The sequence below is a fragment of the Pinus tabuliformis genome, chromosome 1_2 (genome assembly GCF_031772625.1).
Source record: "Pinus tabuliformis cultivar Carrire ecotype Pingquan chromosome 1_2, CPIR1, whole genome shotgun sequence".
Taxonomy (NCBI): domain Eukaryota; kingdom Viridiplantae; phylum Streptophyta; class Pinopsida; order Pinales; family Pinaceae; genus Pinus; species Pinus tabuliformis.
In genome coordinates this window covers 895,725,088-895,864,347 of record NC_142298.1, presented here as the reverse complement: position 1 = coordinate 895,864,347, position 139,260 = coordinate 895,725,088, and the positions used below count along the sequence as shown (strand labels likewise).

General features: G+C 37.7%; 1 pseudogene; it reads right to left on the bottom strand.

Annotated features, from left to right (window-relative positions):
• Positions 1–17,677: 17,677 nt before the first annotated feature.
• LOC149208836 (fasciclin-like arabinogalactan protein 17) lies at positions 17,678–95,481 on the bottom strand (annotated as a pseudogene).
• Positions 95,482–139,260: the final 43,779 nt, after the last annotated feature.

Below are 139,260 nucleotides of genomic sequence, written 5' to 3'. Positions count from 1 at the left end.
GTGATCACATCCTTTTTCCTTTTTCCCAAATCGTAGATGACTTCCTTCTTGATCATCTCCTATATCTTCCTGACATCCGGTGCATAGTCAAAGATGAACATTCTTTAGAAGTTGATCTTCTCCAAGAAAGACGGCATGTCTTTCTTATTTAGGGGGGGTCACACAGGAATCTGTCAAGGGTGCGGACACGACTGACCTTCCTAGAAGTCTAAGACATTCTAATGACAAACAAGACAAAATGGAGTGATCTTTCTCTAAATACACCTTTTACAACATGAAAACTACAAGTGTTTAGGCTTACCTTATTCCAAAAACGCTGTTGTTGAAGTCCGTTCTTGACGATCCGGATGAGCTCCTCCTTCAAGTCAATTCCTGCAACCACAAACAATCAAACAATTACCAAGCACTTGCATTTCATATAATAAAACATATATTCAACATGCAGACCAAGGAACACATGAAATAACTCATTAACACAAGCTATTGAGAAAAATAAACCAGTTTGTATTAATAACGAAACAAAGAAACTCTTACAACCTGGCCTTGGTGTTGTGCAAGTTCCTCCCAGGGTCCATCAAGGGTTTTCCTCTACTTTGACAAAGCTCACCCTCTCCAAGTAGAATCAAGTGAAGACAATCTCTCCTCACAAAGGCTCTAATGGAAGACCTAAATCCTGCAGCATTTACCCAAAGAAAATGTATAGCTCCAACCTCCTCTCCTTCTGGCTCAATGCCTTTATTTATAGTGCTGTAAAGAGGTTATTCAGGTCCACTATCAATGGGATCATCCCCCTCTTTGGGTGGGATAGCTCCCTTATTGATGGGATAGTTCCCCTTAATAGAGATACATGAACCAACTGGAGGCGCATCCATTTCATCAAACCGACCTCTAGAATGTTCTAGAAGTAACCACAAGTAACTTTTTCAAGATAAAACTCGCGCATTTTGCCTTTTACAGAGGGACGCACCTGTCCCTTAACATACAGAGCGTCCATGGACGCAGATTTTGTGAACATGGTCAGCGTCCCCGCAGGTAAGGCTAGAGAGAACCTGCGACCCAGAGATAAACATAGTTTTTACAAGACTTTCTCTCTTCTTTGAGTTTGAGATGGATAACAGAGGCATGAGACTTGCCTAAGAGGGTAGCATGACTGTTGATTTGAGCCATACTAACTGTAAGTAGTCAAGGTGACATTTTTTAGTGTAACAGATTGCCCCCTAAAGTGCGAAGCCTGGAATAGAATAGGGTTTTGTAATTCTAGGAAGGGTGAAGCGCTTTATCATTTCAAGGATTGCCTTGTGGATGGCCTGGTTGGAACCTGCAATTTTCAACACAAAATACATGGATAAGATTATATCATCACTGAGGTAGGCATTCCCATACTCAGATTCAAAACTTTAACTAATGGACTAACTATTCTGATACAGGAATGATCTTGCAGTACATCATTTTTATAGACTTTTGTAGACACAGTATGGACGCAGCCATCTGTTTATGATTAGTCTACATAGATAATGAATACAAAACTCCTCGCAGCCTGGATGGTAGAAACTAGATCCAGGGTCTTCACTTCTACTTCCCGAATTGGTACGATTCTAGCCATGTGATTAAATGATTCGATGTCGAACATGGTAGAAACCACTTGATTACCAGTCAATGATGTAAACTGTTAACAAGCGTGAGAGAAACCACCAGTAATGTCAATGGTTCTCAAAGTACCAAGCACAACCCGTGAAATGTGAATAGATGTTTTGATGTCGAACACTTCACGGAATCCTCTGATCGAAAGTCAATGATGTAAACTGACGTCAAAGGCGAGAAACCTGCCATTGATGCATGCAGACTTCAAGGTACTGTCGATTCCTAAGTCATCTTTCTAGATAATGTGTCGATGTCGATAGAAAGCGACCCGTTGCAGGCAAGCCCGCAACACGAAATCATTGTTCAAGTTGAAGAAATGTTGCTGTAAGGACTGACTCAGGGATGGTCAAATGGATGACAAGTATTTTGCAGATGATGAAAGTTTTTGCTTGCAGACCTCTTGAACACATAACGACACAACAGATGGCTTGGTGACGAATAACTCAAAGTTAACCCTGGAACCCGGTTAAAGACTTTCAAAGTGATTTGGTCAACTGTGAGGTAAAAGATTTCCCAACCCAGGTGAATGAAAAGTGTCGTGTTCAAGAGCGGTAATAAAGTTTCTTCTGAGACAAAAGGTGACAAATAGGTTCATTCTTCTCTTTTTTCCCCCACCATTTCTGGCAAGTACCTCTTTATTTTTAACAAGCTTGAGGAGGATAACATATGCTTGATTATAAGCTCATCCTTCGGACGAGTCCAACCTAGTTTAAATTCGAACCCTAGGAAGGAGTGGTTCGTTCCTGTTTGTAATTGAACAGGTCCTCTACTGTAAAAGTTTAACGAGCCCAGTATAGGAGAAACTCGGCGTTTTTCAATTTTAGAGAGTCTGAAAAAAAACTAAAGGAGACTCCACGTTGAACTTTTTCGTATATTTGTGTCCCTCAAGCCCGAAAAAGTATAAAATAATACCTGGGGGAACCGCTTGATCTTGCGACCAAGGAGTACTTTCATAATAGTGTCGTCGACCTGAAAAGTAAAAAGCGATCAAGGACACGTCGTTTTATTTCCTTATCGAGTTCGAAACGACAAAAACCCGGCAATCTTTTCCTGATTTTGCGGTCAGAAAAGAGCTAAAAGGGGACCGTCTTTTAATTCCGTTTTAACGAGTGAAAAAGAAACACTCGGCGATCTTTTCATGTTTTAGGAGTCAGAAAAGGGCTTAAAAGATGACTCTGATATTTTGTTTGTGAAAAATTACAATTTCCCTCGAAATCCCTTTGTCCTGCACAAAAGCGACACATTACTCATACCTGTTTAAAATAGGCAAAAATACATTCAAAAACATCTTTTCATGGTAAAAAATGAACTAATTCATCCAAAAAACCTATAAAAAGACCTTTTACCATGTCATTTTTACCGTTTCACTGTTGAGGTTGAAAAAGGAGCTTTTGACAAGAAACTTCCCGTGGTCGCTGCGGAAAATCTGACCGTCGGAATCGAACGCCGTCTCATCCAGGTATTTTACACATCCTACTCTGCATTTCTATCCGTTTAGAATCAATTTTTAGGTTTTAGTTTCATTTTTTGGGGGGGTTTTGGTTTTGGAATGCGCCTCTCGGCGGACGCAGGTGCCCTTCGGGTGACCTGCGTCCCCCGACTTTTTCTCATACGGGAAAAAACGGTCGGAAGACGCAGCCCGCCTTCAGGCCAGCTGCGTCCGGGCGCCCTGTGCTACAAAGCCGGGGTGCGTCTCCGAGAAACGCGCATTTCAAAACCCCAACTCTCTCAAAAAACCACCAAAAATTCCCAAATTAATTTCTAATTGCTATTTTTGATATGCAGGGCATTAATCATGTTAGACTGGAGAGAAAGAGAGCATGTAGAGGAAGATGAAGCTGCAATAAATCATCAACCTTCCCTGGATGCCCTAAGAGCATGCGGATTATACAAATATTGGACCATACCGGGCATGAGGGGCCAGGTAAGATTCTTGGAATGGCTGGTTGAGCGATGGAACGTACAAGAACAATGCTTTTACATAGGAGGGCACCAGCTCGAGATAGAGCCCTCGGATGTATACTTTCTCACTGGCTTGCCAAACAGAGGTGAGCAACTCAGTCTTGCGGGGACTAGGCCGGGTGGCCAATCCCTTGATAGTCTCCGCGAGAATTGGTGCACACCTGGGGCTCACCATTCAAAAGGCATAGAGATAAAACACATCACTCTACGGAACTCAAAGTCATAGCGTTCACGGTTACCAGAATTTGCGGCGCGGCCGCTTTACACATTGCTTCCGGATCCCAAATGCGGATGGCAATTGACTGTTACCAAGGCACCATTTTCAACTGGTGTGAAGCTGTGTCGGCTCATATGAAGAGCCAACTGACCAAGGCAAAGAACGGACGACTAAAGACTTTTGGATATGGGCCTATAGTCGTGAGCTTTGCCTTGGAGAGAATTCCAATGCTGATCCCTCAGCAACTCACTGTTGATATCTTGGGTCCTCAGCAGCCAAAGCTGATACGATGGGTTGCGGTGATGGCCCGGCATCCTGACGAGGGCGCGACAGTAGTTCGATTCTCAGATAGTTATTTTGACTGGTTAGAGGGCCAGCTTTTTGTGATACAGGACTTTCCGTATGCCGGAATGGATTTCAGAGGTGATCCGGACATGGTTCTTCCACAGGGAGAACAATGGGACGACAGAGGTACTTTTATTTTCACAAGTTTTCTAGTTATGTATTTTTTGTATTTTTTATATATATCGTCTCAAAACTAATAGTAAATCTTTCAAAATGCAGATGTTGGTCCACAGCGTCCAGCCAACCTCCGGCCTTATGATAGACTACATCCAGCACCGGTACCGGCCCACAGGATGCGACAGCAGAAGTACTAGCTGAGTTGGAGCATGATCTAGAGCGTCTCACGGCAGATATACCTGAGACTACTATGGACGACATTCCTATCAGGCTTCAGCGCTTCGTAGTCGCGGTCCCTGGACCGTTTAGGAGATTTTTGCGTAAGGTAGCCCGCGCAGTGGTGTCGTACAGAGAGCACCACCAGTGATTGACTAGTCACTTTTGTAGTCACATGTGACATTTTGACTTTTTGTACTATCATTTTGCCGATCATAAGGTGTTTTAAACCTATGATCGAAGACGATGTATATATTTTTTGACACACTTCTATCTATATATATCACTATTACCGGCTTATCTTGTTTAACATATGTGATGAAATGTTTTTAAATTTACTTGCATGATTATCGTAAATGTCTGTCCAACATTCGAGAAGCAATTGCATCTGCTAATGTATTCAAAGACCTTGGAATATGTTGATATTCAATGTAATCAAATTCACGTTCCAAGAGACGCACTCTCAAAAACAACCTTAATAACACAGGATTTCTAATGGCATAAACTCTATTAAGCTGTAATACAACAAGTTCAGAATCTAACCTCACTATCAAACGTCGAATTCCAAATGAAATAGATTCGGATAATAATTCAACCACTGCACTGTATTCTGCAATGTTATTCGTTGTTTGACCGAGGCTTACCCCATGCATAGAAACTAACTCGTCAGAGGGCGAATAGATAACCCAAGCTGCGGAAGAGATATTCCGTGTATTACGACAAGCACCATCAGCAAATCCAATGTATGTTTGGAGAGGCGTCGACATCTACAATATCAAGAGTAAAACCAAGATAAGCCAGAATAATGACGAAAAACCACACTTGCTAAGCTAAGCACACTGACTAAACTAACACACTTGCTAGCTAGAAAGAAAATCTAACCTATCTAAAAATTTCTCCATACCCATCATTTTAAGCATAATACCTCTTTAGGTAAAGTCCATTTCTGGGTTTACCCAAAGAGTCCCCATCAAAATCAACTAACTCATAAGCCCCTTTTGCTAGCTTTCGCTTTACAATGTAGGGCCCATGCCACATGGGAACGAATTTTCCGGCACCTAGCTTATCGTTAGCTTGATCATATAATAGTACTAGGTCTCCTTCCGAAAAACTTCGAGGGGTTACATTTTTATCGTACTGAGCTTTCATTCGTTTCGCGTGAGTCTCGATAGCTAAAGTAGCGTCACGTCGAGTCTCATCTAATTTAGCCAAGTATAATAACCGTTTCTCCTCTTCGGAAGTAGCTGGAAGTAATTCGACAGCCATTTGAAGTGATGGGATTTCGCATTCAATAGGTAACACAGCTTCTAAGCCATAAACTAGCTGGAAAGGGGTGAAACCTGTTGAATTTTTCACTGAAGTTCGATATGCCCATAGCGCCGAAAATAACATGTTATGCCAATTCGTTCGATGGATACCAATGATCCGTCGAATCATGATGACTAGAACTTTGTTGATTGACTCAACCAAACCGTTGGCTTGCGGATAATAAGGAGTAGAGCTATCGTGGCGCAAACCAAGCTGGCTTGTAAGCTCAGTCATCATGACGTTTCGAAAATGGCTCCCATGGTCAGTAATGATTGCTTGTGGGACACCAAACCTAGTTATGATATGATTGAATACGAAAACTGCAGCTGTCTTGCCGCTTGCGTCGAATGTAGGCATCGCCTCGGCCCATTTTGTAAAATAATCAACCGCGAGGATGATATACGCATGCCCCCCGGCCGAGTGAGGGTTACAAGTAATAAAGTCAATGCCCCATTTGGCGAATGGACCAGCGGCAATTATAGGGTGGAGAGGAGCAGGTGGAGCGCGCATCTTTCGATCAAACACTTGACAGTTGTGGCATGTTCTGACAGCAAGGATACAATCTTTAAACATAGACGGCCAGAAATAGCCAGCGCGCAACACCTTCTGAGCTGTGGCATACCCAGACATATGACCGCCACATGCTCCAGAGTGACAATCATTCAAAACTCTCTCAGCCTCTTCGTGAGTTAAACAACGTCGAAAAACTAAGTCTGCCCCCGGCGATAAAGTGTATCTCCAATAATTCTGTATTGCTGGGATCGAAACCGAATTTTTCGACGGTCTTCCTTGGAAGCTTCAGGCCGAAAGGTTTGGGTTTGGAGATAGATGATTATATCCCCATACCACGGATCTAAAGTGCTAATAAGAAACAAAGATTCGTCCACAATGGACTCCTCTGCCACAGTCTCTGTGTCAGCACTCGGGAAATCACACATCAATTCCGCAAAAACTAAAGATTTCTTAGACTTGGACTTCTCGAACTCCAAGTCGAACTCTTGCAGGATAACAATCCATTTAGAGTACTTGCCCCCTAGCAGTTGTTTTGTCAAAATATAAATCATAGGGTTGCAATCCGAAATAACTGTAGTCTTGCGGAGAAGAATGTAGTGACGAAAACGCTGGACAGCTTGAACGGCTGCCAGGGCCAATTTCTCCACATGCGAATATTTTAACTCAGTGGGATTTAAGGTTCTACTAAGATAATATATCACATGCTCTGCTTTGAATTCATCTTCTTGAACTAACACCATTCCAATGGTGGAATGCGAAGCTGCGAGGTATAAGAAGTAGTCCTGGTTGTAGTTGGGAGGATGCAATAACGGTGCATGGGTCAACGCGTGTTTCAGTGCATCAAAAGATTGTTGGGCAATCTCGTCCCAAAAGAATTGTGCGTTCTGTTTCAACAACCGTGTAAAACCTTTAGTGACCTCGGCGTAGTTTGGGATGAATCGGCGTAAAAAGTTCGCTTTCCCTTGCAAACTTTGGAGTTGGCGCAAACTCGAAGGAGGAGGCAATTTGATGATAGCCTCGACTTTCGAGGGATCGACGCGAATGCCGGCTTTTGAAACAACAAATCCCAGCAATCGACCTGTTTCTATACAGAAAACACACTTGTGGGGATTCAACCGAATTCGATAATGCCTACACCTCATAAAGATTGCTCGTAGGTGGACAAGGTGATCAGCTCGTTGTAAAGAATGAGCAGGCAAATCATCGAGATAGGGTTGCACAATGTGCTTGATGTCATGAAATGCATAAGACATCGCCCGTTGAAAAGTAGCGCCCGGCATTCTTAAGCCAAAAGGTAATTTGCAATAAGCAAATGTCCCCCATGGACAAATGAATGCCGTTTTTGGTTGATCGGCAGGTAGAATATTGATTTGATTATAGCCTGAGAAACCATCCATGAAGGAAAACATCTCACTTCCGGCACAATCATCAATAATTTGATCGATATAAGGCGTAGGATAGTTGTCTTTTGGACAAGCTCGATTGATATCCCTATAGTCGATACAGATTCTTATTGTTCCTTGTTTTTTATTGACGGGAACAATATTCGATACCCAATCCGTTAACGGGATCGGATAAATGAAACCTGCTTTCAACAGCTTTTCGACTTCTGCTTTAATCGCAGCCGCTTTTCGAGGGTGAATCTGACGCAACCGTTGCCGAATGGGTTTAGCATCCGGGTAGGTTTTGATTTCATGAACAACAATGGCAGGATCAATTCCCGGCATTTCCTCGTAAGACCAGGCAAACACGTCGCGGAATTCTTGGAATAGGGCCTTGTAAGTTTGGATTTCTTCTTCAGTACATGCGGCACCTATATGAATGTTCTCCTCGATTCCGGGCTTCACTGAAATATCAATGGGAATAGTACGAGAAATATTCCCTAAATTCAGCTCTGAATCAGAATGTTTCGTTGGATCCTGAGCGTCTTTGACATATTCAGCGGTAAAGATAGATGAAAAATCATTTTCAAATGCATCATCCTTAGGTAAAAACGAAGATCTGTGATGGAGATCTTCCCATGGTAGATCATCTACACTTAGGATTTCGCGAAGTTGTTCGTCAGATGACACTTCTTCGGGAAACGTTATCCGTTCTAAGGGTGAGGTGAAAAGTGACTCTTCACTGACCACATTCATTTGGTCGGTTGAATGAAAGTCGGTAAAAGACATAAGAGCTTCATAAGCAATCTCATACGGACTCAACGGCATAACATCACCGAGTGAGTCTAGCTCAGAGTCAGAGGGAACATACCAAGGATCATCATAAATAATGTTTTCTGACGTGATCATATGAATTGTTGCGAACGAAGGGTCTGCATTGAGTGGAGGGAGAGGAAAAGTTCCCAGTAAACCGGAATCCTTAACTAAACCTACACCAATGTCCCTATAAGGGATTGTCGTTTTACCAACATGCTGGATAGTTTCTAAAGAGGTTGGGTCGGATGAAAAGTATGTCAGCTGATCAATAGTCACGATCTTACCGTTATGTGGAAACTTAATGACTCTGAAGACCGATGAAACGACCGCTGTCATAGCATATGACCAACTTCGACCCAAAAGAAGGTTGTAGTCTAGAGGGGCATCAACCACTTCCACATCCAGACTAACGGTTTTACCTTCGACCCCTATAGGCAATTCTTGTAGAATACCAAACGGACGGAACCCACGGCCATCAAAGGCCTTAAGGATGGTGGGGGATTGGTTCAACGAAGGAGAACCAAGCGATCTCCAACATTGAATCGACATAATACACGTAGAAGCTCCCTCATCAATCACAGTCCGATGAATAGGCCTGTTTTTGACTATCACTGGAATTTGGAAAGCCATTTGATGGGGGAGACGCGGTGTACTACTTTCTAGATCAAAGATCATTAGGTTCGGGTCCTGAACATCGACAGCTCCAATAGCCGACAAAAGCAATTTTCGTTGCGCTGGACATGATTGCAGCACTTCGAGTGCCGACATTGCTGAAGGTGAAACAGCTAAGTCTTCAACAATGTTGTAATTCTGGGCTGCTCTCGCATGTGGATTGAAAGCAGACCTTCGAAGTACACCCTTGGCGGGCGGCTTAATCACTAAGTCTGGGTTAGGTTTTTCGATCTGTAGTGGATCGGAACCAGGAGCTGAGGTTGATGGGTTAGAGTGAGAAGATTCTGCTTCTTTACCATCAACAGGAGCCTTACTACCATAATCTTGCGATCGAGTCGCAATCCTGACATGAGACATCATCAAAATGGGTTCTTCACTGGCATTCGAAGAAGAACCTATCATCTTATTCTCCTGCTCTGGAAATGGATTTTTTAACACAGCAGGAGTGGGAGAACCTTTGACTATTTTCACTACCTCGGCCCGATGAGGGCAGTCTCTCGTAAAATGATCTTCTTCACAAATAAGACAAGGATAGCGAGGTTTGCGCTTTTCGTCATTGGTTTCCGACTTTTCCGTTTTCTCCTTTGGAGCCTTGTCTGCTTTAGCCTTCTTCTTTCCTTTCTTCTTTCCACCGTTTTTTGATTTGGCCGTAGATGACTCTACAGCGTGAATGTCGGCGGTAAGTTCAGGAGGAGAAGACTCTCCTGTCGGAGAATCAGGCAAAGTGATAATTGGAGTATTGGAGGTCTTGGAAGACTTCTTCTTACTCTTCGTAGTCACGATACCGATCATACCATCAGCGGCATGAGATCCCGAAGGAGCAGCAGCGATTTGGTTTGACTTTGGAAGATCCGGAATTTTCTCATGTAACGTACCCGACTGAGTGTAAACTAAGTCAAGGTATTGTGCCTGAGCAATGACTTGCTCCTCAGTAACTACTCCGGCCTTAGCTACATCTTCAGTAATTCTTGGTAATAATGATTTGACAAACCATTCAGCTAAGATTTGGTCCGGGATAAAAACTTTCACTAATCTTCTTCGACGTCTCCACTCATGGATGTGATCAGAAATGTACGTGGATGTCGATTGTTTTAGCGAAGTTAATAATTCTGTACCATTATCGTATCTGACTGGTAACTGAAAATGAGTTAAGAACGAGGTAGCTAACTGGCTAAAGTTGTAAAAAGAGGCCCGTGGTAACTCAATGTACCACTTGGCTGCGAGACCAATGAGTGTACGCTGGAAAAGACGTAAGCGGATGGAATCATCTGAGATGGAATTTGATGCACACCAGAGGTGGTAAGTCATCACGTGATTAGACGGATCCTCTCCAGACTTACCTTCGAACTTGGGTATATCGCTGGGCAACTTATTTGGCATTGGCGGCCAGAACGGAAGATATTGAATTGGATCGTTCGTTAGGCGCGTCAAGTCGGGTAAATCTAAAGTCGCAATAAACGGTAACTGCCGGTTAGGATCTCTAAAACTCTGAGTCACAATACCAGCCCCAGGAGGAGGATATCCAGGATAACTAGGAACAGGAGTCGCATTGGGGATATTATATCCTCCTGGAAAACCAGGATTAACCGGACCGTACTGGGGTTGCTGAGGTGGTTGATAAGTGTACCCAGGATACGGTTGATACTGGTAAACCGGTTGTTGGGCAGCTTGCCCAGGTTGATACTGTCCCTGGTACGGAGGTTGAACAAATTGAGGTTGAGTAGTAACAACCGTACTTGTACCAGGTTGGCCTGCAGGCATCTGGACTGTGGTTTGAACCGTGGGTCCAGACAACGGTACAGATGTCTGAGGAGTGGTTACAGGGACAGTAGAAACCGGAGCTGCCGATACTCCAGAAGTAAGCATGGTAGATGAAGCGGTAGTTGCTGCAGCCGTGTGAGGTGGAGTACTAGGTGCAATTGGCGGCTGAGTAACTACAGAAGTTACAGGGGTCTGAACACTTGACTGGACAGGTTGCGGTTGCTGGGGTGGACCAGGAACTGCAGGTTGTCCTGCTTGAGGTACCGACTGTATACTTGGTTGCGACATCTGTTGACCCTGTGACGGATCCCATGTTAACATTCCAGGGTATTGACTCGTAACAGGTTGAGGATACTGAGATCCATAGCCGTATTGAGGATAGGGTTGATAACTGTAAGGTGCAGTCCCATATGATTGCCCTTGAGGTGGTTGATAACCTTGACCAGGGTATTGACCCGTAGGTTGATAACCTTGAGGTAAATACGAATACTGGGGTTGACCTTGACCTTGAGGTTGGTATCCTTGAGGTTGATACCCTTGGGGTTGATACCCTTGGGGTTGCCATCCTTGAGGTTGCCATCCTTGAGGTTGATACTGATACTGAGGTTGACTTTGGGGTACATATTGAGGCTGGGGTTGATACCCTTGGGGTTGATACCCTTGAGGTTGCCCCCCAGTCACGAATGAAGTACCTTGAGGTTGCCCCCCAGGCATTAACGAAGGTTGCCCCCCAGGCGGTAATTGGCCACCTTGAGGTTGGTTAATGGGAGTTGAACCTGACATCATATAAACTTCACCTATACTCAATGGTACATTACCACTGTTTCCAACTAATAACCCATGATCAATGGGTTGAGGAGATGCTCCCGCAAAGGTACCAGAAAGTGATTGATACCCAGTAGGAACAGAAGGACCGCCATGTAAAAATGATTCAGGACTTTGTGAAAACACAGATGACTGACCAGACATATTTACAGGAGAATGAATTCCTCTAGGTGGAACCGGAGTACGAGGTGTAGAAAAACCTACTGAGTTGTCTAAAAAATTGGTTAATGCAAGGTACCAAGATTCACTTCTAGGAGGACTGTAAAAGATGGATTCACGCTCCCTTAGATCAAGGGTAATTAGATCTTCAGAATCAGAAACGCCTATTTCTTCCTCTGGAACAAGTTCTTCTATAGCAATTAATCCAACAGGAAGATTTTCGGTGATAATTCTTTCTATTCTTGGTGAATCAGGAACACTAGGAGTTGGAGTAACAGGTTCTGAAATTTCAGGTTCTTCGCCTGTTTCACTGGCAGATGAAAAACTACCAGCAAGCTCGGAAACTGTAACAGCTTCGGGATTGTAACCTGTTTCTAAACTTTGGTAATCTGGATGGACTACCAAGGAAGATTCTCCTTCTTCAGGTGATCCTACTCTACTGCCACTAGGAGGAGTTACAAGGACCTTTAACCCTTCTAAATGACCCGGAATGTCTTCAGGAGATTCACCCCGCGATTTACGGAGATTTCTTAACAAATCTATTCCGGTAACAATCTCAGGAGACTTGCCCCGAAGTCTACGGGACTGTCTCGGTAATTCCGCCACAATTAAAGATTTTAACTACAACACACGAAAACAAAGTAAAAAATTTCAAATCAAACCACCTAAAGTCTTCTAAAGAACCAATCAAATTTGAAGCACACGCCTAAATAATCTAGAGCGTCAAACCACACACAAACAGTAGTCTTCCGGACCAAAAGCGCTAGTTGGTGATTAGGCCCAACCTCGCAGGATTCAGTACAGAAATAGTGGGTGGAACAGTTACCCCGGCAACCTGCTTAATGAATAGACTGGACCAAGTTCCTCCACTTTAACCGTCTCGAAGTGAAGCGAACCCCCCAGAAAATCCAAGTGAGTATAACCGACGTCTGCTCCAGGTACAGTGGGACCTTCCCTCCACCGTCACCTTGGGTAGAATCCTAGATATTATGGCCACTAAGGTTACCAATCACAACAATTACACCTGGGGGAACAGTCTAAACTCCGACAGCACGCAAGGGCAGAGTAGCAAGCTCCAATCCCCTTACCGGCTCCTTGACAACAATCCAAGGTTTACCGATAAGTGACCCCTGGCTCCTCGACAATGGTTAATCCGAGGTTTACCGTTTGTAATACGTACTGCCTGGCGTCGTTCCCAACGAGGGAGGAATGATCCCCTCACTGGTTCGGACACGAGCTCGTGTTTCTCCTTTAAGAGGAGCTTTCCCAGAATGTAACTGAAACAATTGGATTTGTTCTACTCAAGATAGACTATCTGTTTGGTTTTGTAGTCTTGGAGAGTTAAGTACTCACCTACTCCAAGACCCTAGCCTAAGCTATGTTGGTGCTTCAGAGCCCTAGAAAAATAAAGATTACTAGATTGATTTTAATTTAAGCGTTACTTTTAAGGTTGTTTCTTAAGTCAAAAGGTGATGGAAGTGAAACCAGTGGTGTGTTGACTCGACTCGAAACCACTACAAAATGCACCTAGAATGATTTATCCACTACTTTACTTTTTCGATGAATTGCTTAACTAAAAAGTTGAGAGAATGCAATCTTTATAAAAGCAACTTCTTAATTAAAGACAATCAAAGAAACAATTCGTTTGTCTTTTCCAAGCATAAAAACATAACTTCTCTTTACATGCACGAAAAAACTCTTTTCTTCTTTTGAAAACAAAAAGCTACTTGAAACAAGACTTTTTAAGAAGATGTTTTTGTATTTTTCTTTTAATAAAGCAAGTAAATCTAATATAACCAAAAATCAATCTTAACAACTCTTAAAATCTATGAAAATGCACTCATAAGCAAACTAAAGGCAAATTTACTCTAAGCAATCTTAACGAGGCCAAAACTAACAATGATTATTTCTAAGGTGTTTTACTTGATCACAATCAAATCAAGGACTAGCTTATTGCAGAATCAAAAACTAGCCAAAACAAAACTCTAATCTTTTTGTTCTTTTTGTAAAATGGAAATCAATACTTTATAAACAAGTAATTCGAAATTTGACCCAAAACAACTCAAATGGCAAGTTGCTCACAAAAGGAGACTTTACGACAGGCCCGACTTCTAAGAAGGTTGACTAACCAGAGAGATCTAAGGCTGGACAACTTTCTACTATCAAAGTCACTACAAAGCCTTTCCAAAAATCAAACCCTAGGTCTAAACTTCGTTGAAAACCACTAAAACACTCAAAGCTCACAAAACAAGTTCAGGTGAAAATTCTTGACAGGGTACTAAAGGATCTGGGCAGAAAACACTAAGGAAAAACAAAATCTAAAAGCAATTTAAAGCAAAAATGGAATTTTCTTAAGTTTTACAGGAAGACGCAGGCAACCCGTTGTCACAGGTGCGGCCCCGCTCTGTGCAGACGGCAACAGCGCGTCCAAAGACGCACTGTGCAGTACTAAGAGGGTGCGTCCTTCTGGAAAAATGAAGAAAAACCAAATCTAACTAAATCTAAAGCTAAGCCACCCAAATACTAATTCTCACAGTCAAAAACCAGAAAATAAAAATGATTTTCTCAAAGCAAAGTTCATATAAAGGAAAAGACTCTCTCATTAATGGATTCCCCAGTGGAGTCGCCAATTTGTCACACGGAATCTGTCAAGGGTGCGGACACGACTGACCTTCCTAGAAGTCTAAGACATTCTAATGACAAACAAGACAAAATGGAGTGATCTTTCTCTAAATACACCTTTTACAACATGAAAACTACAAGTGTTTAGGCTTACCTTATTCCAAAACGCTGTTGTTGAAGTCCGTTCTTGACGATCCGGATGAGCTCCTCCTTCAAGTCAATTCCTGCAACCACAAACAATCAAACAATTACCAAGCACTTGCATTTCATATAATAAAACATATATTCAACATGCAGACCAAGGAACACATGAAATAACTCATTAACACAAGCTATTGAGAAAAATAAACCAGTTTGTATTAATAACGAAACAAAGAAACTCTTACAACCTGGCCTTGGTGTTGTGCAAGTTCCTCCCAGGGTCCATCAAGGGTTTTCCTCTACTTTGACAAAGCTCACCCTCTCCCAAGTAGAATCAAGTGAAGACAATCTCTCCTCACAAAGGCTCTAATGGAAGACCTAAATCCTGCAGCATTTACCCAAAGAAAATGTATAGCTCCAACCTCCTCTCCTTCTGGCTCAATGCCTTTATTTATAGTGCTGTAAAGAGGTTATTCAGGTCCACTATCAATGGGATCATCCCCCTCTATGGGTGGGATAGCTCCCTTATTGATGGGATAAGTTCCCCCTTAATAGAGATACATGAACCAACTGGAGGCGCATCCATTTCATCAAACCGACCTCTAGAATGTTCTAGAAGTAACCACAAGTAACTTTTTCAAGATAAAACTCGCGCATTTTGCCTTTTACAGAGGGACGCACCTGTCCCTTAACATACAGAGCGTCCATGGACGCAGATTTTGTGAACATAGTCAGCGTCCCCGCAGGTAAGGCTAGAGAGAACCTGCGACCCCAGAGATAAACATAGTTTTTACAAGACTTTCTCTCTTCTTTGAGTTTGAGATGGATAACAGAGGCATGAGACTTGCCTAAGAGGGTAGCATGACTGTTGATTTGAGCCATACTAACTGTAAGTAGTCAAGGTGACATTTTTTAGTGTAACAGGGGGTGGGGAATTTGCATGATTGACTGAACTCTGTCTAGACCTACCTTAATCTCACTTTTAGCAATAATGTGTCAAAGAAGGTTACGCTCGGACACTGCAAATATTCTCTTCTTGAGATTCAAGGATATCTTGTATTTCTGGCATCACTCAAAAAAATTATTGAAATGGCGTAGATAGTCTGACCGCTGTCTCGAGAAAATTGTTACATCATTGAGGTAGACCACTATGTTATGTCTGATAAGCCACAGAAAGTGATGTCCATTGCACGACGAAATGTTGCGCTTCCATTAACCAACCCAAATGACATTGTATGAAATGAGAATGCACCCACTTGGGTCCAAAACCAAAATTTTCTGGGGCGCTGCCTTGAACCCCATAAAGTGGGGATACGGGTACCCTTCAAACCCCCTGTGACCTCCCCCCCCAACCCAAAGTTAACTACGTGGGCTAGTCATGGAAAGAATATAACACAACCCAACATTCTCCCACTTGTTGTTTTCTTTCCACAAGGGACCACAAGAGAGCTTAGTCATTTATCCAGCCCTGCAACACCCATTGTTTCTCTACACCAACAGAACTTCTCAGAGCTCACAGATTTTTTCAATGCATCTGTAGTATTCTTCAAAGTGTCCACCTTTACCAGTAACACCTTTTTGTATTCTATCGTATCCCTCACAAAGTGATACTGAACATCAATGTGCTTTGTCTTTGAATGATATGTGGGGTTCTTTGCCAAGAAAATTGCACTTTGGTTGTCATAGTGTATCCTTATAGCTTCCTGTACTAACCCCATACTTGAACACAATATCTGCAACCAAATTGCTTCCATGCTTGCATGAGTGACTGCCATGTACTCTACCTCTGTAGTTGAGAGAGCCATTACAAATTGTTTCTTACTCATCCAACTGACTACACCTCCAAATAGGTTAAACACATACCCACTTGTATATCTTCTCTGATCCAGATCTCCAGACCAATCTCCATCAACAAAGCCATGAATATCCAACACTTTGTCCAATCCTGGTCTTCCTTGGTAGCAAAAACCATAATCACCAGTGCCACACAAATAGCTGAAAGCCCGATTCACTGTTGTCCAATGCTCCTTTCCTGGTTTTGACATAAACTTGCTCGATACTCCCACTGCATGTGCAATGTCTGGTCTAGTATAGACCATTGCATACATCAGGCTACCAACTGCACTTGCATATGGAACATGGGACATGTCCTCTTCCTCTTCTTGTGTCTTGGGACACTGTTCAGTAGATAACCTTACACCTACAGGAATAGGAACCTTCACCAGTTTACTATCCTGCATATTAAACCTCTGTAGTATTGTCTCGACATACTTCCTCTGGTTTAACCAAACCTTCCTCTTTGCCCAATCTCTTTTAATTTCAATGACCAAAATATAGTTTGCAGCACCAAGATCTTTCATGTCGAATTTTGAGGACAATTAGGTTTTCAAATCCAGGATAATTTCTTTGTCATTTCCAACCAGCAACATATCATTCACATACAAGACCAGATAAATAACACGGTCACCAATTAATTTAAAATACACACAGTGATCTGCTTTGCTTCTAGTGGAGCCAAGTCGCCGTATAAATGTATAAAATTTTTGATACCACATCCTTGGTGATGTTTTAACCCATACAAAGACTTCTTTAACTTGCATACCAGTTCTTTCTTACCCTTCACCACAAAGCCTTCAGGTTACTTCATGTAGATTTCCTCTTTGAGATCCCTGTTGTTAGACTCGGTCCTGTCAATCCCTTGTCAGAATCAAATTCTCCAAGGTTCATTTCTCGTCATTCATTGATGTTACTGTGGTCCAGAAAAGAGTCATTTCAGAGTCAAGGTTTTATAGTTGGTCTTCAAACTTGTCAAATGATTCCTACAGGCTAGAATAAGGTTCAGTGAGTTTCTATCTCAAGATGGTTATCAATGCGAGATTGATTCGTCTTCAAAACCCTGTTTTGAAGAAGAAATCATCAAATGTGTTTTTTTTTTTTAGAATATGTAATTTATCAAAGTGTTCCAAAGCTCTACAGCTCCTCAATGGTAGCCTTGTTTCAGCTTCAGCAGCTCTATACCCTGTGAGACAAACAGAAATCCATCAGTCAGTTGATCAGAAACACAATACCAAAAGCAAAGTTGGGAGAATAAGCCACAAACTCTGGATTATTTGATGAGCACAAAAGAGTTTGAAAGACTGTTGGAAAAGTTTCAAGGAGTTCAACAGCAAATAGATTGGCTTGTAGAGAAATACCAAAAGGAAATAACGTAGTGGTTCTGTAGGGCTTTGTTTGCGTTCAAATTCATGGTGATGCAAACCGAGGATAAGGATAGAAGTTCTAATCGAAAACGAAATTCATCAAGGTGGGCAGAATACAAATCCCTACAGGAATTTGACCTGAGAACAGATTGTTTGGAACATTGAGCTGTTCCAGTTTTACCATTTGGTGCATCCTACGTGGCAGAATTCCAATAAGTTCATTGAAGCTCACATCAAATACTGTCAGCTTTCCTAGCTACGCAATCCCAGATGGCAAACCCCAGACAGATTATTGTTGAGCAGTAGAATTTCATTGAGTGAGTGGGAAATTTTAGAAATGCTTGCATGTGCACTACGCGCAGAGGAGGCACGCTACTCATATAGAGCGCGCTCGCATATAGCCTCCCCAGCTTGTGTGAAATCTACAAGTGCGCTACGCATATGGAGTGCGCTACGCGTTGGGTAAGAGTGCTACGCATATAGTCAACAGGGCATAGGCCTTTTAAGAAAGAAAAACATGGCTTTATTTCTAATAGAGTGATTCGATCACTTGACATTTTATTAGAAACATGTTTAAATGATACCAAGGGGAAGGATGCTTCAAAGCAATCATTTCTCACCTCAGAAGCATGAATATACGTATACCCAATCTAATACCCACGCATGGCTGAAGAAATTGTGGTGACTGAAAGTTCAATTCACTACACAAATTTTTGAGGGAGACAATGAATTGATCCATCTATTACAAAATCTTCTCTTCAATAAATTAAAAGAAGTGAATAACTTGCTACAGGTGATTAGAATTTAGAAGAAGGCTTGTTGTCACATATTGTCATATGGAGTGAGGAATACATGCCATTACAGTGCAGAAAGTGACTTGAATTATGGGAAAAATGGATTTTCATAGGATTCTATTCCAAAATTCTTGAAAATATTTGCTTCTGTATTCACACTTGCAAACTCATCAGACTTCTGCGTCTCCTTGAACTTGTGTGCATATGGATGGTTTTCTCTACTTGGTCAATGAACAAGCACCTGTAGAACGTTCAACCATAGTTATTACAGGTTCAGCTCCGGTGTCAGACAAGTTCAGTTTTTCGTCTAAAATGTGTGGAAACTAACACTTTCTTGTCCTTGATTCAAGACCGGAAATGTTCCAGCAAATATAATTAGTTTTTGTGAAGAGTCAGAGCAACCATGAGTACTGCCAGATTTATTAAGTGTGTGACTGTGGGGATGGTGCTGTGGGAAAGACTTGCATGCTTATTTCCTACAGAAGCAACACATTCCCAATGATACTGGTGCATTATTTGGACAGGGTATCAGCCTCCTCATTGCTGGAGTGATTTTGACTGCAAACCAAAATTACACAATATAAGCCATATTTTCTACACATGTCATGGAATATTTTTATGCATTGTTTCAGTTGTACAAGCCATATTATCACATCGGCAAGGAGCATCACTTATGTACATGTCAGCACCTAGCATTGTTCAGCAAATTAGTAGCCTGCAATCCGATTTGAAATTGTTTCAATCTGATCTTGAGAATGCTGTGTCAGAGGATAAGCATGTGTAACATAATACGAAAGACGCAACAACTTCTTTTTGTATCTTCAACAACTGCACAACCCATATTGACACCTTGGCTTCTCATGAAAGAGCTGGCCAAGAAAGAGAAGATCAACTTTCAAACTTTCAGCTGCTATTGAAGAAGTTACACATGAGCATTGTGAAAAAGAAGGAGATAAAAAGTAAAAGAGTTAGTTTTATTAAAAATTGGTTTTTATTTAAAATAGCAAATGAAAAATGCCAAGTCAAAATACGCCTAAAATAAAATGAAGAATACTTGCCACAGCAGAGAACAAGATTCGATTGCCTATGTTTATCTTCAGTAATGGGATTGACACCTATAAATGCCACCTCTTCATCAGTTATCAACAGATTCGAGTATAAAATGGAGCGCTATTCTATCTTCAGACACGCTGATTGGCTTTTTAGTTTTGTTTGTTTAATGATGATAAAACCATCCCTTATTTTGGTTGATGGGTTTTTTCAGTGTTGAGTCTATTTATTGTATTGAAAAATCACTTGTAGAGGGGGTTCAGAGAGCTGTGGGAGGAGAAATACAGAGTTTTATTGTACAGTTAACTAACAGAGAAAATAATTAAATGGCGCAGCTCTGATTTGTAAGATTCTTGTGGTGTGAAAGTTTAGCATATGTTTTTCTTTTGTTTCATATGTCTTTGTAATGTTTCATAGTTTCATTCATTATCATTTCCAGCTGAATGCTTTACAGTGTGGGAGGTAGAACCCAATTTATTTGCTCTGCCTCGAAAGAGCGTTTCAGTATTTGTGTAATTGTCTTCTGTCTGTAAAGGACTCATTGATTAATGCCCTTTTCAGCTCTTTAAATAGTCTTTTCATCCCATATTATTTCAAAGTTAATTGCTAAACTTCACTCCTACCTTGCCTTATGGAATAATCTGTGCCTTTGATTAAATCTCTGCTCTTGCTGTCTTTGCCCCATGCAACCCAGAAAACCCAATCATTTATTAAAAACCCTTTTCTTATCTATTTACTAGCCTAAAATCAGTTCCCATTCTAGAGTCATCTCGCACCCTATTGCTCATTTTATCGAGATTGACTGGAGAGAGCCCTCTCCTGTCCTCGTAGGGCTAGCTACGAGGCTAAGCTTGGTTTGATGTTGCCTCAAGTTTTTCCTTCCTCAGCCTGAGGCAGATTTGAGCGCTAACACCCGTGAGGAAATGTTGTCTTCACATCCATATGTTCTACCTCAAAATCAAAAGCAGCAGCAACAGATAAAAGTAATCTAATAGAAGTTACCTTGGCAACAAGAGAACAAATATCACCAAAATCAATTCCCGGTACCTAGGAATAACCTTTCGCTACCAACGAAGCTTTATATTTCTCCACTTTTCCTTCTGTATTTGTCTTCTTTTTGAACACCCATTTGCTACCAATGGGTTTCCTTCCAGCCGAAAACTCCACCAAATCCCAAGCCTCATTTTTGTGCAAAGATGCCATTTCATCAACCATGGCCTCTTTCAAGAGTTTTCCATCCTCTGAATCCATTGCTTCCTTCACAGCTCTGGGATCATCATCAGTAATAGACAAAACAAAATTTTAATAGAAAGTAGATAGACTATACATTACTGGCTACCTTCTTTCTCGAACTAATCTTCTCAGAGCTGGAGTTTGTGGCTCTTCAGCTTCTGATTCCTCCTCTGCTGTAGAGTCTGATTCTTCCTCCTTTAGCTCAAACTCTATCTTCTCAGGTTCCTTTGGTTGGACTTCATGTTTAATAACATCTTTCACCTCTCTGAACACCACATCTTGGTTGTACACAACCTTCCTTGTTACTGGGTTCCAAAGCTTATAACCCTTTAAACCATCCTTATACCTAATAATGATGCACTTTTTAGATTTACTATCCAACTTGGTTCATTTCTCCTTTGGAACATGTACATATGCATCACAGTCAAATACCCTTAGATGTGAAAGAGAGGGTTTCTTGCCAGTCCATACCTCTTGTGGAGTCTTATCCTCTAACGCTAATGAAGGTGACCTGTTGACCAAGTAACATGTAGTATCCACCACCTCTGCCCAGAATTCCTGTCCTAACCCATAACCACTGAGCATGCTTCTTGTCCTTTCCATCAACTTCTTGTTCATTCTTTTTGCAACTCCATTACGCTGAGGTGTACATGGAGTAGTCTTCTGCAATGATATACCACACTTCTTACAAAATTCTTCAAATTCCTTGCTACAAAACTCTCCACCATTATCTGTCCTTAACACCCTTATCTTCTTCTCTGTTTGATTTTCCACGAGAGCCTTAAATTCTTTAGACTTGTCAAAGACTTCAAATTTATTCTTAAGGAAATATATCCATGTATTCCTTGAGAAGCCATCTATAAATGATAAATAGTACATAGACTTACCCAGTGATGGAACCTTCATGGTTCCAAACGCATCATTGTGCAGAAGCTCTAATATATGTTTTGCTCTCTTACCACTAGAGGGGAAACTCACCCGATTCTGCTTCCCATATACACAATTTTCACCGAAATCAAAATCCAGAGAGCTATTACTCATACCTTCTACCATACCTTTACCATGAAGCATTCGAAGGCCTTTCTCTCCAATATGTCCAAGCCTTTGATGCCACAACATGGTCTTCTCTCTAGAGAGCACTAAATTTTCTACTCCACTTTCAGGATTCACATAACTATTGCACCCATCAACAACAGTGCTACCTTGCAGCTTGTACAGAGTTCCAATCCAAACTCCTCGCATCAATACCAGTGCTCCCCGAACCATTTTGCAGGTATCCTTCTCGAACACTGTTTTTACACCTGCATCATCCAACTTGCTTACAGAAATCAGATTTCTGGCCAATACAGGAATATGCAGAACACCCAGAAGTGTTCTAATCTTTCCACCTTGCAACTTCAATTTTACTTTTCTGCAACCAATGATTCTAGCCTTCCTGTCATCCCCCAAGAAGACATCACCACCATCATATTTCTCATACTCACAGAACCATTCTCTATGGGGAGTGAAGTGAAAGGATGCACCTGAGTCAATCAACCATGCCTCATGATCTACATGTGTACTTGAAGAAGCCAAGTACACATCCCCACCTTCTTCTGAGGTGGTTTTCGCCTCTGCAGAAGGAGCATCATCAGATCCCTTTCCTTTTTCAGGAGCTTTATATTTATGGTTCATTTTGTAATGCCCTTCCTTTCCGCATTTCTAGCACACCACCTTTACAGGTTTTTCTGGAGATTTGGATCTCCCTCTAGATTTAGATCTCCCCCTCAATGACTTATTTTTAGTTCTATTCTGGGACCGTTCTCTTACAGACAAGGCATCACCATTCTGGCTCTCCATATTTTTTTGTCTCATTTCCTCCATCAGTAAGGTTGAGTCTCTTTCATCAAACTGCAAGGCAGTTGCATTGCTACCTATTGCAATAACTAGACTATCCCACGAATCTGGTAGAGAACACAACAAACTAATGCACTTATCTTCATCTGAAATTTTAATATCAACAGATGCTAACTAACTTACCATAGTATTAAATGTGTTCAGATGCTCTATCACCGAGTCTCCATCTTTCATCCTCAGGTTATACAGCTTTTTCTGCAGGAACATTTTATTCACCAGAGACTTATATTGGTACAAAATCCCTAACTTGTCCCACAAAGCCTTTGTCATAGCTTCCCTTGATACATTCAGTAATACTGAATCTGAGACACAAAATCGTATTGTTCTCTTTGCCTTCTGATCCAACTTCTTCCATTCTTCATTGGACACTCTCGTTGGTTTAGTAGCCGGATCTACTGCGATCTACTAATCTTTATCCACCAACAGATCCTCCATCTTGAGTTTCCACAACTCAAAACTCTGACCATTAAATTTCTCGATCTCTAACTTTCCACTACTAGTCATCTTCTTTCACCACCAGAATCGATCTCGCAGATCTCCTACTGAATAGGGTATACCACAAGCCTGAGAAAATCCCCTCAGCAAAAAAGGCATCCCCTTGAAGCCAAAATAGCTCTGATACCAAATGTAGGTTTTAACCCCATACAGAAATTACCTGCATACGAATTCTAAAACACAGAAAATAAAAAATGCAAGAGAATAACACATAAAACACATATACATAGATATTTTCCCCTAGATCCCAAAACCGAGACTACCAGCTTTATTTTTCATTATATTCCTTTCAATGTTATAATACATAGTTATACATGCCGAAGCATCCAATACCATGGACCGAAAACCACCGCATCGAAAAAAACATGTGCAGAAATCATGCACAAAACCATAGGTGGGTCTGCCCAACCTAACATAGGGTCCAAAACCCTCGGACCCCATAAAGTGGGGTTATGGGTACCCCTCAGACCCCCTGTGACCTCCCCTCCTCTAACCCCTGGTTAACTACGTGGGCTAGTCATGGAAAGAATATAACACAACCCAACAAACTCTATCTAGACCTACCTTGATCCCACTTTTAGTAATAATGTGTCAAAGAAGGTTACCCTCGGACACTGCAAATATTCTCTTCTAGGGATTCAAGTATATCTTGTATTTCTGGCATCACTCAAAAAATTTATTGAAATGGCGTAGATAGTTTAACCACTGTCTCGAGAAAATTGTTACATCATCAAGGTAAACCACTACTCTATGTCTGATAAGCCCACAAAAAGTGATGTCCATTGCACGACAAAATGTTGCACCTGCGTTAATGAACCCAAATGACATTGTACGAAATGTGAATGCACCCCACTTGGTATGGAATATAGTTTTGAGTCTGTCAGGCTCTCCTACCAAAACGTGATTATAACCTGAAAATTTGTTAAGCAAAGAAAACATCTCTACTCGAGATATTGTTTGCAACATATGCTACATGGATGGCACTGGGTAGTTGTCCTTGTCTGAGGTGCGATTGAGGTTACGTAAATCTACACACAGGATGATCTCACTGAAATTCTTCCTAACAGGGACTAAGTTGGACACCCATGTTGAATGTCACACTTTATAGATGATCTGAGCATCCAACAACTTGGTCAATTCTTTTTGTATAAGGGGCTCAAGTGTTGGATCAAGTTTCCTCAGTTTCTACTAAAAAGGCCTGGCCCGTTCTCTGATCGGTATAACGTGTTAGATAATTCACGTGGCATATATCTTAAGATCATCGTACATCCACACAAATATGTCACAGTACTTCTTGAAGAGATAGATAAAATCTTGCCACTCTTGTGGTGTACAAGAAATATCGAGATTCACATACTTCATATCTTATTCTATTCCCATATTGATATGTTCATGCGACAATGTAGAGTTGTGGGTCTTAGCATTCATAAGTCCCTGAAAATGGTTCTGCAGGTCACACAACTTGTCAAGTGATACCACACCCTTAGGAATGAGGTTGCCTTTGCTTCTACTAGTTAATTCCTACGAAGTCTGCTTGTGCTCATCCCCGTCTGTCACTGCGTCCTTAGAGACGTCAGTGTTGCCCATGAACTATAATATTTGTTGATCATCATAAAAAATGCATAAGTTAGTGATGTTGTCTAGGACAGATGGTTTATACAAAATCTCAATAAAAGGATTGTCCCTTAACAATAAAATCCTAGCAGCTACATTTTCCAAGGTATCCACAGTTTCATTATGCATTCTTGGCACTAAAATAATATTTAAAGCTTGGAAATGACAAATGAGTTTCCATACCTCTTGTTGGTAACTCTTAAGATATGGTGACACACAATGTATAGTGCTACGTACCTGACACACCACAATTTCATAGTCTCCTACCATTTTCAGAATAACAACCTTGAGGTTAATGGTTTTTTGTGAGCCCAAGATGAGTGCTTCATACTCTACGGTGTTGTATGTGAACTTGAACTCCAAGTGACTAGAGAGTAGATGTTTCCTCTATAGCAACTCTATCAAAAGATAACTGTCTCTAGAGCCCTCCTGCGCTTTGGATATGTCAAAGTACATGGTCCACATATCATCTGTACAGGGACCACTTTCCGCACTAGTACTACTGCTACTACTACTTACTATACAAGTTTCATTTTCACAAGTTGGGCATGGAAGGAGGGCCAACTCTGTGTTTGGTGGGATAGGGAATGAATCTACAAGATATCACCCCAAATATATCTCTAAAAAGAGTTTGTCGAACATAAGTTCTGCGAAATTCAAAGACTTGTTTTTTCCATTCAAGAGAGTCATGTTGTGTTTCATGTATCTTTTTGACAACACTCGGATATGGTTGTTCATACCGTTATATGGAAGCCATAAGTGTGACTAGTCGGTGGCAAAGTATCCTTACAACTTAAATGACCAGTCTCTGCTGAGTAATGCCTCATATGCTTCCGAGTTGTCCACAATTGCAATATTGATGCCTTGATGAACTCGCTTATCAGATGTTAGACGGATGATGACATCCCTAAGTTCACCAATTGATAGCACACAAGTTCTGTCTAGTTGGATGAGCTATGTACTTGTATTACTCTATTGAGCATTGATCTTCTTGGCAATGGAGAGTGGCATGGCATTGATCAATGACCATAATCAACCAAGAATTTGTGAACACTAAAGTTAAAGATTTCAAATGATAACAAGAATGGTGGGCAGAGAGAGTTCACCTCCTCCATGTGGAGCACATTAAGCACAAATGTGAGATCATCATAAGACTTACAAGATCCTTTGTTTGAAGAGGTGGATTGACTAGTAGAGGTTTCCCCAAGTTCTTGCAGAAGAATGTCCTGCTAACTCGTGATTTTTGAAAATTCAAACAAAGAGATATTTGCACGAGTCTTCTTCATGTATTCTATAATATGATAGTCTATTGCGGGAAGACTCACCGAGGTGTTCAGGGGTGGAAATTGATTCATTGTTTCCAGTGGGATGATTATATCTTGGCTTCTTGTAGAAAGAATTTTCGTTGAAGCTCTCTTCCCAAAGTTTCTCTGAGTGTTCTATGTTGATTCGACTAGAGAATCCACTTTCCTTAACATATCTTATGCTATTTTCTTCTTTGATATCTCAATCACACTTGTGGTCCCTTCAATTCTCAAGTTATATAAGTTATTTTGCTTTGGGGATGAACTATCACTCGGAGGCTCCTTATCGGTGGTGTTCTTCGAGGCTACAAGAGCATACATATATATGTTTACTACATCCCTAATGATTGGAGCTTCACCAAGTGTAGCAAATTCTTCTTATTCATTGTTAAGCTTAGCCTACTCATCAACCATGATTGTGTTGGACAAATGTGTAGCCAGACTACTCATTCCATGGTTCCATTCTGGGCACGTTCTTTCTGAATGGGGTTCGTGGTGAAACATGCAGTATGAATCTGTAGTGATTTTCTCAAGGTTCAGAACTAGGTTAGAGCTCTACATAGATTTCATTGGTTGGTTGGATACTGCTGCTCCTACTACTGGAAGCTACATTCTTCTTTTACAAGTACTTGGGGGAACTGCTGCTCATGATAGTCTCACTTGTCTTATGTTTAAGTTTGTCCACTTTGGTAGTCAGGGACCTTATGAGATGAGTAAGCTTCTCAATATCACTTGCTTCCTTTTCGTTAGCCTTTCTCACTAAGGTCTACGACCTCTTACCCATGTCTTCAGAGTTCTTAGTGGGTTCATAGTCTGCAATGACTCCAATAGCATGTAGGTATTTCTCCACGACAATAGACTTCTCATAATTTTTTGTTAATGATGGTTTCATAGCACTCTTAGTGAACTGCACAATGTTGGTCGCAAGGAAGAAGTGTAGTAGTCGACAATGATGGAGTTATGATGTTTAATGTCATTCGAGAACTTGTTCGGAATATGGTTGAACCTCTGATTGAAATCTTTGACCTTTTCTTTCTACTCCATATTGAGACTACCCAACTCCTTCAATAACATGGCAGGGGTTTTGTCTTCAACAAACTTCTGCAATCCAAGGTACATGGAAACAATCTACATGCAACGTCATCGTAACATATGTCGAGTACCTTTAGATGTAGGTAGAAAGTGTGTAAGTGATCTTTCGCCTTCACTATCTTGTCAGGGTCATATTTTGTTAAGAGCTTCTTCACATGTCTTGGCATCTTGTGGAGGACACCCATAAGTTCTAATGGGTCCTGAGTCATGTAATCCAGATTTTGGTCTGCCTGTTGTCCTCTTCGATGTCCTCCTATTCCTCTTCTAAATCTAATGATTCCTCTTATAAATCTATTGGTTCCTCCTCTCCTCCTCCTCCTCCTTTGTTTCCTTACCCTCCTCCTCCTCCGAGAAAACTTGAACCCAAGAGTAAGAGGTTGTCTTCTTCTTCCTTTCGAAAGAGTGGGGATTCCTCTTCTTTTTCCATAGCTTCTGCTAGCTCCTCAATAGTGGAAAAGATTGCTTCTTCGACAAATGTAACTATTATTCCTGTGGGCATAGTATTGTCCTTCTTTTGAGAGTATGGAAGAGTGTACACCCCCAGAATCAGTCCAACAACTTTTTCAAATTGACAGGTGATGGGACAGGCAACCTATATTTGATGGTACGGGATTTCACATTCAGGTCTAGGAGGTGAGAAATTACCAACTTCATAATTGTGAGTAGGGGAGAGGGAGTGAATATTACTACCATGACGAGAAAATGGATGAGTGGGGTCAGTGGGAGAATCAACCATAAACTAATGGCGTCCCTCCTTCTAGTGCTAGAAATGTTGATGGTGCTAGATTTGCCAACATTCAGGGGATCTTCGTGATATGAGGTCCCAATTAGACTTCACACTGTTTCATGTAGGGGTCCCATCCGGTGTGATGGTCTAGTTTCCATATACATAGATATTTTCCTCAGCTCTTGTTGTTCAACACATGAGAGTATTCCAATGGTACCCTCGAAAAGAAATGTGAGTGTGCCTGGTGAGCGTCTAAAAGTAATTGTGTTTAACTCCTCTTACTGCAAAAGAGTAGGGGAAAAGTGTGTCTCTAAGTGAGACGTAGTAGTACCACCCAGGAAGAGACATGCATGAACTGGGAAGGTCTGTCCAACATCCAGCAAAATAGTCCACAGTGGATGTGGCAGTCATTCAAACCAAAGTATAGGGAAAGATCCATCCACCATCCTACAGAATAGTCCACAACAGATGTGACAGTCGTTATAACTAGGAAGCGAGAAAGGTCTTTCTATTATCCTACGGAGTAGTCCATAAGGATGAGATAGTCATGATAACCAATACAACACATTCCCAATAAGGTAAGCACTAAAACAACCGAAATAGTTCAACTATATTACTACATGTGAAACAAACATGAATTACAAATACTTAAAGAATAGTCTTACAAAAATCTACAAGTCATACATGGAAATGTGCTAGCCTAAACAAGTTTATGTATTATGAAAAAGCTCCAAGACACATATTCACATCATACATCACTAGCCCTAGTAGTGGGACATTGGAGCCACTCCTTGCTCCTCAAAGAGCTTATTGAAACTGTCTATGCTTTGTCGGAGGAGCCAAGGTGAAAAGTACTTTCTCATACAATGATGGGGGTATATATAACCAAGGGTGATATTTGACCCTTGTGACTCTTGGACTACCCTCTTGACTCTTCAACTTCCTATGACTTTTCAACTCACGTGACTCTTCATATTCATGTGTGTCCATTGGACTTTCACTTTTCATTACATTCAATTTACAATAGATATAGCCCATAATAGTGATGTGGCCTTTGAAAACTCATGACATGACTTGACATGACACTACTGACATAGACTAGCTTGCTAACGTGGCAATATCAAGATGTTGTTGCTGTTGAGTGATATATGTGTTCTTGGATGTTCTCTCTCTTCTCCTCCGCATAGCTTGATGATGCGAGGTGTTTAATGATCTTTGGTCTTGAGAGGTGGTTGCATGCATGTGATCCCTTCACTTATTCTTGATAAGGTTCTCTGTCCATCCACCTGTAAGTGAGTCTTATATCATGTTTGCTCCTTCTTCATCTCCTTCATCGTCTTGCCATGATCTAACAATGTACATGTTCATTTAATTCACTCATGACAGGATGAAATCAACTCCAAAACCTCCTAGTCTAAGTTGAAGCATTTTTATCCATGGACTGGGCTCGGGACAGGTGATAGGGAGGGACACTAGTTATTGAGACTGCGTAGAGCGTAACTTAGGCTTATTTTAGGAACTCCTAAGCACAGTCTTCACTGTGGCGCAAAATTGCATAGAGGCCACTGAGAGACATGATTGCAAACTTGAGACCATTAGTGGCTACTATAAGGTGGGACCTTGGGAGGTAGGTTTGCACAGTTTCCAGAGGCAAGGCAGGATTGAGTAGCAGAGGAGCGTGGGAGAACAGGTCTGTGAAGTTCTTGAGATGAGTGAGTCTCAGCTGAGGGAAGACACTTGGAGACAATTTTGCACAGTTCTAGGAGGCAAGGCAGGATGTGGCCTCTGTACATTGACGGGTTGCAATTGGAAGGGAGGAATCTTGATGACTAATCTTGCAAAATGCGCAATTCGGGTCTCGCTTGAAGAAGATACTGCACAATTATGGGGAGGAAGACAGTCTGCTCAATTATAAAATTACATAGTGCAACTACCATGGGGGATAGCGACTACGTAGTTCCAGGTAGTAGGGTTGTATTATTGAGGGCTAAGATTTCACAGTGTGCAGTTCAATCGGGCTCTGGTGAATGAGAGTTGTTCAGTCGGGAGGAGTTTCGGAAAAATGGCTAAGTGTGGGAGGCAGGTGAACTTGTGAGGAACATGAAATTGTGATCACACACTTAACTTATTTTGTCAACACGACAACATAGACCACCGAAAAAACAAGGCAAAGCATTACCCTTTGTGACACTGTCTAGAACAAAAGGCGATAAGTGCAACACTTGAGATAGACCCTAGGACGACTGTGACGACACTTTTTCGATAGAGCTTAAACCTTTTTGTATGAGTGTGACTGATGTTTACATAGCTAGGACAACTCAAACACACAAATAAAAACCTTCGAACCCACCAAAAAAGGACCGCAAGCGTGATAAAACATTCCAAGATGCCAAAAGATGACAGTTGATCAAACAAGCAAAAGGGGTGAAAAGACTCTGAGAACGCTCATGAAATTTGAATGCAAGACAAGATTTTGGAGGGTGCTTCAGCCCGTACAACATAACACAATAAGAATGTCACAAGAAGCCAATGTGCAGGCCAGAAGAAACCAACAGGAACATAATCGGTAACTCATTAGAAATTGGATCTATGTGTCCCTATTTTTAGGCCACCTAATTAAAATTGACATTTAATTTATTTCATTTTGACAGCATAATGTCTTAGCCAACCATGGCCTTCATGTAAACATTACACGGTCACTATTTTAACATTAAAAAAACATGGGTAATGGGAAGGATGTTACAGTGACATCATTATTCAATGAAGATATAATATAGAGCTTGAAGTACTGCTTTGAGGAGGACTAATCTTCTAGCAGTGTTAAGAGATCAAAAAGTCCAACTTGCCAATTTATAGTGAAATTTGGATAATACCTCCTCCCACGGGTTCCATTTAAGGGAGTTATTTTCCATGGGAGCACCTAGATACTTTAAAGGGAGTTTACATATTTGGAAACCCAAGATTCAAGGCACATGTCGCTAAACAACCATTGGAGTGTTAAAGAATAAAAACATGATATGTACTTTTATTGATACCTATACCTGACAGTTCCAAAATATTAGTGAAATCTCGAGTTTCATGAATTGTTAGAGTTCCCATTCCCAAAATGTTGTCCAAAAATTGTGTGTGGTTGAGTGGGAGATCCTCCCCAAAAAGGCAAAGACATTTAATTCTTTTCTCTCATCATATTTCTTTGAAGGAGAAACCCATTCCCTCCACGATAAAGATAAATGGAGACAAAAAATTGCTTTGTCGGATTCCATGAATAGAAGAGAAAGGTGGAGATGGTTATCAATTAACCGAGATAGAGAAAGAAGCTTAAGACATGAGATTATGAATCCATTCTATCCAATCACATGAGAAGCCAAAAGCTTTGATGACATTACATGGAAATTAGCAATTTAGTTTGTCATATGCTTTGGAGAGATCCAATTTAATCACCATTCCAAGCTTCATTGTAATTTTGAGAGAGTGAATGGCTTCATGAAAAGCCATGATACCACCAAGGATTTATCATCCTTGTACAAAGGTCATCTACTCCAGAGAAATGATCTTTGCAAGAAATAGAGTGATCCTATTGGCTATAGTCGTAATGATTTTATAAATTACATTACATAAGGAAATAAGTCTATAACCATTGGGATCTTCCACCTTTTCATTTTTAGGGACGAATGTTAGAAACATGGCATCAAAAGGTTTAATAATGGATAGAGAGTGTTGGGATTCCTCTACAACTAACCAAAGTTCATTCCCAATAATTGACCAACTTATTTGAAAACATTCAATTATAAAACCAAATCTAAAAAATTTATTATTTAGTATTACTTTTACTATAACTTCATCTTCCTCATAAGAAATTTCTCTAGTAAAAATTCATGCTCTTCCCTAACCAGAACTATTTTCATCCAATTACCATTATCATATAATAATGGTACCTACAAAAATCCTCATAAGAAATTTCTTTAAGTAAAGATTCATTCTCTTCCCTAACCAGAACTATTTTCATCCCATTACCGTTATCATATATAATAATGGTACTTGCAAAAAGAACAATAACTATTTTTTAATATTTAAAAAAAAATATTATTATCACACTTTGATTTAAGTACAAAAATGTATTGTGTAAGTCACCCATATAAATATGGAAAGAGAATAATAAAAAGATCCCACTTATGATTAGATTGTAGATGACATATTGATTTCTGTCCATTTTTTCTCCACATACATATACCTTTCCATTAATCCAACTATTTTCTTTATTAATTTGTTAGAATCTAATCCAAATAGCTATATTGTTTCTTCAATTCAAGTACTACCTTTATTGACTTGTCAAAATCTAATTTTAAAAAATATATATTTATTTATTTTGGATAATGAAATGGTACCACTTATTATTACATATATATTTAAAATTAATGAAAAGGTACACCTTATCTTTGGATTGTAGCATACTTGATTTCTGCTCACTTTTCCCATACATGCCTATTACTCTTTTTCAATCCAACTACTATCTTTATTAATTTGTCACAATCTAATCTATATATCTATATTGTTTTGTATTCAATTTAATTACGACCTGTACTAACTCTTCAGATTACATAACATTTAAAAAAATTGACTATCCCATAATGTTTGACATTTAAAAAAAATAGTATTATGAACGTTTATTTTAAGAAAAAGATTACCTAATGATTAATATTTATGAAAATGGTTTAATACAACTATTACACTATTGTGCAAATAGTAAAATATAATATTGTAAGTAATATAATTAATCTCTCCGGTCACAAGTTCTTGTTTTCATTTCAGAATAGCAGCCGCTGCTTATTTAGAGAATCTTCTACAAACGAAGAATCATTGACAGAGGACGCCACACCGCATGTCATGGTGGGGAAAGTAGGTCGAATGCAATAATATTGCATAAAAGAATGGGTTACATGTACAGCAAAGGAGTTGGAACTCTGACCTTTGCATGGCTGGCAAATCTAGAGCATAGCCGTAGAGAGCCCACCGATAGCGACATAACCTAACCTTAGGATATTATATTCCTCAATGTTTATGTAAGTTAAAGAATCGAAAATGGATATATAATTTTGAAAGTTTCTTAGATTAGGTTAGAAAATTTAATTTCAAAAAATAATTAAAATGATTTTTATATTAATTCTTGGGATTGTTTGAAGAGATAAATATAGAAAATTTAATAAATCGATGATTTTTTTTATTTATAATTATTTAAAAAAGATTTTTTAAACTTTAAAAGATAATTGGTATCAGTTTTAAGTTAAGACGATGATGGTTATGGTCTATTAATATTATATAATTTTATAAGAAGAGTTTTCAGCGAAAATCACATCATAATTTATTTGATGTGAAGACTCTTTTCATAAACTTGATATGGATCACAGAAGCCTTAATTCAACAATTAAGTATAATCTGTCCGATCTTAAAAAGGTAAGCAATTAATTGGAATTCTTGAACATAACATATGTTAACACATCAAGAAGGCCGGTTTTGTGAGAGATATTTTAGAAATTAGGACAGATATTTTGAAACTTAGAATAAATTTGACCATAAGATGGATAATTTAAGAGAGCCTTTTTCATCTTGGCAACCCTCTTGGTATCAAATAGGTGTCAAACACTTTCATCCCATGGTGTTTTGGGAATAGACCTACACCATGTTTCACTATGAAGCCCATGAAAATTAGTTCTTAACAATGTTCATTTTCTTCTTAACACTAGTCAAGACATGTAAATAGTTCTGGCTTCCAAGATTGAGGTTATCAACTCATTATAATATCTGACTTTCATTGTTCTCTCTAACATGTTATTGCCCCACAACTTCTCCTTAAATTTGGAAGTAACTCAGATTGGGAAACCTCATGCCATCCTTGGTTAACCCAAAGGTAGGGGCTTTAGCTAGAGTTAGAAGTAATTTCAGGAACCTCTTGGCTTCCATGTTGTATAACTTTTTCTTATACATAATATACCTAGCCATAGTCACGTCTTCAATAGAAGAAAATGCTAGCTTCAATCAGGACTATAAGGTAAGCAGTCCTTCTTGCACTTATCCTTTTCTCAATGCTATAATTCCAATTGAGATGATGATGGAAGTCCATTAATGTTTTTTGGTAGAGAGAGAGAGAGAGAGAGAGCCTATTCCGCAAGTTAAATAGTTTCATAAAAAATTATTGGACTCTATATCTAGCTAGCATATATCTATTTTAACTCAATATTTCTAGAGGGATCAAATCTCTCAAGATGCAAACCTCTTTTTGAGTGTAAAACATGAGGAAAGGGTTGCACCTCTGAAGATTTGATAAACTTGAGTAAAGAATAGCACGCCCAAAGATTTTATTTCTTTCTACACACTTAATTGTTCTAGAATTAAGATGAATCTACACCGATTCTTAAAGTTGTTATTTATATTTATATAATTTCACATATCTATACAGAAATATTTCTATTTTTTATCATATATATGAATTTTTCTTTGATATGTTTTATAATTATTTTAATTTAATTTTTTAATATGATAAGCATGATTTTGAAAGGTAATACATTTACATAGAGAAATATATGAATTAAGAAAAAAATATTATAAATATTGAATTCTAATATGTCTATTAATTAAATTTAAATATGAAATTATAACAAGTAATAGCTACAAATATCAATCATTATATTATATCATGAAATAAATCTTAATTTACCGTTACTATTTATATTTTAGATATTTCACAATTTTTATTTTTAATTATAGACTCTTAATTAAATTTATTAAGCTTTTATATGTTCTAAAATATTATTGTAATTAATATGAATTATTATTATTTAAATTTCTTATAATGTGATATGAATATTATGATTTTTTTCATGGAATTTTTCTTTTATAACTTTATTAATAAAAACAAAATTCCAATAGAACAATATAACAAATTGAATTGTATGATTTATAATTTTTGTTTTTTGATTTTTACTTTTTACTATTTTTTAATTTAACCAACGTTATGTTTTATTATTTGTTATCTAACCAGTGCACAAAATAGAAGAAAATATAGATCAACGAATTCAAAATCAGCCTCTTCGAGGGTGCAACCTCATTTACCTTACGGAAATGAATAATTCTTGGATGATACAAATGACAAAACCTCCTTTCTATATATAGGAGTCTAAGGGGTCACAATATAATGAAAGCTGACATAACAATAATAATATAAGGGCACAACAATAACAATAGTGGGCTTCTATGGGGCACAATAATAACAATATGGGGACAATATGGGCACGACAATAAAAATAAGGGCTACCATGACAATAGTAATGGGGGAATCACTAGTATTCTAGGGACCTAACATGCCCCTCCTTCAAAAAATTGTTGTCCTCAATGCTTTAGTAGTTCTGGATGCTTCTGTATGAAATTATCACCCTCCCGTGTGGAATCTTCAGTGGGTAAGTTCTTTCGCTTGATGAGATACTTCGAAATTGATCGATTTCGTAGCCGGCGAGTTCTTGTTTCTGTGACTGGTTCAGGTTCCAATATGATTTTTCCTTCCTTGTCAAGTTCTGGCAATATTGTTTGAACTGGGAGTTTGTCAGCTATCACCTTCTTTAAGCATGAAACATGGAAAATTGGGTGCACTTAGGAAGCTGCAGGAAGCTCCAATTTGTATGCCATAGTACCAATCTTTTGCAACACCTTGTATGAACCATAATACTTTGGTGATAATTTATTATCCTTCTTAGCTTTCCTCACAGACATTTGTTTATATGGTTGTAGCCATAGGAATACCTAGTCACCTACATCAAAACTTCTTTCGCTGTGAGGTTGGTCTGCCTGTTGTTTCATTCTATTTTGTACGAAAGTCAGGTTATCCTTTAAGAGTTGCAAAACTTGTTGTTGATGCTTGATGTGATCTTCCATTGCTTGAACCTTAGAATTTTCTCTTAAATATGATGTGATGGACAGAGGATGATATCCATAAAGTGCCATAAATGGGGTCATTTTTGTTGCAGTATGGAAGGAAGTGTTATACCACCATTCAGTGAGAGGCAACCATTTGACCCATTATGTATGTTTATAAGATACAAACCAACAAAGCTATCCTTCCAAACATTTGTTTACTATCTCAGCATGCCCATTATATTGAGGATGATAAGATGAGCTATGAGCTAACTGAGTACCAAGACAAGAAAATAATTTTGTCCAAAAATTTCCAACGAAAATGGGATATCTTTCGCTTACAATAATCTTTGGGTTTCCATGTAGATTTTGAATTGTTTCCATAAATGCACTAGAAATTGTATTGGCTTTAAATGGATGCGATAATGCGCAAAAGTGTGCATACTTGGTAAGTTTTTCAACTACCACCATGATGACACTCTTTCGTTCGGACTTGGGAAAGCCAGTGACAAAATCCATTAAAAGCTCCTCCCAACGTTGGCTTGGAATGGATAAAGGTTGTAATAGACCTGTGGTCTTAATTGTTTCCATTTTATTTTGTTCGCAAGCCAAACATTCCACCAAAAAATTTTGAATATCCGATTTGAGGCCATCCCAAAAAAATTCCTTCTTAACCTTGTGGTAAGTTTTTAAAAATCGTGAGTGCCCTCGTCAGGGAGAGGTGTGCAATTCCATAAGAATATTTTGTTTGAGTTGGGAATTCTTACATAGGTATAAGTGATCTTTGTACCATAATGAATCATTTTTCTAGCTAAATGTATCAGATCTACCGGGATCTTGTTGTAACGTTTGAATGAGTGCTCACAATTCTTTGTCATTCTTCCATTCATCCCTTGATTCGTTCATCCAATTTGGTTGGATAATAGAAATGGTGCAAAGAAATGCTTCCACATCCCCATCCTTTCTTGAGAGTGCATCTACCACGACATTTTGCTTCCCTTTTTTGTAGATGATTTCAAAGTCATAACCAAACATATTTGTGACCCATTTTTGTTGCTCTTCTGAAGATAATATTTGTTCTAAAAAGTATTTCAGATTATCATGATCCGTTTTTACCTTGAAGTGTCTTCCCATTAGGTAGGGTCTCCATTTCTTAAGTTCATGTAGTATTTCCAACATTTCCTTGTCATAAATAGCTTTGTGTAAATACTTTCCTTTGATTGGAGGACTTTTGAAAGAAATGGGTCTTTCTTCTTGCATTAAAACAACACCAATTCCATTTCCCAAGGAATCACATTCCACAATAAAGGTTTTTGTGAAGTCCAGCGTAGCTAAGACCTGTTCTTGGCACATTTCCTCTTTAAGATGTTCAAAGTCCTTCGTTGCTCTGGAGTCCATGAAAATGCATCTTTCTTCAATAATATTGTTAGAGGTGTTGTTATTCACCCATAATTCTTAACAAGATTTCGATAATACCCTGTCAACCCGAGAAATCCTCGCAAATGCTTTATGGATGTGGGGACTTTCAATTCCTTAATGGCTTTAATTTTTCTAGGTTCTACCTTCACACCTTCATGAGACATAATATGACCAAGATATTCCACCTCTTGTACTCCAAAGAAACATTTGGATCTTTTTACATATAATTGTTTCTCCTCCAATAGTTTGAGGACCCTGTCAACATGTTGAACATGATCCTTCCAAGACTTGATGTAGATTAGTATATCATCAAAAAATATTAACACCAATTTTATAAGGAAGGGTTTGAAAATGGAATTCATCAAACCTTGAAATGTAGAAGGTGCATTGGTAAGGCCAAAAGGCATGACCAAAAATTCATAATGACCCTCATGAGTTATAAATGATGTTTTTGGAATGTCTTCAGTCTTCATTCTGATTTGATGACATCCTGAATGAAGATCCAACTTGGTGAAGTAAATTGATCCATGCAATTCATCCAATAATTCATCAATGACAGGAATGAGAAATTTATCTTTAATACTAAACTTTTTGAGCTCCTTATAATCTGGAAACATGCACCATGACCCATCCTTCTTGTGAACCAATACTTTTGGAGCAAAGAAATAACTTTGACTCAGTTGAATTATACTAACCTCTAACATTTCTGCAACCATACATACAATTTCACTCTTTTGGGCATAGGGATATCTGTAAGGCCTGATGTTTGGAGGAACACTTCTTGGAATCAAATGAATATCATGATCATGATCATGAATAGGTGGGAGGACTTTGGGAGTCTTAAATACCTTGGAATGATTGTCTAATACTTTTTGGAGATCTCGAGAAATAGATGATTTTGATGTGGGAAACTCTAGCAAACATAATTGTGTAATTATGCCTCATTGTTCTTTCTTTAGAAGCTTTGTCATTCCGTTAGAGTTGATTATATTTCCCGATTTCCCTGTGATACCCCTTAATTCATCTTCCTTTCCTTCCAAATAATATTTCATGAAAAGTTCTTGAAAATTAAAAGCTATTATACCCAAGGATTGTAGCCATTGGACTCCTAGTACAACATCAGTACCACCCATTGGAATGGAAAGCATTGGGCTATTCAATACATATTCTCCCATGGATAGCTTGATATTATAGCACTTTCCAGAGAAATTTATGGTTCCTCCACTTGCAATGATCACTTGACACTCTGGTGCTAGATATAGGAAGCAATTTAATTCCTTGGCTATATTACAATGACTAAAATTATGGGTGCATCCCGAATTAATCAACAACATTACCTTTTTCTTCTTGATACGTCCTTCTATCTTGATAGTTTGAGGAGTGGTAATTCCGGCCAATGCATTATAAGATATGGTTGAATTCATTTATTCTTTCTCTAGGGTTTGTTCCTAGTGTATATCGTTTTCTTTTGATATTTCTTGTTCCTTTCCTTCCTCCTCTTCACAATATCTGTAAAATAATTTCTTCTCAACACACTTATGACCTTTAGCGTATTTTCTATCACAGCTATAACAAAGCCCTTTTGCTATTTTTTCTTTGAATTGTTGTGGTGTCAACCTTGTAGGTTGTGGAAGGATAGGGGCAACAACACTTCCATCTTTATAGTTGTGAGTGGTAGGCTTTCTTGTTTCCATAAGTTTCCTTTCCATTTTTCTTGCCAACCTAAATGCCTTCTCCAATGAATCAAGTTCCCAAAGGAGAACCTCATGTTGGATGTTATCCTTTAAAGTCCCTATGAACACATCAATCCTATGATCCTCTGGAATATATTTTACCCTTATATTCAATTTTTGGAAGTCCTCAATGTGCTCCATCATTGAACCATTTTGTTTGAGATTTATCAATTTTCTAAAAAAAGTGTTTCTTTTTGCATCCTTATAATGTGCTATCATTTCTTCCATAAAAATTGCCGAAGTGATAATTTGTTTACGAGGGAAAATCCATCAATACCATTCAAACTGATTTGGTTCCAAATATAAAGTTGCAATTTGTACTTTTTGTGTGTTTTGCACATTATGGAGATCGAAATATTGCTCCATCTGTAGTATCCATGTTATGGGATCTGTTGGGCGATTTAGTTGTCTGCTAAATCCCTGTCATTTAATTTATCAATCCAGGGTATCGTAAACTTAGAAGCAAACCAAAATATATGGGACCTCAGATGAAACAGGTGTAGGAAGTTTGTTTAGAATGGAAATGCATACTACAAATCTAAACTATCGGATCTATTTTATGAAAGCATAAAAAATGTTTGATCAATGGAATTATTTTACTTTAGAAGATAGAGAAGAGTCTCTTGTTCAAGAGTCCTGATTGTCCTTCTACAATCTTCCTATAATAACATTACAAAACACCTAAGAAAGCAAGAAAGAAAGCATATAAATGAAAGCAAGTAAATATTGTTTTCAGTTCAATTCTTAGCTCATGGAGAAGAGTCTCCTAACTTAGGAGGACTTGATTGCCCTTCTCACATAAAAACTATATACTGAAAGGGAATCAATATTCACATAAATGTAATCTAGGAAAGCATATGAGAAAGTAAATCTTATTTCAATTTAATCTAGCTCATGGAGAAGAGACTCCTAACTTAGGAGTTCCTGGTTGTCCTTCTCACATCAAAACTAGCTACTGAAAGGAGATCAACCTTCACACAACAAAACATGGCCATAAAATGAATTCATATTGAAATTATCTACAAGTATTTACAAGAAAGAAATAAGATGAACATCATAATTAAAATTAGTATATTCACAACATTACTTTACAACAAAGTGCACTTATCTCAGTATGGGGATCCTTCCATTCCTCAATGAGCACACATGAACAACTATCACACCTTAAGAATCAAACAACACTCATAACTCATGATTTGGAGAAAGTGGTATTATTCATGTTGAATGAACATAAATCTAATGCTAGTGAATAACTGATAATTGTTTTCTCTCCCTCCTCCTTTCTTTGAAGGATGCTCCTCTTATTTATACATGAATTAGGGATATCTACTCAATAAATGTAGATCCCTTAAATATCTACTAGACCCATACTTGTCTCAACTTATCCCTAAATACTAGATACAAATCCCATGACACATCAAAATCTCCATGATCTTTCTCCTTGGAATATGGTCCACCTCTTGAGTTGAAATTCGAATTTGATCTTGGGAGGCCACATAAGGGTGCCTTGGAAACTTCCAAATGATCTACACATGTCATCAAACTCAAGCCACTTTTAGGTATAAGCAAATACATGTTATTTCTCTAACTTTTAATCATAAATTCACTCTAAATACATGAAATTAATAACTTTGGAAAATGAAAATATAAACTCATATGGTAATGGAAATATAGGGTTATGTAATGATAATATGATGAAATGAGGTGACAAAATGAGGATAAAGGTGAAAATGGAGTGAAAATTGATGTTAATTTGGCGGCCCAACATACCCCCCAACTTAAGTTATTGCATGTCCTCATGCAATCTATTACGTTGATCATGATTTGATCTTTTGAATTGTCTTGCTTTTACATGAACTTTGGTTGATATCGATTTTTTAACTTCACATAATTTTCTTTTTGACAACTTTGTTCCTTTTTGCAAAGTCTTCTCTCATAAAAACATTTGATTGCAACATATTATTTTGGTTGGTTCTTGTGTGACAACCAAAATTTGTTTAGTATTGGTTCTTGTGTAACAATACTTTCATTGTTTTTGTGTTGCATCAAAAGACTTTGAAAACATTTAATCAACCATTCTTTCTTTGATCATTATTTGCAAAACATGTAACATTTGAAGCATAATGCAATAGTAGTTGTTTGGAAAAAGTATGTTGGTTAGGATGATATGTGTAGAAAGGACATATAGGACATATGGAAGGTGATAATGGAGTATGAATGTGAATATGAACATGGTGAAACATTTTCCAAAAATTATAATTTTAGTATTAAAGGAATTGTATGATAAAAATCTAGAAAAGAACATACCTTTACTTACCTAAGTGGACAAACTGTGTATATGTAGAAAAGTGTAGCTTCTGCTGTTGAATCATGGAATGAAGAATACAAGAATGTGATCTGTGTCTTGGTTGCATATATGATGGATGAAGTCGTGAATGTGGATCCTTTATTACTGCTACTGAATCTGTTCCAAAGTATAAAATAATCTGCTCCTGAATCATATAGTCTTCATCTCGTCCCATATCGTGGCACAATTCTTTCCATGTGAATGAATGTGTCAATGTTGAACATGGAAAGAAGTCATTGGATTACCGACCATTGATGAATGTCATTAACCAATGTGAGGCAAGCTCACCATTAATGTCAATGAGTGCCAAGGTACCCAAGTACATCTTGCGAAGTGCGAATGAATGAGCTGATGTCAAGCCACTTGCAAGATCCAACAAACAAGAGACATTAATGTATTCCCATTGTTCATTGGCAAGAAGACTTGCCATTAGGGCATGCAAGCCTCAAGGTACTAATAATGACTCTAGTCTTTGTCCCAGATAAGGTGTTGAGGTCGATGGGTCAAGACTTGTTGAAAGGTGGGCCTTAAGGAATCCCACATCAGTCAACGCGAGTTCATACAAAATGATTGGTAGGACTATAGATACAAGATGTTATGGCCAAACAGTTTTTATGGCAAGGAAAGCAAGGCAATGTAGAGAGATGGATGGTTTATTCATGAGGCAAAAAGATGAACTGAAAGGTAGGCAAAAATGTATGCGACTCAGAAAAGTAGACATGTATGAAGTCATGATGGATAAGGCAATGAATCAATGGACTTTAACATGAATGACTGATGATGCTTTGAAGGAGAAGTGTGGGTAAACATATCATGATGCAAAAGATTTATGTGTAGCGACAAATGTCACGACATATTTAATTAACTCCTTCAAGCTTTCAATGATGAATGTGATTTCTCGAGATCACATCTGCATGAACTTGGATCTTCGCGCGCCTGTAAAAGCTTAGTACAAATCTTGCATGAAAACTTTAAGAGCTCTTCGAAAGATATAAAATGCAAGAATGAGTATGAATGCTTAGCAATCAAAATAAAATGAAATGAATTTTTTACCTGTTGCCTTTGCACGCTAGTTCCTAACTCCAACAAGACAAGTTAGCATAAAATGTTTTCAACTCTTATGAAATGTCCATTTGCAATTTTTTTGAATTTTTTTTTTATTTTTTTTGTTTGTTTTTTTTTTTTTTAATGGTTTTGATATTTATTTTTTTAATTTCTTTGATTCTTTTATTTGTTTTTTTTTGCAATTGTTTTAATTTTTTTTTATTTTTAATTGTTTTGTTAAAATTAAAATTTATTTTGGATTGTTATTAAAATAAAATAAAAATAATAAAAAAAATTCATAATCTAACAAATGCGCAACCTCTTCCCCCTCTCCGAACACCACAGTCCCATCTGCTTCCAGAGAAGTTATCTTGTGGGGAATCCTGAGCGTATCATACTTCATCTTCCCGAACCTCCTCACGGCAGTATACATGCTCTCCTCGGTCTGATAGTCAGTAATAATGTGGTTATACAATATATTTTCTGGGGCTCTGGGCTCACTGAGCTGCTCTGTTGTGAGCTTGGCCATGGCCTCATCATCGGGCGCGAGGATCGTGACTTTATAGCCCTCAGAGACGAGCTTCGTGAGCTCGGAGGCCAGAGATGTGAGATTTACCATAATGTCCGCCATTTCATTGTAGCCACCGTAAAGCACCAATGTGCGGATGAAATCCTTCACTTGGCTTTCACCATCGAACCAGTAGTGGGCAGAAGAGGGCCTCGGAGCGGGCGCCGGAGCCAGGGACGGAGCCGATGCTAGGGCATAGTAGATTGAGTGAACGGGCGGAGACGTGGCAGAAAGAGATGAAGGGTGAACTGATTTTGCCAATTTCTTTCTGGTTTCCAGAACCGGAGCCTCCTCTCGCATAACGGCCAGAGTAACGCCGCTTCTCCATTTATTAAAATCGTCCTAGACGCTCTCGGGTATCAGCATTCTGTCGATCCCGTGGATGACACCGTCGGACCTCATGATGGCATTGGGGTGGGAAACGGAGGCCAGATCGATGGTCCTTTCCCCCCTTTCATCGAGAGCTTCAGCGGGTCTTTGGCCAGAGACTCATGGGTACTGTTGCTCCATTCCTCAGCAACGATTCTCCGAGGAACCACGTGGAACATGAGAAACTTCTCAGATTCCCCGGTTCATGCAAGAAACGCTTGAACTCCGGATCCATCTTTCGCTCCAGAATATCATTCTGGGGGGCGAAGATCGTGACATTGTTGCTACCAACGACCTCTTCCAGGGTCTGGAGGAGCAACGCTTTCTCTACTAGCTCCGCCAGCTAGGTGTAATGGGAGTCCAGCAGAGCCACGAGCACCGAATTGGAGCTAATAGCTACCTGAGAATTAGAAGAATTTGATAGCAACCCAACTTTCTACAACGCGATGGCATCGGAGGCTACAATGAACAGAACCAGAAACGTGACACAGAGAATCGATCTCGTACTCTGGTAATCCATGGTCTAAACACTTTGGCCGCTAGATAGTGGCAGATCTGTGATATAAAGTTGAAGAAAAGTTGGAAATACAATCTCACACCGCGTACTATAGATGAGCACAAATTGGATGGCTGGCTGGCTGGCTAATGGCTGATGGCTACCTGAATCACTGGCCGCAATCACAAGTCCACGTACTCAAAAATCTTAGTAGTGGTATCGTAGTCCTAGTTCCACTTGTTACTGGCATCATGATTGACACTATATCGTTCCAATAAATCAGGTTTTTGAATGATTCGCGGCTTGGGATATTGAGATCATGCAGAGAGAGATCACAAGAAATCAGATAAAGATAGGATAACATTTAATTGAAACAGAAAGGCTGATTTTTTTGGAGGATTTTTCTCTGACCAAGTTTAATGGATGCGTAAAAACTGAGGGCAGTTGAAACAACCATAAAATAATTTGCAATAGACAGGTCTCTTCACGTAATTTATATCCACACATGCATTTGCTGTAGTGTAATATTCACTGAAACCTTCTATGAAAGATCGGTTGGCTAATAGCCCTAGGCGACTGATGCCCCAACTCTCCCATAAATCCCAGTCTATCTTCGCTCCAATCACTCCAAAATTATTAATCAGAATATCGATGCCGCCGAATTTGTTTTTGATCCAATCGGCCAACAGCAAAACACTTTGATCGCTCTGCACATCCAGCTGGTGGAAATGAACATTTGGGTATCCTTCATCAACAATAGATTTTGCAATGGCCAAGCCGTGGGCATTGTTACGGGCAGTCAGAACAACAGTGAGACCCTGTTTTGCCAGATGACGAACAGTCTCCAAGCCAATACCCCTGCTCGAGCCGGCCACCACAGCCACTGTATTCTCCGTCCACCATTTTCTTGATCCGACCCATTATAATCCTCCACGGAAGCTAAAGGCGCTGCCTCCATAGCCATCAGTAACCTTGTAACCGCGTCAGGACCTTTAGTGCTTGGCTTTGGCAGGTTCCAACACTCAACTTTATGGTAAAAAAAACTACAAGAAAAAGAATTTAATCCTATACTTATTTTTTTTTTAATTTTATGTTGCTGTTGTTTTTTTTTTTTTTTAAATTAAAATCTCTAAAAGAAATTAATTTTTTTTTTATTATTATTAAGAAAAATGATTTTTTTTAAATTTGATTTATCTTCTAATGTTTTTTTTCCAACTAAAAAAAAAATTTGATTTATTTTGTTTTTTTTTTAAATTAGTAAACCAATTTTTTTTTTTTTTTTTGTGTTTAAACTAAAAAAAAAATAAAAATATTCTATTCCTAATTTGTTTATGTTACTAGAAAAATAAATAAATAAAAATAAAAAGAAATTAAATTTTTTCCTAAGAATTTTTATGTTAAAATCAAAATCTTGTCTTTTTTTTTTTTTTTTTTTAAATTGAATTTATTCTATTTTTTTTAAATTTTTATATTGTTGTAAAATCATTTTTTTTAGAATTTAAATTTTATTCTAATCCTAAAACAATATGGAAAATTTATTGATTTAGGATGAAAATTTTTTAGCGAATGGAGACAACTATATTGCAAACCCTGAAAACATTTATAAACATTCTACTTTCTGATCCTCGAGATTGTGTGAAAACACAGGAGGAGAGCATACTTATTCGAAACATAAAATATGATCCTACCTACTCTATGCTAATTGAAAATTACAAACTATTATGTGTAATTAAATTTCCAGTGTAACCATTCACGCAATAGTAGTAAAAATATATTCATTTTCAATTTCCCAATTTTAAAATGAAAATATACAAGGATGATCGAATCTAGTTTTTGTGAATGTGATTTAATGAAATAAAAACAAAATTGATCTAACCTCGTACTTGTTTGAAACCATCGAAACCACTTGTCGATAAGGCTTTCATAGGCGTGATTTCCACTCTGATTCAGATCATGCTGCAACTTCTCTTTGTCCTCCTCATTCTCCTGTTCAAATAATTGTTCATCATTAGATATACAAGATGATTCTTCAAATGTTAATTCATTGTTTTCTTCTAGAGGAGTAGTTAAGCTTTTGGCTACTGTCAAGATCTCTTCTTCGCAAGAAGAGGAGATCCTGACACTTGCTAGGATCTGAGCGAGTTGTTCCAAACTTATACTCATCATTTTTATTGTGTTTTTGTTTTCTTTTTTAGTGAATGGGGGGTTTTTGATTTGTGTTCTATTTCTATGTTTTCTGTATGAGAATAAACTTAAATGAAAATTCCTAAATGCAACTAACCCTAAATGATCCTAAATACAAATTCTTCCTAAACAATCTTCCTAACTAGCTTACATTTAAGTTTGCTTCCCCGACAACGGCACCAAAATGTTGGGCGATTTAGTTGTCTGCTAAATCCCTGTCATTTAATTTATAAATCTGGGGTATCGTAAACTTAGAAGCAAACCAAAATATATGGGACCTTAGATGAAACATGTGTAGGAAGTTTGTTTAGAATGGAAATGCATACTACAAATCTAAACTATCGGATCTATTTTATGAAAGCATAAAAAATGTTTGATCAATGGAATTATTTTACTTTAGAAGATAGAGAAGAGTCTCTTGTTCAAGAGTCCTAATTGTCCTTCTACAATCTTCCTATAATAACATTACCAAACACCTAAGAAAGCAAGAAAGAAAGCATATAAATGGAAGCAAGTAAATATTGTTTTCAGTTCAATTCTTAGCTCATGGAGAAGAGTCTCCTAACTTAGGAGGACTTGATTGCCCTTCTCACATAAAAACTATATACTGAAAGGGAATCAATATTCACATATAAATGTAATCTAGGAAAGCATATGAGAAAGTAAATCTTATTTCAATTTAATCTAGCCCATGGAGAAGAGACTCCTAACTTAGGAGTTCCTGGTTGTCCTTCTCACATCAAAACTAGCTACTGAAAGGAGATCAACCTTCACACAACAAAACATGGCCATAAAATGAATTCATATTGAAATTATCTACAAGTATTTACAAGAAAGAAATAAGATGAACATCATAATTAAAATTAGTATATTCACAACATTACTTTACAACAAAGTGCATTTATCTCAGTATGGGGATCCTTCCATTCCTCAATGAGCACACATGAACAACTATCACACCTTAAGAATCAAACAACGCTCATAACTCATGATTTGGAGAAAGTGGTATTATTCATGTTGAATGAACATAAATCTAATGCTAGTGAATAACTGATAATTGTTTTCTCTCCCTCCTCCTTTCTTTGAAGGATGCTCCTCTTATTTATACATGAATTAGGGATATCTACTCAATAAATGTAGATCCCTTAAATATCTACTAGACCCATACTTGTCTCAACTTATCCCTAAATACTAGATACAAATCCCATGACACATCAAAATCTCCATGATCTTTCTCCTTGGAATATGGTCCACCTCTTGAGTTGAAATTCGAATTTTATCTTGGGAGGCCACATAAGGGTGCCTTGGAAACTTCCAAATGATCTACACATGTCATCAAACTCAAGCCACTTTTAGGTATAAGCAAATACATGTTATTTCTCTAACTTTTAATCATAAATTCACTCTAAATACATGAAATTAATAACTTTGGAAAATGAAAATATAAACTCATATGGTAATGGAAATATAGGGTTATGTAATGATAATATGATGAAATGAGGTGACAAAATGAGGATAAAGGTGAAAATGGAGTGAAAATTGATGTTAATTTGGCGGCCCAACAGGATCCTTGCCATCAAACTTTCTCATATCGATCTTTGGAACATGGTGGGTCTTCAATCCACCGTTAGAGTCTATGAAATCATGATTAATATTTCTTTTGTTCTCATCATGAGTTTCCTTTACTACCCTTTCACCATTAGTGAGAATTTCTTGTAGCAAATTTGTCAAATATGTCTTCAAATCTTCCATGTTGCCTTTTATGTTTTCTTATATACCATCCATCTTATCTTCCATGCATGTCTTCAAATATTCCATGTTGCATTTAATTTTTTATTCTATACCATCAATCTTAGCTTGCACACCTTTCTTTAAAGAATCCATCTTAGCTTCCACAAATTTCTTTAAAATATCTATCTTAGCTTCTGTTCTTTTTGTGACAATGAATTTTGTTGCAATTGGTCTCATAATTTTGATATATCATGTTGCATTTCTTCCTCGTCTTCATGAGTAATGCTAGAGATTTCAGTTTTCTTACTAGGTGTTTCCATTTTATTTATTCGGGGCATCAATTAATAATTGTAATGCTTCATTATGCCCCTTGAATTCCTTCAAACTAATTTTTCAAACCAAACTTATGCAAAATTTTAAAAAAACTACACACCATTTTTCACTTTCTAGGAGCTCAATATTGAAGCTGTTGTATTCCAAGGTCTAAAATTGCATCTTACGGTAGCCCTCTGAGACCTATTTCCAACCCCTCAAGGCTGATCAATATTGGATTCTACAAGGAAGAGTTATGCCAAATAGCCCACGATAACCTGATTATAGACTTGTTCAGTGGAGCAAACTTGTACGAAGTGCCATGTGTCACTGTTTTAGCCTTAGGACCTAAAACCAATTCAAAGAAAACTACAATCCATCCTCTTTTTGTAATATTTTAATAAATTTCAATCTGATGCTCAAAGAGAAAGTTATGATGATTTTCCCCAGGTCACCTGTTTGCGATATAATTCGGGAGCTTGCAAAAACTCTGCCTTCCTTGGATCATATCTTAGAAAACATAGCGAGACAAGATCAAAAATTTGGACTCGAGGTTCATCGAGATTTCGGCTCAAATGAGTTTTAATTGCGATTTCTGAAACATAGTAGAAAAAAAGTTATAGAGAAAATTCCACGATGACCTATTTGGAGTAGTGAAACTCTAGAATCCAAAGCTCTCATACCAAACGTTATGTAACCAGGTCACAAAATAAAAGAAAAGATAGATCAATGACTTCAAAACAAGCCTCTTTGAGGGGGAAACCTCCTTTATGTTACAAAAATGTATAATTCTTGGATGATACAAATGACAAAACCTCATTTCTATATATAGGAGTCTAAGGGGTTGCAATAAAATCAAAGTTGACATAACAATAATAATATAAGGGCACAACAATAACAATAGTGGGCTTTTATGGGGCACAATAATAACAATATGAGGACAATAGGGGAACAACAATAACAATAAGGGCTACAATGACAATAATAATGGGGGAATCACTAGTATTATAGGGACCTAACATTATTATTAATTTTTTTTTGTGCAATGCTTCATCTTAAGGACATGACATCTCTCCCATATTAAGGAGAAATTTAAATGTTTACACATATTTATAGGGACTACAACATCTCCATATTGGTCTCTAGAGTTAAAAAAAACTACATCATTCCCCTGTATTGGGATGTAGATTGCCTCTGAAGCAACACATTGAATTGAATAGACTTATTATTTTTATTAGTCTTTACTTATTACTATTTTTTTAAATTTAGTTGAAATTGCATTTTCATGTTATTTTTTGAGCTAATGTTACAGGTTATATACACTACATCTCTCCCATATTGAGATGGCATTTAAATGCTTACACTCATTTATGGAAACTAAAACATCTCCCCCACATTGTGATGTAAAAGAAGAGATAACATCAATGAGTACAATCAACATGGTGATGTGACACCACTAGGAACTGCCATCTCTAGGAACTGCCACATGACAAGTAGATTTGGAGCATTCTTATTGGTTAATAGTTCAAATATGGGTGACACATGGCACCCCTTATGGGAATCTATGTGGATTGATGATGTCATGTTGATTTCATCATGCAAACTCCCATGGAACCTTGGGTATAAGGTCATATAGCATGGTCATATTGGGTAAAACATAAAGTGCCAAAGGTTGGTCGTATTTGACATTGATTAAGCCTTGGATTTTATGGTCAACCCTTTATGCCCCAAGTCTGCATAATTATGTATATATACATATCGCCAAGCTCCACATGAAATAATATAATTTAACACACATCATTTCATATGAGTTTCACGACGAATAAATTCTTTGGTTAATTAGTGTGATTGGTTATGTTAGAAAATAGTTTGTTGATACTCTGTGTTTGAGCCCAAGGGGCATCATCGTTGCAGTGCTTGACTGGCGGAATTGAGGGGCATCATTAATTTTTTTATAGTGATTGACTAGCCAAGCCAAGGGGCATCATTATTTTGTTTATAGGGTTGTGTGGCTAAGTCAAGGGGATCATTATTTCGTTACAATGTTGGCTAAGCGAGGTATGTGGCATCACTGTTTTTTTTTTCTTAGGTGTGTGTTATATTATTTGAATGAATTATGTCAAACACATACGAAAATGGGTTCGAGAGGGGCTTGCAAGCACCCCATGGGTGGGGTTCAGGGAAACACCCCAAAATAATTTTTTTGGCCAATTTTACCCATGGTTTTGCAAATGTTTTTATCATGATGGTTTTTTCCATGATTTTCTAGATCTGGTAAAACAAACTACACTTATGTTCTAATCTGAGGCTAATGGATTAGGGGTTTATGAGTGCTTCAACATGTATGTAATGTATTATAATATTGAAATTAATATTATGAAAAATCAATGTAATGTTCTTGGTTTTGTGTTTAAGAAGAAAAAAATTTGTGTAAATTTTTCGTTCTCGCTATTACATATTTTCTTTTTCTTAAAGATTCAATTGTAGGTATTATCTGTACAAGGTTAAAACATTCATTATTGACTGACCTAGCCAAGGGGAAGCATTATTTTTGTTATAGTTTTGTCTAGATGATCTAAAGGGCATTCTTTTTTTGTTACAATATTGATTGGATGAGCTGAAGGGAAATGTTGTTTTTGATGACTAGAACAGTTAAGGTGAATCAATATTTTTTTACAGTGTTGATTGAATGAGCCAAGGGGAATCATCATTTATTTACTGGCCAAGTTGAGGGGCATCGTTATTTAGATATAGTGTTAACTGGGTCAGCTCAAGGGGCATCATCATTGTTTTTTACATTGTTATTTGGTTAAGCCCAAGGATCATCCTCATTCTTTCAGTGACTGGATGAGTGCGAGGGGCATCATTATTGTAGTGCGATTTGGCCAAGAATTATTGTTATAATGTTTAATAGTTGAGCCCGAGGAGGATTTTTGTTGTAGTGCGATTTGGTTGAACTCAAGGGGCATCCTTGTTGCAATGTGGACTAGATGAAGAGCATCATTATTTTATTATATTTGACCAAGCCTGAGGAGAATTGCTATCTTTTTGTAGTGTTTAGTTGAGCTCGAGGGGAATCATTGTTGTAGGGTTGATTAATGAAAGAACATCATTATTGTACTATGTTTGGCTAAGACAGAGGAGAATCAATTATTATTTTTGTAGTGGTTAACCCAATCCTACATGCCACACTCTATTTGTAATGTCTATGAGTCAAGCCTAGAGGCCTCACTCGATTTTTATTTTCTAGAACCCAAGCCCAGAGGCCTTGGTATATTTTTATGGTATACAATATAGCTAGGAGAGAATTGCTTTGAAGCTATATGGCACAACATAGTTGACATTGAAACATGGGCATATATATATATATATATAGTTGAGTTTTGGTTTTGGATTGACCACGAGTCAGATCTTGGTGTTCTCCTTATGGAAGGTTAATGAAAAAAATTAAACAAAACAAGGGCATGGTATATTAAGTAACATAACGTGGGACTATTAGTTGTGAATATGTATTGTTTTGCCAAGACGCAAGTTCGAGCCCGATGTTTGTCAGGTTAGAAATTAATTTTTTATTCGTGTTGCTAATGTTTATTTTATGAAATTATTAGTAAGCCAAAAATAGAAATTTTTTAGAAAAATTGCCAGAAACCACCCACTCTATAGAATGTGCCCTGAAAGGGGCATTATGTAGAACAATTAATGATTTTTTAATTTTACATGGTTTTCAGGGGTTTATGGACTCGTTTCATGTCCAAATTAGATCCTAGAAGAAGCATGGTGATCATGGATCGGAGATGAATAATTTGGAAGGCATTAAAATCCTTGTTGATATATATTTTGATGATGAAAATCTCTATTATATGAATGAGGGGCTTATAAGCAGGTTGCAGTGAAGTTGAATATATGGTAGAAATAGGTTCGAAGATGAGTTTTATGTGACCATATTGATGAGAAGGTTAAAACTGAGTTTGGACAATTTATGATAGGTTTTTGAAAACAATATAACATCACCAAGTTATTCAATTTGAAGCTTATGTTGGTTGAAGACAAGGTGTGTCCAATTTGAAATATTTTGAGAAGAGGTTCACAAGAAGTTGAAGGAGGTGGGTCCCTCCATTAAGGTTGGAGCCTTAATCAAGTTGGATCCTACACCAAGTCAAATCTTACATATTATAGAGGTTGGTGCCTCAATCAATTCTAAGCCTAGAGTAGGTCAAAGCTTGCTCAAGTTTGAGGTTGGTGCTTCAATTAGGTTGTAGTCTACAGTGATTTATTGCTTGACCATTTTCGAGGTTTGTTCCTCAATCATGTTTTTTCCTACCATAATTAGAATCTTGCATATTTTGGCTGTGGTTACCTCTAGTAGGTCAGTTTTTGCACATATATGTAGTAAATTAAGAATAAGACGAAGAAGAATTTGTGGTATTCTACCATATGGGTTTCCATGTAAAAAGATTGTGTCTCCTTGTAATTATGTGATGGATTCTTAATGTATTCTTGATATGATGATGCATTGTTCTATTCGTTGATATGCTAGAAATGGTTATGATTCATTGCTACATAAATTTCCATTGATGAGAAGTTGTGAAATAGTAAAATTGTTGCCACACTCATTCACCCCAACCCCCTGCGTTCTCAGTGTGTACTTTGGTCCAACAAGTGGTATAAGAGAAAGTTGCCTAAGGAAATAGTTAACTACTAGAAGGTTGACTCTGAGAAAAAAATTTCCATGATCAAAGTAGTGGGAAATCCTCCTATGTTCGATGGATCTAACTACGCTTTTTGAAAAATAATAAAGGAGACATATGGCGTTTCCTTGGGAGATGATGTGTGGGAAATTGTATAAATTGTTTATAAGGCTCCAGAAAGTTGCCTGAAGAAATAGTTAACTACTAGAAGGTTGACTCTGAGAAAAAATTTCCATGATCAAAGTAGTGGGCAAGCCTCCTATGTTTGATGGATCTAACTATGCTTTTTGGAAAATAATAAAGGAGACATATGGTGTTTCCTTGGGAGATGATGTGTGGGGAATTGTATAAATTGTTTATAAGGTTCCTAACTCGCTTCCAATAGATTCATTTGATAAGGGATTTTATACATGCAATGCACAAGGTAAACATGTTATCTTAAGTGGATTGGAGACTTAGAATTTTTTGAAGTAATCAAATGTAAGTCAGCTCATGAAGTATGGAATAAACTCAAAAATTATTTTGAAGGGGACACAAAAGTAACAGAATCTAGGCTACAATCTCTTATGGGCCAATCCAAAAGTTAAAAAATGGAAGAATATGAGGATATTGCTTCATATTTTCTTGAAGTAGATAATATTGTCAACTCCATTGCATGTATCAGTGAAGAAGTCAATGATAATGTTTTTGTTCGAAGGGTATTGAGTTCACTTCCATGAAGATTCAATCCCAAATTATTGGCCCTTAACAAACTGCCAAAGGTGGAAAAAATGATTGTGGTTATGATTCATGGAAGACTCTCAACATATGAGCTAAGAATAAAGGAGGTAAAATTTGGATTTAAGGAAGCAACATTCTAAGCAACCAAAGAAGAGAAAAAACATGAAGATCAAGTAGACATTACCTTTGATGAAGAAGAAGCCAAGTTTGTCCAAAACTAAAACAAGGGAACTGGAAAGTTCAAAGGTAAGCTCCCTATCAAGTGCTTTGAATATGGAGGGATAAGACATTATTCTTCAAAATTTCCTTATGCTAAGCTTAATTATATTTATGATGTGTCAAGATTCAAGTCTAAGCATCAAAAGGAGAATCAATTTAATAAGAAGGATAACTTCTACTCAAAATAAAAAAGTTACAATGAAAGAAATGAAAGTGTGACCAATGATGAAGGAGGTGAAATATTATTCATCGTTGAAACATAAGAACCTAAAGAAAAAATATACTGTGAAGATGCATTTATAAGTGCATTGAGGAAAATAAATATCCTCAGAGAGAGGGATGGTTAATCAATGAAATAACTCCGTCAAAAAAATATAAACGAAGACAACATTATTAGTCTCAAAGTCAAACTATAAGAAGATAAAAAGTGAAAACGAGTGTTTTTAGAACAACTAACTGAGAAGGAACATATTTGTCAAAGACTAGAGGAACAAGTTATCCTCTTGAAAGAATAATTATAGCAGCTCAAATGAAAACTTCATAAAGGGACAAAATATCTAGATCACATTCTTAGCATGCAAATGTCTCCCCTCACTAGAATTGGTCTTGGTTATTAAGAAGGTTGTGAGAAACCCAAGAACAAAGGTCTACGAAGCACATGAAAGGAGTATCATTCCAGCAAGCTCGATCAAACATTCATTTCATACAACAACTCCCTTGAAGTTCTTAAGTAAATGATGAATCAAAATTAAGCATGCCCATTTCATTGACTCTTAAGATGATGATATGAAGGAAAAAGGTAGATACAATTCACATAGAGAAAGAAGCCAGAATAAAGGAATGGAATCTCCCATGACATGGAATCTTCAGAAAGGATACACAATAAACAATGAAGAAAGTGTTGGAAATCAACAAATGATTGAGGTTCTTCTGAGGAATAATTATATAAGGTCATGATCTCCCTATACATGTAGGTATGAAAAAAAGTTATTTGGTTATTGTTTCTCACGTACAAAATTTGGACACAAAGAACATGATTGCAGGAGCTATGATGTGATCAGGTGCCTAACCAAATTATAAGAATGCCTCAACCATTTCTATAAATGTTAAATCCCAATGTTTAATGTTATATATGCCACAATAAAGGTCCTACATCATGAGATTGTAGACTCAAATTGAGATAGCACAAGTGACTTAGTATCAATCCAAGGATTAACTTTGTAGGATGGAGAAAAATACAGGTAGAATCTTAGTTATATATGACCCCTCAAATATAATTCCTTTTAGAAGTCTTCCTCAACACTATTATTTATTGAATCAAAACATGAAGAAGTGATTATATGCAAGAAGAATGAACACCTGGATATGAGGGTAACATATAGACAGTGCTAGAAGGAGATGTTAGGTGACTAGAAATGACATATAAGAAAGTTGTTAACTCAACGAGAATTATATCGAGTTCTCATTGTTTTAGAGGTTGCAAACAATCATCCGATTTTGAAAAGTGTTGATACAACATCAACATTTTATTTGGAGCATATTTTTGACACTTTAAATTTTCTTATATATTAAGTATGGACATTTCTTTTTTAAATTTTAGTGTTTTCCATGCTAATTTTGAAAAGTGTTGATGGAACATTAACTCCTTTTTTTAGAGGCTTATCTTTAACACTTTAAATTTTCGTATATATTTAGTATGGATAATTATTTTTTAAATGTTGGTTATTTAACAATTTTGAAGTATTCTTTTTCTTCTTCTTCTTCCGTGAGATGTTTGTTTTTAAAGAGTTTTTAGGTTTGTGTTTTTTTATTTTTCATTTTTTTTTGTAATGAAATCTTTGTTTGTTTTGCACGGTGAAAAAAAGGTCAATATTTTAAAACCAAGATTTTCTATTTATTTGTGTATTGTTAATTAATATTTCAATGTACATCAAATAATTGTCACTAAAAAAATAATAATTTGAAAAAATTGACAAAAAAATTCACATTTTGAATAGATATAATAATAAAATACACATTTTGGGACGTTTTTGGTGAATATGACATGTCAAATAAATGATTTTTATGGGAAAATTTGAACCAAAAAAGCTTAAAAAAATAACATATTTTATTTTCTTTTTCAAGAGCAACAAGGTAGACCCCCACTACTTTGGCCATGTCACGGCTCTTTCGCCCCCAACACGAAGGAGAATGATTCTTGGAATCACCCTCCACTGTGTTCGGGGCAAAAATACCGCGACACAACTAAAGCAATAGGGATCCTCTGCTGCATTAGTCGTGCCACCACCCTATGGTGGTGAATTTGACTATTCGTTTATATCTATTAATTTTAAGTTTTTTTTTGTATATTTGTTTTGTTTTTTGTTTTTATTTTTAACTTAATTTTTATTATTTTCAATTTTCAAATTTTAATTTTTATTTTAATTTTTTTATATATATATATATATATATATATAATTCATTTTAAAATTTGAATATATATTTTTTTGGTTGTATCTTATAATTTATATTTTTGTTTTTTAATTTTTATTTTCTAACTTTGTTATAAAATTAGAAAATTAAACTTTTTTTTCATTTTTAGTTTAAGATTTGTTTCTCAATAGTATAAAAAAAGTTTAAAAAATGAATGTAACAAGAAAATAAAAATAAAAATGATTTTCCCATTTAAAATTTTTAAAAAATCATTTTTTTTTCTTCTAAAAATTCTACAAATATAGGTTTGTTTTGTTTTGTTTTTTTCGTTGTTTTTTGTTTTTTGTTTTTTTTTATTATGCTTTTTCCCTATAAATCTTCTAAATGTAATATATTTTGTGGATTTTAACTTGAAATTTGACATATATATATATATATATATATATATATATATATATATATATATAAAACAACATATTTACCCAAATTCGCTTTTAAATAGTAAAAATAAAAGGAGAACTAACTTTTTAAATGCAAAAGTCTCCCCATTGAATGCCTTCTCGATGACTTTGTTGCTCCTTAGCAAATCACTTGAAGGGTTTTAGAGAATTCTCCACAAGGTTTGATGTGATGTTGGGAATAGTAATCATAAAATATAATATATAGTGAATATTGTGGAATTACTTTAGGTTTTGTTTGATGTGAGATTAAATTAAAATTAAAGAAAATTAATATATATCTAAGAGAGTTCAGATTAACTTTCGTTAAATGGCGTATACAAATTACAAATTGTAAAAATTGACATACTTACCCCATTAATGTTAAATAATTAAAATAAAAGTTTTATTTCATTTTTGAAGGAAAGTATTAAAATAAATTTTGTGTGGGAAAATTGAGTAGAAAGTAGGGTTGAAATTTTTAAGAAAGAAATTTAGTAGAATGTTTTGGAATAAATTTTGGAGAGAAATTTTGGAGGAAAAGCATTCAAACAATTTTTTTGAAGGATATTTTTTTGGGTGAAATTTTTGGGGAGAAACTTTGGAGGGAAATTTTCATTCTATGAGTTATAAATTATCATTGGGAGAGAGAGAATTTGTATCTTTCAACATTTTCTATGAAATGTCATCGATTCATGTGATAGAAAAGTTTATATTTCTACAACATCAACATCTTGTTCACACAACAACTTTATTTGTATTGATGAATATAACAAGAATGTTTTCATTATGAATAGAGAGTCAATTTTTTCACTTAGTAAGGAGTTTGATAAAAGTATAAATAATGATATTGATCATATTAATCAAGAAATTCCTAATCCTAAGGATTATAAAGGCACCACTAATGAAGGGGAGAATGAAAAATTTCTTCCAAACAAGAATTTTAGAGGCACAAGTGAGAATAATGCATTCTCTCCGAGTTAGAATTTCAAAGGCACTAATGATGATGATGAATTCCTTTGAGCGAAGATTTAAAAACAACAAATGGTGATGATGGATTTCCTCTAAGTGAGAATTTCAAAAGCACAAACAATGATAATGGATTTACTCTAAGTGATAATTTTGAAGGAATAGGTGAGGATGGTGAAGGATTTTCTTTAAACAAGGATTTCAATGGAAAATATGAGGATACTAAAGTATTTCCTCCAAGTAAGAGTTTCAAAAGCATTGATAATGATGATGAATTTTCTCCAAGAGTTGATTTGAAAAGAACCAATGATGATGATGGATTTCCTCCGAGAAAGGACTTCAAAAGCACCAATGGAAAAGATGGATTTCATCCAAGTGATAGTTTCAAAAGCACAAACAACGATGATGAATTTCCCCCAAGTGAATATTTCAAAATCATAGATAATGACAATAAAGGATTTCCTCCAGGTGACGATTTGAATCGAAGAAATGAGGATGGTGTTCGAGAACCTACGAGTAAATTTGAATAATTAACTAAGAAACTTTATTGAAATGATGTTTGCATGGAAACTTGAAATAAATATTTTAACATGCATATGATCTTACATGAAGTTATGAGTCATTTATATGTTTTTAGATTATATATTTTAATTATGAAGAATTCATTTGTTTCGAATATCCACAATGCAACAATAACTTTGAGAAATAATTTATGTTTCGTTCAATCAACTTAGTATTGATATTTTGATTAAAAGTAATAAAATATTAGGAATTAATGTTAAATTTTTAAATTATATGGTGATATTATCATGATATTATTTATTGTTATGATTTGATAGACCATAGTTAAAAAACTGTTGCAATTTAATGTCTCATTAAAAAATGATCACTTCAATTTGATGGTTGATTTTTAAGTTTTCATTGCAATGGGACAAGTTGTTTTAGGCTAAGATTTCAAAAGAACTATACTTTTGGCCTTTAAAATAAAAATTACTCTTGGTGTAATGGCTCTTTTTTTTTAAGTTCTCATTTTTAATGGTTTTTTGAGTCATAATAATTGGTTTATAATGCCATGTTTCAAATATGTTGAAAACTTAAGGTTTTTTTGTAGTCATGATCTTTGGTTTTAATTTCATGGTTAAAAATTGTCAAAATATAAGGTTTTTTTGGAGTCATAATATTTTATTTTTAATGTCATAGTTGAAAACAGTTAGAATTTTAAGGTTTTTCGGTGTCGTGATATTTTATTTGTAATGCAATGGATGAGAATTGTTACAATTTTATGGTTTTTAAGAGTTGTGATATTTTTTCGTTTACACTATGGATGAAAATTGTTAGAAATTTTATGGTTTTTTGGAGTCATGATATTTTATATTTAACATCATTCCTAAATAGTGTTGGAATTTGAACTCGCAAAAAAAAGTGTTGATGCAACATCAACAATTTTCATTTTCAAGCCATTTTTTTATGTGTTTGTGCAAAAAAAATTTGATTTTCAATTCCATTTCTTATCAAATGTTAAAATATTAAGATGAAAAAATAACAACATTGATGCACCATTAATACTTCAAATTTTTGGGGTGTTTTTTTAATGCTTTTTCATGCAAAAATAGGGGTTTTTTGGGCTAGAGTTGTTGTTTTGAGGTGATAATTCTTGTTAAGTTGGTAACTTTGTTATATAAATATTAGCAATAATAGGCATGCACAAGTAGATAATTATTCAAATAGAAGACAAAGGAGAATTTAAGCAATCCATGCACTAGTATAAAATGATGAAATTAGTGACTAGATGACTAAAAACATTAGCTGCCCTAGATTTTCCCTGTGAAATACTACAAAAAATGAGCAATTTTAAGTGATTGAAGTAAAAAAGACTAACATAAATGACTAATTTAGTCCCAGATTAAAATATGTGACTAGCAAATAAGTAATACAATTAAAAATTACTAACATTAGTGACTAATTTAGTCTAGGAAGAAAAATAAAACTACATAACAAGTACTCTACTAATACAAATTAGTCATTTATGTTAGTCGTTTTAACTGTGTCACTTCGGCAATATAAACTTACAAGTGAAAGGGGAATCAAACGTTGTTACAAATTGACTAAAAGGTTATACTTCCTTAAACACTTCTTTATTGGATTAGTGGATGATTAGAGTTATGGAGTTAATTAGAATATTCAAGGTTATATCCTTTGATCACATCTATAGGGAATTCAATTAAAAGGCTAACAAATTATCCAAAATGGGAGTGGGCTAATAAGTGGGTCAAATACATTATGAAAAATAACTATAAGGAGAATTTTTAGTTAATTAGTAGAGGACACATGTCCTTTAGTTAAAGACATATCTTTTCATGCATATCTATAATTTTTGTTATCAAGGTCATATCCATTGAACTTAGGATACTCGTTTTTAAATTGGATATCAAGTTGTTTATCTAGTATGAATGTACATTATGAACATAGAAATACTAGGTTCTTATGAAATTACTTTCATTATTATGAAATTTTTTATAGTGCTTGAATATTATATATTATACATATTAGAATATTATGTTATAAATGAGAAGTACATTTAATATATGTTATATGACTTAAATTCCAACTTTGCATTAATATTAATTCGAAAATATTTTTTTTTTAATATTGGAAAAAAAATATTATGGCATTTCCTGCCACCTAAGTCACTAATTACTTAAAAAAATGATGCATCATCAATCACTACTAAAAACAAGTAATCTCAAAATTATACCCTAATTATAGCTCTGGGATACATCATTAAGATCTTAGAATATCTATTGACGCATTCTCCCTTGATGATGGACTCACTTGGTAGTCTGAAACGTTGGGTTCACAAAACTCTACAACAAGTCATTCCTCCTCTATCTAAAACTATACTCACCTGTATGGATTCGTTATTTAACGATTTCAAAATTCTTCAATCTAATTGCTCAAGTTTCATTACACTGAAGGTGTTTTAAAATGGGAGGGTTTCCCTCACCCTTTCGTCCTCTATCAATATCTAATCCAATGACGATAGGTATATGCAAATCAATACATGATGAACATATGGATCTTGAGCGGGTTAACAAAAGTGGTAGTAGATGCAAGCCGCCTAACCAGGGTTTGAGTCTGCTGACAAGGACGACAAAGCCTAGGGAAAATCAAACTAACTGTGGGTTAAGGTCTAGTGAAATCTAAAGAAGTTGCAAGTTGGGGAAAGCATGCCACATGACTAAAGATCAAGGGGAAGAAAGAAGCAGTTGTTTCTTTGATGCTTTTGTCTTCTCAGACACATGTGTGAATTTGGATTTCAATAGATCATCAACTAGAGATGGCAAGAGAAATGATGGGGTGCCAGATTTGGATATGGATTTGGTGGAAGGAGGAGGAGGAGAGGGGGAATGTCATGATGGTGGTGTAATTGTGAATGGAAATGGTAAACGAAATAGTAGGTGTTTGGGAATGCAAAAACGCAATGGTGGAATCATCCATGGAATCAGTGAATGAAATATGAGGTGTTCGAGAATACAGGAAATATTTGAAGAAAGAAAGTGCCAATTTGGTGGGAAGGCTCGAACTATTGGCACCCATGTTTGAAGAATGAGAGAAATGAAGAACCCCCTACCTAAGGATAATACCCTGTAGGCCTTGCAATATCTGTGCTTGTTTCTCAAATAGGATGCGGAGATCCTTATGTTTGGCCAGGAGGGCAGCAAGTTTTTCATGGTATTCTGACTTATTTACCTTTAATTTTTGTTAATGTTGAAATCCATATGTAGAACTTCAAATTAGAATTACTTGGATTTCAACATACCAAGGTTAATCTATTCATTGTGAAGAGACATTAAACACTTGGTAATGAATCCTTAAAAGACTGCTTTTTATTTTCAAACACTTCAGAGTACGGTTTTCTGGGTTATCACCAGCTATTCTCTAAGAAAATATGATTATCCTGTAGCTCTCTTGTGGCTCTCTACACTTTGTGGTGGTCCAAAATGATGAAATACCAGTCTCCAGTGGACATAACTAACAGATATAACATACATGCCAAATCATGATTCTAAGCCCATTTGTCATATTCTAGAGAAAGGCACCATTTACCATCACACCAACCACCTCGGCCTTTGCACTACCCTCACCCAGTCTTCCACTACTGCTGATATCAAGGATTTCCCATGTAATGACAAGATTTTTTGATGAAATTCTAGATTTTGGAAATTTTATTTACTTAATTCAAACTACTTGATCCCATGACTTGGTCTGCAAGCTATGTTTTCAATACAAATGTTAAATGAATCACTTACAATGGAAGTGCAAGCATCTCCTGCATCAGAACTTAAACAATCCTTAAAGCACCAAAGAAAAATTATTGAGTCATGGGAAGCAACTATTGAGATGTATATGCAACCATTGACACAAAGTTTGCATGAAACTTCAAAGTACAATTGTAGAGCAAAACCTACTAGTCAAGTTAGTGGTCTTGCTCCAATGGACTTGGAAGGCCCCAATATTTAAATATCAACACAGGGAATGGGTTTTGAAGCTTATGAAAAGCTAAGGAAAGAGAAGTAAATGGTCTTGTGGAGATACATGTTATAATAATGGTATTCCTAACAAGCACATCTTGGAAGCACTTACATGAATATCATTTTTATTAGGACTATGACTAGGTGCGAGAACCTTGAGATGGTCTGCTTCTACCCAACACATTTTATGAATTTTATATGAATTTGTTTACCATTCTGTACAATTGTGTTCATCATGCTTATATTGTTGCATAATTCAAATCTTATTGCCTAAAAGAATCGAATTGTCCATAGTCTAAGTCCATTTATACTACCACACAACATCGTAATTTCACAAGTACATTGCATCGCAGTTGGTTTTATTTTATTACAAACTTAGAAGCCATAAAAATTATCTTTCTCCCTTGGGTTGAGTTTTCAAAGGAAAAAGGGGCAGAGGACGTACATACAGTTGGAGTTCATTAGCATGGATGCAACAAAGAAGAAAAAACTCTATCATGAATTTATATATTCAATAAACTAGCTTAACTTTGTCTTACTCCTTCTGCCAAATATTAAGCTAGAAATGAGAGGGGCAAAAGGAAGGCCAAAATGAGGGATTAATGCAGTAGAGATTTAATGAATATGAGAGTTTCTTCCTTTACATTTGTTCTCTTGATTTTGTAAGATTCTACCCACAATTTCTCTCCACTACCATAAAATGTCCCTCCACTCTCTAGTTTCAGTTCATATACTTCCTTAAAACGAAGCCATTACCTTTTGTCTAATCCATCCCAAACCTTGAGATATGTAGGGGCAATGATTGTTTCAGACACCTACAAAAGTGAACTGCATAGGAAAAAAATATGAATTTGACACATATCAAAATTGAAATCCCATCTAAGTACTCTATACAAGAAAAGATCGTACCTACATAGTCAAGGCGGATTTGTAGGGACCAAAGAATTTTATGGGCTTCACATGATACCTCTTTCCATAGGCACAAGGAAAACTATAATAGGGGATGAACAAGCCTTTCTTCATGCATTCTTAAATGCTTGAAACACACCACTCATCATAATTAACTTGCATTCTGGAACAAAGTGCTCCATACTAAATCCAACCATGATGTCCAAAGGCAAATATCTTACTACAGATCAAATTGATGAGGCCATCGACTATTTATGCAGGAAATTTGATGGGCACCCAATCATTCATTTCAAAATTAGAAGTGTCTTCATTATCGAACTGACGTGTCAAGTCAATAGTTTGAGCTAACGGGGTACAAGTTTTTGTTTCAATTGATAATGGCCATATTCATCTTTGATTATTTTTGTGCACACATATTGAAAATGGCCAATGGCTAGTGTCATCCTTGATTATTTTTGTGCACACATATCGAAAATGGGTCACCCTCAATGTGTTTTTTCTTTCATTGACCACATAAAATTGCCAAAAACTACAACAATTCATTTAACATACTACACTTCTCCATTCCCATTCATTTATAGCACATGATTTCCTTGACGGGTGAATCAAGAGGAAGAGAAATTGTGGAGCTCCAGGTTATGTATGCGTTTAATGGCATCAAATAATTATAAAAAATAAGAATGTGTAGAGCTGTAGGGATTCTATACTTCATATAGAATTACATATTAATCATGGCATGTTAGGATGAGATAACTCCTGGACAAAGAAAAGGATGGGATGTATGGAACCAGATCCCACAAGAAAAATCTCGATAGGCATAAAGTTATGATAAAGAATAATGAAAGGCATAAAGTTATGATTAGGAACAATGAGTGGGATTCTAGGATGAAAATATCGGCGTGCATGAATTTATGAAATCCAATGAGAAATGGAATGAAATATTTAAAATGAGAGATGAACATAGAGAAAAAATGGAATAAGTCACTAATTCACTTAGAAAAGTGCTTATCTTCTTAAAATGTCAAGGTATCAGATAAAAGAAGAACAAGACAAGAATAAAATTTAAAGAAATATACTTACCAGGAGTTACTTCCCATCATTATTTATGTAAGAGTAAAATTGTAAATGTCTAGACATCTCAATTTATTCCAAAGCAAGACTATATGATTGGATTTGCGTATTAATCATTGTTAATTTAGCACTTATGAATTCAAGTTATAATGTTTTATGTAATTTTTTATAGAGCATGTTTTCTACTTGAGTGGCAAACATTAAGCTGACCTGCAACACTTGTTTAAATCAATTGTTTTTACATTCAATATGTTTGCATATCATCAAAATTTAACTTCCTCTTCGTTGTTCCCTTCCCCTGCTTTGTGGGAATGCTAGTTTTAGTGATTATCTCTGTATGATTGAAAAATCAAAGTTTCATTATAGTGAGTCGTGACTAGCCATCGTGTTAGTATCGTTAGTTTACTCCCATTATTGCTCTAGTCAAAAATGGTAGCAAAGTTATGCATTTCTAGGGAAGGGGGAAAGTTATTTTGGTTTTCAGAAAGATATTTGGAGGTCTTTGCCATGGAAAAAGGAAGAAATTATGATAAATCATCACTTTTGACAAGTGCTTGAAGGAGTCATGGGTTCAAGCCCCCCTGGTATATCTTTAATGTCTTCCCCAACTTCAACATTCATTGGGGCATTCTCAGTCACCTCAACCTCTATCTCCACTATTGTCACCATCTGCATCTTCACCTCTATCACTTTAGCTTGGTTGGTATAATACTTATAGAGTTGGTATTCAAAGGGTCTTTCTTGATAGAAAAATATCTAGACATCATCTTGATGTAGAGAGAATTGCCTCAATGCCTTTTGAAGCCTCAAGACGGTTGGCAAGCCAACGCTTATGACCTTGTATGATACTAGTTATTGGCAACAACCAATTGTGAAGCTTATGAATTCACTACAAAGATCAAGGTTGAAATTATCCTTTGTACCTTCATGGATGAAAGTTCAACACCAAATTGTCATCGGTGGTGGTGGGCATGGATCTCATAGGGTTTTGAACCTACAACATTATGCCATTCAAAGCCTTCTTTGCACACCAACTCCATCAAAAAATGTCAATGATGTGGGTGATTGGTTTGAACAGCATGTTTGGAGGGTCGAATCTAGTAAAAATATTGGTGGCAAAGATATGTGCCATTCTTACCAGAGAAAATATAAATTAAGACACTTGTTCATCAACAGATTCACCTAATGTCAGTTGGGTGAACACATTTATCAAATCATGGATTTAGGGTTGTAGGTTTTTCTTCATTTGCAAGTATTTATCATTTGATAAATTTGTAATTTTATTTAACCATTTTTCATATTTGTATAAGTTGGGGTTTTAAGTGGTTTTTACTTAGAGCCATGAGAACAATGTTGCACGACCAAGTTTTCCATGGGGAGAGGAATTATTAAACTCAGGGACTGTACAAATGAAGATGTGTCAGCCTATCATAAATTTACAAGTTGATGTCTGTTGAGATGTAGTACAAAGTGACATTGAGTTTTTGTTATGGAAATGATGTCAACCCTCTTTATTTTTCCCTGGACAATAAGTTGCACACATATTTTAGAAAATGGTAGGTCTCTGGTTGGGTAGAACCTACCTTCTATTAATTTTTTTGGGATGTCACAAAGCCATTTTTTAATGTACTAATCTAGTTATATCCAAGGATTATAAGAATCTTCCTTGAAGGTCTAAAAAGGATATTGGGAGCCGGAGAGGTTGAAAGAAATGTACACCTTAGATATTAATGTATATGTGTACCTAATTTAAGATGCTAATGGTCTAGATGAGATTGAGGAGCTTTAGTCCCATGAAAATTACAAGTGTATAAAAAAAAGTTAAAATCCTTTGAGAATTTAGCTGAGAAAAACCCCTTTAACTTTTCTTAGACCACAGCTACACAAGTGGCTAGAAAATGCCTTGAGATTACACCATTGTGGTCTTTGAACTCATAAAAAAATTTCTCAATGAGATGCTGTGAAAAAGAATTGTGCCAATAGAAAAAAAATCAACAAAATTTGGTAGGAAAGACTTATTGATAGTTGCAAAAGGAGTCACTAAAGTACAAAAAAGTGTTGTTTGTAAAAAGCTACCAAAAGAAACTAATTTAATTGCCATGATCTTTCTCTTAATACTTAAATTATGCATTTCTCAAATGTATATGCATATAGATGGTCAAGCTTATTGTTGCCATAGCTTAGAGTTCTTCCTTGGACATATATGATTGAAACTTAGATGTATTCTTTAGACATAAAGGGTAAAAATTCAGATGTATTTCTTAGATTTCAAGTGTATTAATTTTCATTTTGCCACTAATACTTTTATCTTCCCTAATTCTCTTATTTATGAATTTATGGATTCATTATATTGAGTCTTTATGAGCAAAATTGCAGTGTTGTGATGGGTTCCCCTCTCTCCCCTATCATTTCTAACTTGTTTATGGAGGATTTTGAAACCAAGGCTTTAGCCACTGCTAAATTTCGCCCTAAGAAGTGGAAAAGGTTCGTGGTTGATACATGTGTCATCTAGCCTCATGGGCAGGAGAAATTAAATCTGTTTGTAAACCACCTTAATTCTCTTTCAGTCTCCATCAAGTTCACCATGGAAGTGGAGGAGAATGGTTCCCTTCCCTTCCTGTATATCCTCCTTTCTAGGATGGATGATGGTTTTGTTAGTCACCTAGTTTTTTGAAAGAAAACTCACATGGAACAATTTCTCCATGCCAGATATCATCATTTTCCAGCTCAGAAACTTGCGGTGCTCAGCACTCTTGCTAACCGCGCTATAAGAATCTCTGACCTTTACCACCATGAACAAGAGAAATATCATTTTATTGAAATTTTTAGAAGGAATAGGTATAGCAGATTGCAATGCCTCAAGGCCTTTCACAAGGCGTGCAAGGTACCTAGAGTCAAATTGTCAGCCAGATAAATCATTCTTGCGGACAATACCGATCTCTCTAGTATCTAAAGATATCTAGCGACAAGCAAAACAAGCAAATTCTACCTTTATCTAAATATTGCAATTTATAAATAAAAGCCAAGAGATGTTTTAGACCCTACCTTAAGTCCAACGCTAGTTTGTGGCAGCCACGCTTCGACCATCCAAATGAGTTTCCTTTTAAAGAACCTACAAACACAAACAAGCACACATCAAATAACACCTGCATAGCCAATATAATAAACCATATTTATCATGATGATCAAGGAATTCATGAAATAAACCATAGAAGACAGCTTATTGAGAAAAATGAACTTGATTGTATTAACTTTAAAAAAAGAAGAACTTTACAACCTTGGTGCCTTGATGTTGTACAAGCTCCTCCTAGGGTCCAGCAAGAATCTCCTCTACTTTGACAAGCTTCACACTCTTCCCAATGAGATCAAAAGGTATGTAATCTCTCCTCTCAAGCTCAATTAGGAAGTCTAAATTCCAACAACATTTACCCTAAAAAATATTCAGCTTTCAACCTCCCTAGCAACCAGCCCAATGCCTCATTTTATAGTGTAGAGGAAGGAAGTTACCAGGTCCACCTTCAAAGGGATAGAGTCCTCCTTCAAAGGGATAAGCTCCTCACATCAAGGGGTTAGCTCCATTAGTTATGGGATGCATGAACCACCTAGGAGCAAACTTGCCACCTCAAGATTCCTTCTAGAAGCGTCCAGAATTAACCCAAAGTGAATTTTTAATAATAAACTTGCGCCTTTCTGACTTATACAGGGGTCCGCACCCTTTCCTTTAGAGACAAAGCGGGCAGGTCCGTAGGGGACATGACCAGGCGGTGCGGGACCACAGGTAATGTTAAGAGAAAGTGCGGAACCAGAGTTTTAGAGATTTTCAAGGACTTTCTCTCATTTTTAAGGCCTGACATGAAGAGCTGAGGTTTAAGACTTGCAAAGGAGGACAGTATGAGTGGTGATAGACTCACATTGATTGCAAAATGTCATGGTGACAATATTTTGTGTAACAAATTGCCCCGTAAAGTGCGAAGTTTGTAATAGATAGTATTTGTCATATAAGAAAAGTGAAGTACTTTATCATTTCGAGGATCATCTTGTGGAGAGCCTGGTTGGAACCTGTGAAAACATTCAATACAAAATATATATATGTGATCATATCATCACTGAGGTAGGCATTCCCATACTCAGATCAAAACTGACTAGAAAACTAACTAAACTACTCTGATATAGGAGTGATCTTGTAATACATCACAAGTATAGACATATGTAGACACAGTATGGGTGCAGCCATCTGTTTATGAATAGTCCACTGTATAATGAATAAAAAAATTCCTCGCAGCCTGGATGGTGGAAACTAGATCCAGGGTCTTGATTTCTACTTCCCGAAATAGTACGATTCTATCCATGTGAATGAATGTGTCGAAGTCAAACATGGTAGAAACCACTTGATTACCAGTCGATGTAAACTGTTAACAAGTGTGAGAGAAACCACCAGTAATGTTAATGGCTCTCAAAGTACCCAGTACAATCCATGAAATGTGAATAGATGAGTTGATGTCGAACATGTCACGGAATCCTTTGATCAAAGGTCAATGATGCAACCTATCGTCGAAGGCGAGAAACCTGCCATTGAGGCATGTAGATTCCAAGGTACTGATGATTTCTAGATCATCTTTCTAGATAATAAGCTGAAGTCGATAGAAAGCGATCCGTCGTAGGCAAGCCCACAACACGAAATCATAGATCAAGTTTGAAGAAATATAGTTGCAAGGACTGATGCAGGGATGGTCAAGATGGATGACAGATATTTTGCAGATGAATGGTTTATTGCACTGACCTCTTGAACACATAACGACACTGTAGATGGTTTGGTGACAATTAACCCAAAGTTAATACCCAGAAACCGGCTGGAGACTTTCAATATGGTTTGATTAAATGTTAGGCAAAGGATTTCCCAACCCAGGTGAACAAAAAGTGTCGTGTTCAAGAGTGGTTGAATACTTTTCTAAGACACAAAGTATAACAAATAGGTTCAGTTTTCTCTCTTTTCCCCCACCATTTCTGGCAAGTACCTCTTTATTTTTGACAAGCTTGAGGAGGATAACATTTGCTTGATTATAAGCTCATCCTTCGGATGAGTCCAACTTAGTTTAAATTCGAACCCTAAGAAGGAGTGGTCCGTTCCTATTTTTAATTGAATAGGTCCTTTGCTGTTAAATTTTAATGAGTCCAATATAGCAGAAACTCAGCATTTTTCAATTTTAGGGAGTTAGAAGAAAAGCTTAAGAAAACTCCATGGTTATCCTTTTTCGTAAATTTGTGTCTCCCAAGCCCGAAAAAGTTTAAAATAATACTTGAGAGAACCGCTTGACCATTACGATCAAGGAGTACTTTTCATAATTAGTGTCTCTAATCTGAAAAAGTAAAAAAGCGATCAATGACACGTCGTTTTATAACCAATATCGAATTTGAAATGACAAAAATCCGGCAATCTTTTCATCTTTATATGGTCAGAAAAGAGCTGTAAGTGGACCGTCCTTTTAATTCCGTTTTAACGAGCTCAAAAAAAAAACTCGACAATATTTTCATATTTTAGGAGTCACAAAAGAGCTTAAAGATGACTCTAATGTTTTTTGTTGAAAATGATCAATTTTGCCTGAAAAATCAGATATTCTGCACAAAAACTCAAACATTACTCATACCTGTTTAAAAAATAAATAAAAATGCATTAAAAAGTTACCTCTTTAAAGTGAAAAATAAACATATCAAAAATTCATTTATTCAAAAAAGCTTATAAAAAGGGATTTTGTAAATTCATTTTTACCGTTTGACTTCAGAGTGAGAAAAGAGAGCTTTTGGGTAAGAAACTTCCCGTGAAGATTGCAAAAAATCCATCTGTTGGAATCGAAAACCATCACCTCCAGGTAATCCACATCACCTTAATCTTGCATTTCAATCATTTGAATTTTGTTTTTAGGTTTCTATTTTTATTTTTAGGAAGAATTTTGTTTAAAAGCCCACTCACGGGGGTCCATAGGCACAGCATGCGAAACTTGCGGACCCCGACTTTTTCCTATACACGAAAGAGCCAGGGACCCGCATCTGTTGTTCAAGGAGAGTACGGACCTATGCATTGTCTCTAACTAGAGAGTGCGGTCCCCGCGGCATAGGCTTTACAATTACAAATTCTTCAATTTCCGCCCAGAAACTTTGATTTAAAATGTTCTAATCTGCCTTTTCTTTTAATGTAAGATATACACTATGCTTAGTTGGCGGGAACGGGAGCACGAAGATGTGGATATTGCCGCAATTAATCATCAAACTTCAATAAATGCATTGAAGGCATGCGGGTTATTTAAATTCTGGGCCATACCTGGCATGAGGGCCTAAGTAGACTTTCTGCAGTGGCTGGTCGACAGATGGAATATATAGGACCAGTGTTTCGTTATTGGTGGCCACCAACTCGAAATGGAGACAGAGGACATTTACTTTTTTGACTGGTTTGCCCAAGAGAGGTGAACAATTGACTCTATTCGAGACTAGGCCAGGTGGCCAGTCTGTCGATAGCCTCCGGTTAGAGTTTTGTAATGACCAAACCAAAGACAAGGGGATTGATATCAAAACCATCTCCCGTCCTGAACTCAAAGTGATTGCATTTACTGTCACCAGACTCTGTGGAAGTGCAACACTGTATATGGCCATTGGATCCCAAATGCGGATGGCAGTAGACTATTTTCGAGGCACCGTCTTCAACTGGTGTGAAGCTGTGTTGGCTAATGTAAAATGCCAACTGACTAGAGCAAAGAACGAACAACTGAAAAACTTTGGATATGGTTTCTTAGTTGTGAGCTTTGGTATAGAGAGGGTCCCAATGTTGGTCCCACAGCATCTTTCCGTTGAAGCTGGACTTCCCCGAGAGCCCAAACTAATGCGTTGGGTTGCAGTTATGGCCCGTCATCCTGAGGAGGGTTCAGAGGTTGTTCGATTTCCTCCTAAGTAATTTCATTGGTTGGAGAACAAAGTTTTCGTGATTCATGATTTTCCTTATGCTGGGATGGATTATCGTGGTGACCCAGACATGGCTCTTCCACCAGGAGAGCAATGGGATGACTCAGGTAAAATCATTTTCAACATTTTCTAATTTAATTTTTTTTCTGTTTTTTAAATTGTCCAAAACTGATAGTAAAAGGTTTCAAATGCAGTAGGTCCACGGCGACCAGTCACTCTGCGACCCTATGAGAGGAAACACCCAGCTATAGCAGTTCCAGCCCCACGGGTGTTGTAGCTCCAAATATCACTCTTATGGTTTGTGATGCTACACTCATGGCCTAGGGCAACCCCTCCTTCCAGACCTGGTTCTAAAATTTAAAAAACAGTGTTTTATCCCTTATACGCGACATTGCCCTAAGTTAAACGCGTGTATACGCGGGTAGGCATGTACCCAACCTGCGTATATGTATTAAAACACTTTAAAAAATATAAAACTCATTATTTTTGGGTGGAGATCGCGGGTTTTACCTGTTGATTACCTGTTAGTGCCTGTGGCCCAACTGTTCCCAACCAACTCCCAACTAAAAAAATACTTTGGGAGAGGTATAAAAAGACCTCAAAGGGAAGGCCTAAGGGAGGAGAGAAGAGAGAGAAAGGTTATTATGCTGAGATTTTTCCCCTGACCAGGTCTGAAGTCCCTTCTGCCTTCTGCACTTCCCCCGTTTGTACAAGAAACCCTTGTTTCCTTGTGCGTTGATGTTCATCCATTACTTGTGACATCATGGAGAGAGTCATGGAAGGAGTTTGTTAAAGGCTTGAGGCTGGAACGGATCCAGAAGGAAGCTTTGCTTGGAGCCTGCTGAAGGTGACTCAGGTGAAATTATTCCTTTTTATGTACTTTATTTGTCTATAATAAAAGAAACACATGTCTTGGTTCCCGAAATGAATCCTCTTTATGTTAATGATATTCATGTTTAGAATTCATATGTAGATGGTTGTTTGGATTTCATAACTAACTACCTTTATTTATAACATGAAGATGGTTTCTTTATAAGGTTTTGTCCATATACTGCTGTGTTCTTTGGAATTGGTTGTTTTGCAGGACAAAAGAGAAGAAGGGAACTCCAAGAAGGGTTTGGACCCTAACGGCCTTCTCAAACGTAGTACCTAAGGTATGTACCCCTTTACAATAGAATTTGATTATAATAGCATAATGGCTATGTGAATGTGTGTTTCTTTGAATAGATAACTTTCAGTCTGCTAGGGTTTCAACCCAAAAATCCCTAGGGGAACATTTCCCTCCAACAGAATTGGTGACTCCACTGGGGACAACACTCTTGTTGTTCCTAGTTTGGGTGTTTTCAAGCCAATCAGGGCTCAGCTGCCTGTTTGTTTGCTGTTGCTGTCTGGTCTGTTTTTGAACTTTAAGTTTTGCTAGTTTCTTCAGTTTGTTTTTTATTTTTCTTGAAACCTTTTATATACGCTGTTTTTCTTAGTTACAGAGGCGTATGTGCGCATGTTGCTTTAAGTGAACCCGCGTATATGCAAGTTTCCTTAGTTACAGTAGCGTATACACACAATCTGTACATAAGTACAGTCGCATATATCTTGCAATTTTCAAGATTTGTAAATCTTTTTGTCTCTGAAGGTCTGTTTGGTAGTTTGACTCAGTCTGAAACAGTCATTTTCCAGTATCAGTTTTTGTTTTGACAGCGAGCATCTTGTTCCAAATTCTCTCTGATTATAAGGAGTATTGGTCTTGTTTTTTGTTGATCGCAAGCGTCATCGTTTTTTGCTAAAGCACACAAGATTTCTTGCTAGGAATCTTCGCTGCTCTGATTCATCAGGGTAGGGAGATTGATCTCAATCTTCGTGTCAAATCTTTCTTTTGGTGACTTTTTTGTTTTCTTGACAAAACCGCTTTTGTGACCATCCACTTCTTTGTTTCATGAAAGTTGTTGATTGACACTTTCTTGGAATTTATCTTTTTGATCTTTTTGGTTTTCATTGCCAAAGCTTTCATTGCTGCTTTTGATTGTTAAGAGCACTTTTAAACACATTTATTTTTGTTGAGTTTTCATCCATTGAGTGGTGTCAATTTGCAAAAGTGTTTGTTGCCTATTCTTCAATCACAAGTTTCAGTGTTGTTGAGAGCATTTTTGAAAAGACTTTTTTGTTGTTACCTTTGAAGAAAATCTTTTTGAAAAGCTTAGTTTTTGCTTTCTTGAACTTGGTTTTCATTTGGTTTCCTTTTAGTGAATGAAAGTGCTTTATGTTTGTCTTAGAACTTGTTTTTAGTGTTTAGACGAAATGAATGGTAGCATCTCATATTCCATCTAGACATTTTAAGTGGCAAGATAAAGATTGATAAGCAAGCAACTTTCATTTTGTTAGAGTAGTTTCAAATCTGGCATCAACATATATTTGTTGCATTAGGATAGACTTGCATACCTTTTTAGGCATATATAGCTTTGTTAACTTTTGTGAGTGTGAAGCGTGAATTAATGAAAAGAAAAGAAAAATTTGTTTTATTAGAAGTTCCTCTGAACCCTATAGAAATTACTCTTCATCGAAAAACGAAAAAAGTGCATGTGCATGTAGTTAAGTTTTTATTAATTTCTTTTGCGTCCAAAAACACCACTAGTTTCACTTCCGTTACCTTGTGACTTAAAGAACAGCCTATTTTAAAATCAAGTGCTAACTAAAATTCACTAGAACTTTTTGTTTAAGTCAGTTACACCAACAAGTTTAGGATTTTAGGGCCTTGGATTAGGCGAGTGGAGAGTTAACTCTCCAAGGCCATATAAATGTCAAATGTAGGAGTCTGAATAATGAGAGAAAATCCAATAGCGTTAGGAAGACCAGGAAAGCTCCGGATCTGGGAGTTAAGCACGAGGGTCTGTGAAGACAGGGAAGAGAGATACCCCCTCTCCTACTTGTCCGAACTTACCTCACGATTGTTCCGCCTGGCTTTTGCGACAAGTTGGTATCCATTGTTGCTACTCCTAGGGATCTACACAGGTGGCTGTGGAGGGGAATCCCGTGGCACCTGAGGTCGACGTTTCATCACTCTCGACAGTACTACTGGAGGGCACCCTTGTGAAGCTTGGGGGCTTGCACCAATGCAGGCTGTTGTTAGGAGGTCAGCGTAACTTCCTCTGATACCTTCGCTGATAGGACTGGGCCCTCATCATCCCAAACTATCTTCGGAAGGCCCCTTAATTCACTTTCTCGTATTTTGGTGTCCGGTCCTAATCACCCTGAGCGGAAATACTTGGAAGTTGTTTGACTGGCTATTATCTTTAGGGACTTTATAGTGTGTGCTCTGTGCTCTTAGTTGGCCTAGCTTTAAATTTTTTGAGTCTTTAGTTAGATCATAACAAAAAATTCAAAGTGGCTGACCGATCTCCCAGACGGTCTCGAAGACTTCATGGTCTTTCACCACCAAGTTTAGAGCCTTCTCCTAGAAGGCGCAGAGGTAATAATAATGGTGGGTTCCGTCCCACGCCAATTGACGCATCGGGGATTGATCCTCCTCTCAGGGGCATTAGTGTTCAAGCAAGGCTTGGCACTTCTGAACAAGAGAGGGACACTCCAGTCCTTTCTCGAGTTCTCTTTCAAGTGGAGAATAACATAGAGGTAGAAGAAATCTCAGAGTCGTTAGCGGCTCCGAATTCTCCACTACCATCTAGTCATCCAGATGTATTACAATACGTTGGGACTCCGACGCATAGACCGTCAAGTCCAGGTTACGCTACGCGCTTACCATCGATGACCACTACTGGAAGCATGGCTTCTACAAGTGCTACGACTATGCAAACTCCAACATCGGTGCAAGGGGGAGGAACGATTTCCATCTCCTCTGCTTCCTTGTTTGGATCTTTTGCTAGCACATCTTTAGTTGGGTCTACCTCCATTCCGTCCACGAGTGGAAATGCCCAAACCAATGCTTTTGGTACTAGATTCTTCCCATTTGGCACCCACTCACAGGGTATTCCATCGGTTCCGTTTAGTGCTGCTACGTCCATGATGGGCAGATCAGCTTCATTCCAGGGTTTTCCTTTAGGAAGTGGTCATATACCACATTCCAACCCGACGATAGGATCCATGCCTTTTTCTTCTGTAGGACAAAGCAATAATCCTTTCCCAGGTTGGACTAACCCTGGGGTTAGTGGCACGGGAACTGGGAATCCATTTATCGGCCAACAAGGGAATAGGCCGTACTCCACGGTTAGTTCGTTTCAAAGTATTCCTCCCTTAGCTTCGGCTTGGAATCCGTATCAGGGGTTATCAACTCCTGATAATCCTTTAGGAGGAAACTTTGCTGGTTATGGAGGTTTTGCGACCGGAGTTGGTCAAACTCCGAATTTTGCTGGATCATAAGGCTTGCCTTTTGGTTCAGCCGGTTCTACTGGTTACTTCGGGCAGCCTGGTGCCTCCCAAAATCCAGGACAATCTTTTCAGAACTTTGGGAGTTCTGCCCAGTCTGGGTGGAATCCCCAAGGTCCTCCTAGGCTTCCGTTTCTGGCAACATTGAACTTGCCAGATCTCACTAAGTTAACAAATGACCCAATCGAATACAATCCAACCTGGCCTCCAGTCCCAACCAAACTCCCTTCGGACATTCCAAAATTCGAAGGGAAGAGCAATGAATACCCAGGTGACCATGTAACCACATTCCATTTGTGGTGCTCATCTAACTCCCTTATCGATGACTCGATTAGGTTAAGACTCTTTCAACGCACCTTGACTGGTAATGCGGCCAAATGGTATATATAGTTGCCAGGGGGCAGCTTTACATCTTTCGCTGACTTAGCCAATATTTTCTTAAACCATTTCCAGTTGCCTGTTCGTTATGATGCCGGAACTGAACTTCTGGCTACTTTTCATCAAGATAAGGCAACTCACATCTCTGACCATATTCAGGAATGGAGACGGAGAAAGAGGCTCATTAAAGCTGAAATCCCTCCAGAGTACCGTCTCAAGTGGTTTTTGAAATCTTTACAACCCGAGATCTCCAAGGATGTCTCCATGTCTGGGGTCTATTCTGAGGAGCAAGCCATTTTTAGGGCCCAACAATTAGAATTGATCTACTCTCAGTCTGGGATCCTACAAAAATACTTGCCAGATGCTCCTGGGTCTAAGGTTGACGTAGCTAAGTTGAAGCCAGCTCCCCACGCGGATGGTATCGTTGGGTCGGTAGACACAACTACCATGAACTTGTTGAACCAATTGCAGCAGTTGTCCTTACAAACTACTTCTAACAACCAAGTCACATCGTCTAATGCCCCAGCTTCCCAAACTTCTTCAATTAATGCCGTCCAATCCGATAACCCCAAAGGAAATCAAAATTCCAATGGGAAAAATAAAGGATGAGGTAAGAAAAAGAACCAGGATGGGAAGCCTGATGCAAATAAGTCCGGAAACAACACTGGTGGTGGTAGAAATGAGTCTAGAAAGAAAGTCAAGTTTCCATGCAAGTTGTGCAGTGGAGACCATTTAACTCATCTCTGCCCTAAGATCAAAGACGCTCAGCGCTTGTTAGGACAGCAAGGGACTTCTAGTTCTCAGGCTGTGTTAACTAACCCTTTTCCTCAAGGGCAGCAACTTCTTGCTGGCGTGAGTTCAAATCCTGGTACCTCCGCAGGGGGCAACCAAGAAGGGGAAAAATCATCGAATGTTTTCATGATGGGTTCTAATGTCCATGTGACTACTCGGTCACGTTATTATGGTGAAGCTGAAACTTCCAAGGACAAGACTGTTCCCGGAAATACCGACCTTCATATTGAGCGACCCCCTGTTGAGACTATACCACGGATACTGAAAGGTTCCGCTAAACGCGCGACTATTAATCCTAATGCCAGGGCCGCCGAGAATTACTCCCTTGTGGAGGATCTGTCTTAGAGTCGATGCGCCATGTCCGCTTTAGGGGTTCTCCAGTCGTGTCCGGCTCAGCGAAGTGCTTTACTTTCCGTGATTGGAGCAGTCGATCCAGCTAATTCTTTAGTGCTCACTTTTGACATGTTAAATGTCAAAAAGTGACTCCCTCATCATATGGCTTTCCAAATAAAGTCTGCATACTGGAAAATCAACATTTTTCGTACCGTTATAGATGAAGGAGCTTCCACGTGCGTCATGTTGATGTCATGCTCGAAGGCTATTAGATCACCTTCGGCTGTTCCTTCACCCACCGTCTTGGCTGCATTTGATGGTCATTCTCATAAGCCACATGGGATTATCCCGGCCTTTCCTATATGTGTTGGGGGGAAGGTCGTCAATATTGAAGTCGAAGTCATAGATGCTAACCTAGACTATAATCTCCTATTAGGAAGGAACTGGGTATACGAAATGGACGTCGTTGTTTCGACTCTGTTTCGTGTCATTTGCTTTCCTCATGAGGGGAAATCATTAAGGTTGATCAAATGGATTATTGTCCAGTCGATCCTCAAGCAAGCTCTGACTCTACTATTCCTTTAGTGGATAACCCTTGCTCGCCTACTGCCTACTGAGAATTTAGGAGTGGGAATGTATTCCTCATTGATGGGTACCTTTGATCTTCCCTCTCCTTTTGCTAAAATCAATGCCATTTCATCATCTAAGGAGTCCCCTCGAGAAGAGTTCTTTCGAACTCGTTATTTTTCAGACCCTTGGACCTTGCCTTCACCTACGACCACATTAGTTGAAGGACAAGTGAATGGAATGGCATTCCCTATATCTGCAGTTGAGCTTAGATATCAGTCTATCATAGACTCTGCAGACAACCACTCTGCTCCTTTTTCCGAAGAGGAGTTAGATGGTGATGTGGCCCCGGCTTGGAGCCTTGATTCTACCTCTGCCTTGGATTGCCTAGATTCAGTTTTACCTTCTGAAGAAGCAATCCTCGAAGCAATGATGGGTATAGATCGACCTTGGGGAGACTTGCACCATCATTCATACTTTCTTCCTCCATTGCAGGAAGTAGAATCTAGATTCTCCGAGCTCTGTACTAGTGATGTCTGTACGGTGTCAAATCCTTTGGCTCCAACACACGTTTGTGCCGAAGGTAATATGTCGGTGATTTCAAAAATGATACCTATAAACATCTCTAGGGGCCCTAACGTGATCAAGAATCTCTTCATCGGAATTGAGTGTTCCCCTGAAGAAATTCAAATTTACACCGACCTATTTAAGGAATTTCGAGATGTATTTGCTTGGTCTTATGAGGAAATGCCTAGCATTGATCCTTCTATAGTTCAACATGAGGTCAAGACATATGAGAACGCCAAACTGGTTCGTCAAAGGCTTCAGCCAGTTAACCCTAGGAAAGCAGCAGCTATCAAAGCTGAAGTTGAGAAGCTGCTAAAGGCGGGTTTCATATACCCTGTTCCTCTTACTGATTGGGTTTCTAATCCAGTCCCTGTGGATAAAAAGTAAGGAACAATCTGAGTATGCATCGATTTTAGGGATTTAAACAAGGCTTGTCCGAAAGATAATTATCCCATGCAATTCACTAATCAGATTATCGACGAGTGTGCGGGTAATGAGATTTTTTCCTTCATGGATGGTTTTTCGGGTTATAATCAAATTTCTATCCGTCCTGAAGATCAACATAAGACAACCTTTATATGTCCCTGGGGTACCTTTGCATATAGAAAGATGCCTTTTGGCCTTAAAAATACTGGAGCCACTTTTCAGCAGGCCATGTCATATGCTTTCCACAACATCAAACATGTCATTGAGGCATACTTGGATGATCTCGCTGCTCGTTCTCGAAAGAGAACTAATCACCCTAGTCATCTTCGATTGGTTTTCGAGCGATGTCATTTTTATAAAATCTGATTGAATCCCAACAAGTGCGTTTTCGCGGTTAGGTCCGGTCGGTTGTTAGGGTTCATCGTGTCCAATGAAGGGATCCGAGTTGATCCCTCCAAGGTTGAGGCAATATTTCAGTTGCCTCCCCCGTCCTCAATTCGACAACTTCAAAGTCTTCAAGGGAAGGCTAATTTCTTAAGACGGTTCATAGCAAACTATGCCGAGATCACTAAAGGGTTCATGCGTTTGCTACGAAAAGGAGTTCCATTTGTATGGGATGACTTTGCGCAGCGATCATTTGATGCTTTGAAAAAGGCATTAGTCTCTGCCCCGCTTTTGAGTCCACCGGATTATGGTAGAGACTTCCTTTTGTATCTCGCTGTAGCAGAATCAACCATTGGTATAGTTCTCGTTCAGGAAAACGATGCTCTTGCCGAGCATGTGATTTATTATTTGAGCCAAGGCTTAATAGGTCCTGAACTTCGCTATTCTCCGGTTGAGAAGTTGGCCTTGGCAGCCGTCCATGATGTCCAGCGGCTTTGTCATTATATCCTGCTACGCAAAACTTTTGCCTTAGCTGCAGTCAATCCATTCCAATTTGTCCTCAGTAGGCGAGTGATTGGGGGAAAATATAATCGATGGATAGTCATTTTGCAAGAATTTGATCTCGATTTCTTGTCTGCCAAGTCTAAGAAATCCATGGTTTTCGCGGAGCTAATTTCTGAGCTACCTTGTGGAGAGGATATCGTTTATGAGGAAAGTTTTCTCGACGAACATTTATTCCTCATCTCTTCACTCGACCCTTGGTATGGAGATATCATTGTCAATCTGCAGACTTCGAAGTTTCCCTCTACTTTCTCCAAGGATGAACGTCGAAAATTATGTCACCTGGCTAAAAACTATGTTATCATCGGTGACACATTATACCATCGAGGGATTGATTCAATCCTTCGGCGCTGTTTAACCTTAGAGGAAGTAGAGTCAGTGCTCAATGACTGCCACAGTGGAGCTTGTGGTGGTCATCTATCAGGGCTTGCTACAGCCCAGCGCATCTTACGTGCCGGCTATTTTTGACCTTCACTCTTTAAAGACTATGTGGAAGCGGTCAAATGCTGTCACCCGTGTCAAATTTTTACTCGGAAGATGTGCGCACATCCAGCTCCTCTTTTTCCCGTTGTCACCGTCAGTCCCTTTACTAAGTGGGGTATTGATTTTATGACTTGTAATCCGCCTTCAATGGCGAATCACAGGTACATTATCGTGGCTATAGACTACTTTACGAAGTGGGATGAGGCCATGCCTACTTATAAGAACGATATTGACATGGCAGCATTGTTTCTTTTCAATCAGGTTATCTCAAGATTCGGTATCCCGAGAGAGATTGTCACTGATCATGGCAGTCATTTCCAAAATCAACTAATGTCTGAATTGGCACTCAAATTAGGTTTCCGGCAGGAGCATTCGTCTCCTTATTATCCTCAGGCCAATGGACAAGTCGAGGCAGTCAATAAAACTCTTAAGACGATACTCCAATGGACAATCGATAAAAATCGGTCCAAATTGCACGTTATGTTGTATTCGGCTCTTTGGGCATACCGAACCTCCGTGAAAATGGCTACTGGTTTTACACCTTTTCAGTTGGTTTATGGGATGGAATCTATCTTTCCGGTTGAATGTGAAATTCCATCTCTTAAATTGGCTGTTGAGCTCCTTCCAGAGACTTCGACTCTCGAAGACCACCTACTTCACTTGGAACATCTTGATGAGCAGCGTCGAGATGCCGCCACGGTGAATGAGGCTCATAAGAAAAGGGTTAAAACGCAGTATGATAAATCTGTCAGTCCTCGAGTCTTTTCTGAAGGTGACCTTGTCCTGGTCTATGACCAAGATAAAGACACCTTGGGGGCAGGCAAATTTAAGCCTATGTGGTACATTCCTTTCATTATCAAACGAGTTTTAGAAAAAGGGTCATATGAGTTAATCGATTTTGAGGGAAACAAGCTGGCAGAGCCCCGAAACGGGCTCTACTTAAAGAAGTACTTTGCTTAGTTTTGGCCAGGCAATGGCTTCTTTGTACTTTATGTATATCTTTACATATATCATCGAGAGTTTTTTTATATCAGCACTTTTTGGTCTGCTGTGGCAGGTGTTGATGGATGACTTGGTCTATTTTGGGTTCGCCGATGGTGCTAGTCGGCACACTCGGAATCTTGCTTCCGCAGCTTGGGTACTCTATTGTCCAACTGGTCAATTGATGGTATCAAGAGGCATATGCATCGGTCCTGCTTCAAACAATATGGCTGAGTATACCGCCGTTATTAATTTATTATCTGAGGCAATCTCTCATGGGATCGACTCGTTGGTAGTGTATCTTGATTCTCAATTGATAGTGTCTCAGTTAAATAACATTTATCGGGTAAGGGATCCATCTTTATATCACCAATATTTAAGGGTGAGGTTGTTGCAAATATCATTTACTTATATTAATTATTTGCACATTCCAAGATCTCATAATTGGTTAGCTGATTCTATCGCTAATCAGGCATCAAACTGGCACATCAATCATTCATCATAATAAAATCAAGCATCAAAAAGTCAAACTGTATATATATATATATATATATATATATATATATATATATATAGATATAGATATAGATATATATCATAAAACGTCTCGAGTGTACATATGTGTGTCCAAAAATATACAACATTAGGACTCAAATGCCCATAATCATGTCCGGCATATCTAATGCCTCGGCTCAGGATGAGCGTCTAAGTATGTAACTATTGCATTGGCCACACGCCGAAAAGTGTGAACCCAGTCACGTGGCATGCCAACCACATGAAGCTGCATATCCTCAGGAAGGTCCTCTATGGCGGCCATCAGTACTCGGCAGCTCAGTCTCGCCAAGTGTCGTTGGACGTTGTTTAGAGTCTGTTCTGTATCAGTTGCCGCCTCTTCAGCTCCTCGGCCGCGCCATCCTACCGCGAGAACCCATCTGGTCGTACCGACCCAATGTCTAGAACATGATCATCATATCAGTCATTTGAATCTCATCAAAAATATTTTTCAAAATTCATTATTATATTTGAAAAATCCAAAAAAAAAAAAAAACATAAAATCAAAAAATTTTTACCAATCTCGCCCCATGCTGCGTTCAGTGGTAACACTAGATCAGGATCTCCTCGAAAATCCAGCCCAGCATAGGGGCAGTCATCCACGGCGATGATCTGCTGATCCCACCAGGTGAAGAAGTCATCGTCGAAAGCAGTCCTTGGGACCTCCCCACCCCCCAGATGTTTCATCAGATCAGCCCACCGGCCCATGCGTGGATCGCATGGGGTGCTGATGGAAACTGCTACCCTGGGGTCGAGTGCGGCAACCTTCTCGAAAAAGAAAGTGCACAGGATAGTCCCGTATCCAAAGTTTTTGGTCTGTCCCCTCCTGATAGAAGTGAGCTGGCTCTTCATGTTGGCCAGAAGAGGAGTACACCAGTCGAACACAGTAGTGAGACAGTCAACTGCCATGCTCATGGTTAGCCGTGACGCCTGATGTAGAGAGGATGATCCGTTCACTCGAGCTATGGTGAACATGATTATCCTAAGTGATAAACTCGCCACATGTGTGATGGAAATCTGGCTCCCAACCTTCTTGGGATGTCTCAGGCAATATATCTGTACATAGTCCTCTATCGTGAGGCTACTCTGTGTCCTGCCCTGGGAATGTACTACCTCTCCCCTTCGGGAAAGGCCCGTGATAAAATAGATATCCTCCACTTCTACCCTGAGCGGCATCTGATCGATCATAAAGGCTTTCTTCTCGACATCCCAATAATAAATGAGCATCTCAAGCAGATGCGTGTTTGCTTTCATATTCGGCAGTTTGAAAAATTTAAGCAAACCGCATCCCCGTAGGGCATCTAAAGCTTCTGGACTGTTCATAACTTCATTACCCACCGCTGCATGCTCTCTTTCACTCCACGTGACAAGCATTCTGAGAAAAAATGATTTGTAACCGTTAGTTTTTGTTTAAAAATGGTTCGCGGCGTATACGCGGGTCCCTGTGCACACAGTCGCGTATAGGGCCCGCGTGTACGTGGGTTTCATATTACCAACCCGCGTATACGCTGCGGGGAGATTTTTGACAAAAATTCAATGGTGAAACATTAATCAAAAATCTTAAAACCAGTCACAATCAATTGCAAGCTAAGTATAAGAGTTACCTGGAGGTTTTTGACGAATTTGAACGATTGAATCTGGCTGTGGGCAGTTTGCTCCTTTTGCTCCAAATTCTTTGCTCTCAAACTCAAATGGTAAAAATGGTGAGTCTAAAATTCTTTTTATAAGTTTTGAAAATGCAATTTTTTTTCAAAATTTTATTTTGTTTGGTCTCATGTGACTTTTAACTTGGGAGCTTGGAATGTCGAGATTGGTTTTTTTTAGGACATTTTGGACGATTTTCAGTTTCGAGACGGTTCCATGACTGCTGACCCATCATGGCAAGTATCGTTTTCTCACTGGCATATAGGTTAGGGACAACATTTTTCCGTTGCATTATGCATACTAGCCTCCATTTTCGATACATCTGCTATAGGGTCGACCCCATCGTGTTATGGTTCATAAGCCATCTTCACTCACTGATTCTTTAAATCATGATGCAATGGTAGAACCATCCTTTACATGGGCATCGTAGTTAGCACCTCACTGACATTTGTTGCCCATGCTACTCCGATTTGAGTAGGCTCGGGAGTCCTCTGTAGTCCCGCCATGACTTATGCATTGAAGACTCATTCTTCTTAGCTTCTCCGCTTTGTTCTGGCCTTATACCCTAGAGGCTCCTTTGTGTTGAGTTGTACTACTGCATTGCATGTTGACCACTTGCACCTTTTGGCCTAGATCCGGCTTCACTTGGACTTGTGTTTAAGCCAACTTTTGACCATGACGACTGCAAAATCAACCTTGCATACCTTTGGCTTCTCCAGCTTGACACACCTTGACCCGTGGAAGGAACATACCTTTGAGTGTCACTGACTAGTTTTCACCTCCCTGCATTGAGCATAGGAACGTCCATTCCCAGGAACTAGATCATCTGTTTCACCGGCACTCGTTCTTTCCACTGTACCATAGCATTCTTTTATTCTTTTTCTAGCTTAACAGAAAAAGACAAAAAAATTAAATATTCCAAAAAAAGAGCGGGAACGGGACAGTATTTCCATTTATTGTTGGCAGCTAGAGTCAGTTGTGTTGCCCTTGAACAAAGCACTCAACACAAAGTCTCCTCCATTTGGGTAGGATTTAGTTTGACTTAGGTACGCCTTAACCTTGTTATTGAGTCAGTTCTCCCCCGATTAGTTATCTCTTCCAATCATATGGAGGGTTCGTTCGTGCCTCCTGCATGACGAACTTATACAGAGTCATCATATGCTGCCACATAGTCACATTGAGTCGTGCTTTTGTTCAAGGGAAGTTAGCCTGAGTCAACCTCTCTGCGGTGTCTCTTGACTCATTTTTCAGTCGGCCATCCCTGGTTGTTAGTGTCATGTCTATCATCACATCAGCTATATTAGTCCTTTACTCGTGCCGGTTTGAGAAGGTCCCCATTGACTTCTTGCTGGCGGGTTTTGTCCTTATCGATAACGACATCTTGCTCTGAGGACAGGCCTAGAGCCGCACCCTGGCACTATTTTCATTATTGATAGGTCACCTTGTGCTCAGCATCAATAAGTATTATGGGTCTTTGACTGAGTGGTTTCCCTTGTGTTCGACATCAGCTTACATTATCACACATTGGGATTCATGCAGTACCTTGGTTTCCATTTGACCCTATTGGTGGATACCTCACCGCTGTGTCGGCTTTCATTATTGGTTGGTTCAGAGGGTTCCTATCATGTGCTAGCCACATCTTGTGTACATCAGAAATGTACTTCGATTGGGTTACTACATCTTTTTCGTCCGACTCCTTCCACATTATTGGCCTACGGGTTACACTCGCGCTAGATTGATGAAGGATGCCTTAATGCCTTCCTTCTAGCGGATCTTTCCCTATCGACTCTGACTCATTGCTCTGGGGCAAAGATCTAGAGTCCATTTGGCAGTACCTTTGGGTTTGCAGTCATTAGTGGTAGATCCTTCACTATCGACAGTGGGAAACCATCATTGTCTCCTGATCGATAGATTCTTACAGGTGTTCGACTCCAGCTCATCTATTCACACTTGTTAGATTGTACTGGGTACCTTGACGCTCATTATCATTATCGGTGAGTAGTCTCGCGTTTGTTAACGGTATACATCAATGACCGGTAATCAAATGATTTCTCACATGGTTGACTTCAGATCATTTATTCCCATGGTGTAGAAATGTACCACGGTGGTCGGTGAAGACCTCAGGTTGTATTAGCATTCATTGGTTCACTTGACAGTTGCTCCTGTTGCTGCTAGTTGATACCACTCCACTTTATATGTTGTAGTCAGTCATGGCGACATTCTATATGCTGGCACCTGAGTTTGCAGTATAGTACCATCCTATTCCATCATGTTCAGTTGGTACCTTTTGGGATCAGTCTTTGATATCAGTGATCTGTTGCATCTTTCAGCATCATTGACAGTCTTATATGTGATATTCAGACATGTACTTGTTCATTATGATCAAATGATCCATTATGTATCTTTCAGTCATTTATGCTTGTATACTTAGTGGATCCACTTGTACTTAATATGCAGACATGCTTTACTTTTTCTGAGCATGGGTATGCCTGCCTCAGACAGTGTTTCTTTCTGATCTCCTTTGGTGGCTTGGCAGGCTGAATTCTGGTGAAGTCCTCCTCAGTTTTTGACAGACTTCCTTTCCATGTACTCGCATAATATATTTCGGCCATCATGTATCCCTTCTGACCTTATATATTAGGGGGCATCTGTTGTAGCTCCAAATCTCACTCTTATGGTTTGTGATGCTGCACTCATGGCCTAGGGCAACCCCTCCTTCCAGACCTGGTCCTAAAATTTAAAAAACAGTGTTTTATCCCTTATACGCGACATTGCCCTAAGTTAAACGAGTGTATACATGGGTAGGCATATACCCAACCCACGTATATGTATTAAAACACTTAAAAAAATATTAAACTCCTTATTTTCGGGCGGAGATCGCCGGTTTTACCTGTTGATTACCTGTTAGTGCTTGTGGCCCAACTGTTCCCAACCAACTCCCAACTAAAAAACTACTTTGGGAGAGGTATAAAAAGACCTCAAAGGGAAGGCCTAAGGGAGGAGAGAAGAGAGAGAAAGGTTATTATGCTGAGATTTTTCCCCTGACCAGGTCTGAAGTCCCTTGTGCCTTCTGCACTTCCCCCATTTGTACAGGAAACCCTAGTTTCCTTGTGTGTTGATGTTCATCCATTACTTGTGACTTCATGGAGAGAGTCATGGAAGGAGTTTGTTAAAGGCTTGAGGCTGGAACGGATCCGGAAGGAAGCTTTGCTTGGAGCCTGCTGAAGGTGACTCAGGTGAAATTATTCCTTTTTATGTACTTTATTTGTCTATAATAAAAGAAACACATGTCTTGGTTCCCGAAATGAATCCTCTTTATGTTAATGATATTCATGTTTAGAATTCATATGTAGATGGTTGTTTGGATTTCATAACTAACTACCTTTATTTATAACATGAAGATGGTTTCTTTATAAGGTTTTGTCCATATAATGTTGTGTTCTTTGGAATTGGTTGTTTTGCAGGACAAAAGAGAAGAAGGGAACTCCAAGAAGGGTTTGGACCCTAAGGGCCTTCTCAAACGTAGGACCTAAGGTACGTACCCATTTAAAATAGAATTTGCTTATAATAGCATAATGGCTGTGTGAATGTGTGTTTCTTTGAATAGATAATTTTCAGTCTGCTAGGGTTTCAACCCAAAAAGCCCTAGGGGAACATTTCCCTCCAACAACGGGATGAATCTACAGAGACCTTGGCTAAATTGGACAATCATCTAGAGCATTTGAAAGCAGATATTCCAGAGACTAGCATAGATGACATTCCTCTTAGGCTATAGCGCTATGTGATTGGGGTCCCAAGACCTTTCAAGAGGTTCATTTGTAGGGTGGCCCGAGCAGTGGTTTCTTATCGTGATCATCACCAGTGATAGGATGATCGCCTATTGTAGACTTATATGAAATTTTTGCTTTTTGTACTATCATTTTGACGATCATAAGGTGTTTTTCAACCTATGATTGAAGATGATGTATATTTGACACACTTCTATGCTATGTTATATCACTATTACTGGTTATCTTGTAAAACATGTTATGGAATGTTTTTAAATTTATTGTTTGATTATTTCAAATGTCTACTTAACATTCAAGAAGCAATTGCATCTACCAATGTATTTAAATATCTTGGAATATGTTGATATTCAATATAGTCAAATTCACGTTCCAAGAGACGAACTCTTAAAAATAATCTTAATAACACTGGATTTCTAATGGCATAAACTCTATTAAGCTGCAATACAACGAGTTCAGAATCTAACCTCACAACCAAACTCCGAATCCCAAATGAAATAGATTCAGACAATAACTCAATCATTGCACTATACTCTGTAATGTTGTTCGTTGTTTGACCGGGGCTTACCCCATGCATAGATACCAACTCATCAGAGGGTGAATAGATAACCCAAGTTGCAGAAGAAATGTTTCGTGTATTACGATAAGCACCATCAGCGAAACCAATGTATGTTTGAAGAGACGTCGACATCTGCAATATCAAGAGTAAAATCAAGATAAGCAGGAATAATGACAAAAACACTCTTTAAACTAAGCACACTTTTCTAATCTAAAACACACCAGCTAGAAAGAAAAACTAATCTAACTAAAATCTCCACACCTAGGTTTAAGCATATTAATATCTCTTCAGATAGAGACCATTTCTGGGCTTACCTAAAGAGACACTGTCAAAATCTACCAATTCATAGGCCCCTTTCGCTAGCTTTCGCTTAACAACATAAGGACCATGCCACATAGGTACGAATTTTCTAGCCCCTAGCTTATCGTTTGCTTGATCGTATAGTAAGACTAGGTCTCCTTCTAAAAATTACGAGGTGTAACATTTCGATCGTATTGAGCTTTAATACGTTTGGCATGAGTTTCGATTGCTAGTGCAACATCACGTTGATTCTCATCTAGCTGAGCCAAGTACAACAAATGTTTCTCCTCTTCAGAAGTGGCTGGAAGTAATTCTATGGCTATTTGCAATGACGGTATTTCGCATTCAATGGGTAACACAGCTTCCAAACCGTAAACTACTTGGAAAGGAGTGAAACCAGTTGACGTTTTTACTGAGGTTCGATATGCCCAAAGCGCTGAAAATAACATGTTATGCCAATTTGACCTATGAATCCCAATAATTCATTGGATCATAATGACTAGAACTTTGTTGATGGCTTCAACCAGACCATTAGCCTGTGGGTAATATGGAGTAGAACTATCGTGATGTAGGCCAAGCTGATCTGTTAGTTCATTCATCATGATGTTTAGAAAATGACGCCCATGATCAGTGATAATCGCTTGTGGAACACTGAATCTAGTAATTATATGATTGAAAATGAAAATCACAGTAGTTTTACCGTCTACCGAAAATGTAAGCATCGCCTCAACCCACTTGGTAAAATAATCTACCACAAGGATGATATACGCATGCCCCCGGCCGAGTGCGGGTTACACGTAATAAAATCGATACCCCATTTCGCAAAAGGACCGATGGAAATTATAGGGTGGAGAGGAGCAGGTGGAGCACGCATCATTTGATAAAAAATTTGGCAATTGTGGCATTTTCGGACCGTGTCAATACAATCTTTAAACAAGGACGGTTAGAAATAGCCATTGCGCAATATCTTTTGGGTTGTGGCAAACCCAGACATATGACCGCCACACGCTCCAGAGTGACAGTCATTTAGAACCCTTTCAGCTTCCTCATAAGTTAAACAACGTCGGAAAACAGAGTCTGCCCCACGACGATAAAGTGTATCTCCAATAATTTTGTATTGTTGGGATTGGAATCGTATTTTCTAACGCCGAGATCTTGAAATTTCGAGCCGAAAGGATTGGGTTTTGAGATAAACTATGATATCTCCATACCATGGATCAAGAGTGTTCGTAAGAAACAAGGATTCGTCTGCAATGGGCTCTTCGACCACAGTTTCAATATCAGCACGCGGGAAGTCACACATCAACTCCACAAAAACTAAAGATTTCTTTGAATTAGATTTTTCAAATTCCAAATCAAATTCCTGTAGGATAACAATCCATTTGGAATACTTGCCCCCTAGCAATTGTTTGATCAAAATATAGATCATAGGGTTGCAGTCGGAAATTACGGTAGTTTTGCGTAGTAAAATGTAATGACGAAAACGTTGGACAACTTGAACAGCTGCCAAGGCCAATTTCTCCACATGCGAATATTTTAGCTCAGTCGGATTCAAAGTTCGACTAAGTTAATAAATCACATGTTCACTACCGAGTTCATCTTCCTGAACTAATACCATCCCGATGGTGGAATGAGATGCGGCAAGATACAAGAAGTAGTCTTGGTTGTAGTTGGGAGGATGCAATAACAGTGCATGGGTCAACACGTGTTTAAGTGCATCAAAAGATTTTTCAGCTATCTCATCCCAAAAGAATGGAGTATTCTGTTTCAACAACCTGGTAAAACCCTTTGTTATCTTGGCGTAGTTAGGAATGAATCGACGTAAAAAGTTTGCTTTCCCTCGCAAGCTTTGGAGTTGGGAAAGAGTCGGAGGAGGCAATTTGCAATAGCTTCAACCTTCGAGGGATTGACATGAATGCTGGCTTTCGAAAGAACAAATCCCACTAAACGACCCATTTCTATACAGAAAACACATTTGTGTGGATTCAACATAATTCGATAATGCCTACATCTCATAAATATTACTCGTAAATGAATGAGATGATCGGCTCTACGTAATGAATGAGCAGGTAAATCATCGAGATAAGGTTGCACAATGTGCTTGATGTCATGAAACGCGTAAGACATAGCTCTTTGAAAAGTTGCTCCGACATTTTTTAACCCAAAAGGTAATTTGCAATAAGCAAATATCCCACATGGACAAATAAAAGCCTTTTTTGGTTGATCAGCAGGTAGAATGTTGATTTGATTGTAACCCGAAAAACCATCCATAAAGGAGAAAATTTCACTTCCGGCACAATCATCAATGATTTGATCGATATAGGGAGTTGGATAGTTGTCTTTTGGACAGGCTCGATTAATATCCCTATAATCGATACATATTCTTATCGTTCCTTGCTTTTTGTTAACAGGAACAATATTCGATACCCAATCTGTTAGGGGAATTCGATAAATGAAACCTACTTTAAGTAATTTTCAACTTCTACTTTAATAGCAACAGCTTTTCGGGGGTGAATCTGACGCAAACATTGCCGAACGGGTTTAGAATCCGGGTAAGTTTTGATTTCATGAACAACAATTGCTGGATCAATTCATGGCATTTCTTCATATGACCAGGCAAACACGTCGTGGAATTCTTGAAATAGGACCTTATATGTTTGAAATTCATCTTCCGTACAGGAGGCACCTATATGAATGTTTTCAACAATTCCAAGTTTAACTGAAATGTCAATAGGAACCGTTTGAGAAATATTTCCCAAATTTAACTCAGAATCGGGATTTTGCAATGGATTCTGAGGTCTTTGACATAATCAGTAGTAAAAATAGATGAAAAATCATTTTCAAAATGATCAATCTCAGGTAAGAATGAAGATCTATGACAAAGATCTTCCCATGGTAAATCATCAACAGATAAAATTTCACGAATCTGCTCATCAGTATGAACAAGTTCAGAAAAATTTGTTGAATCTGAGTTTGATGTTGAAAGTGATTCTTCATGGACCACATTCATTAGGTCAATTTTGGTTGAAGAAGGGTCAGAAAATGACTGTACAGCCTGATATGCAATTTCATAGGGACTCAAAGGCATAGCATCACCAAATGAATCCACCTCAGACTTAGAAGGTACGATCCAAGGATCATCATAAACAATAGTGTTTGATGAAATCATATGAATTTTTGCAGTAGAAGGCGATACGTTAGGAGGAGGAAAGGAAAAAGTTCCTAGTAAACCAGAATCTTCAATCAATCCTACCCCAACATCCTTATAAGGGATAGTTGTTTTGCTGACATGCTGGATACTTTCAGAAGAGGCTGGGTCAGATGAAAGGTAAGTTAGCTGGTCTATAGTTACGATCTTTCAATTGTGAGGAAACTTTATAAGCTGAAAGACTGATGAAACAAAAACAATCATAGCGTAAGACCAACTATGACCCAAGAGAAGGTTGTAATCTAGAGGGGCATCAACCACTTCCACATCTAGATTAACAGTTTTGCCTTCAACCCGTATAGGTAAATCCTGTAGAATACTAAAAGTATGGAACCCACGGCGATCAAAAGCCTTTAGAATTGTCGGGGATTGATTAAGTGTAGGAGAACCAAGTGATCTCCAACACTGGATCGACATAATACACGTTGAAGCTCCGTCATCAATTACAGTCCTAAAACAAGGTCTGTTTTTGACTAACACTGGAATCTGCAAAGCCATTTGATGAGGTAAGCGAGGTGTACTATTTTCTAAATCGAAGATTATAAGGTTTGAGTCCTAAATATCAACAGCTCCTATAGCCGACAATAGCAATTTACGCTGTGCTGGACATGATTGCAGCACCTCCAAAGCCAACATTGCTGAAGGTGAAATAGCCAAATCTTCAACAATGTTATAGTTCTGAGTAGCTCTCACATGTGGATTGAAAGCTAACTTTCGAAGTATACCTTTAGCAGGCAGTTTGATTACTAAGTCTGGGTTAGGTTTCTCGATCTGTAGCGGATCAGAACCAGAGATTCTGGGTTCGATCCCTAGTGGAGTCGCCATTTTGTTGGCTGGATAAATCATTCTTGTGGACAAGACCGATCTCCCTAGTATCTACAGATATCTAGCGACAAGCAAAACAAGCAAATTCTACCTTTCTCTAAATATTGCGATTTATAAATAAAAGCCAAGAGATATTTTAGACCCTACATTAAGTCCAATGCTAGTTTGCGGTAGCCACGCTTTGACCATCCAAATGAGTTTCCTTTTAAAGAACATGCAAACACAAACAAGCACACATCAAATAACACCTGCATAGCCAATATAATAAACCATATTTATCATGATGTTCAAGGAATTCATGAAATAAACCATAGAAGACAGCTTATTGAGAAAAATGAACTTGATTGTATTAACTTTAAAAAAAGAAGAACTTTACAACCTTGGTGCCTTGATGTTGTACAAGCTCCTCCCAGGGTCCAGCAAGAATCTCCTCTACTTTGACAAGCTTCAAACTCTTCCCAATGAGATCAAAAGGTATGTAATCTCTCCTCTCAAGCTCAATTAGGAAGTCTAAATTCCAATAGCATTTACCCTCAAAAATATTTAGCTTTCAACCTCCCTAGCAACCAGCCCAATGCCTCATTTTATAGTGCAAAGGAAGGAAGTTACCAGGTCCACCTTCAAAGGGATAAGCTCCTCACATGAAGGGGTTAGCTCCTTTAGTTATGGGATGCATGAACCACCTAGGAGCTAACTTGCCACCTCAAGATTCATTCTAGAAGCATCCAGAATTAACCCAAAGTGAGTTTTTAATAATAAACTTGCGCCTTTTTGACTTTTATAGGGGTCTGCACCCTTTCCTTTAGAGGCAGAGTGGGCAAGTCCGTAGGGGACATGACCAGGGGGTGCGGGACTGTAGGTAATGTTAAGAGAAATTGCGGAACCAGAGTTTTAGAGATTTTCAAGGACTTTCTCTCATTTTTAGGGCTTGACATGAAGAGCTGAGGTTTAAGACTTGCAAAGGAGGACAGTATGAGTGGTGATAGACTCACACTGACTGTAGAATGTCATGGTGACAATATTTTGTGTAACACAAACCTTCTAGTGTTGATCCTATCTCTAAGGTTCACCTCCCTTATATCCAAGGAACGACAGATAGAATTTCCCATGTCCTTGTTGGGTGTAGGAATTACACTTAAGAAAACTCCTCAACACTTAAATTATCAACCTGGGGATTCATAAACTTAGAGACGAAGCACAGACAATGCCAGAGATTGTATGAATATTTCTAATGTCAATCCCTACTTTCTTCAAAGGAAAGATTGTAGAATCAAACTAAAGAGAGAGAAAGGCAACTTGAACCATCAAAATAATCTAAGACTGGAACAAGGAAGAATGCATTTGCAAAAGAGATTTAGAAAGAAAGGGGCAATCACTCTAGCTAACTATTGATCAACTACTGAGTGTGTGTTTTTCTTTAGCAAAGACACTTTAGCATTCTCAACAAATGGGCCCTTCAAACCTGCTTATATAGAGATTTCCTTCTTGCACCATTCTATCTTGCACTAGTGCAGGAACAAAGATTTATGCAAAAGGTATAAATGGTGTATGTACTAAAAGTGTTTTACTTCATGCAAAGGCTTGAACTTTCTCAGGTTCAGAGTACTCAGATCCTGTGGCAAGAAACTAGTTCTTTCACCCAATTAGAGCTTCTTACACTTAGAATTTAATTCTTAAAATAAGTGCTTAGCTACTGCAAGTGTTACTGTACTGTGAAATCAAATTGCACACATAAAAATGAATGTTTCTGATTTTAACAGAGTGCAGAAATAGAGAAACAATCAATATAATTTATCTTGTCATGAAGTATTAATGAAAGTAAGAAAACTATTGGAAGTAAACTAAAAAGACTTGCTGCATCACACCAACGTGCATTGGTGTAGGATCATTCTCCTACTTGGACCAGTCAGGGAAAACCAAATCAAACAGAACTGCAGAAAGTGAATAGCACACCAACGTGCACTGGTGCAAGGTTATTTCTCCTTCTTGGACCAGGCAGAGAAAACCAAATCAAACAAAATTGCAGAAAATGAATAGCACACCAACGTGCACTAGTGCAGGGTTATTTCTCCTGCTTGGACCATGCAAGAAAACCAATCCGAAATCAGGTGCAGGAAATGAATAGCACACCAACATGCACTGGTGTAGGGTTATTTCTCCTGCTTGGACTAGGTGAGAAAACCAATCCGAAATCAGATGTAGGAAAAGGAAATTTAGCTACTTCACACTGCGGATCTGCTTCCACTCAAATAGGAATACATGTGCTGTAAATTTAATCACACTCAGTAGTATAAACATAAATTACAAGAACAAAAAATAGGGTAAACATGCTAGGTTGGCTAGGCCCTAGCCAACCAATGTGTTTCCCTTTCAAATAGAAACACTGCTCAGCACTTTATCTATTCATCAGCTTTCAAACACAGAAATACGATTTATGAAACATAAGGCAGAGCTCCCTTCTTATTAGTTCATAGAGACAAATACATGCATGAATACATAGTCCAGCCTAGATTTTGGCGATAAAAAAATACAAGCCTGTTACCACCTCCCTAGTTATATCTCTATTCTCTACAAACTTCTGTCAAAAACTATTTCGTCCTATTTACATTCCTCGTTATATAGATTCTTGGCCGAAGGCCAAAAGGATTGTTTAACCAATTACATAACCGATATGCAGAATTTAGCTTCTTGGCCTTCAGAATTAGGCAGTTTAACAAAACCAGCCGTAGCCAATATCCAACTATTTGTTCTTCATAAATCCGATCTCAACTACCTTTGGATTGCCTTGCTGTCACAGCTGGACCTTGGCTGCCTTCAGATCTATCCTGCTGTTGTGGCTAAAGCTTAGTTGTCTTCAGGTCTATCCTACCATCGTGGTTGAAGCTGCGCAGAATGGGGTGGTGATGAAGGAGGTCCAGATCTTCTGCAAAGATTTGTTGTGCTGGCACCAATGCATGATCCGATCCTACACTAGGATCAACGGTTACGGTAAGCACTTGACTACCAAATAAACAATGGAGATATTGATATCTTACAAGAGTAATTATAAGGAAGAAATCACGTAATAAATAATTAATTAATGCTAAGTTAAGTTTAAAATATGAAATATAAAGGTCATACGAAATATGTCATTGTTCTTGGACTAGTTCAAGATGAGGGTGTATAAGAGAGGTAAAACAATGGTAGTTGGTTATTTAGGAAGGGAAAAATGGTCAAAAGAGAGCAAATTAGGGGGCTAACATCCTCCCATCCCTAAACTATTGTGTCCTCACACAGCGCTTTACCTCTGCAAAAAATTTCAAAACTTTGAACATTCCATCTCAATCCTTCTTTGGCATACTGTCATCAACTTGCAATGTTTCAGACTCCTTCTTTCTGATGTTCTTTAACTTTTTTGTCACCTTTTTAAGTCGCCTGAAACATTGCGCAGCTCGGTACTTCCAGACTGTACCTTCTTTCTTCTTTTGGATTTCTACCATCAATTCTCCTCTGCTCTGTTCTTTATCCTCCTGTGCTTTGGATACAAGCTGCTCTAAGTTCTGCACTTAAAGTTCTAATTCAACTACCCGAGCATCAAGAGTTACAGAATCTTTTTCCTTTTCTGTCTTGGGAGGGGCTATGTCTTCCTCAGGAACCTCCATATCCACCATGGTTACATCAGGAAACTCTTCTCCCTTTGGTCCCTCTTCTTCTAGTTCTTCCTCGTCTGGTTCTTCTTTTTTCAGTTCTTCCTCCTCTGGTTCTTCTTCTTCCAGTTCTTCCTCCTTTGGTTCTTCTTCTCCAACCTCTTCTTCGGCGAGTTCTGCCTCATATTTTTCAGAGTCTGCGTTTTCTTCTTTGGATTCTTCTCCTCCTACTTCTTCTTCTTCTGTTTCTTCGTTGTCTGGTTCTTCTCCACCCGTCTCCTCTTCTTCTGCTTCTTCATTTTCTGCTTCTTTTTCTATGGGTTATTCTTCTCACACTAGTGCTTCTTCTTGTGTTAGTGAAGGAGGGGGTTCCAGGTCCTGTGGGGACTGTGGTTCTTTACCTACATCATATACTTTCTTCTTTTTTCGAGGCTTTTTGATGAAATCAGCCAACATCGCATTATCTTCGACCTCTACAATCTTTGCTGCGCCCGCAAGGACTGACAGGTTGTCGTTTTCACAGTTCTTTGTCTATACTGGTGGTGTAGAAGGAGTCTCTTCAACTAGTGCACTGGTTGTCTTCTTATTTGAAGATGGGGCCTTTTGTGCTTTTTCAGCTCGTTTCCTTTTTGCACTGGTGCAAGAAGGACTTCCCTTTTCATTTTTACTCGGGCCCTTGCTTGTGCTGGCAGGGTCCTCTATCTCCTTTCCAGTGGTTGTCCCTTCGTGCAGTTGTTTTAACAGCACCTCCCATGGTATACCCTTAACTTCTAGCTGCTTCAGGACCAAAATTTTTATCAGGTCGTGGTGATATAGCCTTGTGTTAGCCTGGTCTGCCCTTCTATCCTGCACACTTTTAGCCATTTTCTTCAAGTTCTTATGCAAAAAGTAGTGAAAATTCATCCTCCACCGGACATGCTAGCCAGCTTCAAAATGTTGTAGCATTCTAAAATGGTATACCAAGGTGCAGGTGTATATTCCCTCGCAAGTCACAAACTTCTGTAGAATGAAAATGAGGTCTTTCCACTAACCCAACAGGGCAATGCACGGAACTCCTACCTTCCAGTCTACCTATATCTTCTTATCAATAACGAAACACTGCCAACATTTCCTTTCTAGCTTATGATTCTTAAACCATTGTTCTCTAGTGTTCTCTAAGCCCGTTGCCACTACTATGAATTCCTCTGTGACTTTGAATTTGAGAGGCCCAATTTTCGCTCGGCCGTTTCTTAAACTCCTTGCAAACTGTAAAGCCACTTCTTTATCATGCCCGTCAAAATTCTGTAAGAACTGTAGAAAACCCAAGTCTCGCAATAGTGCAAGACTATTATGATACTCGGCAGTCTGCTCTATTTTGTTGAGAGACAGGGGTTCATTCCGAATAGGAGGCATCGCTACTTAACGGCTATGAACAGTCGAGTTCTAAAATTTTACATGCAATATCGGGGAAATCGGTCCTTATAAATAGAAATCCAACTATCCACCGTCCTTTCCATCATATCACCGATTCATTCACCGTAGATGCACGACATCTTTGAGGTTAGGCCGGATTGGTACTTTCTGCAGTGGTTTAATGGCTAGGTGAGGTAATAATTATGAGTGAAGGACGTTTAGGATTATGGCAGAGAGGGATAATTATGTCCAAGCAATGGTTAAAACATTTCGGCATTCCTTCATAATTCAGAAAAAGAACTTAGCATTCATTAAAAAAGATCATGATTTCTAACTTAAAAAACACCTTGTACTTTAAATAATTTTCTCCTAGTTAGTATGATAGCATAAGTACTTCATCGGTTAAATGAAAGGACTTCATATAAGTTTTCATGATAACCACTTTCCTATGCCGCATGCTATGAAAATAATAACTTGTACAATGTTGCTAACGAGTTGCATGCTTGCACTGCTTAAATTATGTTATTCTGCTGGTACCATTCTACTTATTTTATCATATAGGACAACATGCTTGCACTAGTGCAAGGATAATATCTAAAAATAGATAATTTAAATAAAATATGGGCTGGATTTTCTCATGACTTCCTCAACTTATACTGAGAATTTGCTTCACCCTTTCTTGATGCTTCAAAGCATATCCTTTTGCTCTTTGTATGCGAGATCCTACAATAAATTCATGAGGGAATAGAGAAATGGGAAAAGGTAAATTTTAGAATCGGAAGGAATTCTGTTACAGGGATTCCATGAATAATACCAAAAGAGGGGATAAATAGAAGTAGGATAGGGGAAAAAATTTCAAGGGTAAAGTGGGATTTTTTGAAGTGGACGGGGTAAATTAGAAGAATATGGGAAGGTTAATCATTTTGGGATTGAAGAAGAAAACTAAGGGAATATTACGAAAGTGGAATATGAAGAAAGGCAGAAAAAATTATGGAAGGTCTACCTGCACTGGTGCAAGAAAAAATAACTACAGCGAAAATTAAGCGTTACTTGAGTAAAAATATCCATACTAATTATCCCAATTGTATAAAGGTTGGTTCTACTGAACCTTCTTTTACTTGGTGGTCACTAGCATATCTAAAGATCAAGCAACATTTTATTTTTATTAGAAATTTTTGATATTCTTGCCGGCAAGATGGTTTTCAGGTTGATCCTTCTGCAATCATATTAGCGAACTGATTTTCATAATTACAGGAAGATATTTTTTCTTTACTTTTTTCTTATTTATTTTTTATCTTTTTATTTTTTTTAAGAAGAAAGAGAATTCATGTTTTTAAAAGGTTGGTATTACCATTCACCACTACCATCCCAAATTTTTGTTGGACTTGTTGTGTAAAATCTTTCCTGGTAGGTGGTTGAAAATACTTCTTTAACCTATGTCCATTTACCAAGAATAATGAATTTTTTCCATCAATAGTTTTAACTTCTACTGCTCCATTCTCAAATACTCGAATCACTTCATAAGGTCCCATCCAACGTGTATGGAATTTCCCTTTAAAGATTTTAAATCTAGAATCATAAAGGAGCACCCAATCACCTGGTTGGAACTGATTTTTTTGAATAGACTTGTCGTGCCACCTTTTACGTTGTTGCTGAATTAGTGTGTTCTGTTGAACAACATCCCTATGAAATTCATCTAACTCATTTAATTCGAGAAGATGCTATTGTTGTGCCTCAGAGAGATCTAGTCCTATCTAAACCGTAGTTCTGAAAGTTTTGATATGGAATTGAATTGGTAACAGAACTTGCTTGCCATATACCAACTCATATGGTGTATGTCCCGTGCTATTTCTCCAAGTGGTTCTGTATGCCCAAAAAGCCTCTGGTAATCGTTCAGCGTAGTCCTTCTGATGCATATTCACTGTCTTTGTCAGAATGGACTCGATCACTTTGTTCGTGGATTCCACCTGGCCATTTTCTTGTGGGTGATACGACGTGGATTTCCTATGCCGGATCTTATATTGCTCCATCACACCCTGTACCAGATTAGAAATAAATTGCGAACCATTGTCAGAAATAATTTCTCTAGGCACACCAAATCTAGTAAAGATTTCAGTAAAAAGAAAATCAGCAACAAATTTTTCTGTAGCAAAAGAAACAACTTTAGCTTCTACCCATTTCGTAACAAAATATGTACAAACCAAGATATTCTTCTTACTTAATGATGTTGGATTTATTAGCCCTGTAAAATCAATAGCTCATTTTTCAAATGGCTCAATCATAAATTGAGGGCATAAAGGTATTTCGTTGGTTTTATTAGGCTAGCCCATTCGCTGATAGCTATCACAATACTTGACATACTGCTTGACACCCTTAAACAAGGAAGGCCAAAAGTAACCAACACGCAATACTTTATATGCAGTCCGCTTATTAGCAAAGTGGCCTCCACAAGGTTCATCATGAGCATATTTCAATATTTCAAACACTTCGTCCTCTCTTACACATCTACAGATAATCAGATCTGGACTAGTGTAAAAGAGATCTCCTTGAATCCAGGAATATGAAACACTTTTTTGAACAATAATCCACTTTTCATGAGCAGACAAGTAGGGTGGTGTTTTCCCAGTAACCAAGTAATTAGCAATGTCAGCAAACCATGAGGAATCTATTGACATAGCAAAAATATGTTCATTCGGAAAATCATCATTAACAGGAGTTGCTTCACCAGGATTATCTAAAATGGAAAGAAAATCTGCTACAACATTAGATTTTCTTGGGCTATCAACAATAGTAATATTAAATTCCTGCAACAATAGCAACCACCTAGTCACTCTACCACTAGTTAATGGTTTATTCATCAAATATTTAATTGCAGAATGATCAGTATGTACAAATACTTCATATCCTGTAATATAGTGCCTGAACTTATTAATTACAAAAATTACGACTAAAAACTCTTTCTCTGTAACTATATAATTTAATTCAGCGGAAGACAAATTCTTACTAATATAATAAATATCATATGATTGCTTATTTTCCTCTTGTCCTAAAGTTGCGCCAATAGCCAAATCTGAAGCATCAGAGGAAATGTGAAAAGGTAGGGACCAGTTTGGACCTCTCAAAACTGATGCATGTACTAATTTTTCCTTCAATGTTTCAAAAGACTGTTGGGAAGCTTTGGTCCAAGAAAATTCACTATCCTTAGCTAGAAGTTAGAAAAGAGGAGCAGCTATCTTAGAAAAAATTTCAAGGAATCTTCCATAGTAACCAGCATGTCCTAAAAAACTTCTTACTTCCCATTGAGTTTTGGGTGTAGGAAGATGTAGAATGATTTCAATCTTTGCTGGATCAACCTGGATACCTTTACCAGAAATAAAATGGCCAAGTACCACTCCCGCTTTGCACATTAGTCTAGATTTCTTGTCACTCAACGGGAGATGGGCTTCCTGACAATGAAGAAGTGCTTTTTCTAGATTTTTGATAGCTTCCTGAAAAGAATCACCAAACACAAAAGTCATCCATTTAAATTTCTGCAAATTCTAGATCAACAAAAATGGCCAGGACTTCCCTTTGAAGGGTAGCCGGGGCATTACATAAACCAAAGGGAAGCACTCTATAAGAAAATGTACCCCATGGACATGTAAAAGTAGTTTTATTTTGATCTTCGAGTGCAAGCTGTATCTGGTTTTAACCACTGAAGTCATCCAAAGGAAAAATATTTCTTTCCTACAAGGGTATCAAGCACCTGGTCAATGAAAGGTAGAGGGAAGTAATCTTTGAGAGTGGCTTGGTTTAATTCTTGATAATCAATACAAATACGCCATCTTCCATCTTTCTTAGGTACTAGCACTAATGGAGAGACCCACTAACTATTGGAAATAGGATAGATAAAACAGCATCCAAGAGTTTCTATACTTCTTCCTTCACAATATATCTTAGAGCTGGATTCATTTGCCTTTGGGGTTGTCAGACAAGTTGGGCTCCTTCCTGAATATAGATATGATGTCTACAAGTTTCAGGAGGAATACGCTTCATATCTTTGTAGTCCCATGCAAAGGCACTAAGATGGTTTTGCAACAAATTCACAAGCTGGTCTCGTTGAGATGAGTCTAAATCTGAACCAATATACAAGGATTTATCGAGGTTGATGTCAACAAGAGTAGTATCAGGATTAGGAGTACTCAAGGGGGTGGCCGAATACAGCGGTACAGAAGGATGAGAATCATAATTATCTTGAAAATCTACGCTGAAAATCTAGCTCAATAGCTCAAAATTAGGCATAGTGTCTAGAGTATTCAAGAAATCTTGAATCTCATCTTCTTGTGAAGACCCAATATACTGATGGATAAGGGAAATGGGTTGAGTCTCCTCATCACTGCTTTCATCCAGCCATAAAGTATCTCGAAGGTCCTGAATGGATCTGGCAGGGGGGGTATAAGGTAACTTTCTTCCTAGAATCCCCATGATAAATATACATATCACTGGAATGACATCCAATATATGCATCGATTGTAGAAAGCCATGGTCGACCCAAGATCAAGGGATGTCCTCCTACTGGGTTCTTTTGCTGAAGCACAATGAAATCATCAAGATATTCCCAAGAATCTAATGAGATGATCACATTGTCCAATACTCCTTCTCGCTTAATTTTAGATCTATCTGCTAATTCAAGCACAGTGGGAGTAGGGTGAAGATGATATAACCAAAGTTGATCCATGGTTTGCTTAGTCATGACATTAGTGGCTACCCCCAGGTCTATAAGGACATTAGAGACAAGGACATTACCAACCTGAACAAAGACAACAAGGTTTCCACGATCAGTATATTTTTCCATACACACACATCCTGTCATCAACTCTACCGCTCTACCAGCAAATTGAATGGTTTGGGGTTCCAATCTCTTCCTACTGGTTTTCTTGAGGCAGAGTTCCTTAATAATTTTAGTACAAATGGGGGTCTCTTTGATGGCTTGGAGCAAAGGTATCTTAATGAAAATATTTCGAAGCTCTGATGCCAAGCTAGGCTCAGAAATAGGCTCACTTTTTTCCATTACTAGCCTCTCTGGGAAGGGAGGCTAGTTGGAATATGATGGCAAGGATTCAGAGGGTAAGGGCTGGTTAGTGACAGCTTTCAGAGAATGATTAAGAGTTTCCTCTTGTTCTTTCTCTTCAATAATCACTCTAGGTTGCTTATGGTTTTCTGATGTTACAGTCCTTCTTGAACTTAATTGAATATCATGAACCCAAACTGGAATAAACTGGTACTCGAATGAAGGTGGGTTTGTTACATAGATCATTTGCACTACTTTATTATTGTTAGGATTAGGCATAGGTTGAGCAGGAAACTGAGGAGGTCGAAAAGGTGGAGGTAAAGGCAATGGTGGAGTAGACTGACTCGGAAGTTGAGGCATTGTATAAGGTGCATGGGTAGATGGATATGACTGCATGGGTGGCTGGTAGGAATATGGAGAATGAGTTGGCCCTCTCCAACCTTGTTTCCATGGTTGAGAAGGCTGCCCATGCTAATATTGGTTCCCATACTGCCACTGCTGATTAGTGTTAGGATAAGAATATGCATGTGAATTATAACCAAAATAGTGTGGAGAAAATTCAGGAGCCATACCTGCACCTACCTGAGGCCAATTTCTTTTTGCTCCCATAGCATTCAAGTATACAACTTTAGGCTATCCCCCTGTAAATACAACTTTAAGTCCTGGTATGGAGGGACATTTTTCTGTGATATGGTCTTCTTCACAAATAGCACACTTATTAGCTTCTTTCAAATTAAGAGGACACTCTTTAGGAGGATGCTTGTCTCTACATTTAGGATAGAAAATACCTAATGACTCTTGTTTCTTCATAAGTTTTTGCTAAAATTTTAACGAGTCCAATTGTTTGGTAATAGTATTCATTATATCAATTTTCATGTTTTCCATTTTATTTTCTATTCCAATAATCATAGCATCAGTAAATTCGATTTTTCTATTTCGGTGTCAAGTTCCTCTACCGGATCTATACTGATTTCTTGAAAATTTCCTGCATAATTCACAAATTTGTTCAAAAGTTTGCTGAGAAATATCACCTTGTCCTAACAGATTTAAATTATTTCTAGCATTATTAGTAAGTCCTCTTAAAAAAAATTTCTAATAGTACTGGAATCAAGCTTAAGTTTCGACCTTTGTAAAATATACATAAATATTTCTAGATAGTCTTGAAGAGTTTCATCATAATCCTGTATGATTGTAAAAATCTCATCCTGCATGTCCCGAGTTTTGCAATATTCTTGATACTTAGATAAAAACACTCTCTTCATCTGATCCCAAGAGGCTATAGTGTTTCCTCCTAACCCCGTAAACCAGTGCAAAGCTGAGTCCTTGAGAGTAATGGGAAATAATCTTAGCTTCTGAGCATCAATTGAATAATCATAACTTCTACACAAAATATCAAACTCGAATAAAAAAGAGTCAATATCTTCATGAAATTTACCATGGAAATGAGGGAGAGCTGATGGTGGAATGTTCTTCATTTGCACTACAGTATCAAGGTCCACAACTAGAAACAAAAAAGTGGATTGTTCCCCACTTACTTGGTTTTCATCAATCCTTTACCCGTGACCTTCTTGGTCTTCCATTGTTTCCCTTTTTCTCCCAATAGACTGAACCACACCTGTGCTGTTGTCACCAAAATCCAGGTGGATTGTTCCTACACGATGGGTTTGAATTGGATTGGGATTCCTGCTCACATAAGGAGACCCAATATGAGAATTGTTTTCAGAATTCTTTCGGCCCTTAGTGGGATTTGAACCCCTACCTTTTCTAGGCATTCATTTCAAAAAAGAAAGAAAAATAACAAAACAATTTCTAATAAAAAATGCTATCAGAATTCAATCAACACTAGTAAAATTCCTTCAAAGAAGCCTTTCCAAAAAATACTGCAAAAATGAAGGAAAAAATTACCTCTATTGTATAATCAGAAAATTCTTACCAAATCAAATCACCTCCCCGACAATGGCTCCAAAATCTTGGGTGTAGGAATTACACTTAAGCAAACTCCTCAACACTTAAATTGTCAACCCGGGGGATTCGTAAACTTAGAGATGAAGCACAGGCAATGCCAGAGATGGTATGAATATTTCTAATGTCAATCCATACATTCTTTAAAGGAAAGATTGCAAAATCAAACTAAAGAGAGAAAAAGGCAACTTGAACCATCAAAATAATCTAAGACTGGAACAAGGAAGAATGCATTTGCAAAAGAGATTTAGAAAGAAAGGGGCAATCATTCTAGCTAACTATTAATCAACTACTGAGTGCATGTTTTTCTTTAGAAAAGACACTTTAGCAATCTCAACAGATGGACCCTTCAAACCTACTTATATATAGGTTTCCTTCTTGCACTAATCTATCTTGCACTAGTGTAGTCTGCTTGCACTAATGTAGGAATAGAGATTTATGCAGAGGGTATAAATGGTGTCTGTACTACAACCATTTTACTTCGTGCAAGGGCTTGAACTTTCTCAGGTTCAGCACACTCAGATCCCGTGGAAAGAAACTAGTTCTTGCACCAGATCAGAGCTTCTTACATTTAACATTTAATTCCTGAAACCAGTTCTTAGCTAGTGCAAGTGTTACTATACTGTGAAATCAAATTACACACATAAAAATGAATGTTTTTTATTTTAACAGAGTGCAGAAATAGAGAAACAATTGATATAGTTTATCTTGTCATGAAGTATTAATGAAAGAAAGAAAATTGCTGGAAGTAAACTAAAAAGACTTGCTACATCACACCAACGTGCACTGGTGCAGGTTCATTTCTCCTACCTGGAACAGGCGGGGAAAACCAAATCAAATAGAACGGTAGAAAGTGAATAACACACCAATGTGCACTGGTGCAGGGTTGTTTCTCCTACATGGACTAGGTGGGGAAAACCAAATCAAACAAAACTGCATAAAATGAATAACACACCAACATGCACTGGTGCAGGGTTATTTCTCCTGCTTGGACCATGCAGGAAAACCAATCCGAAATCAGGTGCAGGAAATGAATAGCACACCAACGTGCACTGGTGCAAGGTTATTTCTCCTGCTTGGACCAAGTGAGAAAACCAATCGGAAATTAGATGCAGGAAAAGGAAATTTAACTACTTCATGTTGTGGATCTGCTTCCACTCAAACAGGAATACATGTGCTGTAAATTAAATCACACTTGGTAGTATAAACATAAATTACAAGAACAAAAAATAGGGTAAACGTGCTGGGTTGGCTGGGCCCTAGCCAACTAGCACGTTTCCCTTTCAAATAGAAACGCTCCTCAACACTTTATCTATTCATTAGCTTTCAAAAACAGAAATACGATTTATGCAACATAAGGTGGAGCTCCCTTCTTATTAGTTCATAGAGGCAAATACATGCATGAATACATAGTCCAGCCCAGATTTGGGTGATAACAAAATACAAGCATGTTACTGCCTCCCTGGTTATATCTCTGTTCTATACAAACTTCTGTCAAAAACTATTTCGTCCTATTTACATTCCTCATTATATAGATCCTTGGTCGAAGGCCAAAAGGATCGTTTAAGCAATTACATAACCGATATGCGGAATTTAGCTTCTTTGTCTTCAGAATTAGGTGGTTTAACAAAACTGGTCGTTGCCAATCTCCAGTTGTTTTTTCTTCATAAATCCGATCTTAGCTACCTTTGGATTTCCTTGCTATTGTGGTTGGAGCTCAACTGCCTTCAGATCTATCCTGCTGTCGTGGCTGAAGCTCGGCTGTCTTCAGGTCTATCCTGCCATCATGGTTGAAGCTACACAAAAGGGGTCGGTGATCAAGGGGGTCCAGATCTGCTGCGGAGATTTGTTGCGCTGGCACCAGTGTAAGATCTGATCCTGCACTAGGATCAACGGTTACGGTAAGCACTTGACTACCAAATAAACATTAGAGATATCGATAAGTTACAAGAGTGATTATAAGCAAGAAATCATGTAATAAATAATTAATTAATGCTAAGTTAAGTTAAAGATATGAAATATAATGTTCATATGAAATATGTCATCGTTCTTGGACTAGTGCAAGATGAGGGTGTATAAGAGAGGTAAAACAACGGTAATTGGTTATAATTTAGGAAGGGAAAAATGGTCAGAAGAGAGAAAATTAGGGGACTAACAGTCCTTAGGAATACTAATGTCACTTCCTCTTTCAAACCTCTCCATACCATTAGGAATTCACTGGGATCTGTCAAAGATTGTATTAATCCTAAAGATATTAATGGCATCTACCTTGTTCCGTGTTCCTGTGGTATCCCCTATATTGGGGAAACATGTAGATCTATTAAGCAAATAATCCATGAGAATGTTGCTGATATTAGACACATCCAATCGCACTCATCAGCCCTAGCCGAGCATGCAGAGAAAACAAATCACCATTTCTACATTGAAGAGTCCAAGGTCATTGCCAGGGTAAATCAGTTCCCCCATAGGAAGCTGAGGGAAGCAATTGAAATTGAAAGGCATGCCAAAAATCTTAATAGGGATGACTGGTGGAAAGTAAGAAAGAGCTGAACTCTAGCTCTCATGTCTTGATTCCTCCCTCTGCCCTCCCTGGTTATTTTTATCTTCTTCTCCTTTTTTCTTTTGTACAATTCATGAATTTTTAGGGATTTTTGAGGACTTTCTCTTTCTTTTATTTTGTGTGGTTTTAGTAGATCTAAGAACTATTTTTAATTTTATAGTAAATTCTAATTAATAACCCCCTCCCCTTCTTTTCATTTTATCTCTTTAACTTAGGTTTTATTCCTTAATAGTATATTTTTTTATTATCAATAAGACCTTATTATTAAAACATTGAAATATTAAAATATTTGACTCAAAAGTATATTTAAAGACTATGATATAATGAATTAAAATGTTTAGTGATTAATAAGGTATTTTAAAAGAAATTAATTCTAAATAAATATATATTGTTTTAACAACTTAATTGATGTTTATAATCAATATAATATTCCAAATGGCTAGTTTTAAATTGATTTATAATATTTTAATATTTTATTTCTAACAGCTAGTTTATTTCGTTATTTTATTATTTTACTTACCTAATTTAATTACTTTACCAATGTCTAGTTTTTGACAACATATTCTGGGCTATGATGCATCCTTACTATTTATACCTTAAGATCAACTGATTCTTCACCTTGTCTTGAGGATGGACCACATGAGCTAGTTCGAAACGTCGACCAATTCATGATTATGTGATTAATCTCAAATGCATCTATATACATTATGGATCACAAAAGTCTTAGATATAACAACGATTTTTCTTTTATTTCTACAATCCAGTCTAGGTTGGGCATATCAACAAACATTGATTGTATCTCATAGGTTCAAGGAGATAGTGTAATGACCCTAGTCATTTTGCATATATATAAGTATCATCCTATTTAGGGATAGGTGGCTAAAGATATGTTTATGAAATTTGACATGAACTTAGATATAGAACTACTTTTAAATCTACCAAATATAAGACAAATCCTTTCATATGATTAGGGGAGGAATGCCAAGGAAGGACTTATAAAAAGCTTAGACCTTTGTTGACAATTTCCTAATCATTCAAGCATGGATTTCATTAACATTACATATTGATGTCTTATCATAAGGACTATGCACAAACATTAAAAATGGAATTGAGGATGGATATCACAAAGATATTTCCAGAAATTTTGGCACATGATGGAGAACGCTTTCTCTACATGCCCTGTTGATTTTAGAACAAACCCTGGAACGATGGAAGGTGGAGGCCAAGGAGGGAAGGAGGGGCCAAATGGCATGCAATCGAGGGACCTACAAAACTGATCAAATAGCCATGGAAGGGTAAATTATCTCCTTTTTTTTATGGAGATAAGGTGGCTGATCAAAGACTAAGCCCTATTTTCAAATAATTATATAATAGCCATGGTTAGTGTCCACAAATAGCCATGGAAGGGTAAATTATCTCCATTCTTTTATGGAGATAAGGGAATTTATCAAAGGCCAAGTCCTCTTTCCAAATAATTATATAATAGTATGTTTGCTTCATGTAGTTTTGTGTTTGGCATATAGCAGTGCATGTGTTGGGTGTGGCGCCTAAACTTAAATATTGTTCGAGGATCCTATGAATTAAATCCAACCTCAAAATCATAACAAGACCAGGTCAAGGATGGAGGTTGAGTGTAAAGAAATAAAAATGGTTAATAGGGTCTATGCATCAATCCTAAGGGTGTCTAGGCCAATGGGTTCTCAAATAAGTTCCTTGAACACACAAAGATCTCAAAGAGTCAATTCCTTCAAAAAATTATTTAATTCAGAACCCCTGCTAGTAGAAAATTTAATAGCTAGTTGAATTAGCATTCTGACATGCTTATATCTACTCCCTATATTTCTTGAACTATCAGTAGTTTTTAGGTGAAGGAAATTCTTTCTTCCAAATAAAAAAAAAATCATAGATGAATGCCATTATCATCTGCGGTCACCAATAATATCTGCAAGAGCACTTCCCATCCTTAAATGATGAAAAGAATTTGCATCCCTCAAAACAATCTCTCTCATAGCAATCTTAGAGATAACTTTATAGTGGTGTGATAGTCAACACAAACAAAATATTCTTTAAGAGTCTTAGATTTGTTCAAGACAATGTGTTGATGAGTCCAAAAGAAATGTCTAGCTTCTCACAATGCTTCCAGATAATTTGTTGCTTTTTCTCCTCCTCCACATTGTGCAACACCAGCTTAATATTCACCATTAGGTACACATGTTTAATATTCATGGTTCAGTATGTATCCTTATGCCTTCATCTGCCTAACCAATTTGTCTAGCTCTGGATAAACATCCTCTTTTTGTGGATGCATGTTATCTCTTACAACACATACATGAATTTGGTTTTTGACTTGAATCCACCTACATCCTGATGACTTTTTTATGCCCCTGTCTTTCATCATTGTTCTTATCTTTGTTGATTCATCCCACATGTCATTGGAAGCAAAATATTTGATATGAGGACATATGTTACAAGGTTTTGTGGTTGTAATGCCATAAGGCCATCTGCTGCATGTCTGCCTATTTCCATATTTCCATGAATTTTGAACCCGCCTAGTAATGCTCCCCACAGAAGAGGATCCATTTCAACTGGAATTTTGTTGATAAAGTATTCCACCTCATCCAAGTGCCCAACATGGCCAAGAATGTGGAAAATTCAAGCAAAGTGCTCTACTCCAGTAATGACACCATTCTCTGCACTTATCAAATTGACATATTTACAACCCTTGTCCGCTAGACCAACATGGCCACAAGAACTGAGCACACTTATAAGGGTGACAAAATCGGGACATGTTCTTGCTTGCATCATCTACCCAAACAATTTGAGAACCCCTATACCTCAGCCATGTTGAACACATCTGACAATTATGTCATTTCATGAAACCACATTTCTTTCAAGCATTTTCTCAAAAACATTTAGTGAATCCTCTACATCCCCACATTTTGAATACATGTCAACAAGGGCACTCCCCATGATAATACCTGATCCAAATCTAGGTATAACATAGTAGTGGACCTCCTCCTTGTTTTAAAGTTGCATGTTTGGCACACATAGCCAAAACACTACCCAAAGTGAGTTGGTTCTGATTTATCCTGATACATGTCAACATGTCCTGGTACATACTGGAACAATTAAATTATTTTGGAGCAAAGTTGCTACACCATTTCATCTGCAAAACCATGAAACCATCGGATATGAAGAAGGCATAGAGAAAATAGGAGCCAAGCTATAAACAAGGGAGGAAAGGAAAGAAAAAGGGGAAATCATCTGCTTCCCATTTGAGTTCCAGGAGATTACTTAGCAATATAGGGTAGTAAGTGTAGGTGATTTCTCGTTCAATGGTAATTTTTTGTGATAAAAAATTCTTAACTTGATTAGCTTCTTCCTTACTCTTGATTATATTAACGTTCTCTTTCATCAAACAACTACCAAATCATAAATAACAATGAGATGTAGGCTATTATCCAGGGCCAAAAAACTCTCGAACTTGAGAGGAAAACCCACATAATTCTTCTTCTTATAGAATTTTAATTGATGAATTCCAAGACCTAGCTCCTTGACCAACAAACCCTCCAAGACTAAGACAAAGACTTTTCCAAGATGTGCCCTCCTTTCACAATGTCAACTTCATCCAAACATGCTTTCTAATGGAAACAACTTCTCATTCAACCTTTCTATCAGACCTACAAATTATTGACTATAACTCGACCTTACTATAGAAACCCTAGGCCACTCGTGTCCGGGAAAATATGGAGAATTTTCCCTCTTTTCCTCTTCACCTGAAAAGATACTTATTCTTCAGTAGCTTAGCCTACAATATCAACTCTGAGTCACCCAAATTTGGTCCTCTTAGAGTGACTTTAATTTTTGGTGTTCTTATTGCAGTGAGATGCCCTAGACTTTATATGTGTGAAGGAATTTTGCCCTAAAACAGATCAGAAATATTTCTTCTCTTCCTCCCTCCTTCTTCATTGGGTATTAGGCTCTTCCTTGTCTCTAGATCGAACTTGTATGTTTCCTTTGTGTATCCCCTTGAGACAGGTCGAGTCCTTTATATAGGCATTATTGGGCAGGCCGACTTGATTATGTATATAGGCCGACTTCACTTGGAGCATGAATATTTGGTCTTAGAGGGGTTTCTTTGACAATCCTTTTGACTCAAATACATTTCTTACAATATGTAACATGCCCAAAATGGGTCTTTAAACATGACAATGACTCAATTGACTTTATGATTCAATGACCAATCTTAAGAGCTCATAATGGGAGCTTGATCTATATAAAAATAAAATTCCTTGAGCATGAAACCTAGGTCTCAAGCATAAAAAAAATAATTTTATTTTTCTTCTTTGCCTCAATTACATAAAATCATGATTACACATGTCATTATGAAGACTGAACCTAGTTACATATTTCAACAGGAATCTATACCTTTTAGCCTTTATATGCATGGATTTCATGTCTTCAATCGTTGTTACTAGTAACTACCTTTTCCACCATTACTGCTCTAGAATCATTTATGAAATGTAATGATGAATATTGCTGGGATATTTGTTGTTATTACCGAACTACTTTTTGTTATGAAACCAGCTCAAGAAAAGATAGAAAAGATAGATCAACGCCTTAGAATTTAGCCTCCTCGAGGGGGAAACCTCCTTTACATTACATAAATGAACAATTCTTGGATGATTCAAATGATAAAACCTCCTTTCTATATATAGGAGTCTAAGGAGTCACAATATAACCCAGCCGACCTAACAATAATAATATAAAGCCACAAAAATAACAATAGAGGGATTCTATGGGGCACAGTAATAACAATATGGGGATAATAGGGGCACAACAATATTACTAAGGGATGCAACTACAATAGTAATGGGGTAATTACTAGTATTATAGGGACCCAACATGCCGCTCTCCTTCAAAAAAAGTGTTGTCCTCAACATTTGAGTAGTTCTAGATGCTTCTGTATAAAATTCTCATCCTCCCATGTGGAATCTTCAGCGGATAAGTTCTTCCACTTGATAAGATACTCTGAAATTGATCGATTTCGTAGCTGTCGAGTTCTTGTTTCTGTGACTGCTTCCGGTTCCAATATAATTTTTCCTTCCTCGTCAAGTTCTGGCAATATTGTTTGAACTGGGAGCTTGTTTCCTATAACCTTCTTTAAAAATGAAACATGGAAAATTGGGTGCAATCGAGAAGCTGCAGGAAGCTCCAATTTGTATGCCATAGTACCAATCTTTTGCAACACCTTGTACGGACCATAATACTTTGGTGATAATTTGTTATCCTTCTTAGCTTGCTTGAGGGAAATTTTCTTATATGGTTGTAGTCGTAGGAATACCCAATCACCTACATCAAAACTTCTTTTGTTGCAATGTTGATCTGCCTGTTGTTTCATTCTATTCTGTGCCAACATGAGGTTATCCTTTAAGAGTTGGAGGACTTGTTGCTGATGTTCGATGTGATGTTCCACTACTTGAACCTTAGAATTTTCTCTTAAATATGATGCGATGGATGGTGGTTGATATCTATGAAGTGCCATAAATGGGGTCATTTTTGTTGCTGTATGGAAGGAATTGTTATACCACCATTCAGCCAAAGGCAACCATTTGACCCATTGTGTTCGTTTATCAGATACAAAGAAACGAAGATATCCTTCCAAACATTTGTTTACTATCTTAGTTTTCCCATCAGATTGAGGATGATAAGATGAGCTATGAGCTAACTGAGTACCAAGACAAGAAAATAATTTTGTCCAAAAATTTCTAGTGAAAATGGGATCTCTATCACTTACAATAATCTTTGGGTTTCCATGTATCTTTTGAATTGTTTCCATAAATGCAGTAGAAACCGTATTGGCTTTAAATGGATGTGATAATGCACAAAAGTGTGCATACTTGGTAAGTCTATCAACTACCACCATGATGACACTATTTCCCTCAGACTTGGGTAAACCTGTGATAAAATCCATTGAAACCTCCCCCCAACACTGGCTTGGAATGGATAAAGGTTGTAATAGACTCGGTGTCTTAATTGTTTCAACTTTATTTTGTTGGCAAACCAAAAATTCCGCCACAAATTTTTGAATCTCCAATTTAAGGCCATCCCAAAAAAACTCCTTCTTAACCCTGTGGTAAGTTTTTAAAAATCCTAAGTGCCCTCCTAAGGGAGAAGTGTGCAATTCCATAAGAATCTTTTGTTTTAGTTGGGAATTCTTACAGAGGTATAAGCGATATTTGTACCATAAAGAATCATTTTGCCAGCTAAATGTATCAGATGTACTGGAATCTTGTTGTAACTTTCGAATAAGTGCCCATACTTCTTCGTCATTCTTCCATTCCTCCCTTGCTTCATTTATCCAATATGGTTGGATAATAGAAATGGCACACAACAATGCTTCCACATCCTCATCCTTTCTTGAGAGTGCATCTGCCACCACATTTTGCTTCCCTTTTTTGTAGATGATTTCAAAGTCATAACCCAACATCTTTGTGACCCACTTTTGTTGCTCTTCAGAGGATAACCTTTGTTCTAAAAAGTATTTAAGGCTATCATGATCCGTTTTTACCTTGAAGTGTCTTCCCATTAGGTAGGGTCGCCATTTCTTAAGTGCATGGAGTATTGCCAACATTTCCTTCTCATAAATAGCTTTGTGTAAAAACTTTCCCTTGATTGGATGACTTTCAAAAGCAATGGGTCTTTCATCTTGCATTAAAACAGCACCAATTCCATTTCCTGAAGCATCGCATTCCACAATAAAGGTTTTTGTGAAGTCCAGTGTAGCTAAGACCGGTGCTTGGCACATTGACTCTTTAAGATGTTCGAAGGCCTTTGTTGCTTGTGGAGTCCATGAAAATGCATCTTTCTTCAATAATGTTGTTAGAGGTGTTGCTATTCTCCCATAATTCTTAACAAACTTGCGATAACACCCTGTCAACCCGAGAAATCCTCGCATATGCTTTATGGATGTGGGGATTTTCCATTCCTTAATGGCTTTAATTTTGCTAGGGTTTACCTTAACTCCTTCATGAGATACAATATGACCCAGATATTCCACCTCTTGTACTCCAAAGAAACATTTGGATCTTTTTGCATATAATTGTTTCTCCTCCAATAGTTGTAGCACCCTGTCAACATGTTCAACATGATCCTTCCAAGACTTGCTGTAGATTAGTATATCATCAAAAAATACTAACGCAAATTTTCTAAGGAATGGTTTGAAAATGGAATTCATCAAACATTGAAATGTTGAAGGTGCATTGGTAAGGCCAAAAGGCATGACCAGAAATTCATAATGACCCTCATGAGTTCTAAATGTTGTTTTCGGAATGTCTTCAGTCTTCATTCTAATTTTATGATATCCTGAATGAAGATCAAACTTGGTGAAGTAAATTGATCCATGCAATTCATCCAGTAATTCATCAATGACGGGAATGGGAAACTTATCTTTAATAGTGAGCTTGTTGAGCTCCCTATAATCCGGACACATGCACCATGATCCATCCTTCTTGTGCACTAATACTATTGGAGCAGAGAAAGAACTTTGACTCGGTTGAATTATAGCAGCCTCTAGCATTTCTGCAACCATACGTTCAATTTCACTCTTTTGGGCATAGGGATATCTGTACGGCCTAATGTTTGGAGGAACACTTCCTGGAATCAAATGAATAGCATGATCATGATCACGAATAGGTGGGAGACCTTTGGGAGTCTCAAATACCTTGGAATGATTGTCAAGACTTTTTGGAGATTTGGAGAAATAGATGATTGCAATGTGGAACCATCTAGTGAACATAATTTTGCAATTACACCCCTTTGTTCCTTTTTTAGAAGCTTTGTAATACCCTTAGAGCTAATTATCTTTCCCGGTTTCCCTGCAGTACCCCTTAATTCAACTTCCTTTCCTTCCACAGAAAATTTCATGAAAAGTTATTGAAAATTGAAAGCTATTGTACCCAAGGATTGTAGCCATTGTACTCCTAGTACAACATCAGCACCTCCCATTGGAATGGAAAGCATTGGGCTAGTCAATACATATTCTCCCATGGATAGCTTGATATTATGGCACTTTCCAGAGCAATTTATTGTTCCTCCATTTGCAACCATCACTTGACACTCTGGTTCTGGGTATAAGAAGCAATTCAATTCTTTTGCTACCTTACAATGAATAAAATTGTGGGTACTTCCTGAATCAATCAACACTAGTACCTTTTTCTTCTTGATTTGTCCTTCTATCTTGATGGTTTGAGGAGTGGTAATTCCCGCCAATGCATTACAAGATATGGTCAGATTCATTTCTTCTTTATCTAGGCTTTGTTCCTGGAGTATATCCTCTTCTTTTGACCTTTCTTACTCCTTTTCTTCTTCCTCTTCACAACCTATGTAGAATAATTTCTTCTTAGCACACTTATGACTTTAGTGTATTTGCTATCACAACTGTAACAAAACCCTTTTGCTCTTTTTTCTTCCAGTTGTTGTGGTGTCAAACTTATAGGTTGTGGAAGACTAGGAGCAACCACACTTCCATCTTTATAGTTGTGAGTGGTATGCTTCCTGGTTGCCATAATTTTGCTTTCCATTTTTCTTGCTATCCTGAATGCCTTCTCCAATGAATCAGGTTCCCAAAGGCGAACATCATGTTGGATATTATCCTTTAAAGTCCCTATGAACACATCAATCCTATGCTCCTCTGGAATATCTTTTACCCTTATGTTCAATTTTTGGAACTCCTCAATGTGCTCCATTATTGAACCCTTTTGTTTGAGACTTATCAATTGGCTAAGAAAAGTGTTGCTTTTTGTATCCTCATAATGTGCTATCAATTCTTCCGTAAAAATTGCCCAAGTGATAAATTGTTTATGAGATCAAAGCTATTGATACCATACAAAATGATTTGGTTCCAAATATAAAGTTTCAATACGTACCTTTTGTGTGTTTTGGACATTATTGAGATCGAAAAATTGCTCCATTTGTAATATCCACGTTGCAGGATCCTTGCCATCAAACTTCCTCATATCGATTTTTGGAATATGGTGGGTTCTCGATCCCACATTAGAGTCTAAGAAATCATGATTAACATTTCTTTTGTTCGCATCATGAGTTTCCTTTACTACCTTTTCACCATTGGTAACTATTTCTTGTAGAAAATTTGTCAAATCTATCTTCAAATCTGCCATGCCTGCCTTCAAATTTGTGTTCAAATCTATCTTCAAGTTGTCCATCTTAGCTTCCATACCATTCATCTTAGCTTCCTCGCCATTTATCTTAGCTTCTATTAGCTTTTGTGACAGTGACATTTGTTGCACTTGTTCTTGTAATTTTGATATATCATGTAGCATTTCTTCCTCTTCTTCATGAGTCATGCTAGAGCTTTCAGGTTCCTTACTAGGTGTTTGCATTTTCTTTCCTCGGGGCATCAATTATGATAACAATGCTCTACTATGCCCTTTGAATTCCCTCAAAATAAATTTTCAAACCAAGCTTAAGCAAAAATTTAAGAAAATCTACACACCTTTTTTCACTTTGTAGGAGCTCGATATTGCCTCTGATGTATCTCTGTACTTTCCAATCATCTAGTTCTAAATTTGCGACCTACAGTAGTCCTCTGTGTCCTCTTTACAATGCCACAATTCTGACCCAAATTGGATTCTCCAAGGAAGAGTTATGCGAAATCTCCCACAGTGACTTGATTATAGACTAGTTCAGTAGAGTGAACTTGTACGACATTCCACAAGTCACTGTTTCGACCTTTCGATCTGAAAAATGCATACAGGAAACTACAATCCATCTTCTTTCTGTACCTTCTTACGAAATTTCAATCAGATCCCCAGAGAGAATGTTATGACGATTTTCCCCAGGTCACCTGTTTGGAATGTAATTCAGGAGTCTGCAAAAAGACCAACTTCCTCAGATCATATCTCCGAAAATATAGTGCGAAAAGCTCTAAAATTCGTACCTGAGGTTCAGTGTGATTTCTTCTCAAACGAGTTTTTTTGCAACTTCTGAAACATCGCAGAAAAAAAGTTATAGTGAAAATGTCATGATGACCTGTTTGGAGCAGCGAAACCCTAGAATCCAAAGCTCTGATACCAAATGTTATGAAACCAGCTCAAGAAAAGATAGAAAAGATAGATCAACACCTTAGAATTTAGCCTCTTCGAGGGGGAAACCTTCTTTACATTACATAAATGAACAATTCTTGGATGATTCAAATGACAAAACCTCCTTTCTCTATATAGGAGTCTAAGGAGTCACAATATAACCCAGCTGACCTAACAATAATAATATAAAGCCACAAAAATAACAATAGAGGGATTCTATGGGGCACAATAATAACAATATGGGGATAATAGGGGCACAACGATATTACTAAGGGTTGCAACTACAATAGTAATGGGGTAATTACTAGTATTATAGGGACCCAACACTTTTGTTATTGTTAAATTTACTGCATTTGTTGTTGTTTTTATGTTGTTTACTATTGTTAGCACTCTATTATTTTTGGATCTCATATTACGTTCCAGTTCTAGATTTCTTTGTGAGTCTCGTTCAGCTTTTTATCGATCAGATTTCACGTTAGGTTCATAACAAAGAGCCTGGAAAATATACAAGTTGCAAAATCTAAATGATTTTTTAATAGCTATCTTGCATGATCCCTTTACTAATATGTCAGTTTGTTTTCCTTGAGGATTTTTGGTTTTTAAGTTGATTGACATGACAAACTACAAGAAGGTTATAGATTGCATCCCATTGGAAGAAGAAATATTTCAAGATGAAAAGGAAAATTTTGTTCAATTCCTTAAAGACAATGATTCAAACTATGTGGCTATTTGAAGGCTCATCATGGATAAAACAAAATTCAATGTATTGGATCCATTTCCCATTCATTGCATGAAATTATTGATTCAATATCTAGGTATATTAGCCTAGTTAAGTGAGTCAATTCATGGAAGACAGGCATTTAAAAAATTTATTGTCAGCCAGAGATTCACACTGAGCATCTACATCAAGCATGTGACAGAGGACTTGTTTAGGCCATATTACACAACCACTATAACATGAATTTAAAAAGGGTAGCTGAGTAGGAAAATTTGATATATGTTGTGTCTAGTAAGTGAGGTAAATCCATTCTTGCCAAAACTTGTAGAGAGCCATGGAAGAAAACATTCTAAGCAAAAACTTTAACGAATTTGGGAATAATTCATTGAGTCTATGTAAGGCAATCCTTTTGATACTGATCAAGTTGATGGGGAAACCTTTTGGATAAATTATTGTATATGAACATCAATTGTGAAAAGGAAGTGATTGTTACAATGGAGGGTTGATTCATTTCTAAGTTTAGCACAGTGTTGAGTTGACCACTAGGGTTCCATCTTTGATGTTGTATGCCCCGCCCGCATTGCATGAGCTTCAAAGTAATGAGACCATGTGCAAAGGCAAGGTGATTTTGGTGGAAGAAATTGCATGTGTATTCAAAGTATGTGAAAGATTATTATAAATATATATTAGATTTAATTGATCACAAATATTATATCTATATCATAATGAGTTATACAATCCCTTAGTATAGTGTAAGGATAACTGATATCCTGGGATGTTTTTAAATGGACCAATGTTCTTTGGAAGCTGGTTGAAGATCATGCCACCAAAGTGCAGTCAATGTAGGCAAACAAAATTTCTTACCAGTTACTAAAATTTGAAATAGCTACGAATTTCTTTTGAAACATCCCCACGAGACTGAAACAAACAAGATCTGGAACCTCCTTTCAATGCCCCATTTAAAGGATCTGAATAGAATTCCTCCTTGATTATTTTTTCAGAGATTATATAACATGATGTTTCATGGACTAGACATTAGTTCCAATGTTGAATTATATCACAACTCGTTGGTTCATATCTTTTATGCCTAGTTATATGAAGAACCCACTCTAAAAAATACGTTTTGAGATGGCAAAAAGGGCATACCAAGCTGTGATCTAAGATTCGATGAACTGATGAACAATTCTGAGAGTATCTACATTAATTGTGGGTTTTATGAGGATAAATCAACATTGATATATAAAGGAAGTAATATTAAAGTTCTATAGTGATGTGGAGACATTTTGTAGGGGATGGGGAATAAAATCAACTAATAGGGTTTAAAAAGCAAGATGTTTTCGGACCAAAACATAAAATGTAAATGAGTGACAAATTGATCCAAGTTTTTGGCATAAAAAGAAGGAAAGCTAGTGGCGTTGGAGATGGTAAGGTGGTTCTGTGAGGTATAAACTTGTGGATGAGTATACGCCCAAGAAAAGAGATATAACTTAGGGAGAACTAGTAAGAAAGTGAATCATTTTTGTCTACCTCCTAGAATTATAACACACACCAATAACATTCTTGATATTTAGATAAACGTTGTGTGAAAACAGGGTAAAAGAAGTTCAATGGTGAAAATAGAGGATGATTTGATGTAATATATGGTGAAAAGACAAGTTTGTTTCTAGTTTCTTAGTCCCATTTTACTAATTATAAAGTTTGTTAAGCCTTCATAGACAACCAAAAATTCCAAGCATTTGCACCTTGGCAAACTAGAATCATTGGTTGTCTATGTTTTATGTGCTTTTAATAGACGTCACTTTTCCTTTGGAATTTGCAAGAAGGTGAGTTTGAGTGTTGCTTATCCAATGCTTATCTAGAATGGTAGACACATCATCATGTAGCTATTCCATTTTTTTATAAATATGGTTCTGAATTTTCTGAATGTAGACACATCATCAGCAGTTCTGAATTTTCTTGTCCCCCCACTAGTTATGTAAACTATAGTGAAAAGCATCTCAGACACTAATATTACTAGTAATACTAACTGCAAGTTGAACTGTTTCCGTAACTCGAAAGTCCAGATATCATCTTCAATAGCCTTGTGTGGTTCCATGTTGAAGTCAGTGATGTTATCTTGGACTAGCGCGTCAATTGCTTCCTAAGATATCTGCAATTTCCCCTTCCCACCCATTGCACTCTGTATTCCTCCAATATGATGCACAAATTCCTCCAACTTAAATACATTTGGTGGGCATTCACAAACAAGGAATTTAGTCATGGTCAATGTCCACAAATAGCCATGGAAGGGTAAATTATCTCCATTGTTTTATGGAGATAAGGGAACTGATCAAAGGAAAAACCCTCTTTTCAAATAATTATATAATAGTCTATGTGCTTCATGTATTTTTGTGTTTGGGATAGAGAAGTGCATTTGTTGAGAGTGGCACCTAAAGTTAAATATTGTTCGAGGGTCCTATAAAATAAATCCAGCATCAAAATCCTAACATGACCAGGTCAAGGATGGAGGTTCAGTGTAAAGAAAGAAAAATGGTACATAGGGCCTACGGGTCAATCCTAAGGTTGTCTAGGCAAATGGGGTCTCAAGTAAGTTCTTGGAACACACCAAGATTTCAAAGATTTAGTTCCTTCATAAAATTATTTAATTGAACCCCTGTTGGTAGAAGAACTTAATAGCTAGTTGAATTAGCATTCTGACATTCTTATATCTACTCCCTGTCTTTCTTGTACTATCAATAGTTTTCAGACTAAGGACATTCTTTCTTCTAAATAAAAGAAAATCATAGATGAATGCCATTCTCATCTGGGACCACCAATAATATCTGCAAAATCACTACCCATCCTTAAAATGATGAAAATAATTTGCATCCCTCAAAACAATCTCTCTCCTGGAAATCTTAGAGATAACTTGGTAGTAGCGTAATAATTAGCACAAACATAGAGATTCTTCAAGATTCTTATATTTGTTCAAGGCAGTGTGTTGATGAGTCCAAAAGTAATGACCAACTTCTCACAATGATTCCAAATAATTTTTTGCTTTTTCTCCTCCACATTGTGCAACACCAACTTAATATTCACCATTGTGTACACATGCTTAATATTCACGGTTCGATAGGTATCCTTCTGTCTTCATCTTCCTAGACAACTTGTCAAGCTCTGGATAAATATCCTCTTTTTGTGGATGCATGTTATCTCTTACAACAAATATGGGCATTTTGTTTTTGACTTGAATCCAGCTACATCCTGGTGACTTTTTAAAGCCCATGTGTTTCATCATTGTTCTTATATTTGTTGCTTCATCCCACATACCACTCACAGCAAAAATATTTGATATGAGGAAATACATTCCATGGTCCTGTGGTTGCAATGTGAGAAGGACATTTTCTACATAACTACCTATTTCCATATTTCCATGAATTTTTCACCCACCTAGCAATGTTACTCACACAAGAATCTAACGGTGTTGTTGTTTCTAATGAAACTGGAATGATTCTTCTGGGTTGAGAATGAATGTCAATGTGTGGAGGAATAGAGCTATATAGATAACCCAATGAATTTCAATAATTTTTCTCTTCAATTCTCATCCAACCCTACTTCCTAGTAGCTAGGAAAATGCTACTCTCCTAATCTCTTGACTAATTTACTTCCTTGCATTGAATATCCTGTGAGGTCTCTATTTTTGTGTCTTGTTTGGAATTTTCAATCCTTTAGGTTTCAAGTAAAATGAAAACAATAATGGTCTTTCCATCATTAACTATTACTTCTTTGATGCTAGTGAGTATTATAATTCACTTATTTGTCACTCACATTCAATTGTTTGTTGCTGGTAGAACTCCTAAGAAGCAGGCCGAAAATGTCGAGCAAAAGTCATTCCTTTCTTCCAACTATTCTCTTGCCAATGACCATGAATGGATTTCACTACTTCCACAGATGCAATATCGCAACAAAAATCATATACTTCATCATTATTCAATAGCTCACATTGGTGCATTTCTCTACTTGGATCTTCATTACACCTGGTTGTAGCTCACACCCATGCTCATGGTATGTAAATGACTGCTCTTATCTACAACATTGTTTTATCAATGTTTTCACAGTTTTCCAGTAGAAGAAATTGTCATTCTTGCACAAATACAAGGCATGGTAATTCTTAATCTATGGTTTAAAATGAATTTTAAAAGTTTTGTTTAGATCCCACTTGAGTAGTCCTTGTTCGTTATTAGTGACCCATTTGTATGGGATGTTATATACAGATAGACTTTGGACAAATTAGCAATGGAAACTCTAACATTAATAGAGAACTAAATCATTCCACACTCATATACCTTACCATGCAAATCAATGCTAAGGGAAGCAAGGTGTTAGTGGAAACTCTGTAAATCTCTTTCACTGTGGTAAATTATGTTTTTAGGGAATAGAATGAAAACATGCATGTGTCTTTCATGGAGATGTCTAAGACATTTCCTAAATGCACAAGATTCTTCTGACTAATAATAGGGTACATGGATTGATATTATATGCTCTTCTCGTTTGAAAAGAAATGGTTGTTGAATAGAGACATGCCTAACCACCACACTGACTGAATCTTTGCCTATTGCTTTGATGTTTTTAAATGAGTATGTGTTCATAGATGAGATATAATGTGGGATAAGTTTACAGGCTGGATAGAATGCTTATTGAATCTTTGTTCCAGCTTTAAAAGTTATGCAATGATTCTTCTTCCATATTCTTAATTCCCAAACTTTTGTAAATATGTTGTGTCATTTCCCTTCACTTCTGAGACCCTTCCAATATTTGATAACTCTTATAAGCCTTCCCACTCTTTCTGTCGAGCAAAACAAATCCTTTACAACTTTATCAAAATACCCTCTACAGCAAATAGGGAAAATATTAATATATATAAAGCATGGGTATAAGCTCTTTTGGGATTTTCAATCCTTGCATATAAGCTCTTTTGAGATTTTGAGTCCCCAAATCTCAGCATGTCCTAGTTTCCAAATTTCCTGTGACCATTGGATACTACTTCACACTTGTAAACAGCCAGACCCTATTGTTCAGTGCATTATTGCGATAGAGAAAAAAAATATCTTACAAACTTAATTTTGTAACATAAATAAAATAAAAATAAAAAGAATTCTTACATCCAACTTCTTATTTAAAAAAATTAAAAAAGAGGAGGATCATGGATTTATCTTGAATCTGGCTCTCTTATACCATTACGGGCAATTCAAACACTTAAATGAAGATATGGGCAATTCAAACTTCACATAAGTGACCCTAATAAGTGTTATTACTTTCAAGAAAACCCTCATATATTTCCTTCAATTCATCCAACTCTAGAAAAATCTCGAATGAAATCATCATTCCATATTTGTTTCTATTACAATATTTAAATTGAACATTATTGCATGCTCATGTTGTCTTTTTGAAATCTCAAATTCAAATTTTTCCTTGGATTTAAAATGGAACTCATAGTCTTTGACATTGTTGTCCAATCATCCAATGTTGACATATAACTTGGACACTGAAATCTCAAGTAGATGTGGAATATCTTTCACAAATTTCAAAGTGTTGCACAGGTCTGGCATCATTTCATCACAATGATGGAGCAGTAGTATAGTGTTGAGACGACCATTCAAAATGTTGAGATCTAATATAGGCCTTAAGAACCAAGTCCTTAAAAGACATCAACCCATGAAAATGACACACTTCTTAAACATGCCAAATAACAAAAACCCTTCCTTGGCTTTGCAAATGGCTATGTTGCTTGGATTCTTATCAACTTGAAAAAGTTTCAAGGAATCATAACCTATAGCATCAATTTTCAGAAATTTGTTTAATGAGATCTCTGAAACCATGTCAAATTTTATTGGTGTGGTGTCATATTCCTTCATTTCAATAGTGTTGACAAGCATCTCTTGTTGTAGCATAGCAAGAAGGTCCCCAACAACACGAACTTTCACATCACTTTCAATGTTCATCATGGAATTGAGTTGTTCATGAGCACATGCACAAACCACTAAATGCTCTTGTTCATTCAAAAATTCCAAACACTTGTTCAACAGCTTAGCATGCTTCAACCTATGGTTTGGGACCTTTGAAAGTAACAACCTTTGAGCCATCCAATACTCAAAATCTTCCAACAATTCCTAAAATAGTAGTTATTAGATCACCATGATTAGGAATATTAGAGTTATCGTTTCCAAAAATGTTGTAGTACATAAAACGTTCAGGTGCAATAAATGAAAAGATTTTATTGTGTATGTGATCATCCAAAAAAAACATGAGAACCTGTTCCAAGATTGATAAGACTAAAGTGACTACCGATATAAGCATCTGTGAGAGCTCCAGAAAAAATTTGCAGGAAAGAATCTCTTTGTCGTAAAATTCTTGTTTTGAGAGAATGTTGGAGTCTACATTTGTATGGATGTCTTGAGCTAGTTTTCCATTGCTAATGTAGATGTAGGAGATGGAGGAGGGTAATAATTTTTCATGGTATTTCTCACACAAAATCAGTATTACAAGGCTCCAAAGAAAATGAAAATCTTGTATTCCCAATTGAACCATGATGCAACTAGATGTGTTGTTATCCAACGAATTCATTTCTTTGGTATTTTGGGTGTACAGTTTTTCATGCCCAAACTTCATTGGGGTTGCATCCAAAGAACTAGATTGAATAATAATTGGTTTGGATTCATGTAAATATGGTAGTGCACCTGACCAATGGCTATCGATTGAGTTCCATCTAGAAATAGCTTGTACTCCTTTAAAAGCACACACATATGTAGAAGTGTATGATTTCAGAGAAGCCCAATCCAACATTGTTCAAGGAGGGTTTGGTCATTTGATAAAAAATGGTATAAATACCTGATATTCTTTAATGTCAAGCCTACTCTTCATGCAACAATATACATATGCCTTGACAATAGCATGAGTTCCAAGAAGTCTAATTTTCACCTTACATCCAATCTATTTTACAAATGAAGGGTAATATAGGTCTCTAGATGTTAATAGTGGTGACGCAACCAAAGTTTGCGTCTTCCCTCTTTAGTACACAATGGAAACCAACTTCCCATCAGCATTATATACCTCTTTACCATTCACTGGGTCTACACAATTAACTTGTAATATGCCACTGGTATTGGAAAATATTCATGATACGTAAACGCCTAATTTGACTCAGAACTAGTAGAATTATACCTATCAACAACAAAAGTCCCCACAAGGTTATTTTCAGTTTTATGCCCATAATATGTCAGAATATGGTTGAAAAGTACACTTCATGCACTTGTTTCCAGGTCCCAAGGCTTGAGTGTACCATCAATTGAAGTTGAGGCAAGGTTGGTCGAATCAAGATACTTAACATTATCCATAGTTTTCCTGTGATGTGCCAAAATGCACCATGGTGTTTTTATCATTCGAATATCTCCACGATATAGTTGTTGGGTGTGGAGCCTGATTATCTTCTATATTCAAATGTATCTCCACATAGGACCCCAGTTCGAAATGGGGGCGGCAACACCGCCCGTAAAATATTCGCTGCAGGGGGGGTCCAGGGGGGGGCGGCTACGACCTTTGGGAGCCCCCCCCTGGCGGGGGATTTTGGGGGCAGCGCCCCCAAAGCTAAAAACAGCTGTAAAATTGCCTTGTAAAAGTATAGTAATTTCTAGTCAATCTGGGCCGTTCATTAGGCAGATGATCTGACGGTAGAACTTATGTTTAGTTTAGGGTTTTTTGCCCTAGAAGGCAACCCCTCTCTTTGTATGAGGGTATTGTATTTTAGGCTGTGAAATAGGTGTGTATACTGTAAGCGAGAAACAGAGAGGCGAGATTGTGAGAGAAAACAGAGGATATTACAGCGGATTTGCTGTAGGTTGTGTCTCTTCATTTTGCTGGATAATAGAAAGGAAGGACTGGCTGTTCAGGGTGGACGTAGCCCAAACTGGGTGAACCACGTATATCTATGTCTCTCTTGTTTTGTGTGTTTTCTGTGTTTATATTTCTGCAATATTTTATGTGTTCCATTGCTCCGTAATATATAATTTTCTAACAATAGTTTATAATCTGTAGATCTAGATGCAAGTAGCCATCCATGGCCTGCTGGAAACTAAACAACACTTTCTTCCTGATTAATATTCCAAATTTTCATATAGCCATCACTCATTTGCGTAATTTTCATATAGCCATCACTCATTTGCACAATGCTCATTTCCAATAAATCATTATTCCTTAACAATTAGCACTTTTAAATATTTTCAGAGAATTAGTTAATCTTCAATTATTATTAATGTTTATCCAATAACAATAGTAAGCAAAAGAACACAAAAGGAACAAGAATTTTAGGTGGAAAACCCTCTCCGGGTCAAAAACCATCAAACACTTTTCTAATAAATTCTTTAATCTTCAACCCCAACTGAAATGAAAGTTACAACTTCCTAGAATTCTAGAAAAATCATTCTTCTCCAGCTCCCACTGGAAGGATGCCCTGATGCTTCAGTAGTCAATTAAATGGATGCCCCAACATGCCAGACCAACGGCTCCAACCTGGAGGCAACTTCACGCACCTTCCTAGCACCTCCTTGCCACCCTATAATGAGCATAAATGAGACAAGAGTGTGGACTCCTGTACCAAGGAGAATGATCCATGATACAATATAATTTACAATGATTTTCTTGTACTTAACTAATTACCCAATCACACTATGACTTGCAACCTAACCATGACATCATCCAACAGTGACTCTTATACCTCCCAACAATGCTTCTTCAACTCTAGGCAGATTGACCTTTTATAGTAATGACTCTTTTAAAATTTTACAATGATGATCTTTTACAATAATTAATATTGACAAGAACTAATGCTTGACTTGACACGCCTTCTTGGATCACCTGTAGCTGCTGAGGTACTGTCCTTCCTTCTTCAAGTAATGGTACTTTGGTGTTGCATGTCATTCTAGTATGTGTCTGAGTTGTGTTGAAGTGTCCTCCTTCCTGCACATGCATTAATGAACAAGACCCAAACCAATATACAAATAAAATACTTACATTGTCCTGCAAAACACATGTCTGAGATGATATTCAAATTGAAATGCAAACACTAATCATACATACCTTGTTGTAGCAAACTTACCCTTGATTCTTGATTTGCGGTCCTTACTGCAGTGATCCTTGAATGCATATGTTTTCTTGCCTTCTAGGGGATCGATCTTGAATCTATTGTATCTATGTAATTTGGGATCTCCAAGGCCTGAAATTTCATCTTGTGGTATCCCTCTAAGTCCTATTTCCAATCCCATAGGTCAGATTAAGTTTGGATTCTTCAATAAAGTGTTATTCCTAATCTCCCAAGATGACCTGATTATAGACTCATTTAGTAGAGAAAACATGTACGAAGTACCATGTCTCATGGTTTTGACCTTTGGCCCTGAAACATATACCCAACAAACTATGGTCTGTCCTATTTCTGTCACTATTTACAAAATTTGGATCCAATGCTCAGAGAGAAATGTATGATGATTTTCTCAAGGTCACCTGTTTGACATGGAATTTGGGACCCTGCAAAAGCCCTAACTTACTCAGATCATATATCTGAACATATAGTGAACCAAGATCTAAAATTAAGTCATGTCGTCAATAATGATTTTGGCTCAAATGGGTTTTAATTTCCACTTCTAAATCTTTGTATAAAAATAGTTATAACGAAAATGACACGATGACCGGTTTGAAGCAGTGAAATCCTACAATCCAAGGCTCTAAAATTTCTTCAAAACATGCCTTCAAACTTGATCATAATTTTGTTCCCTAACCAGACCTCAACAAAACCTTGAAATCCCTACAATAGATCTGCATTAGAATCTCATGAGGGCCAAAAAATTACAGAGGTATTCTCACAAGATAGTTCGTTGAAAAGTGCTTACATGAGGAGGATATGAGGGTCACAATTTATAGAAATGCTTAGGTTGAGAGGGTCTTCAACAAGTGAATTTTGGAGGGATTTTAGGAGCTTAAAACATTATTAAATATTGACTATTCAATGACCATAACCAATGATGAGTGTCATACCATAATCCCATGGGGTTTTAGCCCAATAACTGAGGTTACTAACTTCAAACACAAATATCTCTCAAATCGTGAAGGATTACGCAGTGTACCATATATCAACAGAAACATCTCGACGAGTAGAATCCATTTAGAAGATCACTGACTCAGAATAGAGTAAGTTATAAAGTCAAAATGACCATGAAAGATCATGGTAGCCCTTGGTGCTGCTTGGGTTGACATCAATGACAACCATTAATCAACATTCTCCCCCTTTGGCATTGATGGAAACACAAGTAATCCATCTACGATCATGAGACCTCTTCCTACTACCTTCTCTCCCCCTTTAGCATTGATCACAACACAAGTACTCCACTTGCGATCATGAGACCTCTCACTACTACCTTCTATCCCCCTTTGTCATCAATGGCAAAGGGTAAATCCCCCGAACAGACTGTCATCATGTGGACTTTGTAGAAATTTTTAATAATATGACACTTATTCATAGAGATTATCTTTATTATACACTATTGAGGAATGCATGCATAATACATAACCTCCTCTATGTTGATCATCAATTTTGCGGAATTAGAAACAATGAAACATCAATCACATGCGCACATTAACATAGTATGTAACCGGGGAAAGCATATAGCTGAAAACCCCTAAATATCTGTATATTATAATCATAGATAACATGTAACAATACATAATACAATACTCCTCACAAATACTCAGTATTATCTCCACCTACTACACACAAACTAGCTCAGATCTGAATCAATCACAGGTTCAATTCTCCTCCTCTTGCTTTCCTTCCTCCATTGCGCAACCCTGCATGAGAATAGATGAGAATGGCTGATCCAAACTCGTATTTCCCTTGGCTAAACCATGCAATCCTCATTTTCAATACTCAATCCATTGATTGTGCAAATCTCATGCACAACTATAGTCACAACTGACAACTGTCTTGCCCTTTCACTCACCTCTAACACTTGTCTCCACTGAACTATCCATGCACTGAGTTAACTGATGTATTCTTTAGTTGATTTATGAGTTAATAATTAGTGAATTAATTAATAATTAATTCACACCACTCATCACTAGTGTATTTGTAGTTAGACTAAATACAACTAGTTCAACTAAGTCAAACTGAACACAACTCCATCAACTCCTCAATCAACTCCCCCAAACTAAATCACTTGAGTTCTAACTGAAGTCCATCATGCAATAGCTCAACTGACCCATAAGAAAAGCGTATTTCCTTCTGGCAGTTGCATGTGCCACATCTGTAGCTCGAACTGAAGTGCTCCAAGAGGATAAGATAATGTTTATAGTCTAAATATTATTAAGAGCTAATAATATTTGATTGTTCTATTTTTAGCCTGGCAGTCTAAAAATAGACTCTGCCCATATGTCTAAAAATAGAAGTCCATCTATTTTTACCAACATGACCAATCAACCACAAATAGCATCCTACAACTCATAGACCATGATCCATATGTCTAAAAATAGACATAGTCTAAAAATAGACTTTGCGCCAAAATAGCCTGCGGGACCACTTAGTGAAGGCGACTCCTTTCCACTAAGCTCCATCATCTTGTTACATTTTCAACACTCCCTCTCAACAAGATATGGATTATCTGCAACCCCTATCCTGCAACTCTGGAATGTTATGCATGCAACACATTTGCCCAGTTCACTCGCTCCAACAACACTTGGAACAGAAACACTCCCAACTGACCACTCTGTTGGGCTAGGAACATACTCTGATGCTGAAGCTCTACCTGCTACTGACAAGTGCTCCCTCTCTGACATCTGCGCTACTGAAACATCTCCATGCATCTCGCACCATTGCACACTTCTCTGTGCCACCTAGCACTGTGCAAAACACTTGTGCCTCTTGCATTGCTGCAGCCTGCTAGCTATGCGCTGTCCTGGGATTTCCTACACTATCACTCTCTCTGCTACTCCATCCGCATCTGTCTCTACCCAATCAATCAGTTCCTGCTACTCCACATCTGGGCTCCCGTAGCAAGGTCTCATCCAAGAGGTTGGGTACCTCAAGGATCCTGCCGCTCCTCCTTGGGACGATCACTCTATATCACCCCACCTCATACCTGGAGGTATGGCTGCATGTGATCCCTCAGCCCACCTGGCTCGAATTTTCCCCCTATTAGAGGTCTCTGCATGAGTAGATGTCTCTACTCGATCTCCTCTCAACTTCCATTGTTGTGGCTGCTCCACAACCTCCTCAAGCTGCTGCACCAATCGTGGCTCTTCCACAATCGTCTGAGACTTCTTCTAGCTCTGCATGTTGAGAGGTAATATACGCTCCCTCTCAACCACCAAGTCTCCATTAGCTGCCTTGCTGCTCAAGGCTTTGCATGCATCTTGAGCCTCAAGAGCATACAGGTTCTTGACCCGTGAACCAATCTACTTCACCTGTCTAGTGATGATGTGTCTAAGGAAAACCTTTCCCTTACTGAAGACTACATCACAGCCTCTGTCTTCTAGCATCGCGATTGACACGAAGTTTCTCTTCAGTCCTGGTATATACTTTACGTCGGTCAAGGTAAGGTGAGCTCCATGCTCCCTCTGAAAAATAACCATGCCTACACCTAAGACACTATACTTCTCATCATTACCCATCGGTATGAGTATCTGGAGATCTTTCTCCTCCAAAGTACTGAACAAACTCTTGTCACCAGTCATGTGGAAAGAAACTCCACTGTCAAGAAACCAACCACTTCCCACCATGGATGAAACCATGCATGCGAAGAGTGTGAAATCCAACTCAAATTGTGAAGCAAGTGCCTCACCTTCAGATCCTTCCCCGGATCCCTTCTTGGATTTCCTCCGTGGACAATTTGCAGCATAATGGCCCACCTCATGACAACGAAAGCCTGTCACTTTCGATTTGTCAACCTTCTTCCCATCATTGGAAGAACTGGATTCGGAAAGAGAACCCTTCTCCTTCCCCTTCTTTGCCTTGGCAACCAAAGTGCAATTTTCTTCATCAGATGCCTTTGATGAAGATTTGTCCCTAGTATTCTGCCTGATCTCCTCTTGCACAAGATCAGACCAAAGTCTCTCCCATCCTGGAAATTTCTCTTGACCATTGACAGAGTCCTGATAGGAATGCCAACTCTTCGGAAGACCAAAGAGAGCCAAGCTCACCAAGTCCTCATCATCGACAGTCACCCCCACACTTCCCAGCTCATCCTGACATTGGGTGAACTTCATGAGATACTTGGGCATACTGTCTCCATTCTCACACTTAATGTTTCTGAGTTTATCCTTGAGTGCCAACTTCCTCTAGTTGCTCTTGCTTTGGAATAAATCTATCAACGCTTTCCACATCAAGTATGGAGAAGCCTTTCCATGCAAGCTGGATACAATGTGATCCTTCACGCCGTCCAACAGAATCCTTCGACACTTTGTTGTCTTCTTTTGCCAAACCTCAATGTGAGCAGCATCAGTAGGCTTTGGGACCTCAGCCTCTATGAACTCCTTCAGCCCATTGTCATCTAACACTGCCTCCATCCTATCTTTCCATGAAATATAGTTCGAGCTGCCTTCAAGAGCATACTCCAATCGCAATCCGTTGAAAGACATTTCAACTTTGACACCAAGAAAACACTGTTGCAAATTCGAATTCCACCAGCTCAAAACTCAACTGCTTCTGATCTAAAATTCGTGAGAACAGAGTATTTCTCATACAGAGATTGACTGTATGGGATTTTACTGGATATCTCACCTTCCAAAGGAAGGATGAATCCAGAGGCTACCTGGCCCGATTACAGAATCTGCCTAAAGAAATAAAATGTAAACACTTTCTGAATAATAGATCTGATGATCAACTCTGCTCTGATACCATGTAGAAATTTTGAATAATATGACACTTATTCACAGAGATTATCCTAATTATACACTATTGCAGAATGCATGCATAATACATAACCTCCTCTACGTTGATCATCAATTTTGCGGAATTAAAAACAATGAAACATCAATCGCATGCGCACATTAACACAGTATGTAACCGGGGAAAGCATACAGTTGAAAACCCCCAACTATCTGTATATTATAATGATAGAGAACATGTAACAATACATAATACAATACTCCTCACAAGTACTCAGTACTATCTCCACCTACTACACACAAACTAGCTCAAATCTGAATCAATCACAGGTTCAAATCTCCTCCGCTTGCTTGCCTGCCTCCACTACGCAATCCTACATGAGAATAGATGAGAATGGCTGATCCAAACTCGTATTTCCCTTGACTGAACCATGCAATCCTCATTGGCAATACTCAATCCATTTATTGTGCAAATATCATGCACAACTATAGTCACAACTGACAATTGTCTTGCCCTTTCACTCACCTCTAACACTTGTCTCCACTGAACTGTCCATGCATTGAGTTAACTGATGTATTCTTTAGTTGATTTATGAGTTAGTAATTAGTGAATTAATTAATAATTAATTGACACCACTCATCACTAGTGTATTTTCAGTTAGACTAAATACAACTAGTTCAACTAAGTCAAACTGAACACAACTCCATCAACTCCTCAATCAACTCCACCAAACTCAATCACTTGAGTTCTAACTGAGGTCCATCATGCAATAGCTCAACTGACCCATAAGAAAAGTGTATTTCCTTCTGGCAGTTGCATGTGCCACATTTGTAGCTCAAACTGAAGTGCTCCAAGAGGATAAGATAATGTTTACAGTCCAAATATTATTAAGAGCTAATAATATTGAACTATTCTATTTTTAGCCTGGCAATCTAAAAATAGACTCCGCCCATATGTCTAAAAATAGAAGTCCATCTGTTTTTACCAACATGACCAATCATCCACAAATACCATCTTGCAACTCATAGACCATAATCCATATGTCTAAAAATAGACATAGTCTAAAAATAGACTTTGTGCCAAAAATAGTCTGCGGGACCACTTAGTGAAGGCGACTCCTTTCCACTAAGCTCCATCATCTTGTTGCATTTTCTATAGACTTGTACACACCTCCACTCCCCCTTTCTACTTAGTAAGATAAGAGAAAGAGTATAATGAGAACTTGGGAGAATCCCAAGCTTTTGGCGAAGATACACAAATGCTTCACAAGGTAATGGTTTAGTAAATATGTCAACAATTTGCTCCTTTGTGCTAACATATTAAATCTTGATATCCTTTCCAACGGCCTACTCTCTAACGAAATGATATTTGATCAAAACGTTCTTTGTTTTGGAATGCATCACATGATTCTTATAGATACTAATGGCAATGGCGTTATCGCAGAAGGTGGGAATAGGATCATCAAACTTGACTTGAATATTTTGCAAAGTTTACTCTGTCTAGAGAAATTGAGTACAACAAGCTGTTCATGATATATTTTGCTTCCACTGTGAATAACGAAATCAAATATTTCTTTTTACTTAACCATGAAACAAGGCAACCACCTAGATAAAAGTATGCTCCACTAGTATTCTTTCGATAATCAACACTTCCCACCCAATCTGCATCTGTATAAGCTTGGATAACGAGATCATTTCCTTTGGGATACCATAAACCATATTCTATTGTGCCCTTAAGATATTGAAGAATTCTTTTGATGGTAATAATATGCAATTATTTTGGTGCTGCTTGGAATATTGCTACTCGTCCAACTTACTACATTACGTCTGGCCAAGAAGCTATCACATATAGAATACTACCAATCATAGATCTATACAACCTTTGGTCCACATCCTTTGAAGAATCTTCTAAACTTAACTTGCAACCTGTTACCTTTGGGGTAAGGACATGATTGCAATATTCCATCTTGAATTTCTTGAGAATTTCCTTGATGTACTTGGTTTGACATATAAATATTCCTTTATCCTACTGAGATATATGAAGCCCTAAAATGTATGCAAGCTCGCCAAGTAGAGACATTTCAAACTCACTTTGCATCTTTGTGGAAAAGTTTTTACTTAATCTGTCTTCATTTCTTCCAAAGATTATATCGTCCACATATACATAGATAATTGTTAGGTTATCTTGATCCACTTTCACATATATATTGTTGTCAACGCTTCCTTTCTTGAATCCTATTTGATGTAGATATCCATCAAGATGAGCATACCAAGATCTAGGAGCTTGCTTGAGACCATATAGTGCCTTCTTTAATCTATAGACATGGTCTTCCTTGTCAAAGAGAAGAAAAACTTTGGGTTCTTCAATGTAAACTTCTTCTTCCAATTCACCATTTAGAAAAGCTGATTTAACATCCATTTGGTACACCTTGATTTTTCTCGAGCATGCATAAGCGAGAAACATACAGATAGCTTCCATTCTGGCAATAAGAGAAAATGTTTCTTCAAAATCAATTCCTTCTAATTGTGCATATCCTTTGCAAACTAATATTTCCTTATTCTTGGTAACATGTTCATCCTCATTCAAGTGGTTTATGAAGACCCATTTAGTTCCAATAAAATTTGTATCCTTTTTTCATGGAACCAATTCCCAGGTGTCATTCTTCTCAATTTGATCCAATTCTTCATTCATAGTTGTTACCCAGTGTTCATCTTGACTAGCTTCTTCAAAATTGATAGGCCCAAAAGTTGTTGAAAGATTGAGGTGGGCTTGTTGTGATGAACAAAGTTGTCAAATTATTTTAGTTCCAATTCCTTCATTTATGTCACTAATGATTTGATTTGACAAATGATTCTTTTAACAACATTCTTTTAAAACTTTTGGAGAAGTTTCTTTCCCATCCTGTTGGTCATTTCTTATTTCCTCTTGGTTGACTGTTGTTTCATTTTTGCTAATCCTGACCAAATTGTCGAAATTTATATGTCCCATTCGTTTGTGCCATAACCAACTTTCATTTTCTTTTTCCAAAAATCACCCTTTAGGTGTTTCATCCAAAATGTATATGTCATTTGGAGCTCTGCCTCTTGTAACCACATTTTTTCCAAATATCCCTTTCTTGATTTCACATTTCTTAGATTTGAATAGTCTCATGTGTCCATGATCACACATCTTTCCAACACTAATAAGATTATGATTCATATTTTCAACCAACAATACATCCTTTGCTAATGCAGCCTTGCTTCTAAGTGTGACAGTACCTGCTCCTATGACGTTTGAAGACCCGTCATTTCCAGAGGACATCATTCCATCATTATTTTCCTTCAAGGATATGAACTTATTTTTATCTCCAGTCATATGCATTGAGTAACCACTCTAAAAATACCAAATGTTTTTGCTGCTTTGAGCCTTGAGAGTGATAACACATTTTTCAGGCTTCTTTTTCCATACTTGTTCATTTTTATTTTGCAAGAATTCCTTTGGAGAGCTTCCAACTCTATAATCTTTAGCCAGACGTCGAAAATTATTACATTTGTACCATTCGACATCATCTCTCAAATGATCAAATCCATTGATATTCTGCTCAGTTTTGGAATATCCATTTATGAAAGATCTCCTGGAACTATATTCATTTCAAACATACATGTGACACTCTACAACTCTATGTCCAAACCTTCTACATGAATAATAATGAACATAAAATATATTTTGGTACTTGGTAGGAAATCTTCTTCGAGGAATTGTTTTCCATGGTTCTTCCTACAAGTCTTGATCTCTTTATTTAGCTCAGAGATCTACCTACTTGGTAGATTTTCCATATCCATCTTCTTTTGTTGGCATAGAAGGACTTGACTCCTTTCATATTTTTCTTTGTAACCAAGACTACTCTTGTCACTACATGATTGTTGATTGTTCGTGAGTTCTTCCAATGTATTTGAGTTGTTGGCGTAGTTTTGAAGGGTTTTTCCATTTTTTACTTCCTTTCGTAGAGAGACAATTTCATCTTCCAATGCTTCTCTTTCCTTGTTTCATTCCTTGAATTATTTCTTGAGTGATTCCTCAATTTGTTTGTTTTATTCAACCTTGATTTTAAGATTTAGGACCTATTCCCTTTCTGTCTTTAATTCATCTTCAAGAGTGTTTACATGCTTCTTCTCGGCCTTGAGCTCTTTTATAACCTTGATCACTTCATTTTGAAATTCATCCTCAATCATCTCTTCTTGTCCTTCTTCGTCAGATGCCTCTTGCTTATTGGTCTTGCCCATAAACAATACTCTTCTGTTGATTTCTTCTTCATTATCACTATTTTCATCAAATGAGCAACTATCTTCTTTGGATAAGAATCTCTTCTTAAACCATTTCTTCTTGCCTTTATTTTCGAATTTCCTAGGACCTTTCTTTCCCTTCGTAATAACCTCATTTTTGTGAGGAAATTTGGCTTCAAAATGCCCAACCTCACCACAATCAAAACATATTAATGGAATTTTACCTTTGAATTTTCTCATACATGTTCTCATTTTCAGCGTGAAGTAGGCAAATTCTTTATCTAAAAATTTTTCTTTATATTCTTCCTTTTCTTCATCCTTACAATTGCAATTTTTTACTTTCAGAGTCTGCTTGTCCTTACTAGACTTCTTGGATGTGGAAAATGTTGTTTCTAAGTGAGATGTGCCATCCTCTTCTTCAATCCTCATTTCATATGCTGTAATAATTCCAGGCAATGCATCTATGCTAAGATTGGTCAAATTCGATCTATCTTTCAAGACATACCTTTGGGTTGAATCTTGTTGGAAAGGTTCTGAGGATCTTTCGGACAACACTTTTTGTGTTGACAGGTTCTCCCAAACCTTCCAATGTATTTGTTGTTTCATCAACATGCTGAAAGTATGCAGCAATATCTTCATCTTCCTTCTTTCACCTGTGAGTAACCTACATATATATTCTCAAGCTTTCCCCGTACCTCTTTAGCAGTTTTGCAACTCAATACCATAAGATAGACAATTTGATAAGACCACTAGTAATAATATCTTTAGCCTTTAAATCATATACCCTATTTTTCTTACCTTGTTCATCTGGGGTCAATGTGAAGCATTTTTCAATAATTTCCCATACTTCATATCCTTGTACTAGAAAATTAACCTACATTCTTCCACTCCAAAGTGCATATTTATTTCTATTGAACAAAGGAAATCTATTCTTAGTGTATTCCATGATCTCCTTCAAGTTTTTAGACTACTATTGAAGGATTCAAGCTGTGATACCAATTGTTGGAAATACTTGGGGGGGTGGCGCGGGGGGGGGGGGAGGGGGGGTGTGGGGGGTGGTGAATCAGCATTCCTTAGCAATTAGCACTTTTAAATCTTTTTAGGGCATTAGTTAATATTCAATTATTAATAATTATTATTTAGTAACAACAGTTAAAGAAAGAATGCAATAGGAACAAGAATTTTATGCAGAAAACCCCCTCCATATCAAAAACCACAGAATGATTTTCTAATAAAGTATTTAATCTTCAGCCCAAACTAAAATAAAAGTTACAACTTCCTAGAATTCTAGAAAAGAATTCTTCTCTAGCTCCCATTGGAAGGATGCCCCAATGCCCTAGTTTCTTTAGTAGTCAACTGAATGGATGCCCCAACATCCTAGACCAACCTACCACCCTGAAGTGTTCACAAGCTCCAACCTATAGGTGACTTCATGCACCCACCCAACAACTCCCTACCACCCTATACTGAGTAGAAATGAAACAAGAGTGTGGACTCTCGTACGAGGGATAATAATCCACGATACAATATAATTTACAATGATTTTATGGTACTTAAACAATTACCCTATCACATTATGACTTGCAACCTAACCATGACATCATCCAACAATGACTCCTATACCTCCCAACAATGCATCTTCAACTCTAGGCAGATTGACATTTTACAATAATGACTCTTTTACAATTTTACAATGATGATCTTTTACAATACTAACTCTTGACAAGAACTGATGCTTGACTTGACATAGATTCTTGGATAACTTACAGATTTTCAGGTACTATCATGCTTGCTTCAAGTAATGGTACTTTGGCATTGCATGTCCCTCTAGTATGTGTTCGAGTTGTCTTGAAGTTTCCACATTCCTGCACATGCATTAATGAACAAGACCCAAACCAATATACAAATAAAATACTTACAATGTCCTACAAAAAGCATGTTAGAGATGATATTCAAAATTAAAATGCAAACACTAATCATGCATACCTTTTTGTATCAGACTTATTGTTGGCCTGAGGGGGCCTGACCCAGGTTCGGAGTTAATTAGCTAAACAAATCCCTTTACTACTGGCCCTTTCGGCAACAACCCCCTGAGCGCAGACTGAGGTCTCAACCGAAGCAGTAGGGGGGACACTGGAACCATGTTTATGCACCCTTGAGATGTCTGAGGGGTCGATTTAGTCCAACTGTGAATACCGTCATCCATGTCACTTCAAACACTATCCTCACCTACGAGGCCTTCACGATCTATTATAATTTACTTCGCCCAACCCTAACCAGGGGTTGAGGTGATTTCTCATTTTCCTAGCAGCTATTTGTGCTACTTCCCCAAGTTACACAATGTATCTTACTTATATTCTTATAACAATTAGTTATCTTCACGTAAACAGATACTTTATCTTATGCTCCCTTTATCAACACATTCATATAAGTTCACGCATCATATAGACAATAGAAATGCAATTTATATCCAATACATCCAATGCAAAAAACAAGAATAAGATACACATAAATGATGTAAAACTTCCATTTATTACTTCTCCAAAGGTTAGAGACTCGACTCACCCTACCCACTCAACTGTAGGGGTCCGCGCACTCAGCTGTGGACTACTAGGCCTCCACGCACTTAGCTACAGAGCCTTCTCCTACTCTATATCCCAAAGAATTGACTCTACACTTCAGACAAGACTCAATTCTCCATCTATTACTTCATGACTCTACTTCTCTTCTTCACTTATTTACAACTTAGAGCCTTGCTCTATTTAAACAATCCCATGGTCCGTGGACCATGGGTAGGTTTCTAAAGTCTACATTACATTACAAAAATGAGGGCGGACAACCCTATGACTTCATTTACAATCTTCGCACTCTGCGCCCACAAAACGCGGAGACTTTACATTAGATTTGGTCAAAATCTGGGCTTCAAGCCCCAAAACTTTCCTTGGGGGATCCCGTGCCTAACAAGCCCCCAACACAAACATCATGACTCGCCCTTGAGTCACTCTATCGGTGCGTATATTTTCATGTGGAGACCTCCCAACTCTACTTGAACTACTGCAAGATTGGTAGCACACTGAGCAGCTGCCTGTTGTATCTCCTGCACGTGCTGTTCAGAGACCCTTATAGCTGAACTGTTGCCCTGCACCTGTTTGTAGTCTCGCGCCTCCTTTCAGCTTCTTGGTGCACTAAGACTGTTCTTCGGTCGGCTAGTCAGAAAGTCAGGCCACCCATGTTTGGCTTCAACGACTTCCATTCACTTTTCCTTGGAAAGGTTCTCCATTTAACTTTACCAACTGCATCGCGCCAGCATCTACAATCCACTTAGTAAAATACAATCCAATCCAAGGCATTGAAATGATCAACTCTTAGCGGTAGTCCTGAAATTTTTCAACATAATCATGAGCATCCTATTTTATCACTACAATTTTCTTATCAAGAAAGTTCTTCTTTATTCCTTCCTCAAGCTTCTCGACTTCTTCTTCCACCATGGCACTTTTCTCCCTTAACCAAACTCTTTCATTCATGAGTTCTTGGAGCCTAAGATTATGCGACTAGATTTCTTAATCAGGTCCTAAGCGATCTTCTTTGTCCAACTTCACGATCCCTTCTTCCAAGGCTCTGCGATCCTTCATATCCATGGGCACTGCTATGTGTCGACTAGGCATAATATACTCCATCGGCATTACAATGTTTTCTCCATAGGCTAGCCTAGAAGGCGTCTGTCCCATCAGTTTCTTGTATGTTGTCCTATAAGCCCATAAAAATGCAGGTACACACAAGTCCCAATCACTTCACTATGCGTTACATACCTTGTTTAGTGCTTCATGCACTTCGTTAAATGCTTTCGTGT